Source organism: Rhineura floridana, chromosome 6 (assembly GCF_030035675.1).
Source record: "Rhineura floridana isolate rRhiFlo1 chromosome 6, rRhiFlo1.hap2, whole genome shotgun sequence".
NCBI lineage: Eukaryota > Metazoa > Chordata > Lepidosauria > Squamata > Rhineuridae > Rhineura > Rhineura floridana.
In genome coordinates, this window is record NC_084485.1 from 42,179,430 (window position 1) to 42,323,608 (window position 144,179).

Sequence of the window (144,179 nt, forward strand, 5' to 3'; positions counted from 1 at the left end):
CCCAAGCTCCCATAGGACAGGACTGCACCTTAGCTGGTGGACTGTGCTCAGATTTGTGGAAGAACTTGTGTTCCTAGTGGAACAAATAGTGCAAGCCTGATCTCTATCTACTGGAAATTGGATATTGACCCCTGAAATGTATCCCCATGGAGAAGGCTGTATTTGTTTCAGCTGCTAGTTCTCCAACAATAACAGCCTTGCAGTACTCTGTCTCAAATGAGAATTCAGTCATTCCCCTGAACCGAAATATATCTTTTTTTTCCTTGATAGTTCTGTTGTTGTATTTGGATCCAGTGGGTATTTTACATTTTCCACAGAAAAATGAGATGGAGCTTGGCACTCATTCCAGAAATAATATGTCAAGAGAGAAATATCAAGTCTAGCACCATGCCAGGGAACATTTTTTTTCTATGTGAAGGTTAAATTATAACTTCTCTGACAGCTATAATAAGGAACATAACACCTCTGAAAATTAGCAGGTTTTTTTAGTTCTTCCTTAACTGTTAAAAAGCGGTTAGCATTCAGCAATATTCCTAACTGTACACTCCACCTTTAGTGGAAAGTAACCTAGCTAGAATCAGTAGAAATTAAAAAGAGTGGCATGATACCCATTTCAGATTTAAATTGTCTTAAAGGGCTCATTCTTGTATCAGTTACTCTGGTATACAAACCTAGGAGGAGAAAAAGTCAAAGGGAGCAGTAGAAATACAGCAGCAGATGATGTGGAGTGGGGTTCACCCAACTTCTGGCTGGTTGCATGACTGCTGCTTACTGGGAGGTAGAAGCGGAAACTGGTGCAGTGCAAACACACCAGCGTGATCACTGGATTGGCTCCATCAGTGCATTTCCACCACACGGACCTCCCCCTCTCCCTCCCAGAAAGCAACAGTGACCCACCTGCTGAGAAGCTAGCATAGCAGCTCCATCCCATCTGGCAAACGGCTTAGTAGGACCTATCCAGTAGGATGCATTTGTGTGGTCCCCCCCCCCAAATTTCCTGCTACTCCTTAGGTAGCCCTGGAGTTCAAAGTTTTGGGAATCATGGCAAAGGAATTGTTAAACAACCACAGTAGATTAGTCTCTGAGTTTGAATTTTGACCTCAGAAAGTCTGCCAGTTCTTTTGCATGTTAAGAAAAAATGTCTCATTTCTAAAGCTTATGACTTAGCAAGGAGGAGTGAGTGAAACCAGCTGGGGTGAAGGGTGAACCTTTCCTGCCAGCAAGTCTTATTCCCCCTGCTTCCAATCTATCTGGCCAGTGATAGCACTAAAAAAAAAAACTTGCTCCCCTAATATTTATTCAGATTTGTTACCTGCCCTCAGTAAATTATTCTGGAGTCACCCCTGTCAAGGGCACATTAACAGACATACTCAGTGGTAGCTCCCAGGTTACAAAATCCCCTCCAACAGAAGCTCATTTGGACCTGATATTTGCTATCTTCCAGAGTCATTGCAAAACGTTCGGGATTATATTTCTTTAGCTTAGTACATTTATATCTTTCTTCCATAAAACTCAAAGCATTGAGCATAAGGGTCCCACACAGTCTCCCATCCATTTGCTGCCTCCAAGGTCTTCATGCCATGCCCTAAGTCCTAAATGGCTAGTGATAAGGATAATGATAGATTTGATAAAGAGCCCAGGAGCTATGTTTTTAGGTGGGGGAATGGCACCTGACAATCAGTAATGAATATCTTGAAAATCATGTTTGTTCATAGAAGCAGGAAAATATGCATCTGCATTTTCTGGGGAATTCTGGGTTCTTCAGATGCTTGCCTGGATCACTCAATGGGAACATAGGAACACAGGAAACTGCCTTATACTGAGTCAGACCACTGGTTCATCTAGCTCAGTATTGCCCAACCCTAACTGGCAGCAGCTCTCCAAGATTTCAAGCGAGGTTCTCTCACACCCCTACCTGGAGATGCCGGAGATTGAACCAGGGACAAAGTACATGCTCTACTCTTGAGCTGTGGCTCTTCCCCAACATCATTGCAATCCCCAAAGTTAGCTTGTTCAACGTTGGTGCTCTTCCCTCCAATGTACAGCTACACGGCAGCATTAGATTGGATTGATGCTAGGGGCAGACCACGTCAGGTTAGAGGAACAAGGGATAGATGCGTAATATCCATCCCCTGTTCTGGGTCTGCCCAAACCCAGAAGTCAACTGGGAGATGCAGGATTCCTACCGACCTTCGACTGCTGCTGTGTAATGCCAGGTCTGTAACGCAAAAAACATCTATCCATGATATGATTCTGGATGAGTGTGCAGACCTGGTGTGTATTACGGAAACCTGGTTGGACGAGGCCTCAGCACCCATTCTTGGGGCCATGTGTCCACCAGGTTTCCATTATGCGCAGCAACCGAGGGTCGGAAGGCGGGGAGGGGGTGTGGCAGTCATCTACCGGGAGTCTCTGGTCTTCACCAGGCCTCCGCTCCCAAGGACCAAGTTTGTTGACTGCATGTACTGGAGGTTGGGCCCGAAGGGCAGTTTAGGGATCCTGCTTGTGTACCGCCCACCCCGCTGCACGGCAGACTCCCTGACCGAGGTGCTTGAGGTGGTCTCGGATGTACGAACGCTGTCCCCAGAATTGTTAGTATTGGGAGACTTCAACGTGCATGCCGAGACCACTCTCATTGGAGCCCCTCGGGATTTCCTAGAAACCATGGCTTCTTGGGAACTGTGCCTTAGTAATACTGAGCCCACACATGTAGCCAGTAATGCTCTCGACCTTGTATTTGTCCTGGGAGTGGAGGGGAGTGGTCTGAAGTTGGGGGCTATTTCTTCGACCCCTATGTCATGGTCAGACCACTATCTGGTGAACTTTGTTCTCTCAATGCCACACACCCTCCGCAGGGGCAAAGGACCTATTAAAATGGTCCGCCCCAGGCGCCTGATGGATCCTGATGGATTCCTGACTGCCCTTGGGGAATGGGAACCTGCTGAAGGTCGCCTGGTCGAAACACTGGTGACGGAATGGAATGAGGGAATCACCAGTGCATTAGACCAGGTGGCTCCGAAACGTCCTCTCCCCCTGAATAGAACTCAGACAGCACCGTGGTACACACCCCGGTTGCGTAGTCTGAGACAGGAGGTGAGACGACTAGAACGCCGGTGGCGGAAATCCCGTTCTGAAGATGTCCGAACACAGGTTAGAGCAGCAATAGCTACCTACCAGGTGGCAATAAAGGCAACAAAGAAGGATTTCTTTGCTGCCTCTATTGCATCCGCAGAGTGCTGTCCCAGGAAGCTGTTCCAGGTGGTCCGAAGCCTGGTCGGTCCAGTCGCTCAGGAACCCCTGGAATTCTAAGGCTTCCTGTGACAAATTGGCAAAGCACTTTGCGGATAAAGTCGAACACCTAAAGAACTCGATTCCGTACGCCGTGGATGCGGTAGATGATCCTGAGTTGGCCAGCTGCAATCCGGTTTCATGGGATCTGTTTCGGCCTCTTCCTTCTGAGGATGTGGACAAGGTACTTTCAACTGTAAAGCCTACCACCTGTCTGACTGATCCTGGCCCATCATGGTTCCTTGTGAACTGTAAAGAAAGATTGGGCAAAGGGATTAGGGCGGTGGTAAATGCATCCTTGAAGGAGGGTGTAATGCCACCGGCCCTCAAGGAGGCAATTGTAAGACCTATCTTGAAAAAGTCCTCCTTGCATCCCCAAGTTTTGAACAACTTTTGCCCTATTTCGAATTTACCATTCTTGGGCAAGATCATTGAGCGAGTGGTGGCAAATCAGCTGTCAGCACACTTGGAGGAAACGGATTATTTGGATCCATACCAATCGGGTTTCAGGACTGGACATGGTACTGAAACAGCCTTGGTCGCTTTGGTTGATGATATGAGGAGGGCTATGGATAGGGGAGAATTCACCTTCCTTGTCCTCCTGGATCTCTCAGCGGCTTTTGATACCGTTGACCACGGTATCCTGTTAGATCGCCTGGGAGGGTTGGGAATAGGAGGCACTGTTTTACAGTGGTTCCGTTCCTTTCTCTCTGACAGGCATCAACAGGTAGCATTGGGTGATGAGATTTCAGACCCTTGGCCTCTCACTTGTGGAGTGCCACAGGGTTCTATTCTCTCTCCCATGCTATTTAACATCTATTTAAAACCGCTGGGTGGTATCATCAGGAGATTTGGTCTGCGGTGTCACCAATATGCTGATGACATGCAGCTCTATCTCTCGTTTAAATCTTCATCGGAGTTGGCTGTAGGACCTTGTCCAAGTGCCTGGAATCCGTGAGTGGATGGATGGGAAGAAACAGGCTGAAGCTCAATCCTGATAAAACCGAGGTACTGCTTGTGGGTGACAGGGGAAAGTTGGGTATTGTTGACCTGGAACTCAATGGGGTAAGATTGCCCCTGAAGGATCAGGTCCGCAGCCTCGGGGTTATTCTTGACTCCAAGCTGTCCATGGAGGCTCAGATTTCGGCAGTGAGCCGGGCAGCTTGGTATCAGTTACACCTGATACGGAGGCTGCAACCCTACCTCCCTGCTCATCAGCTCCCACTGGTAGTGCATGCCCTGGTCACCTCTCGACTGGACTACTGCAATGCGCTCTACGTGGGGCTACCCTTGAAAACGACCCGGAAACTACAGCTGGTACAAAATGTGGCGGCCCGTTTACTTACAAATAGCCGCCGCCGTGATCACATTACGCCGGTGTTAGTTCATCTACACTGGCTTCCAGTTGCTTTCCGGGCCCAATTCAAGGTGTTGGTATTAACCTTTAAAGCCCTATACGGTCTTGGCCCAGTTTACCTGAAGGAGCACCTCCAGTACCACCAACTTAGCCGCCTGACTAGATCAGCCACGCAGGGCCTTCTCTCAGTACCACCAACGAAAACAGCTAGGTTGGTGGGAACTAGGGAGAGGGCATTTTCAGTGGCGGCCCCCACTCTCTGGAACTCCCTCCCGTTCGATCTTCGACATGCCCCTTCCCTGGATGCATTCCACCGAGCATTAAAAACCTGGCTCTTTGGACAGGCCTTCGGGACCTCCGGGGTGGGCTAAGCTTTTATTACTATTACTGAATGCCCGTTGTTTACATACTGTTTTATGCTGTAATTTAATCCTTTATTGTCGACTGTATTGTATTGCTATGTATTTTAAATTGTATTTTAAATTGTATTTTACTGGAATTTAATTGTGTACGTCGCCTAGAGTGGCCTTGGCCAGATAGGCGACACAAAAATTAAATTATTATTATTATTATTAGACATGCTCTTCAGCACATTGAGTTCATGTGGAATGATTGTGAAGCCAAACAGGACTGGCTGCTGATTTGCACAAACTAGAATATGCCCCTGCAATCTTCTGCACTGTGCAAAGATTTTATGGCAAGCGTGTAGGGCAGCCATCCCGACCTTAAAGCCCTCTAAATGTTTGGGGCCGCAACTTTCATAATCCTTGACCATTGGTCTGACTCATGTGAGTATCAAGGTCTTGAGCTTTGGTGTGTCTGTGTACTCTTGCTTAGTTTTTGCTCCTGTTCCCTGGTCTGTCCTCCAGCCCTGACTTGCTCTTCAGTCCTTGCTTCTTGACACAGCTTGCCCTGTGATTCCTACTTACACTTTGATCTTGGCTGGTCCCATGGCTCTTACTTCCCAGATCACCCCAGACAGCTGCCTCTAGCCCAGGCCTACACTAGTTCACAGGAAAATTTCCCTGGCGGTAGAGTTTGAAAACTACAGCATTGCCACATTTGGCAGTGGGGTGGTGGTGGCGATGATGGCTATCATTGAAATTTTAAAATGACTTTTCCACATTGCCTACATGCACTAGTGTGAAAAAAGCACCATTTATTAAAAGGACACTTTCCTACATGATGATGGTTTCCATGCCACTGGCTTCCCAGGATATGTTTTCATAGCAAAATAGATACTCAAGTGGCCTTAAATGTGATGATGTACATGTACACTTTTTTCCCTATATGGAAAGTACAAAAGAGATACATGGATGTGGGGAAATGACCAAGAGCACAATTAAAGCAACAGTGTATAGCAGGCATCTGAAAATCTGCTAAGCAAAGGCAGGTTTTGATAATATTCAACAGGGGTGGGCAACCCATGGCCCTCATGTGGCCCTCAGCTGCTCTTCCTGTGCCCTGCCAAGCCCCAGGAAGCCTCATTGATGCTTCCTCACTGCCCAGCTGCTCAGTCATAAACTGGACAGCAGGGGAAATGTTGCTGTTCCCACATGCAGTTTGCAAATGTTGCTGTTCCCACACTTGTGTATCTCTGCTGCGAGCAGAGGCTTTAACTTGCTAACAGCAGCACAGGTACAGTAATCGTCTGCATTTAAATGGGGAGATAGATATGCAGTGATTGTTCTCCCCTTTCAACAATTTCTCCATGAGTGTGTGTATACATGTGTATGTGTGTTGTCCAACCCTGAGTTACAACAAAGAGAAAAACTATAATATTGTTGCGCACACCCCAGTCTCCAAGCAGTGCAAGACTTCCAGGGGTTCCAGTGCTTACCTAGGGTTTGGTTGGAGACTGTGGTGTCTTTATGATATATGGTTTATTTTCACTATACAACCTGACTGTAAGATGGTGAAGTTCTTACCATCAACACCCCAAACAGATCTTGCTTTCCCATTAGGTTTCTAGGGGACTCCCCAAAGTCACAACTTCGGGTTCATCACACAGAGTAGTCAAGCTTCTCTGTGTCTTTCCAGCTCCCAGTTTCACCTCAGCACACACATACTGTACCTCCTGGCCCCAGGATGGCAGGGGCAATCACACTCCTGCCAGAGTTCCTATAGCAACAGGGCTTGTTTGGACCACATCTTTGGGTATGTAGATCAGCCCACAAAGTGAGCAAAGAAACTGGCTTGGCCAGGAACTGGTTTGACTAATCCCTCAGGTCTCTTTAATAGAAGCTGCATCTTTTACAGGAGCAAGATTATGGGCTGGGAGGAGACTCACAGATTTCATCCAGACTAACCCCACAATCCTATAACAATATTTTCTAGTATCCCCCTGGTTCTCTTTATCCCTTGTGTTCTTGGCTATTTTGTTCCCAGCTGCAAAGTTGGAAACATGACTACTTGAAAAACATTTGAAGCTGAGAAGGAGGTACAGAGGAGCAATAAAGTCTGGAAAAACCGCCACTTGTTCCTGTATAGTAAGACATCTAACATTGCTGTTATCACTTCAGTATTACAAGAAATGTTAACCTTGGTCTTTAACTTTATTTCCCTACATCCGCTCTGTTTTAGCAGCCACAACAACTACTAAGGCACCATCAAAAAGAATCTATAAAAGTGGTGATTTTTTTTTTCCTTCTCCAGAAAGAAAAAAATTCCATTCAAATTCTGGGGTGGCTCCTCCAGATCAATGTCATGCATAAAGGCAGAATACATTTAGAACAGCCTTCCCTGACCTGGCTATATGGATAAACAGGGGTTCTTTTTACATAAGGTTCATATAGCTGGAGACTACAGGGATGGCAGGGAAGCAAGGAATTTGGGCAGCAATGAGGTTAGCTATTGGTGATTATGTTGCAAACAATAAATCCGTGTCAGGAGAGTTTTTCTTTCCATCTCAGGAAATACCTGGGAAGCTGAGAACCACCAATGAGGTCAGTTGTCTCAGCCTCCTGTTGGTTTCATGTTTATTTAAAGGACCAACAAATTAAGCCAGCAACATGTTGCAGCATTTCATTAAAAGCGCTGGGCCACCATGTGCAGCAAGCTTCTGATGCATTTATTATATATCTCCTTGCTAGCTGCCTGTTCCCCTCTGTCTTTGCATCCCCTCTGGCTCTCCTTTTGTACTCTGTGCATTCTCAGCTCTTTCCCTTATTGCATCCCAGCCCCTATGCCCTCATCAATAGCTATGCCAAAGAATATATTACAGCCAGTCTCCTGTGTTTAAAACTCTTACAGCAATTGGAAGCAGAAAGTGCAATCTCAGTGCAGAGCCCTCTGAAATTACCTCTTAAATTCAGTGGCAGCCCTGTGTCCTGATATCATATGGGGATTGACCAGCCGATCCATTGCTCATCAGTGACTGGTGGTTGAGGCCACAGGCAATATAAGTGAGGGCTGGAATCTGATTGTTCTGGGGCTGCTGTGACATCCCAAAGATCAGAAGATACACAGACCAGGTACTCTGTTTAAACTCTTGCCTGAAATCTTTATTTAGCTCAGAGAGTCTTCCTTATATCATTATGCAGTGTTATATTGGTGAAAATGTTTTCTTCCCCAAGTACTGTTTACAGGAATTTTCACCAGCCAAGTTGCTGATTGCTTTGCTAGCTCTTCACTGCCTATTTAGCAAAAGATTATCTCCCTTAGCCATGAGAAATGAAAAGGTTTATGGATGTTAGTTCTTCCATTAAGTAGCTAATCTGACATCCCTAGGAGAGAAGATTTCAAGAGGAAATATCCCTGAAAGACATGGTGTTTGGGGCATTTAACATATCCACCCATATCCTGGCAACTAGCTGTTTATCATATGTAGAAAGTGTTTATAGTGAAATACCCTCTGTGAATCAATCACAAATGATGTCTACATAGAGTGGGATAGCCAACATGGTGCCTCCCAGATGTTGTTGGACTCCAACTCCCATCACTCCTGATCATTGACCACACTGGCTGGGGCTCATAGGAACAGAGTCCAACAACATCTGGAAGGCACCATGTTGGCTATCCTTGATATTGTTGTTGTTATGTGCCTTCAGGTCGATTACGACTTATAGCAACCCTATGAATCAGCAATCTCCAAGAGCATCTGTCATGAACCACCCTGTTCAGATCTTGTAAGTTCAGGTCTGTGGCTTCCTTTATGGAATCAATCCATCTCTTGTTTGGCCTTCCTCTTTTTCTACTTCCTGCTGTTTTTCCCAGCATTATTGTCTTTTCTGGTGATCCTTGATATAGAGGTTGCAAATTATTTCCTAGATGGAAGTGCTTTTTGGTGAATACCATATATCAACTGGCACATAGGGCAGTGCAGGGAGTCCACAAAGTCTCATTTCTGAAAAGCATATTTTCAATTTTCCACACCATTGTACTGTGCGACTCTTACTAGGTTTTACTACATTGATCACTTTAATGGGTGACATGAGCATTGGGATGACAGCAAGATCCACCCTGGGAGGAAGGGGAGGATATAGAACAAATAATATGATGAGGGCAGGTCTGAGACCCAACCAGCAACCTAGCCTTTTTTCATCATCATGGCAGAGGTAACAGCGGCTTCCTCCACCTGCTCCATCCTCCACAGAAGGCACTACTGATGCGGCGGCATGAAAATGGGTCAGGAGAGACCAGAGAGTCTGGAGGACAACAGAGTTTGGTCCCTTACCCCAGCTGAGTTGCTCTCCATCTCAGCGGAGCAGTTGCCTCTTGTTTGTCACTGAGGCTGCCGAGGAGGTCTCAGCAAGCGGAGGGGCGCCGGAGGGCCGATTTATCCTTGGCTGCTGCTGCTGTGACTCCACTCTTTGGGGAGCTTTTTCCTTGCAGAGAGGGGTGACACGAGGGAGACCGGTCTGCAGGTATGCCATCTCCAGCATGTGGGGGAGATGGTGGTGGCTCTCGGCCTGCTTCCCACGTTCATCTTTGTTACCTACTACCCCAGCACTACCCCAGCAGGACTCTTCTGGAGGCGCCAGTGCTATTGGTCACTCGATGCCGTGGCTTGAGATTGGGCCACCAGGGAAGAGCTACGGCGGGTGGTTAGTGGAGACTGGTGGAGTTTAAAAGGACTTTTTGTTACTAGAAGAATGAGACAGTGATTAACACCATGGGTGGGGTGGTTCTAGTAGCTAAGTTGAAGTTGATTGATTGCTAGAATATAAAACATCATAAGAAGTTAACAGTGCAAAAAAACTGTATAAAAAGTTAACAGTACAATAGACTGTATACTGATACATGGTCAATCTAAAACCAGTCTATAAGCTATGACAGTCGGGTTGGCACGTTTTTCGGTATTTAATGGCTGCATCACAAAAGCTCGCGACCTTAGTTGTAACTAAAGGATTTTTATCAGCTAGAAGATATTGTACATAGAAAACGGCATCTCTACCTGGGAATTTCTGCAGTATGGGGGTAATTAATCGGCATCGGAGGTCATGATAAAGAGAACATTCTAATAAAATGTGGCCCACAGTCTCTACTGCGCCAACATCGCATGGGCAGTAACGTTCTGCGAATGGGATTTTTTGGTATCTGCCCTCTAAAAGTGCCGATGGTAGGGCATTGTGTTTGGCCAGCGTGAAGGCTTTCCTAAGTCTGGGGATGTATAGGAAGGCCAGATAATGCGCAGGAGTAAAGGTTTTTGTAGAAAGGCAAGAGTTGGAGATGGAGCCAGCAAGAGGCAAATGGTTTTGCAATTCTATATTGAATATTCTTTGGGTGATAGCCGATTTCGCTTTGAAAAAACCACCCGAGAGGACACTAGCAGGAGAAAAGCCTAAAGATGAGAGTTTGGTGAGTAGTGATTTCTTCCATTTTGACTGAAACGCATCAGATAACACTAGTGGAGCCAAACCAACTGGTAGAAGATCAGTTTAAGCCAGTACTTAAACTTGAGCACCCACATACGACCTCGTAGGTTTTTTCTCTATTATTGTTGTATTATTTCACTTGAAATTGTTTTTGCCATTGTTTGACTTGCTGTAAGCTATTTCATATGCAGTTTGTTTTTGTTTTCCTTTTTGTACGTCACTTTGTGTCCTAATTTTGGAAAAAAGTGACTAACAAATGCTATAAATAAATAAATAATAAACAAATAAATAAATAAGATGGACTTATGTGGGCTGTAACTGAGTTGATAGTTAGTGTGCATGTGTACAAGCACATACAAACACACAATCACTTGCATGCACACACATGTTGGAGAATTTTTTCTCCATTGGGATCTTTTGCTGGGGATCCTTAAAAAAAAATTGAAGACACAGGCTTGAAGCAAAAAGGTAGGCCTTTATTCTTTACAAGCATATGCATATGCACATGCAGGGTCAGCCCCCCAGAAACATCCAGGAGAGACTGCACTGAGGCACTGTGTGCAAGCTCTTTTACAGAGTACAGTTACAGCATGTGACAATTTTTTTACCAATCTCATGAGTCCTTGCCTGCATAACATCACAGTTCCTCCTCTCTACAATCGTTCCAAACCAATCAGAACGCATTAGCTAACTCCAGTGGTGATTCCAAGATTCTGTCAATTTCGTTAATGTCTCCATTGTCCTACTGTCTTTTCAAGACTAATGAATTTTAGGACTAGTTGGAACAGTTACTATTGTGAATATGCTTTCAAGCATACTAGGTACATTCCATATGCCATTGTTTCCTGATCAGTCAGGCTGACCCAGGTACATCTGAAATATTTGGACAAGTTCCCTGTGTTAAGTTTGCCTCAACTCAGGGTGTTTGGGAATGTCTGAGCACCCCCAGTTATATTCCTTTGCCATAGGGCTTCTTATGTCCTTATATTTTCTCAGAAATCCCATTTCTTTACTTATAAAATACACAACTCATAGAGGATTTTGTTTAAACCCCTGAGCTACATTGTGAAACCACACAGACAAAGGAAAACTGGATGACTCTGGCTAACTAGTATCTTTTCAGCCTCAGAAATATAGAGGAGGCAGGCCATCCCAGAGTACCCTTTTCTTAATGAAAACACACTTATAAAATTATAAATATAATATAATACCCTGGGTTATTTTTAAAATCATTATTACATCTGACTATTTCTCTTATTTAAACATTTAATAATTATTACAGACTTTTCCCCTAGGTGGCATTATAGCTTTACCCAAGAATCAAACATTGGCAATTCCTACTTATTACATCAGTCATAGCTTCTCTCACAGGTTAAACGCTCCTTGATTCCAAACAACAGAGTAATTAATCTCAGCCAGTCATGTACCGGCCAGGTCTTGGCAAAGAAACAGAAGGTCCCTGTGACCGCTGCCATTTGCAACAGGTTTTCTTGCTTACACGTCTGAATTAAATGCTAAGATTTTAGGGTCTTCTATGAGCCTGAATCTCAGGTCTTAACAGGCCTACAAGCCTATGCATAACTTCTTATGATTATAAATCATATACCTTCCTAATATCTATGATTATATATGTGTGGATATATAGAATTCCCCATTACTCACACACTCACACACTGGATCCTGCTAATGATTTAGCATGAAATATACTAGGGATGTCCCCTTTATATAGCGTTCATAGATTTCGCCGCGGCATTCGACTCAGTGGATAGAGAGTTGCTGTGGCATAAATTGGGGCAATCAAATATAGACAAACGATTGGTTTGGTTAATTAGGTCCCTTCATCACTCTAATTATTTAAGAGTACGTTTGGGTAGAAACGGAGCTCTATCACGTGAAATTCCATCCTTGAGAGGAGTGAAACAAGGATGCATTTTGGCACCTTTTCTTTTCAATTATTTCATCAATGATATAATTCCAACGCTATCTTCATTTAAGTTCTTCCCTCCATCAATTGGCAATAAAAAAATATCTGTGTTGCTATACACAGACGATCTGGCTCTATTCTCCCTAAATAAGATCGGTTTAAATAGAATGCTAGCTTGCCTAGAGGAATACTGCCGGAATAACAGCCTACAGATAAACCACCCAAAATCTAAAATTATGGTTTGCGGGAAGAACAGGAAGTCCAAAAACAAATGGTCCCTCAATGGCATCCCTATAGAGCAGGTCCAATCTTTCAAATACCTTGGCATAATACTTAATAATAACCTTTCATGGAAACCCCAGGCAGAGGTTATCAAATTAGGTAGTGCCAGAATAACAGGCCAATTAAAAAAGTTTTTCTTCACCCGAGGTGGACAGTTAATCCCCCCGATGATAAAAATCTTTATCGCTAAAGCCCTTCCTAAATTGTTATACGGGGCAGAAATTTGGGGTTATGCTCTTAAGCCAACTTTAGAACCCATCCAAAATTTATTTTTAAAACAGATTCTGGGCCTTCCCCGAGGAACGCCTTCTGCTCATGTAAGAGCCGAGACGGGACTCTCCACATCCGCAGCGAAAATAGATTGCGCGATATTAAGGTTTTGGAGGAAAATTATCCATCTTGATGAATTTTCAATTGTAAAATCTTGCTGGCAAGAACAAATACAATCTGGAGGCTGGGCCCATACCACACTAACGCTAATTAATTTTTATAACCTTTCCCCCAGTAATCTTCTAACCCTTTCTCCAAAGGACTTGAGAAACTGGATCTTTAATTTCCATGAGGTCCAGGATAGGCTCTATATAGTGACATCTCCTTTCTCGAGATGGTTTCCATCTTTTAAATCAAATCACGTAATTGCCTCTTATTTTACTATACTCACTAACCCGAAGATACGGAAAGTTTACACTGAAATCAGATTCCAGACTATGAAAACAGCTTTTTTGGAGGGTAGATATAATGGGATTCCAAGAACTGAACGTTACTGTATTTGTGGTAATAAGGAGACCGAGGATCTAGCCCACTATTTGTTAAAATGTCCTCTATATAATGCTCCCAGACACAAGTTTTTATCTCCCTTTATTAACTCTAGAGCTGGGCTTTCCTCTGATGTTTTAATAGCCGACTTGTTGTCAGATAACTATGGAGTAATCACTATGGCTATAGCCAATTTTGCTCTTGCTGCAAAGCATATTAGAATTCAATATTGCAAAACCTAATTGCATTGAATTTTAAATCGTTTTATCTCATAGGGAAGCCAACAAAATTGTGTACTACATTGTATGGTTTATCTCTATTTTATTTATTTTATGGAAACATGTATGCTATGGCCCATGGCTAAAAGCGAATAAAGTGTTGTACTAGGGATGTAAACGTCCGACCATTTCGGTTCTCTCATTTTCTCATTTTTACTATCTTAAATTCAGTTTCCCACATTTCTGTAGAAATTTGCTATTTTAAAAAAATCCTCATGAAAATTCTCCAGCATTTTCATGTGAATTTCTCCTCATAAACTCATTTTTGTAGGCAGTTTTCATTAATGTACATATTTTGCAAGCAATTTTTCATCATATAATGGATTTTATGTTGTTTTCATTCATATATTCATTTTTAGGCCATCTTTCCCCTGACATATGCATTTTTGTGAATATTGTTTAGCTGGCAAACTGCATTGTAAAATTCAAATAAGTGTGAATTTCAAAGGACAGCTGTGTTTTGATTCTCATATTGTTTCAGAAAGTGCGAACTGGATAGATTTGGCTTGAAATGTGAACTGGATCAAATTTCTCACCCATCCCTAGAATATACCCAGAAGTTCATCTGGCAGCTTGGGGACAAGGCTTAGATCTCATGAACAAAAGTCACAAAGGAATATTTAACCCATATTTTGCTGTACACTAACAAAATGTGAGCATGTCATATGTTAAGTCATAGACTTGTGATTGATTTTGATTTTGATTTTATTTTGATTTATTACAGTCAAGTGACCAGCATATCATACAAATACAATTGAAATGCAATTAGAAAACATCATTAAAAATACAATTAAAAGACATCATTAAAAATACAATTAAAAAACATCATTAAAACAGCGACCTTAGGGCTATATAAGCATACACAGACAATACCCAGGACTAGTTGAAAATTGGTTCTCAGGTCTATGTCGGCTGATTGTTTAACAATGACCTGCAGCAAGCAATATCAGCAGCACAGAAGCTCGCTACCTTTAAGAACATAAGAACATAAGAAGAGCCTGCTGGATCAGGCCAGTGGCCCATCTAGTCCAGCATCCTGTTCTCACAGTGGCCAACCAGGTGCCTGGGGGAAGCCCGCAAGCAGGACCCGAGTGCAAGAACACTCTCCCCTCCTGAGGCTTCCAGCAACTGGTTTTCAGAAGCATGCTGCCTCTGACTAGGGTGGCAGAGCACAGCCATCACAGCTAGTAGCCATTGATAGCCCTGTCCTCCATGAATTTGTCTAATCTTCTTTTAAAGCCGTCCAAGCTGGTGGCCATTACTGCATCTTGTGGGAGCAAATTCCATAGTTTAACTATGCGCTGAGTAAAGAAGTACTTCCTTTTGTCTGTCCTGAATCTTCCAACATTCAGCTTCTTTGAATGTCCACGAGTTCTAGTATTATGAGAGAGGGAGAAGAACTTTTCTGTATCCACTTTCTCAATGCCATGCATAATTTTATACACTTCTATCATGTCTCCTCTGACCCGCCTTTTCTCTAAACTAAAAAGCCCCAAATGCTGCAACCTTTCCTCGTAAGGGAGTCGCTCCATCCCCTTGATCATTCTGGTTGCCCTCTTCTGAACCTTTTCCAACTCTAGAATATCCTTTTTGAGATGAGGCGACCAGAACTGTACACAGTATTCCAAATGCGGCCGCACCATAGATTTATACAACGGCATTATGATATCGGCTGTTTTATTTTTAATACCTTTCCTAATTATCCCTAGCATGGAATTTGCCTTTTTCACAGCTGCCGCACACTGGGTCGACATTTTCATTGTGCTGTCCACTACAACCCCGAGGTCTCTCTCCTGGTCGGTCACCGCCAGTTCAGACCCCATGAGCGTATATGTGAAATTCAGATTTTTTGCTCCAATATGCATAATTTTACACTTGTTTATATTGAATTGCATTTGCCATTTTTCTGCCCATTCACTCAGTTTGGAGAGGTCTTTTTGGAGCTCTTCGCAATCCCTTTTTGTTTTAACAACCCTGAACAATTTAGTGTCATCAGCAAACTTGGCCACTTCACTGCTCACTCCTAATTCTAGGTCATTAATGAACAAGTTGAAAAGTACAGGTCCCAATACCAATCCTTGAGGGACTCCACTTTCTACAGCCCTCCATTGGGAGAACCGTCCGTTTGTTCCTACTCTCTGCTTTCTGCTTCTTAACCAATTCCTTATCCACAAGAGGACCTCTCTTCTTATTCCATGACTGCTAAGCTTCCTCAGAAGCCTTTAGTGAGGTACCTTGTCAAACGCTTTTTGAAAGTCTAAGTACACTATGTCCACTGGATCACCTCTATCTATATGCTTGTTGACACTCTCAAAGAATTCTAATAGGTTACTGAGACAGGACTTTCCCTTGCAGAAGCCATGCTGGCTCTGCTTCAGCAAGGCTTGTTCTTCTATGTGCTTAGTTAATCTAGCTTTAATAATACTTTCTACCAGTTTTCCAGGGACAGAAGTTAAGCTAACTGGCCTGTAATTTCCGGGATCGCCTCTGGATCCCTTTTTGAAGATTGGCGTTACATTTGCCACTTTCCAGTCCTCAGGCATGGAGGAGGACCCAAGGGACAAGTTACATATTTTAGTTAGCAGATCAGCAATTTCACATTTGAAATCGTAATATAAGGAGATTGGTTGGACAATAGGTATTTAGTATAAAATATAATATCCCTACCCGGAATTTTTTTTAATAGCAGGAAGATAAAGGAAACACGAAGGTCACTATAAAAAGTACATGCTAATAAAACATGACCCACCAATTCTACAACACCCGCCTCACAGGGGCACACTCGTGCTTCCAATGGGATTTTCTGGTATCTCCCGTCTAAAAGAGCCAATGGAAGGACATTGAACTTGGCCAGCATAAAAGCTTTCCTAAGTCTGGGAGTGGGAAGGGGAGCCAGGTATGTAGCAGGCCCTAAGCTGAATCTGAGACCGGGGTTTGGGACAGTTTGTGAGATATTTTTTTTTATCATTAATTTTATTCAAATTTTCAAACACAAAACAAAACAAAACAAAAAAGAAACAGATTAAACAATAAAATAAAATGTTGACTTCCAATTTGTCGCAGATCAGTTATAGGTCTATGATATATAACAAACCTGTCTCTTAATATATTACAAAATCACTTTCCTCCAGTAGTTATCTTAATTAATCATCAAATCTCATTAACATCACTTTATTCTTTCCGCAAAAAGTCAAAGAGAGGTTTCCACTCCTTGAGAAATATATCCATCGATTTTTCTCCAAATAAACATGTCAATTAATCCATCTCATCAAGTCTGCTAGGTCCAGTAATTTCAATAGCCATTTTTCCATTATCAGTGTTAATTCCATCTTCCAACTTCCATCCTTGCACCCATAATAATCTTGCTGTCATAGTCATAGTCATATAGTAAGAGTCTGATGGGAATTTCCTTCATCACAAATATTTCCTTGCCGTCAATTCTGAATGTGTTGCTGAAATATTGTTGTAAAGTCATATCTCTGTTCCTCTTTTTTACGAAATGCACTAGCACATCTCTTGAGAGTTTTTCCATTGTCACATATCTGGAATTAATTCTATAAATTTTCTCTTTTTCAAGTTCCATCAAATCATTCCAATCCAGAAATTCCATCGAAACATTGATAACTTTATCTCTGATATCTTCATCAATTTCTCCAGGGACAACGCCGAATTCCAAACAGTAATCTTTATCTCCAGGATCCACAAACTCCAAATATTTTTCCAGTTCCACACTTGATATATCTGTTCCAATCTCCAGGACTTGCATCCTCCCTTTAATTTTTGCCATAAAGTCCAAATCTTTTTCCAATTCCACATTTAATATATCTGATCCAATCTCCAGAATTTGCTCCTTCCCTTTAATTTCTTTTTCATCTTCTATTGCTTGTCCATCTGCTCCTTTTCTCATATAATCCTTTATTTCTTTCAACTCCTGTTTCACTTTACCAAATTCAGTTGCCATCTCTTGTCTACTCTGTCCCAGTTCTTGTTTCGTTATCTTAATCTCATCCATTATCTTCTGAAACATATCCAGAGGGGAAAACCCTTCCAGGGATACATCCAGGGTCTCTGCCACTTCTTTGATTGTCATTCTTAAAGCCAAAGAAAAAACCCTTCAAATTTCCAATATAGCCACAATTCCCAAGCAAAGAGTAATTTGCTTCTTTTTCCAGCAATAAGGGGGTTAATATTCCAGGCCTGTTGACATCATCTGGCCAGCACAGTTCTTATCTCCCGCACGTCCAAGAATGCAAAACAAATTTGGTTCACAACGCCGAACAATTAGTAACATACACAAACAGCAGATTCGTCTAAAGAAAGTAGTCCAAGAAAAAGTAGTCCCAGACATATATCAATCAAATAATCATCTAGATCAGATTTTCTCTTCGGGTAAGTTGCCCCTCATCCGTTTTAATCTTTATAGTTTCCAAATTCAGGCCAGTTTTTGCCATAAAAAATAAGATAAGCTTTTTAAATTTTCTTTCCTCCTCCTTAATTCCTTGTATAAAAGAGAGAAGTGTAACTCACCCAGGTATCTTGATTTCTGATTCTTAAACAAATCTCTTTTACTGTAGTAATTTAAGCCAAATGATAAGATTAGACAGAAGGAAGCTCGCCCGTTGTGGATCGTTTAAAAGAAAAAAAGTCTCGCTTTTTTCAGCCCAGCTTGCTGGAAGTCCTAACTCCGTCCTCGGCTGCTAGGTATGCCTTCTTTTCCCAGGGAATTCCTGATCGATTCCAGCCACCAACAGCCTAATGAAGTTTCTGTGGATAATCTTCGGTTCACCCTTGCCTGGGAGAACATTTACACCAGTCAAAGTTCCCTTTTGACTGATTTTAAACTGAAAAAAGCTTCCTCTGAGACAGAGCTCATCTCAGAGGCAGCCACAGGCGGAGCAATCCTTCCGGGAAGGGACAGTTTGTGAGATATGATTCTGAAGGTCAACATCTAGAATGCGCTGGAGGATGGCCATCTTCGCTTTGGAGAAACCTAATGTATGGATTGCTGCAGGTGAGAAACATAAGCCCAAGAGTTTTGAGCCCAGGGATTTCTTCCAGTTCGACTGATAGACGTCTGATAGAACAAGCAGAGCCAAACCTACAGGACAAAACAGCATTTTCAGCCAAAACTTTAACCTGAGCATCCATGCTCGAGCCTCCAACGAAGGAAGCCCCGCTTCTAATCGAAATGAGAAATTAGGAACACAAGATGGTGTACCCATAACGGACCGTAAAAATTTTGTTTGGACAGCTTCATAAGAAAGATACTTGGTATAAACAATAAACTGGGAGCCATATAATATCTGGGGAATAACTTTAGCCACGAATACCCGAATGACAGATGGAACGTGTTGTCCCCCTTTAGAATAGAAAAATGCGAGTAAGGCTTTCGAACTCCTATACGCATTTGCAATAACACTTTTAACTTGGGGGAGCCAGGAACCCGTGGAAGAAAAAGTAACCCCTAGATATCTATACGATGTTACTTGAGCTATGGGAAGCCCATTCAGGCGTCAACGATGCTGGACCCGCTTCCTTCAGAATGCTACTATCTTCGATTTGTCATGATTGACGACCAGAAGTTCTTTATCACAAAACTTTGTGAACTCCCTCAATAAGCAACGAAGGCCAGTACAAGAGAGAGATAGCAAAACTACATCGTCCACATAGAGAAGAATGGATATCGGCCTGTTTGCCAACATAGGATGATGGGAGGGTATTCGAGTCAGATTCTTGACCAAGGAGTTGATGTAAAGGTGAACAGTGTGGGAACTAAAATGCAGCCTTGTTTAACTCCTTTGAATGTGGAGATGGGCCTGGAAAGGTTGCCAACATTATTACATTTTATACGTAGCCATGTATTTTGATGTAGGCAACATAGAAGTGTTAGCAACTGTCTGTCAATGTTTGTGTTCCCTAGTTTTTCCCAGAGCCTGTCTCTAGAGATAAGGTAAAACGCAGACTTGTGTGATATTCTGCTTTTTGATTAGGGTAACTAAATTGTAAGCAATTTATATCTGTTATATAGATTGAGCAGAACTGAGTTGGATACAACCCTCTGTTATTGAAATGAATGGACCGAAGTTCATGTCCAGTCATCTCAATGGGTCTTCTCTGAGCATGACTAATAATAATAATAATAATAAAATTTTATTTAGCAGACGCCCATCTGTCCGACTGAACGGACACTCTGGGCGACTTACAATATAAAATACAATATAAAATACAATCTACTCATATACATAATCATCACATTATTAATATCATAACATCTCATCTGAAGACCATCTTACATTAATACAATGTAAAACCTAACCCACCCCAGAGATCCCATAGGCCTGCCTGAAGAGCCAGGTCTTCAAGGCTCAGCGAAAAGTCAACAGGGAGGGGGCATGCCGAAGGTCAAAGGGAAGTAAGTTCCAGAGGGTGGGGGCCATGATCGAAAAAGCCCTCTCCCTGGTCCGCACCAACTTAGCTGTCTTAGTCGGTGGGACCGAGAGAAGGTCCTGTGAGGCTGATCTTGTTTGGCGGCATATTTGGTGATACTGGAGGCGCTCCTTCAGATAAACTGGGCCAGAACCGTATAGAGTTTTAAAGGTTAAAACCAACACCTTGAATTGGGCCCAGTATACAACTGGCAACCAGTGTAATTCAATCAACACTGGGGTGACGTGATCGCGGCGGCGGGTCTGCTTTATTAAGCGTGCCGCCGCATTTTGTACCAGCTGGAGTTTCCGGACCGTCTTCAAGGGTAACCCCACGTAGAGCGCATTACAGTAGTCTAATCGAGAGGAGATCAGGGCATGTATCACTCGTGGGAGCAGATGTATGGGAAGATAGGGTCGCAGCCTCTGTACTAGATGAAGTTGGTACCAAGCTGCCCGGCTCACTGCAGAAACTAACATTGGATGTAACTCATAGATATGTTGGGTCCAGGCCAGTCTTAAACTATATGGCACATCAGGTGGGGAGTATGTTTTATACTGCCTTCCATTTGTTAGACTTCTGAATTATTTGTTTTTGAATGGCTTTTTACCATAGCACATTACAAGACTCAATTGCACAATTTACATGCATGCTTTATCCTGATCACGTAAGACATGCACACAAATGCACATACTCACAGACACAGTGTTTGCTGAATGGGAGCTGATATTATCAAGCTTTCCATTAATAATAAAGAAAATTAAACACAATGGTGGCCTCACAGGTTAGTACTGCAAGCTTCACAAATGAAGCTGAACTGTTTATACTGTTTGTTTGAGCTGCTGAGTGGATCGTTCAGTCGATAGCCTATAACAGTTGGTCTCTAAGCTTGGGGGCCCAGACGCTGGTCTGCCATTAAATCTGGCCCCAGGGTGAACAGTCAGCCTCCCTGAGAAGAACCATAGCTCAGAGGAAAGGGCCATAGCTCCATGATAGAGCATTGGCTTTGCATGCAGAACATCCCAGGTTCAATCCTGGGCATCTTCAGGTAGGGCTGGGAGGTAAACTTCTTTGAAATCCTGGAAAGTCTCTGTCAGCCAGTATAGACAAGATGGACTAATGATCTGACTCCTATGCTGAAGGCTCATACATTGAACCATTTTCTGGCCCTGCTTTATACAGAGTCAGATCATTGGTCCATCTAGCTCAGTATTGTCCATACTGATGGGCAGTGGCTCTAGCCCTGTAGCCAGGGTGAAGCAAATAGGTGCACCTCCCCCCAGAGTTGTTCTTTGCCCCACCCCCAGATTTTTTTTTATTTTTTTTTATTTGTGACATGACAATGACAGCCTTCATTTAAAGAATAACAACTTGTTTTAAGAATAGGACTCTCTGAAAAATTCAGTAAATAAGGCAGGGCGGGGGCATTACAAAAGCTTCATCTGGAAGAGCCTCCAAAAGTCTGATCACTGAAGATTTTCCCTGACTGATCACAATCATCCTATAATTACTTAAGTGTAATTAACTGGTGGGGGGGAAACAGCCTGAATAATGACATGACCCTTGAAGAGTTACATATTACATCTTTGTCTTATGGGCTAGAATTGGACTCCACCACTTAGACTTTGCTCTGCTTTTCACTTTCAATTGTGTTGTCTACCAAGCCAGTAATAAAGAAGCATGTTTGTTTGGCTGAAGTAAGAAGTAAGAGTTTGTTTATTCTGCAGTTATAATGAGTACAGCAGGATTAGATGCTTATTGCTAAAGGGAGAAATAAAAAGATAACTTAAAGTGATCTGGAAAAAAATCTACCCTAAGTTACCTTTTACCCTTTTAAAGCACTCACTATACTCACAATCATAGTGGGCATTTTTCTTCTTTTTCTTGAGTACATGCTGGCAAAGGATGAAAACAGCCCTAGAGGAATAGAAACACTGTTGTGTATCCTACAGTTAGTTGGCTGGATGACCACTCATGCCTAATTTCTGATTTTCCCAAAGTGTGCAGCTCAGTATAAAGCCTTTTCAGAGTTTCTGGGCAGAAAAATCAACCCGGCAACCAGGAAAAAAAATCCAATTACTTTCCACAATTAGTTTCCAATTGCTTAGTTTCCAATTCCTTTATATAGCAACTAGTTAAAAGATTTTCCTTTGATTGTCCAACAGGAAGGAAAATTTGAAGGTCAAGAACAAGGCTAGAAGGAGTTAACAACTTTCAGATCCCCTTGTTCACTGTATCCTTAACATATTTTTTTCTTATGAAACAAAAAATATGCCAGTCATTTAATTCTTGGAGTTCATACGAAATTTTCTGTAAACGTAAACTTTTCTTAGCCTATTATATGTAACTTTATACAATCCCTGCATGGAAGAGGAAGGTCCCCTGGCCTGGCCTTCACATCCTCTCTGCTGGGGGGGGGATTGGTTGGCACTATGCACCTCCCCCCAAAAGATGACCCCCTGGAATGTGGCTGCCCCACCTAACAAAGATGGCTGACTACAGGAGTGAGCAGCTCTCAGACAGGGGACATTCCCAGCCCAAACTGGAGATGCCGGGGACTTAACCTGGGACCTTCTGCATGTAAACCTAGAAGTCTTCTTCTGATCTCCTTTTAACAAAAGCTTGATAGCCCACAAAGCTTGTAGATGGTGCTTTTCCCACCATTTATCTCCAAAGATAGTGGAGGCAGAGCCCCAAAGTGTGTCAACTCTTCCTCACTGGAATCTAGTAACAACTGAGGACAGTCAGCAAATCATAAACCAGGTGCTTCAAGGACCCTGGTGATCTCACTGAATGTTCTTTCTTCTTCTTTTAAATTGGTTTCAGCCTAGTTTTGCATTTGGAGCTGGGGAAGAAGCCAGAGGAAGGAAAGTGACAAAGCAGCACAGGGACTGCTGGGCTAAGACACCTTTTATTAAGCTGACATTTTGAGATGATGTGTTTGAAAAAGATTGTAAAAGCAAGGAGATAATAGAAGCTGCATGAAGGGGGGGGCGGGTGGAGCTGAATAATTGAAATGTGCATATAAAAGCTTCTGTCCTCCAGACACCTTGGGCACAATCTTACAGGTTTGTTTCCATTTCAATCCTCATTTTCCCTTTTTAACAAGTTCAATTCCTTCAACTTTATTTCTTTCTCTGATTACTGGGCCCTGTGAAACTCATCCCCAACACGAAGCTGTTACATTTCAGCCTCCATATTAGCAATAAAAGTGATCCAAATCCCCTCTCTTTGCTGCCCCCACCACATAGCAATCATGCCATGCTCTGAACATAATAGCTATAATAGCAGGAAGTTTTCATTCCAGCATGCAGACAAGAAAAATCACCTAGGGCTGCCTTTTCTGTTTACTACCCTGAGCTGTCAACTTCTGAAGATGCTTCGCTGTCAGTTTTATATATGTGTTCATAAGAGTCAAAAGAGCTGGTTCATAGATGCAAGTTCATTGTTTGATGACTCAAGTGATGTATTCCCTATATGAACCAACAGGCGTTGTCAGCAAAGTTTTTGCCTCACTCAATTTCAGCTCAAACTCAGTACTTTTCGATGGAGATTTCCCATGCAGGATTCACCCAAGCCTTTTTCAGGCATTCAGGATGGAAATAATGGAACTCCAATGTGACATGGTAAGTGGAGTGCTGAACTGGGGCCAGGGAGACTTGAGTTGGAATCATTTATCAGCCATGATATTCACTGGGTTACCTTGGGCTAGTCAGTCATTCTCTCCCAGCCTATACTACCTCACAGGGTTGTTGTGAGGATAAAATTGGGGGAGGGGAGAGAGAACCATGTATGCCTCTCTGAAATCAATTGAGGTAAGGTAGGATAAAAATTAAATCATGAACAAATGTACATAGAAAGGTGTCAGCATCTAGTAAAACCAGATGCTGGGAGGCAAGGAGTGGTGGCAGTGACATGTTGGAGGAAAGAGCTTCATGTTCAATGTGACCTTCCCTGGGCCTCCTAAGCTATCCTGTTACCTTCAGGTGGAGTGGAGGGTATTGTCCCATCACCAGTGTTGAAGTCCAGGGTCTAAAATTACCCAGGTGCACCAGTGTTTAGCCCTAGCATTTCATGCTCTGCTTCAGGCAGCAAAATCTATTGAATCAGCACTGCATATTAAAAATGCCTTTTGCAAACACAAGTACCAGATTGGGGTCTAGATCAGGTTGGATTAGAGCTGGATTGATCCAAACCAAGTCAAGACTGGATTAGGATCACCGAACAGGGTCTGAAATCAAGTCGGGGGTGGGGGCTTGCACAGCCCTAATGAAAAGATAAGGCATACAGAGTTTTCAGATGATTTAGTGAGACAAGTGGTGTGCTTCCATTGTAATTAGACAAGTCATCTCAAAGAATAAAGATGAGTATTTGTCATCTCTTAAATGACATGGTATCACACAAATCAGCTTTTGCAAATTACACAACTTTTTGATCTATACAGTATATGGCATCTGTTCCCTGGGACAAATTTGCAATGATTTCGATTTCAAATTCCTAAAATCTAGATTTCCAGGAAATTGCTCTTATTTTGTTTTTCAGCTAACCTGAAGTCAGCTGTGGATTTTGTAATTCTAAGGTTATGTCAGCAACCAGTTAACTCTTACTGTAACATAGAATGACAGGCTAATATTCAGCATCAATCCATATCCACTCCACCTGAGGCTGCTGAAGAGATAGCAGATGGTCTTTGACTTGCATGACTTTCATCTTGAGTGTAAGCTGTCATTGAGACTAGTGGGGGGGAAGCAAGATATACAACAGGAGTAACCGATTAGGTGCCTTCCAATTTTGGACTCTTATTCCCATCATCCCTGACCATTGGCCATGCTGCCTGGGGCTGATGGGAACTGAGACTCCAAATATATCGGGGGAGGCACCATGTTGGCTACCCTGGGATACATATTTTAAATAAAGAACTAATAATTAATAATAGAAAGCACATGTATCTTTGTTCCCACCCCACTCAATTGGTTTCCATTTGCAAGATGGGAGAAACTTTATATGTGGCAATGACTTGTCACAGATTTTCTGTTTCTACCCATTGGCTAAGATCCTAACCCAACTTACCTGGGAGTAAGCCCCACTGAATTCAGTAGGACTTACATCTAAGTAGACATGGTTAGGACTGCACTGATTATTTCTTTATTTTTTGTTCCTCATAGGAACATAAGAAGCACCTTATACACAGTCAGGCTATTGGTCCATCTAGCTCAGTATTGTCTAAACTAACCGGGCAGTGGCTCTCCAGGGTTTCAGACAAGGTTCTTTCCCAGCTTTTCCTGGAAATGCCAGGGACTGAACCAGGGATCTTAGGCATGCAAAGCCACTGAGCTACAGCCCTTCCCCTTCTCATCTACATTACTATGCCACCCTGACACTCTGAGTGGTTCACAAAATAAAGGATTAAACCATAACATACAAGAATATAAGAATAAGACATAATGTAAAATCTAAAAATGAATGAAAACAGCCACAGAAGTAAAAACCACCTGCAGAGGGCAATGGCAAAGATCTAAAAAGCACCTACACATTTTTAAAACTGAAAGTTTAAAATGTCTAAAAAAATCAAAAGAATTTAATCAGGCACCAAAAAGTCTACAATGTAGGCTTCTCCAAGAAGGAAATTCCACAACCAGGATGCTATGATGATGATGATGAACATTAACATTTATTACTCACCATTCAACCAAAGGTCCCAGGGAGTGTTACAACAATTTTAAAATACAGCATTAAAAACAAACCAAAATCACAAAATATGTTGTGTCCTAAAAATATACATTTCAGGTGTCAAAGGCCAAGGTAAAGAGACGCATCTTTAGCATTAGCCTAAACCTGTACAATGAAGCTGCTAGATACACCTCAGTGGGGAGCAAGTTCCACAATTTAGGGACTACCACAGAGAATGACCTCTCCTGGGCCACCAGCACCATCCCTGAGCTTCCAAGGGTGGCATAACAACCAAAAGGGTTCCCCCTGCTGATCTCAACACCCGAGAGGGTCTGTAAGGAAGGAGGTGGTCTTTCAGATATTTGGGGCCTAAGTTTTTAGGGCTTTAAATACTAACGTGAGTACTTTGAATTGGGCCCAGAAATGAACTAGCAACCAATGCAGCTATTTAAAAAAACAGGGGTTATATGAGATCTAAAGGGAACCTCAGCCAGTAATCTGGGTGATGCATTTTCGACCAGTCATCTTCAAAGGCAGCCCCACATAGAATGCATTGCAATAATCCAACCCAGAAGTTCCCAGAGCATGGAGTACTGTGGCCAAATCATCTCTGCCCAAAAGGGGCTGAAGCTGGTGAACCAACTGGAAAAAAGCACTCCTAGCCACTGAGGCCACCTAAGCCTCCAGTGAAAATGTTTGATCTAGGGGTATCCCCAAGTTGTTGACCTGTTCCTTCAAGTGGAGTGCAACCCTCTCCAGAACTGGCCATTTCCCCAACACCCAGACATCAGAACTCTGGACACATAACACCTCTGTCTTTTCAGGATTTAGCCTTAATTTATTGGCTCACATCCAGCCCATCACCATCTCAAAGCACCGGTCTAGCACCTCAACTGCATCTCCTGATTCCGATGGAACAGAAATACAGAGTTGGGTGTTATCTGCATATTGATGACACCTCACTCCAAACCTGCTGATAACATTACTAGAGAGAAGGCAACAATCACCCATCTTTCATTATCATCTAGTTCTGCCATGAGATATACCATTTATTTTTTAGAAAAAGTTTTTTATATCACCCTTCATGAATTAGATATCAAGGTGGTGTTCAACATAAGACCCAAATGCTAATACCACCATAGATGCAACCATAAAAGGTGTCATTAGTAAGCTGATGATATCCAGCTCGCCATTACATCTGAATCAGGAGAAACTGTGAAAGGTATGGAACGGTGCCTGGATGCAGTGGTGAACTGGATGAGATCCAATAAATTGAGTCTGAAACCTGGAAAGACAGAGGCTCTGTAATTTGGTGGTTGCCTGCTGTGGATGGGGTTGCAATCCCTATGAAGGATCAATGTAGTTTGGGGGTACTCCTGGAACCATCATTGTCACCTGAATTATAGATGGCCTCTGTGGCTAACACTGCCTCTTATCAGTTTCAGCTGCTATGCCAGCTACAGCCGTTCCTGCATAGGGGTAACCTGACTACTGTAGTCCATGCACTGATAATCTCAAGGCTGGATTACTGCAAAGTCCTCTGTGTGGGGCTACCCTTGGGTCTGGTCTGGAAGCTTCAGCTAGTCCATAATCCTACAACTAGACTGATGATACGAACAGACTACTGCCAACAATCACACCAGTGTTCAAAGATCTGACTGGCTTCGCACCTGCTGCTGGGCCAGGTTCTTGTACTAGTGTGCAAATCCTTGAACAATTTAGGCCCAGAATACCTTAAGGACCACCTTACTCTGTATGTCCCAAGCCTATCTCTGAGATCATGTGGGGAAGCACAGTTAGTAGTCCCCCATGAACCAGAAGCACAACTTATGTCAACAAAGAGTCATGCCTTCAGTGTACTAGAACTATCTCCCACTAGAGATCAGGCAGGCACCATCCCTAATTTTCAGGCATCTAGTTAAAATGGTTTTATTTCAGGAGGCCTTTGCATCATAAATGTTGTTCAGATGTTTCGATCACTGGTGTTTTAATTTCTGAAGTTTAATTTATGTTTTAAATTCTATATATTTTTTGTTTTTATTTTGTAAGCCACTTTGAGACCCAGATGCATTGAAAAGCGGGGTATGCATTTTTAAAATAAATAAAATCATAAAATCCAATCAAACAACTCTAATATGCTATAAAAGAAGCTTTGACCTTGCAGTGAGAGGATAACAGAGTCAGCGCTAATTGTACGTCTACATAGAAGGTATTCAGTTGGAGCTCTGTAACCGAGAAGGCTCCCACTAAACATGTATCTGGGTTCTGAGTGGAAGTCCCTGCACTCAAAGAAAGTCACTTAGGTCAGGTCAGACTTGTTGGAACTAGCCTTAGATGTCTTAGAATTCTGACTAGAACAAAAATAGGAGCAGAAATTGCCAGTGTTTGCTTATTTGTTCTATGTCCAGAACAGAAATCAATTCAGCAAATAAGATTGGTATTTGCTGTTGTTTTTGCTTTCAGTCCACAAATGATACATATTTCATTACATTCCCTTGCCCTATTTGCATTGCACTTCCTTTGCATTTAAATGAAGGGGGGGAATAACATAATGACAATGTAAGTTGTGTGATTTATGTAATTTATGTTAATTATGTAAGTTACATAATTTCACCACAGTGAACAGTGAGGCAAATAACGTAGATTTTGATGGAAGACAAACTGCAGCAGAACGGAAACAGTGCTGCATGTGACAAATGCTGCTTTCACACTGCACTTTATTCCGACAATTTCTCACCTGGTAATTTGCGCATTATATTTGATCTTTCACACAACATACGACCTAGTTCTGGAAATCTTGTGGAATGTAGTGCCAGTTTAGTGCAAATTTTCATGATGTATACTACCAGAAATAATCAATCTGCAAGCTTGGGAACCCAGAAAATCATGGGAGTTTTTAGCTAGCTGCAGCCACTCACATGACAGGCATCCCAACATGCAGTGCATTCCCGCCCTGTAGGCATGAGGGGGTTTTTTGCCTGATGAAAATTATGCCAGTATTCCAGCACAGGCGTAGGTAGCAGCAGCTTTCCCACACACACACACACACACACACACTAGTCTATACAACTAAATTTTTTAAAAAGTATATCAGATGCTAAAGGGAGAGGGGTTGCATGGTGACAAGATGAGATCTTAGACCTCCTGCACAGTGGAGAACTACAGTGAGCATGTTTATAATGGGTGAGGGACGTTCATTGCAGCCGGGTGAAAGACAGTTGCATGAAATTCTGGTATATTGGCTGAAAAAGCTACATGTAAATGTACTGCCTTCAAGTTGATTCCGACTTATGGCAACCCTATGAATAGGGCTTTCATGAGGCTGAGAGGCAGTGACTGGCCCAAGGTCACCCAGTGAGCTTCATGGCTGTGTGGGGATGTGAACCCTGGTCTTCCAGGTCATAGTTCAACACCTTAAATGCAACAGGTACTGCAGTGTGAAACAAATTTTAGAAACCAGGATAGAAGTGCTACCATTTTAATCCGTTAAACTAATGCAATATGTCCCATGTCTGAAAGCAGCCAAAGATAGGACAGAATGGGAAATGATGCTTTCTTCAATCCCTAATTTGGACTAAAGAAAAACATTCTCAGTCATTCAAAGGCTAAAGAGTGGCATCCAGCTTTCTTTTCAATTGTCTCTGGGATCCAAAGGGGAGGGAAGTCACACTGCATTATTCCAAAGATCATAATTTCTCTCTTCTATCTTCAGCAGATTTGTTGGTGCAAAGAAAATACATCCCCAAGTCTTAGCTATATTTTCCACCTCTGGACAGATTGCAACCCTCTATCTTTACTCGCAGGTACAATATGTTCTATCTCCCATCTGTCTCTGTGGGAAATGAAACAGAGGGAGAACATTAATATGCCGCTGACCCTTCCTCTCATTTTCAGACAGGGAGAGAAATCAATGAGAAAGTGCCAGAAGATCTCTGCAATGCACTTATGTTCAGGCAGTGCTAAATCCATCCACCTTATCCTTGGCTGACAGGCCAAGTCAGTAATACCACCTTTCCTGTTCACTAGAGGGGCTAGTCAGTTTGATGACAAAGGCAGCTAAGCCAGTATAACTGGATGATCCATTACTTTGAAGACTGTCACACCAGGGACCTTCATGTTTTAAAGTACAGGAACTTAGAGGCTGAACTAAGAAAATAAGCTTCTTCAGGTGAGTTCCATCAAATTCATTTAGTCTGTGCTATGCAGGAACAGAACAGAATTCATACCCCCTACCACAGTCTCTTACCTTCTTCACTAAGGCTGTGAGATGTGTAGCCCTAGAAAGTACCCCTCACTGCTGGAAAGTAGAAGAAAGAGTGGAGAGCTGGAGAACAATGGTTTCTAGTGAACCCTCAGCAGAGGTCATCAACCTTTTAAAGACTGTGGACACATTTGGATTTTTGAGCTAGTGCCATGGGCACCACTTCTTCTGGTCATTTCTCTTCCCCTCCCCTGGATCAGGCCCCCCTCCCGAAGGTGGACAAAGACAAAGTGTGTGCACACACTTTGCTTTTCCAAGGGATCTGGTAAAAGTCAGATCCAGCAGAATTAATCTGAGCCTTCAAAAGCACATAGAACTGGAAGTGAGGAACAGTGTCACTCTTCCAACTTCCTCCTTCAAGGTCAAGGTAGGAAAAGTCACCCACCCTCACCACCTCATGACCAGCTCAGAGACTTTGTGGGAAAGACCCAAAGGCACCATGTTAAAGCAAAATCCTATGGCAGCCTTTCCCAACCAGTGTGCCTCCAGATGTTGTTGGACCACAACTCCCATCATCCTCAGCCAGCATTGCCAATGGTCAGGAAAGATGGGAATTGTGGTCCAACAACATCTGGAGGCACACTGGTTGGGAAAGGCTGTCCTATGGGGTCACTGGCCTTACTGGAGTAGTCTCACCCAGCTCAACATGACCATGTAAATGCATGCTCCTGAAAGTCTACCTTCCAAAGTACTGTAAATACGGAGGTGGATGGGACATTTGATAGGGGAGAGCTGGTGGGCAGGAGGGAGGACTATTTAATCCTTGCTCTACATTCTATCTTTCCCCTGTAAGTGCCCTCCTGCTATGCTACCTTATGAGGAAAATTGGGGTTAGGAACCCTTTGTTTTCCTTTTGTCGCAAAACCCAGAGACAAAGCCAATGAGACCTGTGAACAATATAAGAAATAGTGGGTGTTATTGATGGAAATAACAATACACTGTAGTAACAGCAATACATAAACATACATCTTGATGATTCCCTTGGAAGAGTGCTGGTGTCAGTGAGGACAGCCAGCTGTGGAAATCCTGGAATACATAGTGCTGCAGTGCGGTCTGTACAGATTCAGTTATCCAAGACAGAAATTCATAGTAAAGTGGCAGGGGAACAAAAGGGGTTGAGAAGAGGACATACTGGCCTTTCTGCTTTGTTGCATATCCATATGGTCATGTTCAATCTAGCCAGCTGCCTAACTGCAGTTCTGTCTATTAAAAAGGAATGGGCCATATCCCAAATGTCTGACTGTGAGCATGATTCAGAAGAATGAAAATGGCGGCAGGGGGGGAGCCAGATAATAGGTGCTTGCTAACTTTGGGTTAAAGGGCCGAGTTAAATTATAGATATATGTAGCATTTAATTTTTTGGTGATGGGCTATTGTTTGTTAGTACTGCTGTAGAGAGGAAGGTCAGATGTACTGTTTTGTTTTTATCATACTCTGAGTGATTCTTTTTTTTGTATGGTTGATGGCCCTTGGCTAACCCTTTGGTATATAAAAACACGTGAAATTAATTACAACAAGGGTACATAAAAGCATAAATTCCATCTTATCAGGAGGTCCGTTCCGCACAACATAGGAAACGGACCTTTAGTGTGGCGGCACCTACTCTGTGGGATTCTCTCCCTTGAATATTAGGCAGGCTCCATCTCTGCTATCTTTTCAGAGCCTATTGAAGACTTACCTCTTTCAACAAGCCTCTTAGGTTGAGACCTATCCCAGTCTGCATCTGTGTTTGAATTGCTTTTTAATACGTTCTTAAACTTTCTTTTTTAAAATGTTTTTAATCTTAGATGTTTTCATACCTTTTTTTTAAGTAACATTTTTGAAGATGTTTTGTTTTAATGTGTTTTTTTTATCATTAATTTGTATTCAAATTTTCAAAGACAAAAAAACAAAACAAAACAAAAACAATTAAACAATAAAATAAAATGTCGACTTCCGATTTGTCGCAGATCAGTTATAGGTCTAGAATATATAACAATCCTATCTCTAAAATTATATTATAAAATCACTTTCCTCCAGTAATTATCTTAATTAATCATCAAATCCCATAAACATTATTTTATTCTTTCCACAAAAAGTCAAAGAGAGGTTTCAATTTCTTGAAAGATATATCTTTCAATTTTTCTCCAAATAAACATGTCGCTTAATCCATCTAATTCAAATCTGTTAGGCCCAATAATTTCAATAGCCATTCTTCCATTATCTATATTAACTCCATCTTCCATCTTCAATAATCCTGTTAAGTCCAGTAATTTCAGTAGCCATTCTTCCGTTATCAATATCCCATAATAATCTTGTTGTCATAGCCATAGTCCAAGTAAACATATCAATTAATCCATCTCGTCAAATCTGTTAAATCCAATAATTTCCATAACCATTCTTCCATTATCAATATTAATTCCATCTTCCATCTTCAATAGTCCTGTTAAATCCAGTGGTTTCAGTATCCATTCATCCATTATCAGTATCCCATGATGATCTTGCTGTCATAGCCATAGTCATATAACAAGAGTCTGATGGGAATTTCCCCCATCACAAATACGTCTTTGCCATCAATTCTGAATATGTTGTTGAAATATTGTTGTAAAGTCACATCTCTGTTCTGGGTGCATCTCTGCTCTGTCACATATTTGTAGTTAATTCCATAAATTTTTTCCATGTCAGGCCCCATCACATCATTCCAGTCAAGAATTCTGAATATGTTACTGAAGTATTGCTGCAAAGTCATATCTCTGTTCTTCTTTTTTACAAAATGCACTGGCTCATCTCTTAAGAGTTTCTCCACTGTCACATATCTGTAGCCAACTCCATAGATTTTTTCTATGTCAAACTCCATCACATCATTCCAGTCCAGAAAATTATCCAAGACATTGATAACTTTACCACCAAAATCTTCATTAATTTCTTCAGAGACAACGAATTCCAAACAGTCAACTTTATTTCTAACATCCATAAAATCCAAATCTTTTTCAAATTTCACATTTGTTCCAATCTCCAGGGCTTGTAGCTTCCCTATCCCATCAAACTCCTCTCTCACAGAATCCACTATTTCTTTAAGCTCCTGCGTCATTTTGTTAAGTTCAATTTTCATCTCCTGTCTACCCTGTCTCAGGGTTTGTTTCGTTATCTCAATCTCACCCATTATTTTCTGAAACATAATTTCTTCCATGGTCTCATTCACTTTCCTGGTTGTCATTCTTAAAACCACAGAGACAAAAATTATTTCAGCCACAATTGGGTTAATATTTCAGGCTTGCTTGTATCAGTGTAGACAATACAGCCTGCCTTATCTCTATGTGTTCAGGAATACAAAACAAACTTAGTTCCCGACATCAAAACAATTAGTGGCATCGTGAACAAGCAGATTCGTCAAAATGAAATAGACCAAAAAGAATTTTTTTCCCCCTCCTCGAAATAGAAATCCCTCTTCCATTGATATCTTTAGAATGCACCTACAGGACAGCTTTTTGCGATAAAAACAACGATAAGCTTTTTCGATTTCTTTCCTCCTTAATTTCGTTAGTGAAAGAGAAAAGCCAAAACTCACCTAAGAGTTCTTCACAGCTGATTCATTGACAAATCTCTTTTTTGCTGCACCAATTTAAGCCAAGTAAAAAAAGAAGATAGAAAGAAGGATGCTTATCTGCCTGTTAGAGTCCGTTTTCTTTAAAGAAAAGATAAACGTGTCGCTATAATCAGCTAGAGCTTGATGAAAGTCCATCCGGCATTGCAGTTTGAACTTTCTCTCATAAATAAATGAAATCCAGTCCTCCCCACAAAAAGAGGCTTTGGGGTTGATCTCTACGTTTCTCCCTGCCCGGGAGAAAATCTTTATCAGTCAAAAAGAACGTTGTGACTGATTTTAGAGCTGAAAAAGCTTCTTCTGAGACGAGAGCTCACTCAGAGGCAGCACAGGCAAAGCAACCCTTCCCGGAAGTCTGTTTTAATGTGTTTTAAAGTTTGTTTTTACGATGTTTAAATGTTTTTAGTGCTTTTGTTTGCTGCCCTGGGCTCCTGCTGGAAGGAAGGTTGGGTAATAATAATAATAATAATAATAATAATAATAATAATAATAATAATAACAATAATACATTGTAGCCAAAATGAAAACAAAAAACTGAATGAGCTGAAAATATAAAATTCATTCTAAGAAGCTGACTCTTACATGAAAATACTATGGAGTTGTTGACGAGATCTCTGAATTATATGTATCTCACTTCATTATTTTGTCAAAAACAACTTAGACACGGGGAATTTCTCCTGGCTGGCAGCTGAAAATAACTCTCTAGCCTCCTATGCATCACTTCCAAAATATGTTGCCTGATTTAAATCATCCAAGGTAACTTAACCAGCAGCACTTCCTAAACAGGACTTATCCTCAATCAAATCCCAATATTAGAAAGTGGCAGAGGGTTGCACAGTTTCTTGTGCTGTGATGCAAAGGATTGGTTTACTTGTTACTGTTACACTGATACTGAGGTGCTTTATGCTGTGCTAAAGATGGCAAAAATGAAGAGGCAGTCAGAGAAATGATAGCACAATTAATTGCATGCCAAGAGAGGGAGATAAGAATACACAAACAGTAATATGCTTACTGGGTGATATGAGATAAATCACATTGATGTAGGACAGCAGTAGGTAACTAAGGAACATAGGAAACAGCCTTGCATAGAATCAGGCCATTGGTGCTGTCTACACCGTCTGGCAGCAGCTTTCCATGGTTTCAACTAGGGCTTCCTCCCAGCCCCACCTGGAGATGTCAGGGATTGAACAGGGGACCTTCTGCATGCAAAGCAGATACTCTACCACTGAGCTATGACTCTTCCCAGGCAAACATCTCTCTATCAGGATTTATATCCTACTTTTCTGTTGACTCACGGGAGTCCTGCTGGCCATATACAACCCCTGAAGTACTTCTGTGTAGCCTATGGACTCCTGTTGAAATCTGAGATTATTTCACTGAACTTCTAGGCTTCCTAGCTGCAGACTTGTGTGAAAACTAAGAAAGGGTCAGCAAAAATATTAATTTTATTTATTTATTTATTAGATTTATGTCCCACCCTTCCTCCCAGTAGGAGCCCAGGGCGGCAAACAAAAATATTGTTGGACCTACAATTAGCCAAAGTGAGGCGGGCACCCCAGGTAGCTGATTTTAGGAAGAATGCAATGGGAGCAAAATATTAGCTATTTAATGTATTATCAGATTTTTCCTGCCAAGGAGGGGGAGAGGTGCCCTCAGGTTATCTGTCACACAAAAAATGACTTGGCTGCCCTCGGGTACCATCTACTTTGACTTGAATGAGGAAAAGGGCTCCATTTCCTATTCTGCCTCAAACAATGTGTCATCAAAGCCAGTCCTGAAGAGAGAATTAACCAAAAAAGCTGCATTCATAGCAGTGCTAAGTAGCTCTTTGTGCAAGCTGAACAACTTCTGGTTGCCCAATGGGGCATAGGATTATATTTTGATCCCCCCTCCTCCCCCCATGCACCCCCAAACTCTATTCTGGGGCTTCCCCTAACCTCTGGAGCAGATTTGGGAATGGTGCAGGGCATGCAGGGGAGGGAGAACAGAGGGAAAGTCCTGTTGCATAAGCAGGTGTTATTCTGCCCACGTAATTATTTAGTCAAATGCTGCCCATAGTCTCCAATTCAGATTATGATGATTTCTTTTTAAATTCCTCAATGCCAAGTTTTTGCCAAATGGCTGCCCATTTTCAGACAATCAGAAACTGTAGAAAGGAATCCCGTGGAGGGGGAACAAGATCCCACAGAGTCCCTGAATGTGTGGAGGCTGGGAATAGTGACCATGGGCACAGTCCCCTCCCATACATTCAGCTCACATGTTTTTGACCATGTGGGAAAGGCCTAACTGGGTGCCAAATTAGATATGACTTCAAATGTGTATTTTAATATGTCTTTATTTATTTATTTATTTATTAAATTTATATCCCACCCTTCCTCCCAGAAAGAGCCCAGGGCTGCAAACAGAAACACACACAAAATTCTAAAATATACTAAAACAAAACATCTTTAAAAACATCTTTTTAAAAAATCATTTTTAAAAACATCTTTAAAAGTAATTCCAACAAAGACGCAGACTGTGATAAGGTCTCTACTTAAAAGGGTTATTAAAGCAACTTTATCATGAGTTGCTGCAAAGTCTCCCAGAGCAGCTTACAAATGACATTGTGAAGACAGTCCTTGCCCTTAGGTTTAGAATTTAAAAGACATGATGCAAAAGGAAAAAGGAATTAGGAGGGAAGAGAGGAGAAAGAAATTCAGGAATTATTTCTTAGTTACATAATTCTTGTAAAGACCAGCTGGAATTGAAAGAGTTCGAGGAGAGGAGGAGGCAAAAGTTGCTGGTCTTTCCGCAGCACTGATGGAGATGGGTCCCTGCAATCTCCTCTCTCTCCTTCCCCTAGAGCCTAACAGAATATTTGCTGACAGATTACACTTGGGGGGGGGACTCTGCTGCCATTGAGAGCAGATTCATTTGTTGTTTGTGCTTGCATTTAACCTGCATGTTTTTGTTTATGGATTATTATTTTTAAAAAATTGAAACTACTGGCGGGGGGCTGATCATTACTGTGCATATTTATTTATTTGTTTGTTTGTTTATTTATTTATTTATTATTTGATTTATATCCCACCCTTCCTCCCAGCAGGAGACCAGGGCGGCAAGCAAAAGCACTAAAAACACTTTAAAACATCATAAAAACAGACCATAAAATACATTAAAACAAAACAACTTTAAAAACATTTTTTAAAAAGCTTTAAAGACATCTTTTAAAAAACGTTAAAAAGCCATATTCTTTTTATTTTTTAAAAAGGTTTTTAAGAAAACATATTAAAAAGCAATTCCAACACAGACACAGACTGGGATAGGTCTCAACTTAAAAGGCTTGTTGAAAGAGGAAAGTCTTCAAAAGGCATCAAAAAGATAACAGAGATGGCGCCTGTCTAATATTTAAGGGGAGGGAATTCCACAGGGTAGGGGCCACCACACTAAAGGTCCGTTTCCTATGTTGCGCAGAAAGGACCTCCTGATAAGATGGTATTTGCAGAAGGCCCTCACCTGCAGAGTGCAGTGATCGACTGGGTATATAAGGGGTAAGACGGTCTTCCAGGTATCCTGGTCCCAAGCTGTATAGGGCTTTGTACACCAAAACTAGAACCTTGAACTTGGCCCAGTAGCTAATACGCAGCCAGTGCAATCCTTTCAGCAATGGGGTGACATGCTGGCGATACCCTGCCCCAGTGAGCAGTCTCATCGCCACATGTTGCACCAGCTACAACTTCTGGACCAACCTCAAGGGCAGCCCCACACAGAGTGCATTACAGTAATCCAGCCTGGAGGTTACCAGTGTGTGAACAACAGTGGTCAGGCTATCCCGGTCCAGAAATGGCCGCAGCTGTCTTACCAGCCAAAGCTGGTAAAAGGCACTCCTAGCCACTGAGGTCACCTGGGCCTCTAGCAACAAAGATGGGTCTAGGATCACCTCCAGACTATGAACCAGCTCTTTCAGAGGGAGTACAACCCCATCCAAACCAGGCAACTGACCAATTATCTGAATTCAGGAACCACCAAACCACAGTGCCTCCGTCTTGCTAGGATTCAGACTCAGTTTATTGGCCCTCATCCAGCCCACCACCGAGTCCAGACAGCGGCCAAGGGCTTGCACAGCCTCTCCTGATTCAGATGTTGCAGAGAAATAGAGGTGAGTATCATCAGCATACTGCTGACCCCTGACCCCAAATCTTCTGATGACCACTCCCAAGGGCTTCATATAGATGTTAAACAGCATGGGGGATAAGATGGTACCCTGCGGCACCCCACAGCACAACTGCTAGGGGGCCGAAAGACAGTCACCCAATGCTATTCTCTGAGAGCGACCTTGGAGATAGGATCAGAACCACTGTAAAACAGTGCCTCTAGTACACATCTCACCAAGTCGGCCCAGAAGGATACCATGGTCAATGGTATCAAAAGCCGCTGAGAGATCGAGTAAGAATAACAGGGTCGCACTCCCCCTGTCCTTCTCCCGATAAAGGTCATCCGTCAGGGAGACCAAGGCCAATTCAGTCCCATAACCAGGCCTGAACCCAGACTGGGATGGGTCAAGATAATCTGTTTCATCCAAGAGTACTTGCAATTGCTGTGCCACAACCCTCTCAATCACCTTCCCAAAAAAGGGGTTATTTGCGATCGGTCAGTAGTTGTCACAAACCAATGGGACCAGGGTGGGCTTTTTCAGGAGTGGTCGGATCACTGCCTCTTTCAAGGTGGCTGGAACCACTTCCTCCCACAATGATGCATTGACCACACCCTGGATCCACATATCAGGTGCAGAGGACATATTTTACCCTTCCCCCCCCCCCATCCACAAAATATCACACCTCTGAATCAGGAATTTCCATTGGGAATAAGTCCCCCATAGGTGCCAATGGAAAGGGTTACATTCCACAGTTGAAGACAAGAGTGACCGAAAATATGCAATCTGTTTGCAGTTTGAAATTTATGAGAATAAATAAAATACACATGATATATTAATCAGTTGCCCACATATATCCAAATAGTTGCAAGCATTCACTTGTGGCAATTTTATTTTGTAAACAAGTTGTTTGACCTCAGAGGGTGTGTGTGTGTGTGTAACACCATGTATGTACAGAGAGAGAAAGACTCTCATGCCACTATGGATGCCTCTGCCAAATATCCTTGCAAATGGACAACAGGAGTTTTCTAGGAGGAAACAAACTCCTTATCTGAAAAGCAACAGCAAGTTAAATCTCGTGCCACAAATTAAAGAAAGGCAAGCAGAGGGAAATGATGGCTCCTTCCTGGGTGTTTTCTTTTGATGCCATAAAGCTTCAACAGCAGTTAGGGAAGGTGGTTCTCAAAATGAAGAGCCAGAAATGGAGGAAGAAAGAGAAGGCTGATTACAAAAAGAAAAGTAAATGTGTGTAATTGAAGAGGGATGCAGTCTGAAATTTCAGCTCTATTATTTAGTGGATGCTGATGAAATGAAATCAATCAAACCGAAAGCTTGAATTAAAGCCCACTTCGATTTGTTCAAAGGACATTTTTGCAGCTGCAGCCAAGAGGTATTCTGGGAAGGGAGCAACACTAAACTCTTGCTCTTTGGAATTTCTTTTCATTCACCACTTCTCTGGGGGAAACGGTGCAGTCAGAGAACCCAGATGAGAGCAGGGAAGGATGAGGTCACACTCTATCTTACCAGTTGCAAGACACTCTTAGGTTGGCCTTAGACCATACAGTGAAGTCTTTCAAAATTCTGCTGCATCTTTATTCAGTATTTTTCTCTCCCATTGCCTTTCCCTCCCCAACTCATTTTTTTTCCTTTTTGTTTCTTGCAAAAATGCATGAGATTAATTTTCCTTGGATCCCTTCTTTGCTCACACTGGAGAAATTTCCTATTAAGCGCTCTGCATCACATGTGCATTTTGCTGCCACTCTGCATCCGACCTCCCTTGGCTTTCACAGCAGCTGTGCTGTCTAGATACCTTTTTCCAAGTCAAGGCACTTGCATATATTGTCTCTTTTTTATCATGGTTTATGAAACATCTGCTGTTTCTGAATTATTTCCTTTGAATGCCATAATCTTTCTAGTTCTGTGCTCCAATAAGCAACTTTGAGCAGCTAGAAATTGCAGTAAGTAAGCATCATTCTCAGCTGGCTCTTCCTGCAAACTCCATCTGACCACAAAACAAGCCATTTTCCTCCCGTGTTAAATCCTTTGCAGAATGATCCCATCCCCAGTTTATCTTGGTTTGGGACAGGATCACTCCAAATTCTCCTGCTCTCAAGTGACCTCTGAAGATATAGCAGTACAGCAGTACTACACCAGAAATTAGCACCTAGGGATGGACAAATCTGTCGGTTCCTTCCAGTTCCTCTCAATTTCCCATTTTACCAATATTATCTTCAGTTCATCCCATTTCCACATCTGTTTGCAACCTTTAAAAAAAAGGTCCTTGTGAAAATTTGTACTAATTTTTGTGTGCATTTATCCTAATGCACATTTTTCAGAATAATTTCCCGATACAGTATAATGCACTTTTGTATGTTATTTTCACTAATATACATATTTTTGTGCATACCTTCCCCTTCCATTTTTTGGTTGGAGAACTGCACTGGAAAATTCAGTGAAAGGTGAATTTCAAAGGATAGCTGTGTTTCAGTTCACGTATTGGTTCCAGTAGTACAAATTAGGAAAGTTCACATTAAAATGCAAGCTGAGTGAATTTCTCCCCCATCCCTTCTAGTGCCATCAGAACTCATACGAACTTGTACAGTGGAGCTAGGTGGGAAAAATGACCAGAGGGGCAACATGGTAGAGGAGGACCAGAGTTTAGGAGGAATCCTAAGCTCCTCTAGGACTGGCAGTTTGGGGAAAACATGAACTGTTTTCACCACCCTCCATAATTCAGCCTCCATATTTCAGCAGGTTGCAACATTGTCCCTCCATTATTCAGCAGGTTGTAGCACTGCCACTCACACACATGGCATAGGATAAGTACGCACCATGCAAAAAGGATTCCTTGCTGCCAGCAAACCCATCAAAACAAAGTAAGTTCCCAGCATGCATTGGCACCAAGAACAGGAGCACTATTTTTTGCATCACTCTATTGCCACTGCGCCCAAAAGCTCTTGACTCATTAGGGGAAGGGCCATAGCTCAGCGGTAGAGCATCTCCTTTGCATGTGGAAGGTCCCAGGTTCAATCCCTGGCATCTCCAGGTAGGACCAGGAAACCCTGGAGAGCCACTGCCAGTCAGTGTAGACAATTCTGAGCTATGTTCTTGTGTTTTTCCTTCCAGAAGCTGGGACACATGGATAAACAATAGCTGGAGACAGACTTCCAAAACTACTCCCAGTAGCAGATTGCCTCAATGAATTGTCTCAGTGAATACATGATCTCCTCCAGCGGGTGAACCTTGGCATTTTTTGACATCAGAGTGACTACCACTGGGAGAGAAGGAAGTGGGGTAGAGCAGAAGAGCACCTAGATGGCAGCACCCTTTCTCAAACCCCCTTATGAAAATCTACCCACAGGGACTAACATTGCAGCTGCCGTTATATCCCCATCTCTCCCTCTTATCTCTCCAAAAGTGACCAGACAGCCTTTCTACATGTGCACAGGCAACGATGTTCCCCATCCCCAGAACCCACTCTACTACTGATATTATTCAGAGAACACCATGACAATTCCAGCTGTCTAGTTTTATTTAGCCAAAACTCCTCTGCCCTGCATATTACCCACCTGAGCTATATTAATGATGGGGCACATAAAATGTCCCACATGTAAACTAACCTACAAAAACAGCTTGGGTGCTATACACATTTCAGTAATCCAGAGATCTGAAATTAATCCACATGGTGTTGTAACCGTTTCTGAAATATACCCCCAATAGTTTGCAATCTCTATCTGGCCCTTTCTCCTATCCCATTCAACCATGCTTCCACCCTTAATGGCACACAGAGACAGGCCTCACCTTCTAATCTTAGGAAGCAGGCTGAATGATATGGGAATCAAGTGTATAGATTTCAAAATACATGGACATCTTTGAAAGCTCTGCTTCCCCACTGTCTGAGGAGAAGTGGGTGGTGTCTGGGGACAGAGCCTTCTTGGTTGTGGCATCCTGCTTATGGAATGATCTCCTGAAGGAGGCTCACCTGGTGATCTGGTTTTTCCCAGTACCAAGTAAAGAGGCCCAGGCATGAACATTCTGTGGTGTGAAATCTGTAATTGTTCATTTGCAAGTCCAAACATCAGTGATGTGCAAAAAAATTACATTATAGACATATATTTAGGTGCTAACCCAAGACTGAACAAGGTTGGACAAAAGGTTGGGTGCCATATTTTGGGATACTGTGCAAATCCAGTCACTTTCTCTCAGCCTATCTTACCTCACAGGTTTGTTGTGAGACACCCAGTGTGGTGTAGTGGTTATAGTGTTGTAGTGGGACATTGGGAGGCCAGCGTTCAAACAATGCTCACTGTCCTACCTCACAGGGTTGTTGTGAGTATAAAATCAGGAGGGGGAGAACCATGTTTGTAGGCCAACTTGAGCTCCTTCGAGAAAAGGTGGTTTATAAATGTAATAAATAAATAAACAAACATGGCATGCCATCAGTGGACATGAAAATTGACAACCTTAGCAGCTAATCTCACAGTCAATGTCCTCTGCACACACAAACTGTGGTCCCATCTCAGCTATAAATGTGTCTATGACTCAGGGCATTTTTTAAAGGAATTATTACTGGGTGTCCATTTTTTTTCATTCAAATGGCTTGCACGTGGAAGCCTCTCTACCATGTATAAACCTTGACATTTGGATTTAGGCAAAAGTAGTTCAGACTAAAAGGGGGGGGAGTGAATACAGCCTTGAAAATGCATTTACACAAGTTACTATCCTAGCAAAATTCTTACTAGCATGCCTACCCACCAGTAAATACATGAAATATCATCATCATCATCTTCTGTAAATCTCTAATTTCAGTACTTAGAAAAATTGATGAAAAACACAGCTGTTCTGATATTATAAATATATATTTGGTGATTATTTTTGTTTTTGTTTTGCAGTAACTTAAAGAAGTTATTTAAAAAACTGCATAGCACTCAAGAAAAACTACAAACACTCAATCCTCAGATGCCAGAACGTTAAGATCACAGAAGAATGGCTCTGGGATTAGACAGGACTGAAAATAAAATATCTGTTATTTCATTTTTATATTTTGTAATAGAAGAGCAATGCTTTGCATTTCTGGAAAAGGAGTTTACTTTCTTCCCAGCACCCTCCCCACACCGCAGCCCCCAACATCTATTATAATCCAATCTGAATTTGTGTTCTTGGTCCAGTGATTAAACTTTATGTATTCATTTGTGTCTACTGGATGTCCCATTTGGACAGACAAATATTACTTTAAAAATGCCTTGCTGTGACTACATGGGAAACCGGGTGTGTGTATCAGTCTGTGCTGAACAGTATATATTCACTCTGGCTGGAATGTGAAATGAATGCCAGCTTTCTCCATGTACAGCAAGGATGGGGAACCTCCCGATGTTGTTGGACTCCTATCAGCCACAGCCAGCATGGCCAATGGACAGGGATGGTGAGAGCTGTGGTCAAGCAACATCTGGAGGAACTCAGGTTCCCCATGGTGTCGCCGCACTTATAGTGCGAGTCGTTTCCGACTCTTAGGGTGATGTCTTGCAACGTTTACTAGGCAGACCGTATATATGGGGTGGGTTTGCCAGTTCCTTCCCCAGCCTTTCTTTACCCCCCAGCGTATGCCGGGTACTCATTTTATCGACCACGGATGGATGGAAGGCTGAGTGGACCTCGACCCCTTTTATCTGAGATCTGACTTCCCACTTCCGTTGGAATCGAACTCCGGACGTGAGCAGAGCTTCGGCTGCGTTACCGCATCTTACCACTCTGTGCCACAGAGGATCTCATGACTACTACATCCAACTTAATTTTTCCCCCAGCTTTTTGTTTGTTATTCTTTTTCCTCGTCTCTTCACAGCCCCCCGATACCACCTACCATCTTTGTGTAACATCTTGCCTGACAAAGAGTTCTGGAGAGCCTGAAAACTTACTCATTATTTTCTTGGTCCTAATAAAGGTATTGCCCAACTTTCAATTTAGAAGTTTCCCTTATGGACCAACATGTCTTTTTTATGTCCCTTGAAGAATACTGGGTCTAGTTTTCAGGAAGGAATCTACAACCAAAGGAAGATTGTTTTCATTTCTTCCACCTGAAAACAAGTTTGATGATTACATCCCCTCCAACCACTAGGTAACACACAACACACACAAATTAGCTTCAATGGACTCTTTTATCTGTTAACACCACCAGAGCCAGCACTATCATGAGGCAAACTGAGACAATTGCCTTAAGGGCAGAAGTGGCAAATTTGCACCTCCAGGTCCCCTCTCGCTTGCCTTGCCAGCTCATGCACTCACCTCCCTATCTGGCCCCTCTGCAGCTTCCCAGTATCTTGTTCGGAGGAAGAGATCATAGAATCATAGAGTTGGAAGGGACCTCTAAGGCCATCTAGTCCAATCCCCTTCCTCAGAGTGAGGCACTCTATGTGAGGTGGCCAGTAGTGTAGTGGCAAATTCAGAAGTGCAGGGGTCCTTCATCATCATCACAGCCACAACCCTCACCATTTTTGCTGAATAAGATCCTTGTTAACACCTTCTCCCACAACAACAGACTTCCCTGGGAGCCAATCAGCATGAAAGGGGAGTGTGTTATTGAAAAAAGTCTTCTTTCCAATCAGCAGGAAAGAGCAAGGGAGCATGTTAGAAGACTCTCCTCATGGCTAACACATTCCTCTTTTGTAGGATGCTGGAGACATAGGGACCCTATTGAGACCAGGGCTGGTTCTAAAGGGCAGCCAGGTGGGGCAGTGGCCCGAGGGCCCCTGGAGCTACAGGGGCCCATGAGGGGCCCCTCTGCTCACCTTCCACGATCAGCGGCAATAGCACGCACGCGTGCCATCAACCAAGATGGCAGTGGAGGCTTCATCCCCTTAGGGAACCTGTGGCCGCCATCTTGGTTAATGGCAATGCTAAAAGACAGGCAACAGGAAGGTGGGGCGTGCGCACAAACACACCAGGGCCTGGGGAAAGCTGATGCCCAAGGGCCCCGGCATACCTGGGGCCAGCCCTGGTTGAGACCCTGCTCCCAAAAAAGTAAAGGGACAAAGACCCCCAAGACCCTGGAAAACTGCACCTCTGGAGGTGCCCAGAAGAGCGCCTGTGCCATTAGGGCTTTGCTACAGCAGCTAGGAACAATTATTTTTAAATGAGTTAAAACTTTTTTTAAAAAAAATTAAGAACTGAACTTTTACCTACATTGAAAAGAAACCTTCCAGCCCTTCCAGCAAACTGGCCCTTACTCAGAGTGAGTCAGGGAAGCAGAGAGGCTGCCAATGCTGCTGCCACATTAGCAGCAGCACCACAGCAACTAAGTAGGTGGAGGATGCAAACAGGAGAGGAGGAGGAGGAAGAGCAGAGAGAAAGAGGGACAGGGCTGTCCACTTCAGGTGACACCATGCCTTGCACCAGCCCTGTACACCATCCCAAATTAATCTCTCTTTTCCCATATAAAGACTGCCTTGTTCCTCTTATTTCTGCTCTCTGTCCAACTAGAAACCAATGTGTTTCACTTAAGCCATGAGACAGATCTGGGGCTGCATACACACCATGGGTTGTATTCAAAGGAGCACTAAGGCTAAGGTGCTGCCAGTGCAAGTATTTATTCTTGTGTGGTGGAACTGTCTCTCCCTCTCCTACCCCCTCATCCTACCCCCCAAATCTCTTTTGGTGTAGGGGGAGGGGAAAATCTCCTTGCACTAGCACTAATCCTTGCACTAGTGCAAAAAAAGGTAGTTGAATATCACCCCATACATTTAAAGCACATTTCCACCCAAAGAATCCTGGGAACTGTTGTTTGTTATGAGTGCTGGGAATTGTAGCTCTGCGTGGGTAAACTTACAGTTCCTAGGGTTCGGGGGCAGGAGGTAATGTGATTTCGTTTGTGACAACTACCAACCGGTCACAAATACCCCCTTCTTTGGGAAGGTGATTGAGAGAGTTGTGACGCAGCAATTGCAAGTACTCTTGGAAGAAACAGATTATCTTGACCCATCCCAGTCTGGGTTCAGGCCTGGTTATGGGACTGAATCAGCCTTGGTCGCCATCATGGATGACCTTTATCAGGAGAAGGACAGGGGGAGTGCAACCCTGTTATTCTTTTTTGATCTCTCAGCAGCTTTTGATACCATTGACCAGGTATCCTTCTGGGCCGACTTGGTGAGATGGGTATTGGAGGCACTGTTTCGCTCTCAGAGAATAGCATTGGGTGACTGTCTTTCGGCCCCCTAGCAGTTGTGCTGTGGGGTGCCACAGGGTACCATCTTGTCCCCCATGCTGTTTAACATCTATATGAAGCCCTTGGGAGTGGTCATCAGGAGATTGGGGCAAGATATCAGCAGTATGCTGACAATACCCAGCTCTATTTCTCCATAACATCTGAATCAGGAGAGGCTGTGCAAGCCCTAGACCGGTGCCTAGACTCGGTGGTGGGCTGGATGAGGGCCAATAAACTGAGTCTGAATCCTAGCAAGACGGAGGTGCTGTGGGTTGGTGGTTCCCGAGTTCGGATAATTGGTCAGTTGCCTGGTTGGGGTCATACTCCCTCTGAAAGAGCTGGTTCATAGTCTGGGGGTGTTCCTGCATCCATCTTTGTTGCTAGAGGCCCAGGTGACCTCAGTGGCTAGGAGTGCCTTTTACCAGCTTTGGCTGGTAAGACAGCTGTGGTCATTTCTGGACCAGGATAGCCTGACCACTGTTGTTCACGCACTGGTAACCTCCAGGCTGGATTACTGTAATGCACTCTATGTGGGGCTGCCCTTGAGGTTGGTCCGGAAGTTGTAGCTGGTGCGAAATGCAACGGCGAGACTGCTCACTGGGGCAGGGTATTGCTTTTTAATATGTTCTTAAACTTTCTTTTCTTAGAAGCTGTTTTCAAACATTTTATTAAGAAACGTTTTTAAAGATGTTTTGTTTTAATGTCTTTTAAAGTTGGTTTTTATGATGTTTTAAAGTTTTTAGTGCTTTTGTTTGCCGCCCTGGGCTCCTGCTGGGAGGAAGTGCGGGATATAAATCAAATAATAAATAAAAATAAATAAATTTAAATGTACTTTAAATGTATGGTGTCTATGCAGCCTAAGTAACAGCTAGGCTTCCATTTTCCAGAATGTGAATCATCCATTTCTCTTATATTCCAGAATCCTAGTTGTAACCTGATGCAACAAGAGGCAGTCCGATGCCAGTCAGAGCTTCAGTGGTGAACTTTGGATTGATTCATCATCAGAGTTTGTCACATGTGTTCACACAGGATAACTGATATTCATGCAAACATGTGTATACAGAAGTTTTCCTTTTTCGTTGTTATTAAACACACTCCTGTGGGGGAAAAATAAAAGTCAATAAAGTGTTCTGTTTTTATTTTATTTATTAAGTCAATGTGTTATATTCAAATATCAAAGCACACTTGCCTAGTGCACCTTATTATTTATGACTTCTTTGATGGTTCTTTTTTGTTGTTTGTTTTTCAAAGTGCAAGGAAAGAAGCCAACTAAGCCTTTGGGGAGTTTTGAATCTTCTCCTGTTACTTATTAAAAAGAGATGATTGTAAAAGACAGTGGAATCAATATGGGTTTATCAGTGCCAACACTTCAAACACAGCATTCTGAGCCACATTGACATAAATCACTCCTCGCACCACCTTACGCACCTTGGTGCCCAACTCATAGCTAACCTGATATCTATTTTAGGCATTAGTTTTGTGAAATATTAGCAAGCAGAAAATAACTGATCAGTATATAAATATAGTAGTAGTACTGCCTTCAAGTCGATTCCGACTTATGGCGACCCTATGAATAGGGTTTTCATGAAGCTGAGAGGCAGTGACTGGCCCAAGGTCACCCAGTGAGCTTCATGGCTATGTGGGGATTCGAACCCTGGTCTCCCAGGTCATAGTCCAACACCTTAACCACTACACCACACTGGCTCTCAGTATATAAATAGTGGGAGTCATATCTCATCTGATTCTAAGGTAAACTCATATTTTGCACAGCTGATGAGCACAGGACAAACGTTATTCTGTGACACTGTTGCCTCACCCCCACCAAAAGTCAATCACCATTTGGGACTATGCTTGAAATTATTATTATATGCAAAAATGTGACATGTAAGGGAAATATTGGGTAGTATCAAGTGAATACAGCCACATTTTTAATAACTTGATTGCTTGAGTAATGGCTTCTGATCAGTGATGTAGTGGTCTGGGGTCTTGGGGGGTCTTAAACCCCTTACTTGTTTGGGAACAGGTTCCCAGCAGAGTCCCTACATCTCCAGCATTCTACGAGCCAATCAGCATGAAAGGGGAGTGGGTTAGCTGCTGAGAAGAGTCCTCTAAAATGCTTCCTTGTCCTGTCCTGATCGGAGCCAATCAGAGTGAAAGGAGGCAAGTCAGCCATAAAAAGACGCTTCTCATTAGCTAACACTGTCCCCTTTCATGCTTATTGGCTCCTAGGGACTTCTGTTGTTGTGGGAGAAGGCATTCACAAGGATCTCATTCTCAACTCCACAGCAAAAAAGGGGCTGCGGCTGTGACTGTGCAGGGGCCCTGCCACTACGCTACTGCTTCTGATGATCAGGACATATTTCTTAAATAAGTATTGATGGCTAATGTCTACAATATATTGGAGATAGGCAACCTTGCATACTACCACTAGGGGACAGGCTTTATTCATTATTATTGTTTATTTTTTAGATTTATATCCAGCCCTTTCTCCCAGTAGGAGCCCAGGGTGGCAACTTTACTACTGTACTAAAGTTTTTGCATGCTTTAGAACAGTAAAGGTGAAGGGCTGCCTCTGCCCAGATTGAGGATAATTCTATAGTTTACTATGATCTAGTTTGCTGTTCGTTTGCTGTTTCTCCCCTCCCCTTCCTTTGCAATGTCCTGTGCTGTCTTTAGTTTGGAGTAAGTCATAGAGGTTTAATCTTCAGGTTCATTTCCTACTTACAGCAACAAGCAGACTTTAGTTCTTCCCAGAGTCCCCCCTTGTCTTTCCATTCTAAGTCCTGGGACGGTCACACCAGTGATCAACCCAGGGCACTCTTAAAAATCTGCTTGGATCAGATAATGGATTATTCACAAACAGTGCATCCTGAAGTAATCTTTATGAGCATTCCTGTATAGCACGAGTAGGGAACCTACAGTCTTCTAGATGTTACCAGACTACAACACCCATCATCCCTAACCATTGGTCATGCTGTCTGGTATTTATGGGAGCTGGTCCAACAACATCTGGAGGGCCACAGTTTCTTCGCCTCTTGGGAGTGTGCATTTGTGTCAGACAAATCCCAAATCATCAGTCAAGGTGGGGTATCTTGGAGGGATTTTGTGCTAGTGAACCAACATCTTCACAAGGCTGCCCAAATCAGTGCAGGGACTCCTGAGGCACTTTGTGGTATCTTGGTGATCCAGACACCATCTGAGGTTCGGCAGAATTGACGTCCACAGGATAACTTTGCCTGAAAATTTCAGACATTTCTACCCAAACTAAAGTTATAGACATTACCCTTTTAAAAAAATTAAAAATTAAAGATGTCCATCACACACAAAAACTGAGCATATTTGTCTGTGATTTGGCAGGTGTTATCCACTTTAGAGGGTCTAATATGTCTACAAATTTCACCCACTTCTGTCAGAAGGGGGGAAAAGGTTATAGATTTTTTTAAAAAAATAATAAAATCCCAAAAGGCCTCAGATAGACCCCAAGCTTAATTGGGCAGCCTATAAAACACATGGAACCAAGGTAAGTTGTTTCCAAACACACTAAAAGAGTCCAAACTTCCTCTTGAAGTTAGTGGGCCCTCCTAGCTGCAATCTCTTTGACACAATAATTAAAGGTGCAGGAGTCCTCTCCCCTTTTGCATCTGGCCACCCAAACTGGACCTCAGCCATAGGAGGGTTGAACATGGCTGTATTCACTGGAATACTAATCCTGCTAAAGCTGTATTTATTCAGTCCCCCCAAAAAAAATAATGAAGTAAACAGTGATAACCAACAACGGAAGAAGGAACATTTGATTTTAAAGGATCTACTATGCAAATCCTGGCTTTTAGCAGCAGAACAAAGACATTCTTGCAAGAATTATACATGCACAGTTCTGAGCAAGATTGTACTTCAGTTTAATTTTCACCTGGTGAAGAGCTGATTCAGGTTTAAAATGTACTGGATGAATTTCCATAATGAATCTATGCATGCACCATATTACCGATTACAATTTCTTTGTTCCCTTTATCAACAAATTAACCATTTTCTTTTGAAACAGAGGCTCGGGCCTTTTCAAACTTCCACAGCTGGTACTTTGAAGCAATAGAGGCAAAAGGAAATATTATTAGGTACTTTTTCAACCTAAAAAAAAGAGAATGTGTAATGTAAATTGATTCTGCACCAACACAGTCCCTTCTCTTTCAACCATTGCTCCTGCCATTGTCCTTTATGATCGGTTCATTTATTGGACTAGCAGCCACGCTTGTGAAACTTGCTTAGCATAAGAATGTTCTAAAATGCTTCTCACCAAAGTTTCTTCATGGATTTTAGAGTTTCAAATTACATTATTTTGTTTCTGAAGCAACACTGATGTATTAGAAATTCTCTATTGCTCCATAAGAACATAAGATGAATCCTTCTATATCAGGCGAAAGGCCCATGAAGTCCACCATTCTGTTTTCACAGTGGCCACTCAGATGCCTATGAGAAGCCCACAAGCAGGATCCGAGTGCAACAGCACTCTCCCCTCCTGTGGTTTTCAGCACCTGGTATTGGGAAGCATACTGCCTCCAACAATGGAGGAAGTACAGCTTTCAGTTCCTTAATTTCATTGGTGTCTTTTCCACCTTCTACATTACCTGTGTGCATGTGTGCATCAATTAAACATTGCAAAAAAGCAATCTTGCTGTTTTTTTGTACAATTACATCCAGATTCTGTTTCTGCAGTGTTTTACATGCACTTGCGGGTATGGATAAAACACTAAAAGAAAAACAAAAAGAGTAAAAGAAATGGGTTGAATGTGGGATATATACATTAGATCAGCTGATAGACTAAGATAAAGAATTTTATTATTTCCTACTTTATAGCTTAAATATCAGTTACTGAGGACTGCAGAATAGCAAGATCTTCAATAGCAACATATGCTAATATCTGTTTATGGCCCATCTGCTCTGAGTGCTTTGGCATCTCCTAAATTGTTGGAGGGAATTATTGGGTCCTTTCAGAAAGCTAAATCCATAATAGTTGTTTATAAATGTTTCATAGATCTTTGTAAGGTAGAAGTTCAGGAACAAAGAGGTCTGGAACAGGGAATTGGGAACTGGAATGTATTATACTCCCTAAACAATGGAAAATTGCTTTAGAATCTATATGAAAGGTTTCCTTAGACCTGAAATTGAGATTGACTCAGCAAAAAATAATATTTTGAGTGGATGTTGGTGGTATAATCCTAAGAATGCCTCACTGAGGCACACGATATGGTTTGTCCAGCGATACATTCTTTCTGGTTCGAAGTTGTTATCTGTATTAATTTTGTACTGGCAAAATCCTTGACATTTACAGATGTTCATGCTCTGTGAAATTATATTCCTTTAGTATGGGGGTTAACAGCAAGACAACAAAAGTGGATTTTGTGAGCTCTTATGGTAGCTAAGAGATGTATACTTAGAGCCTGCAAGGATAAACACCCACCATCTATTACACGATGGACTGAGGGTCTCACTGCCCTGGCTACTTTGGCACATAGTTCAGGTAGATATCAATTTCAAGTGGATACCAATTTGGATATCTGGAGGGCTTTTATCAACTTACATGTGTAACACAATAGGCATGTGTTGATGGTAAATGTATCTGTACTGTAAGCTGATGGTGGTTTATTGTTATTATATTTATTTATACATTATTTCTTTTTCTTTTTGGACCCTTAATACTTTTATTTCATTTTGTTTCTTCTTTTTCTTTCATTGTTAAATATGCAAATAAAAACAATTTTTTAAAAAGAGTAAAATTTATGTGATTTTTCCTACAGTTGTATCAAGATTCATTTGTGTGGGCTTTTATGATTGTGTGTCGATTGTATGTGCACGTAGTCAAAACACCACACAAAATAAATCCTCATATAACTGTCTGCATGATCACATCAACATTGCTTTGGTACATAACATGGAGGTCAAAGTGCAGAGAGAGAGAGAGAGAGAGAGAGAGAAACGAACTAAAGCTTTTGGAAGCAGTTAAAAATTTTGCATGGTCCAAATCCGGAAAAAAAATACAGAAATTCTCTTAGATAAACCAGAATTTAGGGGTGTCATGCCAGGCAGAGCGAACAAGGGAAACAATAAAATAACAGACATGGGGAAATCTGCTCACCTTTAACCTACCCAGTCATTTTGCCAAATTCTGAGAAGAAAGGTTAGAACATTGCAGTTGTTCTCCCAATTGAGCAACCATCATCCAGTTTTCCTGTTTATGGAGCCTCTTGTCACTGTACACACTGCACTTTGTGGAATGTACCCACTAGGGGTGTAGAACCTTTTTCAGCCCAAGGGCTACATTCTTACATGGGCAAATGTCTGGGGGATCACATGCTAGTGGTGGGCATGGTGAAAGGCAAAAGGTGGGTGCATGCTATATCCAAGCCATGCAAAATCTGGAAGTTTCTACACACACTTTTCTCCATCCAGGCAAGTAAGGGGCATTGGGCTGTATTCAACATAGCACTAAGGGGATTGTTCCGTCAGCGCAAGCCTATCTGCTTGCCTGACAGAACGATCTACACACACACTGTTCGGGGGGAGTGTTCTCCTGACCCTCCACAGCAGATTTGGGGAGGGTGCAGGGGCACACATGGGAAGGAGAGAGGGAGAAAGTCCCATTGCACTAATGGAAATCATTATGCTGGCTTCCACTGGCAAAATGAGTTAGTTGAATATGACCCATTATCACAGCTTGAAGACACATCATCCTAGCCAGTCAAAAGCCCTCAAGGATGGGATGGAGCAGAACCAGTGAGGAGGATGGCCTGGGATGGGCATAGCCTGGGGAATGTATGGAGAGCAGTATTTGGCCCCCAGGGATGAAGTTCCCCACTCTTGGTGTTCACTCTGCTTTAGGTAGCCTACCGTTCACTTGATTGCATTTACAGGTGCAGGTGAAAGTTATATTCAGCCTCAATGTGTATTACAGAGGACTGAGAAATGTCACGGGTGCTCTCACAGCCATCGCACCGGAAAGAATCAGAGAACATGATTTCCCCAACTGCATGGGATCAGCTCCCAGGTATAGGAACACAGCTTTGTCCAGTATATAAACCAGAGATTAACCCTGGCTCAGTTTCTCCTACTTCTGATTATATACATATTAAAGGAGAAGACTACATGGGAATCTGCCTTGAAGAAAAGCCATGCTGGCTGTGCATTTGATTTTCTGTCTCAGAAAATTTTCATCAGCTTACAGAGCAATTCGTGGGATCTCTTTTGTTCAGTGGTTTAGTATGTAATGAGCATCTCTTATAGGGCAAAGCTTGTTGCATTTTTAATGGTGGCATTATGACTTCACTGCTGCATTTTTATCATCTCCCCTTGTTTTTAACACTTTTTTCCACTGTGCAGCTGTTGAAAAAGAAATAAAAAATGATAAAAATGAATTAAAACATCTGGAAAGATCAAGATGGTTTATGCAAGCAATGCAACTAAGCCTTAACTTGCAGGATTAATAGCAAACTGGAAGAAACAGAGGACTTACTTTTCTTTTTCAGGGGGAAAGCTAGCAACATGGATTATAATTTGCATCATTCTACCCATAATACTGTGGACAAAAGATTTTACAAGATGCCAACTGGAATACACCGTAGACTCATTTCTGTCCTGTAAACAATATGTTGGACTAGAACATATTGCAGTGAATTTCCTGTAAGTTTCATTAGCACAGCTGCACAAACAGTGATTAGAATGGTCAGAGCCAAATCTGCAATGCTCCTCCATTGACAAGGTGTCATTTTGCAGCAAGGGAAAGCAAATGAGAACACCATGAAAAGCCACAGGCAGAAAGCTCTCCTTAAGCCAGTTTCACGGTCTTTGACAAGTGTTGAATATGGTCTCATCTACACCATACATTGAAAGCACATTAAAGCACATGGCTCCCCCCAAAGAACCCTGGATACTGTAGTTTGTTAAGGGTCCTGGGAATAGTAGCCCAGTGAGGATTTCCAGGATTCTTTGGGGAAAGTTATGTGCTTTAAATGTGCTTTCAATGTATGGTGTGGATGTGAACTATGTTTCACAGTGAAGGAATAAGAAAGCACCAGGATGCAGTGGGTCCAGGCTGGTGCCAGCTCCTGACATCCTTGGACAGCTGCCAGGGCCCCAGAACCCTAGCAGTATCCAGAGCTGATATCTGCCTCTGCCCCACTTCATTTCTTTTTCTGGCCTGGCACTCCAGGAGGCTGAATCTAGTCACCCTTTTAATTTCCAGCAACGGTCCTGGCATAATTCCAGAACATTGTGGAAAATTAAAAAGATGGCTAAATGCAGCCACCCAGTGCTGCAGCTGCTTGATGTGATGCCTGTGCTGCTTGGAGCACTCTGTCATCACAGTCAGATAAGCCTGCCAGTGCTTACTGACAGTGTGGAGGGGACACCAGAGGACACTTTGCCCAGGGGCCACTCAGGCCTGGACCTGCACTGGGTTCTGGTGCCCTTAGTTATGAATGAAAGGTTGGCATGTTCACACACACTAGCCAGTTTTAAGTGTTATATCCTAAACAGTACCAACAGCAGCTTGCACAGTCTGTGGCATGATCTGTTGGATGCGTATTCTGCTGCTGGGATTATATGGTGCACACACACCCTTAAAGATAGGTATCCACTTTAATGTGGTATCCCTTAACCCTAGTAATAACTGAATGATACTTAATATTTGACACTACGTGATAGATGACATAGAATGTCATGTAGTATTTGTCCGTTTACAGCTTAGGAGATTTCAGTGCTAGTGCAAGACTTCTTGGGGTCCTTGGCACAGTGCCGCCACCTCCACAACACAAACACACACCAATGTGATTGCCCTTTTTTTCTCTTCTGCTTCCATTGCCAGAGCAGCAGCAACACCACTTATCACCCAGGTGGTGTTTTAGCTGTGGGTAAGTGGTGGTGCCACTTTTGAACAGGAGTCAAGCTTGGCTCCCATCCATAGGCTAGATCATTGCATTTAGGGTAAATTAAAATGGTGGCTGGTCACCATAGATGAGATTTAAGCATGGATCTCATTCAGAAGTGTTACCATCCACCCACCATCTGCTAAATGTACTGTCCAGGGGGGCAGCGAAGCAGGTGAAAAGGCAGTACAGCTGGGTCGGTATGGTCAGGAGCTCTTTGGGGCTGCTAGGGCCCACCTCCAGTGCCAGTGCCGGGCTTGTGAGACAATGTGTTTCATGCACATCAAAATCAAAATAATAAAGAGATCTTCAGTTTAAAACATTCAATTTTCACTTTCAGAGCTCAGATTGTGAATCTCACATTTAGTTTGAATGGCACCATTTAAAATGTTGGCAAGTTTAGAATTTATGCAGGATTTTGTTTTCAGTTCTGTTTAAAAATCAATATGAATTCCCATTTGTACTTGGAGGAGATTGTCTGGGTAGGGCACTAGAACTCACCATCTGCACTCTTCTCCTTGCGGACTAGAAAATGGGAGGCATGTTATTTCTAACAGCATAAAGATCTTGACATTTCGATTAAAGATAGCCTGTGCTACTGTGGCATTACTGGACAAGCACGGGAATTTAAAGAAACAATTGTGGATCTCTCATGAAAATAGCTAGTAGAGTTAACATCTGTAATGTAATGTTGAAGGCTGGAAACACTGAATAGGTTTAGGAGGCAGTTGTCCTAACACCTCCTCTCTCCAGGCCACACCACTTACTGGTGCTGCCTCCCACCCTCCTTTGAGTGTTTCTGCCTGGCTCAAATGTGTCCTTGAACTCGGATCATGCCTCGTGTTTGCATGGATAGAGGATAGAGACTGGCGTGTGAGTGTGCATAGAAATGAGCCGACTGTACAACGGTAACGTTTACATTCATTGCTCTGCCCACTTTTCTCTGTGGCCCCACCCACCACTGGCAAGGTTGCCTAGCAGGAAATGCAGAAAAGGTACTCCACTCCTGGGCTAGAAGCGGGAAGCCTCAGCTCTTTGTGCAGCATCCCCTTATGTGGACTATCAGAGCTGCAGCTTGGAGAGTGGTATTCTCAGGTTCTGGATTGGCACCCACCCATCCAGACAGTCTGTCAGGCCCTCCTGACAGGAAGAGCATTAAAAACTTCCAAAATGGAGACAATAGTCAAGAAATCAGAAGAAGGCTAGGACTGGGGAGGGCAGCTATGAGAGAACTAGAAAAGGTCCTCAAATGCAAAGATGTATCACTGAACACCAAAGTCAGGATCATTCACACCATGGTATTCCCGACCTCTATGTATGGATGTGAAAGTTGGACAGTGAAAAAAGCGGATAAGAGAAAAATCAACTCCTTTGAAATGTGGTGTTGGAGGAGAGCTTTGCGCATACCATGGACTGTGAAAAAGACAAATAATTGGGTGTTAGAACAAATTAAACCAGAACTATCACTAGAAGCTAAAATGATGAAACTGAGGTTATCATACCTTGGACACATCATAAGAAGACATGAAATTAAAAATCAGCAAAGCCTGTAGTTCTACATATTCCTGAAATATCAGTCTGAAGCAGAGCTGTATAGCCACAGGTAACCCAAAGAGACCTAGATGTGTACAGGATTAACAGCTAAACAGAGCAGTCATTGGCAATATATATGTCTGCAAAGAGGTCCCTACTGCAATACAATTATTTAGAAGATTTCCAAAAATTTCCTAGAAAAGACCATAATGCTGGGAAAAACAGAAGGGAGTAGAAAAAGAGGAAGTCCAAACAAGAGATGGATTGATTCCATAAAGGAAGCCACAGACCTGAACTTACAAGATCTGAACCGCGTGGTTCATGACAGATGCTCTTGAAGGTCACTGATTCATAGGGTTGCCATAAGTTGTAGTTGACTTGGAGGCACATAACAACAACATTTGGGCTGTCTGGGACCTTGCCCAGGCAAGAAGGACTTTGCTGGCTCCCCTCAGATACCTGCCCACATCTCAGCTTTCACAGAGTTCTTGCGCTATTGCCAGCCAGTAGCTAGGTAGACCAGTGGCCTAACTTAGTGTAAGGGACCTTATGTAATCAGAACTGAAGACAGAGACTTATCGAATCTTTCAAAAAGTGTTTTATTTCCTTTTAATAAACTTTTAAAACACAGACCTTTCCAAACCTACTCCAGTAATGCTGTTCTTTTTTAATGAATGCCAATGGACTTGCTTTTTATTTGGTACCTTATGCATTTACATATAAATTGCTACATAATAGCTCTGCCCTCTATCTCTTTAGCATTTGATGTTAATGAGCTGGAAGAAAGGTCATTGGCTTGAGATTAATGATGTTTTGGGGCAATGGTAAGAGCTCCGTCCCGGAGAAAAGGCTTCACCAAAACAGTGCCCGCCGCCTCAAAAACCATGACCTCCCCAAATACAAGCATAATTTTATTATTACTGTGCAGGCATGTCAGTAAAACCAACTGTCATCCAAGGCAAACAATCTATGAAAAGGTTGATAAGTACTGGGAGGATAACAAAGTGCAAAGCCCAAAACTGGAGTAGGAGATGGGTCTATCCAACTTGCCTTCATTAAGCAGTCGGGAAGCAGTCAGAACAGCTGTGTGGGGGAAATTGTATAACCACCTCCACTTTGTAAAACAGCATTTGCTTGCCCCGGAAAAAGATCTCTAGATTGGAGCATAGTAGATAGAGCAAACTGCCTGCCACTGATCATAGAATCATAAAGCTGAAAGGGGCCTATAAGGCCATCAAGTCCAATCCCCTGCTCAATGCAGGAAACTAAATTAAAGCATATCCAGTAGGCAGCTGTCCAGCTGCCTCTTGAAGGCCTCCAGCGTCGGAGAGCCCACTACCTCCCTAAGTAATTGGTTCCATTGTCATACCACTCTAACAGTTAGGAAGTTTTTTCTGATGTTCAGCTGAAACCTGGCTTCTTGCAACTTGAGCCCATTATTCTGTGTTCTGTACTCTGGGACAATCAAGAAGAGTTCCTGCCCTCCTCTGTGTGGCAACCTTTCAAGTACTTGGAAAATGTTGATGGTGGACTGGTTTAAGAATCCATGTTGGGGCTGGATTAATGTTGGGAGTAATTGCCCATGGTCTCGGGTGGTCTGAGACCCCTTACTTTTTTGTAGCAGTGTCTCGCAGGATTCCAATCAGAGCAAAAGGAGGTGAGTCAGCCAGTGAGAAGACTCTTCTCAGTAGCTAACACTCTCCCCTTTCATGCTGATGGGCTTGTAGGGATGGCTGTTGTTGGGGGAGGAGGCATTAACAAGGACTTCATTCTCAACCCAGCGGCAAAAAAGTGGGACGTGGCTGTGACTAACATGAAGGGACCCTGCACTTCTGAATTTGCCACTATACTACTGATGCCAAGTACACTAAAGTTACTAGATATAGTACAGAATAAAGGCCCAGCTTCAAGCCTCTGGTGCAATGAAATGTGTGAGCCCCTTCCACAGATGTACTATTTCTTTAGCATTCTCCATTGCTGTCCGCTAGGATAGTTGCTCCGTTATCACATTACAGGAGAGCAGATTACATGCTTCCTGTTTTGGGAGATGTTTTAAGTAGCCTTTTAAAAAAGCTTTAATAATTTCCTTATTGCTGTTAACACATATTTAAAGCACATGGCTTTCCCCAAAGAAACCTGGGAACTGTAGTTTACTCTTCACAGAGCTACAATTGCCAGCACCCCTAACAAACTACAATTCCCAGGATTCTTTGAGGAAAGGCATGTGTTTTAAATGTATAGCATGAATGTGACTGTCTCACCACATTGAAGAGACAGCTGTAAATTTTAAAATCAGGCATTTCTGGATACAACTGAAGTAAGCAAGAAAGACGAGAGACAAACAAAAGCAAACATCTCAGGAAGGCCAATGAGCTTTTGGTTCCATTAACCATTTTCTGTCTTTTTCAAGTAGTTATTTTTTCTCACAGTACAGTGGGTATTAATTAAAAGCTGTTCCTTTCCAGCAATTACTTCTGAAATTTTTTATCCATCTCTGTTCTCAGATCTGGGTATCTTCTTTGTAGAAATCTTCCAGAGAGGAAGATAGCTGGATGGCTTCAAAATGTGTTTTGCCTTTAAAATGTTTCTTATGAATGTAAAAGTGCTATTCAACTGTGGAAGTGGATGGTCAGCTGTCCTGTTTTAGAAGATAATTTTCATAGATGTTAACTTTTGGCAATAAATAAGTCAGAAGAGAAGCACAGTCTCCAGCTTTCTGGGAGTAAAACAATGTATTGATTATATTTATTTATTTAATCCATTTAATTCCTGTTAATTTCAGTTAAGAGGAATTCTCATAGAGAAAGGAACGGCAGTAAAAAAAACTAAACATGGGGTGGATCCAGTCTAAAGCCCCTTTCAAGTGTTCCTTTCTCTGCATGGTTAATAAAGTAGAGCAGGGACAAGCACACTTACCTCTTTCACCTGCATCATCCTGCATAAGTTGAAAGGTGAATGTGGGGAGCCTACTCAACTCATGTAGGATTTCTATGAGTTTTAGAATCCTGATTTTTCCATGCTCCCCACTGATGAGAGCTTAAGTTAGCCGTGTTTAAGGATAGTCCAAGACTGAAGAACCTATGGCCCTCCAGATGTTGTTGGATGGACTTCCAGCTCCCATAAGTCCCAGCCAGCATAGACAGTGTTCTCAGATGATGGGAGCTGGAGTACCAACACATCTGGAGGACCACAGGTTCCCCATCCCAATGTAAGTCCCATCAAGAGTTTGCTTGTTGCAACAAAAGCAACAAAGAGTTTTATAGTTGTTAAAGACTAACAGGTTTATTATGGCCTAAGTGTTTATGGACTAGACTTCATCAGATGCAAGCTTTTGTTGCAATATACTTTTTAGTCTTTAAGATGCCACAAGACTCTTTGTTTTTAATGGGACTTTAATTAGTCATGACTAACTTGGGCCTCATTCACACCATACATTTTTTCCACTATTATTCCACTTGAAACAGTCATGGCTGACCCCCAAAGAATCCTGGGAACGTGAAGCTACAATTCCCTGAGTGGTAACCATCAGTCTCTCTTCCCATAGAACTCTGAGAATTGTAGCTCTATGAGGGAAATAGGAGTTTTCTAACACCTCTCAGCACCCCTCACAAACTACAGCTCCTAAGATTCTTTGGGAGAAGCCATGACTGTTTGAAGTGGAATAAATGTATGGTGTGAATGTGGCCTTGGTCTTGATTTCAGTGGGACATACAGTGCAAGCCTACACATGTCTACTCAAAAGGTCTCAGATCCAGGTAAGTTTACATAGGATGAATGAAACTTTATTTTTACCCCGCCTTTTTTCCAAACTGGAACTCAGGGCGGCTTACAAATAAAACTACATGTAGTTAAAAACATAGAAAAACATACAATTTAAAATACAATTAAACAATGCACAACCTTAAAACCTTAAAAGGCACTTAAAAATCTAAAAACAATTTAAAATAATACAAATAATAATATAAAACAATAAAACAACCCTTGTAAAGCCCAATCCTAAACACCTTCTATCCCAAAAGCCTGTCGGAATAAAGAACTCTTTACTTGCCGACGGAAGGATGGCAAGGAGGGGGCCATTCATGCTTCCCTAGGAAGGGAGTTCCAGAACCTAGGAGCAGCCACTGAGAAGGCCCTATCTCGCGTCCCCACCAATCGCACTTGCGAGGGTGTTGGGACTGAGAGAAGGGCCTCTCCTGAAGATCTCAGGGCCCGGGCAGGCTCATACAGAGAGATACAGTCTGACAAATAGCCTGGACCTGGGCCGTATAGGGCTTTAAAGGTCAAAACCAGCACTTTGAATTGTGACCAGAAACAAACTGGCAGCCAGTGGAGCTGTTGTAACAAGGGAGTTGTATGGTCCCTGTAACCAGCCCCTGTTAACACTCTGGCTGCAGCTCTTTGTACCAGTTTAAGTTTCTGAACAGTTTTCAAAGGCAGCCCCACGTAGAGCGCGTTACAGTAGTCTAAACGGGATGTAACTAAGGAATGTAGCCTATGGCATGACTTAGTCTGGATCCAACCCATAATTTTAAACAGCAGATCATATCAATACATAACCGCATCAGCAGCCATAAGGAATGTTATTCATCATTAAATCTCCTCAACCATAAGGGATTAAAAAAAACCCAATTCAGATAAAATCTCCCTGTGTTAAAATATGTAAATGCTTGCCTAAACAAAGAATATTTTTGATAGCACATATCTGGCAAATATCTGGTAGCCGGTTCCTTAAGACACAAGACTACAGTAAAAAATGATATTAGCTACTGCTTCTGCATTCAGGACTAACTGACGTTTCTAAACAGCCTTCAGACAATTGTACAGCAGTTGTCTAGATTACCACAGAATGCACATGATAGAAAGATGATAGTGAATCAGCCAAAGCTGATCAAATATGCTCCTGGCAGCAGTTTCCCCTGAGAATCAAGGTGATGGACAGCTATCAGTCAGGGATGCTGATTGCATCCTGCACTACAGTTCCTGCATTGAGCAGGGGGCTAGCCTAGATCATTTCCAAGGTCCCTTCCAACCCTAATTCTGTGATTCTATAAATTTTAGTGCTTACGAAAACAAATGCAAGAGAATACTAATAATCTGGAAGTGCATTCATGTTGGCAGTGCTTTGCTGATGGAATAACCCCACCACTGCCACTACTTTAGTACTCAGATCTGAACAAGATAGTCATGTATTAAATAGCTATAGAAAAATGAGGGAAGTAATGTATTGCTGCTTCCCTTGAGAAGTTTGACAGATGGTGGAAAGGCTTACGTTGTTAACTACTTCTGTCCTAACAAGCAGAAAGAGTTAGAGTGGTCTTTTCAAACAACTTTCTGTATTCAATGCAAGGAACTGTGACACAGTCACAACTGTTCTTCACAGTAATAGGAACCCACCACACCCAAAGAAGAAAAACTGAAGTGATGTACAGTATGGGAAATTAATTTATGGAATTGCTGGCATAGGGTGTAGATTGTAGGAAGCTGCTTTAGACCAAGTCAACCACTGGACCATCTAGTTCTGTATTGCCCACACCAAATAATGGCAATCTGTTGCCCTTCAGTGTCGGGACTTCCAACTTCCATCAGCCCCAGCCAGTGTGGCCCATGATCGGGGGTATGGGAGCTGAAGTCAGAAAAGTATCCCCCCCCAGTCTACAGTGACTGGCAGCAGCTCTTCAGGGTTTTGGGCAGGTGTCCTTCCCAGCCCTACCTGGAGACACCAGAGACTGGATCTGGGACCTTCTGCATGCAAAGCATGTACTCTGCCATTGAGCTATGGCCTCATGCCAGCTGATAGTCATTCCACTAGAAATGTTGGCTGCTGACGTTTGCCACCCACATTCCCCCTACTTTGAAAAAGCCAGGAAGGTGACCTATTTTCTCTGAGAAGGGCTTGTCACTAGAACTGGATAAGGCTGCCTTTGATCAAAGCAGGACTTTGTGAGTCAAGTAATCCTTAGTCCATAAAGAATTAGCAAACAGAAAGGGAAGGATGGGAGAAAGTTGTGTGCAAAAAGGGAATGGAAATAAATTCCATTAAGGGTGATTGGCTTTGATGTGACAGAACAAGAAGGTCTGTGCCACTGTAAAAGAGCACCAATATAGCTCTGTCATGAGAGCAAGAAAAGCAAGAGTCACTGAGTATTAGGGCTTCAGCTATCAAACATCTCTAAAGGCAAAGAGGTGCTCTTTCTTCCCATTATTGCCATCGCAAGACAGGGGATTCTTGATCACCTATATCAATATCTTCCCTTTGCAGATGAGTACAGTTCTTGAATACTTACACCTATGACATCTCTCTCCAGAAATCTTTCTCATCACTATTTGTACTTCAGGCACATCAACACTACACATCTTCAGACTCAGTTTATTGTTTGTTGTTAGAACACAACTCCTATCACCATAGCCAATGGTCAAGAACAATGGGAGTTGTATTCCAAAATATCTGGAGGGCATCATATTGCCTACCCCTAACCTAAGCATTTGCTCCATCTGAGATTTCATGAGTCTTTTCCTAATATAAAATAAAGGAATGTTTGTTTCCTAACTATGTCTACTCAGAAGTTAAGTCCTATTGAATTCAGATAACTGAAGTTGGGATTGCCGTCTAAGAGTCTAAATATTAGACAACAGCTGGTCACAACACCCAGAGAACTAGGATTCAATATGGCAGCTTTTGCCAACCGGATGCCCTCTAGATGTTTTGGATTACAACTCCCCAGAGCTTGGAAAAGTTACTTTTTTGAACTACAATTCCCTTCAGCCCCAGCCAGCATGGCCACTGCAACTCCCATCAGCCCCAGCCAGTATCTGGACAACAGCAGGTTGCCAAAGACTGCAATACAGCAACAGTGTAACTATGAGCTGATTTCCCCCCCAACCTCTGCTTGAAAATGGGTACTGGTAATCTTTTCATATTGTTATTAGTCATATTTTCACATATTAATAGAGACATCTGTCTCTGGGTAGATAAAAAGGATGATACATATGGTTCTTTCTCTGCTCACATAGGCTTTATTCTTACTGCAATTTAGGTTTGTCCTGGTAAAAGCTAGAAGAGAAAGAATAACTTGGTACATAAAAGAACAGGGTGACATTATGCCAAAGACATTGTTCCTTGCTATAGCTGGTAGAATCAATAAGGAAACTTGTGGACTTTACTTATCATTAAATAACCCATAGAAGAACCTTAAACCCAGGGATGAAAAATAGTTGTTTTTATTCTTTTAATAAGAAAGAGACTATCTCCACTCAACCATCTCCACTCAACCTGATCAAATGTTTCCAATTATGATCTAAAGCTTCAGCCTTGGTGCTAACGAAAGGAATTTTTTTAAAATGTGCCATTCTATTAAAGCGACAACATTATTTCAGGGTCCTTTTTTTCTGTTCCTGCCAGGCAGAGAGAGAAAGAAATCTGTCAAATGCTTTAAGAGGGTGATATTTTCCTTCCATTCTCCTTGCTGCAACACTGTCAGAAGCTGTCAAGAGAAGAACAAGATTTGTTCTTGCCCGTTTTGTGCTTGTGTATCACTTGTTAGTTTAGTGTCTAGAACCATGTCCCCAGGTTCTGGCTGGTCTCAACCATAGATGTATCCTATTGTTGGGATAGCCTCTCTGTCAGAAGTTATCTTCTTTGCTCAGTTCCCAGCTCCTGAGGCACAGTTAGCTACCAGGCAGCTCAAAATATTACTTTGTATGCCCCACTGCCCAGCAACCCTGGACAGAGCCAAGGTCTGGTAAAGAGGAAGAAAAGAGTGTCATTCAATTCATAACAATGGCCCACTCCAGTCAAGTGTAGAGATGGAGAAGCAGTGGCCCTCCAGGTATTGTCTGGACTCCAGCTCCCATAATCCCCCTCCAACATGGCCAGTGGTTAGGGGCGATGAGAGCTGTAGTCCAACACCATGTTGAGCCTCGGCTCTCCGTGAAGGAGCAGGGAGGGGAGAGGCATGAGTTTCAGGCGCCTCAGCTGCCAGAAGGTGCGGAAGACCAAGGAGTTATTGAGTCTGCTCGGGGCCTTGGGGGGAGCAGTGAACTTGAACTCCAGCCAATTCCCACGGGTAGCGCTAGCTCCGTAGAGGAGAGTGCGTCGCCCCCAGTCGTTCCCGAGGGCCTGTCAGGGGACATCCCAGAGGTTGTACCAGCTCGTCCCTTGCCATGCAGTTCCCAGGACGCTTCCAGCATGATGCCTCCTCCTGATCTCGAGCCTGCAGCCCAAGAGCAGGTGTCTTCCGACGAGCCATTGGAAACACACACACCCTCGCCTTGTGCCCGCCGCCGTAAGAAACGGACAGGGCAGAGACAGGACTTACAAAGGAGTCAGAGATCACAATTGAAAACATTTCCTATATAAGCTGGCCTCTCAAAGAGGGGAGTTGCTGAGTCAACTTCCTTCACGCGCCACAGAGCATGTCTAGAGTGTAGTTAGGGGTTTCTAGTGAGTAAGGCAGGTTTCTATATGAAGTGCAATGTCCTAGATGTATCCATTACTCTAATAAAGCAAGATTTAATTGCACCCGTGTCTCCGTCTCGTGGTTCCAGCTCTGGATGGGACACACCATCTAGAGGGCCACAGGTTCCCCATCCATGTACTCGACTGACCTAGACGCTAGGAGGCTTGTGTCCAAAACCCACCAACACCCTAGGACAAGAGAACAAGGTCTGGTATGGTACCAAGAATTCCACACAATCCACATTTAGACAATTTACATAACATTCTAGAGGCAGCACTTACCTGAGATTGGTTGCCTTTGGAGGAAGATACCATTGGAGACTTAAATGTCTCTATAATAGTTTACTTACAGATATACAAGGTAAGCAAAAGTAGGAGGATATAGCAGCAAAATGCACTGCTCCCAAGTCAAATTCCCAGAGAGGTATTTGCATCACCATATACTGTCAGCTTATGCAGTTCAAAAACTCAACTCAGCCCTCCTGCCGCTTTCTCAAAAATACAGTTTCTCTTATTTTTGTTTGTTGACACATGATAACACATCGTCCTTAACTAGGAGAGGGGGGAAGTTATATTCACCCATTCAGAAAAAAGCAGTCTAGGACCTTCCTGCTATTTTAAGCCATTGAGAAAGCATCCATTGTGCATTTAGCTAGCAATCTCCCTAATTAAGGAAAATATAGTTAGACCTGGCCAGAAGGTATGACCATCTTTAAGCAATCCTTCCAATCTCACAAAGGCTCTCCTGTCTAAACTCCCAAACTTACAACAGTGTTTTGGCAGCCTTCTGGACAGCCTTCTTCCACCTTGCAGTTGTCGTCCAAGTGGGCCCCTTCCCCCTCCTTCACAAAATGCTTGTTCACCCAAAACAGATGACAGCCCTAGGAGTGGAAGGATCTGTCCATTTTGGTTCTCTCAGTTTCTGTTTTTTCCAATCTTAAATTCAGTTCTCAAGGTTTCTGCAGCAATTTGTAATTGTTAAAAAATTCTCCGGTATTTTAATGCAATTTTTTCCTAATCAGCACATCTGTATATGCAGCTTTGACTGATGTACACATTTTTGCAGCAATGTCTCCTAATAATATACTGCATTTTTGTATGTTATTTTCACTAATAAATTTATTTTTATGCACACTTTAATATATGCGTTTTATGGGTTGGTTGAAGAACTTCACTGCAAATTCAGGTAAGGGCAAATTTCAAAGGATGGCTGTGTTTCAGTTGTCATATTGTTTTACAAAGTTTTTGTTTTTCATTTTTATTACATTTATATCAAACCTTTCCTCCAAGGAGCTGAAAAGGGTATACAAACATGGTTATTCCCCTCCCTCTCTTATCCTCACAAAACTCCTGTGAGGTAGGTTAGATTATGAGACAATGACTGGCCCAAGATCACCCAGTGAGCTTTCTTGGCTGAGTGGGGATTTTAACCCTGGTGTCCCAGGTCCCAGTCTGATACTCTAACCCAGCCTTTCCCAACCAGTGTGCCTCCAGATGTTGTTGGACCACAATTCCCATCAGCCTCAGCCAGCATTGCCAATGGCTGAGGCTGATGGGAGTTGTGGTCCAACAACATCTGGAGGCACACTGGTTGGGAAAGGCTGCTCTAACCACTACACCACACTGGTGCAAATTTGATCAGTTCCGCTTCAACTGCAAACTGAATCCAGTTTCGCTCCCATCACTATGATATCTAAGTCCTCTCACTTGTTTGCTTTCACTTACTGACAAACTCTAAACATAAGCTATACTTGTGAACCTCAACAACATGGACCCCTCAGAGTTTAGAGAAATTTTCTCAGTTTAATAATAATAATAATAATTTAATTTATGTGTCGCCTATCTGGCCAATGGCCACTCTAGGCGACGTACAAATCAGTTGCAGTAAATGCAGCACAATAAAATACACATAAAATACAATATAACAAGGAAACTATAAATAGGAATGATAACAGTTCAGAGTAATAGGTAAATAGTCCTGAAAATTAACCCTCCCCGGAAGTCCCAAAGGCCTGTCTGAAAAGCCAGGTCTTCAAGGCTTTGCGGAATACATTCAGGGAAGGGGCATGCCGAAGATCGTACGGGAGGGAGTTCCAGAGAGTGGGGGCCACCACTGAAAATGCCCTCTCTCTAGTCCCCACCAACCTAGCTGTTTTAGTTGGTGGGACTGAGAGAAGGCCCTGAGTGGCTGATCTTGTCGGGCGGCATAATTGGTGACGCTGGAGGCGCTCCATCAGGTAGACTGGTCCAAAACCGTGTAGGGATTTAAAGGTTAGTACCAACATCTTGAATTGAGCCCGGAAAATAACTGGAAGCCAGTGTAGATCGAATAACACTGGAGTGATGTGTTCCCGGCGGCGACAATTTGTAAGTAGTTGAGCCGCAGCATTTTGTATAAGTTGTAATTTCCGGACCGTTTTCAAGGGTAACCCCACATAGAGCGCATTGCAGTAGTCTAAACAAGAGGTGACCAGGGCATGTACTACCAGTGGAAGCTGATGAGCAGGGAGGTAGGGTTGCAGTCTACGAATGAGGTGTAATTGATACCAGGCTGCCCGGCTCACTGCCGAAATCTGAGCCTCCATGGACAGCCTGGAATCAAGAACAACCCCAAGGCTGCGGACCTGGTCCTTTAGGGGCAATCTTACCCCATTGAACATCAGGTCAACATCTCCCAACCTTCCCTTGTCTCCCACAAGCAGCACCTCAGTCTTATCGGGATTCAACTTCAACCTGTTCCTTCCCATCCATCCACTCACAGATTCCAGGCACTTGGACATGGTCTCCACAGCCAACTCTGGTGAAGATTTAAACGAGAGATAGAGCTGAGTGTCATCCGCATATTGGTGACACTGCAGCCCAAAATCTCCTAATGATTGTCCCCAGCGGCTTCATATAGATATTAAATAGCATGGGAGAGAGGATAGTTTAATTCTTGTTCACTTCATGTTTCAGTTTGTATGCTGTTTATTGTACAACCACATTGGTGTGGTTGTTGTTGCAGTAGTACAATGGCAGTTTGTGTCTTGAAAATGGCAGGGATTCAAACAAGGAGCCCTCCTGGTCTCTATAGTGGCACCCCTTGTAGTGAGTTGCTCTAAAGCTGCAAGGTAGAAAATTGGTAATATTGTGTCCCTAGGTCTGCCCACTTTTACAGGCCATTGGTTTGTTTATTTATTTATTTATTTATTTGTTTGTTTGTTTGTTTGTTTGTTTGTTTGTTTGTTTGTTTGTTTGTTTGTTTGTTTGTTTGTTTGTTTGTTTGTTTATTTATAATTTGATTTATATCCCGCCCTTCCTCCCAGCAGGAGCCCGAATGGCTTGCCTACAGATACTTCCAGGTTAGATCTGGCTATTTGCTTAAGTAATGAAGGCAAATTAGACCATGGTATCAGGTCGGACACAGCATTTGTTTTCAATGCAATACATTCTTCCACCCCTAGATATACATTAAGAATACTTTTCTCTATGGAGAACATCACACCGATCCCTTTAAAACTCTAAAGAAACCAGTAGTGTAGTGCTGTCAGGTCACTCCGGATTGTCCTCTTATTGGGGGGGGCAGTGTCCCTGCTGGATCTCTGGGTCTCCAGTGCTGCAGCCAATTGGCATGAATTCCCTTTCATGCTGATTGGCTCCTACCATCTCTTTTTGTTGGGAAGAGACAGTCATGAGGACAAGGAAAGACACAAGGAGGGTGGTTCTCTCTCCCCAACCATTTAAGGAGATGCCTGCTGCTGCCAGTGAGAGAGAGAAGTTTACAGGTATTTACTTTCTTTAATTTTTTAGGCAGAGGTTCCCAAACTGTGGTCCACACCTCCTTCACTTCCATTTAAAAAAAACAACTGTGCTGGGGTTAACTGGAGGAAGGGGGGCGTGAAACAGGGAAAGAGTGGCAAGGATATTGTTGCAAGCTTAGGCTGCCAGCCTGCCAGCTAGCAGCAGGCATCTCCTTAAAAGGTTAGAAAAATGGGGCTTGCTTTTAAAAAAAACAGTTGTAGAGGGAAGGGCGACGCTCAGACTGCTGTTGTCTGCCAGCAAGGTAGAGCTGGTGGCAGGTGGTTCCTTTGCCTCAGGGAGGAGCTTTTCTGAAAGGGAGGGTGGTTGTTCAGGTAATAAAATGGACAAAGTCTGGTACATACAGGGACTACAGTGCTGGATTTAACCAGCCTAACCTTGTATCATTGTAGCCCTGGACTCTATAAACCGCTAACAGTGTGATCCTATACATGTTACCCAGTCAGAAACCATCCCACCTGAGTTGTGGTGGTGGGTCAAGTAAGTATATACAGAATTGCAGTCTAAACTTGTTTTTTAACATGATAAGATGCACTCCTGTCTCAGCATCACAAAGTTGCTTTCTGTAACACTCTTGAATTTGCAAATTCACTTGTGCAGTTATGTCATAACAGTTAAAAGTTTCAAAAAAGTTTTGCCCAAGCCTCATCTCCAAATAAGCAATAACACATAATGAAATAACTTGCAGTGTATTTCCTCAGACGTTTCTTCTTCAGATAACTAGAATGTTAATTAATTCCATATTGTCATGTTTGCTTGGTCTGTATGTAGTGAACTGAAGTAAGAAGCACCATCAGTGAAACAAGAATTCCAGTAGCCTGTTTCAACCATGTTTTTCATTCTGTGCAATGGAGTTGATAAGCTCATGTTTCCTAAAACTTTCCAGTCAGTAATGCTACACCTGTTTTTGCCCAAACCTATCCACTTGCTAACCTTATCAAACAAGTGCAGGACTAAGCTTGTGTGTGTTGTGTGTATGTGTGCTTGAGAGAAGTATATATGTGTGTTTTGTGTGAAGAAGGGAAAGCTGCATTTGTGTGTGGGGGGTGATGGAGGGAGAGAGGGACAGATCTATATGTTGTCTGTGTGCATGTGAGAGAAAATGAGATATGTATTTGTTTGGTCTTGAGGGGAAGAGGTGCACTTGGACAGAGATGGAGAGATCTGTGTGTAGTGTGTCTGCATATATGAGAGAGAGAAAAGGAGGAAGGCTTGTGTGAAATGCAAAAGATGTGGCTCTGAGGTGAGGTGGCTGCATCAAGGAGGCATAGCATGACTCACAAAGGGACCCTGCACTTCAAAATTTGCCACTACACTACTGGCAGAAACAGGCTATTTCCAGAAGTATCTCCTAAGAAGAATGGAATGAAGGAAAGAAGGAAAATCTGCAAACAATATTGCAAAAGGTACCAGCAATTAAGTACAATTTAGAAGACAACCTTATCCAAGACCATTAAATTCTCCAGACCAAAAGGAAACGTTGAAAGAAGGAAGGAGACTGTAACTGACTAAACAATGTTCTTTCAGTCCCAGCAGGAACACTATTTCTCTCTTTTTATCACTGCTATCCTATACTGTCATACAAATAGCTACAAGAAGAAACAAAATGTTTGCCCAGTTCAATTGACAAAACTTCTGCTGTAGCATGTGGGAGCAGGTGGTTTTGTTGGCGCTGCTTTGACTATTGTCAGATAAGCCTCAAGGGGAACCCATGTCTCTTTCTGTTGGGAGAAAATGGCAGGCATGACTCATAACACAAACTTTACAAGCCTTATTATTAGTAGCACAGTTGTATCTACACATCAATATAAAGCCCCAGAGTGCTACATACTGTCTGGACAAAAAGAGGCATAGCCTCTGCCACAAACCAATTACACTATTAAACCCTGGAGAAGAAGAAACAATATCTTCTTGAATAAACCGTTGACCCAAAGTTTATTAGAGTTTATAGCACATTATGAATGAACTGTTATACCACAAGATTCATTGGATGCACAACCTTAGAACAGAACCGTAAGAGCGTCAGAAGATGGGAATAAGTAAGGAGGCATGAACATTTGGCAGAAGTGCAAAGTCATCTTCAGCATTTCTGAACGTATTTTTATTTGGATGCAGAGCTGTTACAATTTCTCACAGGGGATAGGCCAAAACAGATACTTCCTTCACCAGCTCATTCATAGATGGCAAATTGTGGATGGCCATTTTGGTTCCACTTGATGGGGCAGGGGATGCAATTTGCAACACTCAAAATGTTTTCAGGGGGTGAAATGGGAACTACCAGTTTTGGCATGGTGGCCTCCCTCCCACATCTTTTTTCTTCTTTTGGTTTTTTTTCTTTTTTCTTAATTTCCAATGGTTTCACAATTGCAGCAACAGAGAAGCTCTAGACAGCACTGGTGATAGCCCACTAACACAGAGGCATTTTGGGAAAGAGGCATGGGCTAGAATCATAGAATAATAGAGTTGGAAAGGGCCATTAGGTCCAACCCATTGCTCAATGCAGGAATCCAACTTAAAGCATACCGGACAGGTGGCTGTCTAGCTGCCTCTTAAATGCCTCCAGTGTTGAAGATGCCACCACCTCCCTAGATAATTGCTTCCATGGTCATACCGCTCTAACAGTTAGGAAGTTTTTCCTGATGTTCAGCCAAAATCTGGCTTCCGGTAATTTGAGCCCATTATTCTGTGTCTTGAAGTCTGGGATGATCGAGAAGAGGTCCTGGCCTTCCTCTGTGTGATAGCCTTTCAAGTACTTGAGGAGTGCTATCATATCTCCCCTCAGCCTTCTCTTCTCAAGGCTAAACATGCCCATTCTTTCAGTCTCTTTTCATAGGGCTTTGTTTCCAGTCCCCTGATCATCCTTATTGCCCTCCTCGGAACATGTTCCAGTTTGTCTGCATCCTTCTGAATGCCCTGCCACCTAAGCAGCTGGCTTTCAAAAGCTGTGGGGTTTTTTTACAAAGGGGGGAGGGAGAGAAATTAAGAAGTACCAAAAGAATATAGTGAAAGGGGAAAAAATGAAAATGAACAGAGAACCCTTAGAGAGACCTTTGACCAGGAAGCCCTTTCCATCTCCACTTCATGGGTAGTGCTCATAGGCTGCTCCTGTGCCAGTTTCATATGTTATGAAAAAGAGCTACATGTTGGGATTTTGTATTTCAGAGTTTCTTCCCTAGAGATTAACACTTTTTTACAATTAATGAGGAGCAAAATGTGATTGGACATTCTTGTGCTATTTTCATTGGCTGAGAGAAACTGCTGCATGTCAGGATTTCCTCACTGGTTTGAACATTTTGCTAAACCATGGTTAATGTTAACATTAACCATAATTAATAAATCATAGCTGAGGCATCTGGCAGACAATCACTTACACTTTGCTTTATTACATCACAGAATAGTTAAAAGCACTAGTGAGAGCAACCAAGCCTTGAGAATGGTCTGAATTTTTTGCTACTCATCTTCACTCATGGCTTACAGCTTTTGAGCAGTGACTGCTCCTTAACTATAGTTAAAGAGGAGGTCTTGGTTCACATGTAACATTAAGCTGTGGTTAGCATTAATTAAGGTTTATAAACCAACTACAAACCTTGGTTAAGGAGCAGCAACCTTTAACCATAGTTCTGCTGCTGGACTATGTACATACATAATGCTAAGCCATGGTTTAATAAACCATAGTTTAATAAACCATAGTTTAGTATTATGCCTCTATCTCCAACTTTTGAACAACCATAGAAAATATGGTAGCTGGGTTTCTGGGGTTTTTTTTTACAAACAAACAGAAACAAAACAGCCCACCATGATCTCCTATTTGAACACCAGCTCTTTCTCTAGTTCAGGAGCAGTAAATCTGTATAGAGGGCATATTTTCTGGTTTGGTAGGCAGTCAGAAATTGCTGCATACCCGGATCTCTTGGCTGGAACACCATCACTCTCTCTCCTTGGCATAGAAAAATGTGGTTGCTGATTGTCAAAAATCTGTACTTGTCAGGATACTGGGATACTAACTCCTTCTCCATCTCAGGATCTCATATCTGGAACAATATCTCCCTCTCCAGGTTAGGCACAGACATATACAAATATAATTGTGTAAATCATGTCTGAGCCAGAAATTGCAAAACTTGACAATGGGGGACCTAGAGTCCTAATATACCCATTCAACTTGTACTTTGTTTCACCATACTAAACCAAAAGGTTTAGCTTTAATTCTGAGCCTTTTTGATATATATATATATATATATATATATATATATATATTAAAAGGCAAAAAAAATTATATTGTGTATTTTTAAAACTAATATACACCCTTGCCCCATTCCGTAAACCTGAACATGATGTGCTTATATCCACCACCATTCACTAATTCTTAAAATGATTTGAATAATATGTAAATCAGTAAGTAAGTCACAGTGCAATCCTAACCATGTCTACTCAGAGAAGTAAGTCCTATTGACTTCAGTGGGGCTGACTCCCAGGTAAGGGTAAGGGAGATTAGGATTTCACCACTACTCTCTTGCAGACCAATTGCTCTAAAACTGAGTGTCTAATCACTTCATCTTCATTACATCTACTTCTATCAGGGTGCCTCCAGACTGTCACTGTTTTGTAGGAGAGATTCAAACACATATCAGATATTTAGCTATGCGCCTAGAGCAGGATCCCCTCTACATACTTGTCCCCCAATGTGTGACAGCAACAGCAGAGACACAATGGGGAGAGTGACTCTGTTCTCCTTTCATAAGATTGTGAATCATGTGAGGGAAAACATCCAAATAGGGCTAAATATTACGCTAACAGGTAATCCTAAGTATCGGAAGCTAGCAGAATTTATGCTGGCTTAAGCTAGTGTGAACTGCTGCTATTCCAAACTCTTTCAAGACTGAGGCTACTACCTGATGAGCCAGCCTGAGCCTGGAAGGGGGAAAACAAGCCTTTAATACAGAATTTGACTTATACCACCCTATTTGCCAGCATAAGTTCCACTGGTTGCCCAATGACACAACTGAGCTGAAAGAGGCTTGGAATAGGTGTAAGTCTCTCTTTGCTCCATCCCACCCTTGCCACTCCCCTGAAATGCCCCCTTTGGCAGGGACCTATCACTTAAGTTCCTCTGGTTGAGCCCCAACTAAGCTGGCAGAGGCCCAGCTGAGCTGGGGTGAAGGACTCACCAGCTTATCTTTGACTCAGCCAAGGTGAGGGATTTACACCGGCTTAGCTCCAGCTGGATCCAAACTCTCATCCGGCGGATCTTGGGTTTGGATTGTGCTGTAAATGTGTTAGGAAGACATATCATCTTCAAGTTTCTTACACATACACATAGGAACAAAGGAATCTACCTTCGTATTGGTCCATCTAGGTCAGTATTGTCTATACCATTGGTCCATCTAGGTCAGTATTGTCTATACTGACTGACAGCAGCTCTGCAGGGTTTCAGACATTCCCAGCCTACCTGGAGATGCCGGGGACTGAACCTGGGACTTTCCACACAAAAGGCAGACACTCTAACACTGAGCTATGGCCCTTCCCCAAAGGTAAGCTTTACTAATGCTCTAACCCTTAAGCCTCATCTGTCTTCATTGGAAAGATTACAGAGCCATCTGCTACACTATACAAAAGGCAAGTCTATCTTATGGCCTTCCAAGGTGGATGCAGCCTACAAGGCTGCCCTAGTAATATGAAGACAGGGTAGAAAGTCCAAAATTCAATATATGGCTGTACTGAAGTATGATCACCTTGGTGGGTCACAAATTAGGCAGATCACAACTTAGGCATGCCTCCTATAGGATATTTCTGTGAAACGTTCTTGCATTTTGGCACATCTGTAGGGGCCCCTATAATCTTATCTGTATCACTTACTGTTACCAGTCTGCACAACTTGGATCCATTGTGTTTTTAAGAGACCTCAGTTGTAGATTTGCCTGTCGAGTTTCTTTACACAAAAATGAAGGACATGAAGCAATGCCCTAAGATTTAATGTGGAGTGGTGAGTTGATCCGATCCCAGTTCCTTAACCATAAGTTAAGAATCAATGAGAGATCAATGAGACTGCTGAAGGCATTATGCTTGAGCGTACCTTGTGCCAAAATGAAGCTTTGGGCCATACACACATCTAGGGCATTTCATAGTGGCCAGACTTCCATCTGAACAGAAGTCTCATACAGGATGAGCCAGCCTTTTTTTTTTTTTGGTGCACTCTATTCAAACCAAACTTCTTATCCAATCACTAGCTGAATCAATATGATTTGGGGGATGCTTGAGAGCCCTTTGCACCTAAATTATGCTTCAGGAGGGCATGCTGCAGACACAGTATCCCACTGTATAGGGCACAGTATCTATCCCACTCGCATGAATGTATGATTTGGGATGGCCCAAACCTTGTTTTGGGATGCAGTGCTTTCTAATTCTAGTTCCTTATTCGAGCTGAATTGGCACCCCTGAATTAATAAGGAACTAGAAACCAGCTTCAACTTCCTTGTATATCCCAACCCTTAAAGTTATCCTTTCTCCAGTCCTTGCCAGGTACTTGTTCTGTTTCTCAATGAAAAAACAAACCTAAATTCTTTCAGTCCTTCCTCGCCTGCTGAGAAAAAACCTCTTTGTACAGTAATAAATGAGCACAATTCACAGCAATTAGTATTTCCACAGCAGGTAGTTAACCTTCAGAATAAAGTGTGATTCTCTCCAGTTTCTCTTATTCTGTTATGAATTCAGAACAGGCACTTTATAAAGCTTTCTCTATATATAAATCTCTTGTGGGTTTTTTTCCTTACCTCACCTCCAGAACAGCCATCATCACTCACAGCCTGATGCCAAGAAGACTAGTTATGCTAAGAGGCCCTCTGCCTGCGCATGTGCCTTATCCAATTCACTCATTATTTTGTAGCAGATTACATTTGCCCCACATATTACAAATGTAAAATTTCAGTGACAGAAGGAAAAATTCTACCACACAGCTGTCTAAAACATACGGCTGAACATGTAGAAAGTAATGCATGTAGTGGGAGGAGTGAATGAGAGGAGAGTACAAAGGGAAGAGTTGAAGGTGTCTGTGACGCCCTTCCCTGGCTCTCCCTGTCAGGTTCCTACCTGCTCGTGGCTACTGCCTGTCACTAGGCACCACCAGGGACTCCACCAGTCCGGACTGTCCTTTTTTATGGTTTCTCTCTCCGCTCTAGCACAGACCTCATCAGATCCCCCTGCTAGGCAGCACCACCAGTCATGTCCTATAACCAGTATTCCCAGAGACTCTGCCTGAGTCTCTCTATCAGGTTACCTCTGTGACTATGTGCTTAAGCTGTCCCCCATCCCTTTGATCTTTATATGAAAAGCATACAACTCTGGGTTGCTCTGGATACTTGTGGTGTTATATTCTTCCCTTCACCGCTGCCACCAATTGTTACAGTTTCCCTTCAGCCTTGGTAAGCACCTTGCCCTCCCTTCTGGTCTGTATATTCCCCAGCCAAGGATCAGGCCTCCGGTAAACCAAAATAGTGTTTATTAAATATTAGAAATAACAAGATTACTTTATAAAGGCACATAAGCATATGGTTTCATCTATTCCTGTGATACTTGTCTTAGTATTAATCCGAACTCCACACTTTCCTCACATCCACCAACTCTCCACACAATCTCCTCTCAAAAACCTCACCAAACACCTCTCAAACAACCCACCAACGTCCACCCAGATTCAACTGTCATCCTTCCATTTATACTCTCAGCCATCCAAACACTCAGCCAATCATCCAGCATTCTATTGCTCATTTACTCCCCCCTCCTCTTTCATTCCACTTACCACATATCTTCTATACAAACAGCACTTACCATATATACATTAATACATCACAGTGTCCACTAGATGGAATTCACAGGAGCACATACAGATCCAAGATCTTAGATCTGAAATACTATGAAAAGTACAGTTCAAGCCTATGAATGTCTACTCAGAAATAAGTCCCACTGAGTTCAAGTGGGGTCCTGCTCCCAGGTGAGTGTAGTAAGGATTATAGCTTTATTGTGCAGAGCTTGGAAAAGTTACTTTTTTGAACTACAACTCCCATCAGCCCAATCCAGTGGCCAAGCTGACTGGGGCTGATGGGAGTTGTAGTTCAAAAAAGTAACTTTTCCAAGCTCTGTTATTGTGGCATAAACTGCTGATTAAAGGGTTGTTTTGCAATGTGAGATAAAAAGACGAACATATCCTGGCCTGGTTTACACATCACACTAAGCAAAACCATAGTTTATCATGTACGTGTGATAGGGTTGCCAGGCTCAGGGCCTGAGACTGATCCTGTATCTTTAGGAGAAGAGAAAGTCAGCCAAGTGCAGGTGTTCTGGCAACACTGTAATGGGAAAAACCACAAGGTGGAATTCTCCCTTCCCCCTGCACAACTTTTAAAGATACAGAAGACCTCTTGGTTGCCAGGCCCAGCCTCCAAGAGGTCTTCTGTATCTTTAAAAGTTGTGCAGGGGAAAGGGAGAATACCAGAGAGGAGACTGCAGTTGCTTTGCTTCTTCCCGGTTGTTTTGCTGCTGCACCGCAATGGCTTAGCTTACCTTGTCATCCAAATCCAAACTCATGGTTTAGCTCTCTCCAGACTCCCCACAAGCTGTAACTAAGGTTTGTCCTATAGTTTTGGCTCATAGTTTGTTTGGTAGAGCTAAGCCGTGGCAGATCCCAGCAGCAGCATGGAAGAGGAGCAAAGCAGTTATGAACTCCTCTCCAGAAGCATGCATGCTCAAGCATTCATGCTAAGCTATGGTTTGACTTAGTACAATGTCTGAACCAGACAAATGAAGTTGGATATCATGTAAGTGTAACAACTGAAGTTACAAGATTCAGTTCCCAGCCCACATATGCAGATGTGTCCAGGTACATTCAACCCTTGATGCTCAATTTGCATGATAACATATGTGAGTAATTACTGATTTAGGCTGCAATCCAATATACACTTACCTGGGAGTAAGTCCCATTTAACCCAATGGAGTTTACTTCTGAGTAGACATGTAATGCCCCAAACTCTCAGCTGCATTTATTTTATTTCTTTACTTATTTCAGGATTTTATTCCCTTCCATTAGTTCCCAGGGCAATCTTATAATTGCAATCAACTAAATTACAACAGAAATATTAAAACACCATAATATAAAATATATAAAATAAACCAACAGAAATAAAATAAATCCAAAGGAACATTAAAAATTAACTACAGTTCAATAGCTTTGTGCTTGATCCACCCTCTTTTACTTAAGCACTATGATTTTGGGCTGAACTGTACAATATGTTAAATGTATATGTGTATTTGACCGTGTGTGTGCACGCGTGTATATTTTTAAATAGCAGCAGTGGCAACCCTGATGGGTGGAGGGATTTTTAACCCTTTCCAGTGTGCAATTCCCATGGAAATCTCTCCATTTGTTATTGTCTAGGAAAGAAGCTGCTAGTTACTAGGAATGTCAGATAATTCCAGGGAAAATTACTGATGTTCGCTTATTTGTTCCGTGTCCAGAATGGAAATCCATCCAGCAAATATGGTCTGTATTCACTGTTGTTGCTGCTTTCAGTCTGCAAATGATGTGTGATTTATTACATTTTCTCCCATTTGCATTGTTTCCTTTGCAATGAAATAAATGAGGATGGAATAATGTAAAGACAATGTAATTTATATAATTTGTGTAATTAAATATGTAAGACAACATAACTTTGCCACAGTGGACAGTGAGACAACTAACATAGTTTTTGATGAAAGACAAACTGCAGCAGAGTGGAAACAGGGCTGCATGCGATGGGATGACTGGGGAGGAGAGAGAAATAGTGTTAGTTGCTTGTGTGCCTTTGACCATACTGTAATTTGCTGCAGAAACCAGTAAGTGAAGTTTTTTATGCTATTGTGAGAACTGGGGGAAATCTTTGCACATGCTGGAGGTATATGTGTACCTCAGAGCACCCCTAAGCAAAAGATGCCCCTGGAACAGGTGGTATGCCACAAATATATGCCCAGTACAATGCTATATATACGATACACAGTTCAGAACATCGTAAAACCTTATCTCTGAATCCCAGGCATTCAAACATTTGAGTGTGTTTTTATTTTTCAGCTTAAAATTCCTCAAGTTTCCAACATCATTTTTCTTCTTTTATAGCTACTTATGCTAATAAGACTTGTTGTTGTTTTTTCTACCAAAAGTAATTGATCTATCTTTACAACTTTAACTCTGTTCCTAATACAGCCATTTGTCTAGAAATAATAATTTATAGCATCAACAGATTGTTTCCAACTCTATCTCCAGATTATAAATGTTCTTCAACAGCTGGCTGTGATCTCGACTGCTTCAGCTTGCAATACATTAACATCAAACAGCCGTGATGAAAAAACCCATTGCTTCAGCTACTTAAAACCATGTTGGGCAAAAGTATTGGTGAGTTACTCAATTAACCCTGAACTGACCAAGAGGAGTACTCAGGATCTATTAGTAGTAACAAAAGGCAATTTCTCAAGTAGAAACAAAAGCAGGGAATAGGCCCAGTGCCAGCAGGCAGCCAGGTGGGGCACAGGCTGAAAGCCCTAGCCATCCTGAGGGCCCCAGCTGCTCCAGAGGGGCCCCTGCCTAGACTAGGGCTGGGAGGGTGGAGCTCCGCAATCTGCAAAAGCATTGGGGTGTGAAGAATGCTTTGTGGCTACAAATCATGCCCTGCAACCCAATACTTATCACAGAGCAGCTACTCCATTACCCTTCGAGACAACACACACACACAGTCAGCAAGGGCTTCTGCATCATCACGGCAGCACATGCTGATGTCACAACATGGGAGGCTGGGCAGCCACGGAGAGGAGGGCATTGGTGCCCAAGGGCCCACCCCAGCCAGGGGATGGGCCTGTCAGGGAACATGCTTCTTCAACAGAAATGGTTTTTTCTCCTTTTCCCTGCAAATGGCAGCATGGCCATCCCTTTTGCAGCAAGGTTGTTAACCCTCATCACCATCCCATCATGCATAAAAAAATGTTGCAACCTTTTGCACAGCTATCACAGGGAGAAGGGGATTTGGAGAAGTCTTGCACAAGAGCTAATGTGCCATTCAGACATGTGTCAGCTGGTAGTACTGAAAAACCCATAGTGGATAGAATAATCCAGAGGTGGGAAACCTGTAACCCTCATCAGCTTCATCTGTAGTGCATCTGTAGTCTAGAGGGCCACAGATTCCTGCGGTGGAATAAGAAAAAGGTTACTGTCTCCTTCTGTCTAGACATGATTGTCAGATGACTGTCACCCACTCAAGGTCATGGATTGGGGGAGTCAGCAGTTATGCCAGTTTGCACTAGTTAAGCATTATTATTAGAGGAAATGGAAAAACCCACCATCAGAGTGTAACTGACCTTCTCATGAACTTGTGCTTGGTCAGCAATAGTGCTAGTCTGATCTGGGTTGGGTTGGAGTGCAACAGGCATCTTGGTAAACAAGTTATGATTGGTTAATAATAAATGGCTATAAGGGAAAAGGGGGAAGATGGTAATTGGATACAATTTGCCACAGTATTGAGGTGGAACTATGTAACAGGTTGAGAAGTGGTGCAGCATGACATGTTAAGGAGTATAACTGCCTCTGCAATCAATGTTGAGATACAGAGTTTTTCTTTTTGTTCTGTCCTGCAATGCATCGCTGAATAAAATATGTTTTACTCTTTGAACTATTATTTGAGCCTCCATGCTTGAACCCTTCATTGGCTAATTTTTCCACGACATTCCCCACCTCTGGCATAACGCTTCTTTATTTACCGCACTTTCTTCATCAGGGTGAAAGAAACCTACCTGTCTGAACACGTTGCTAAACTAATAAGTTCATTTTGCAATGGAATTTGAATTCCACACATATATATACAGAAGAATTATTTTTCACCCTATTGACTTCTGCAGGAAAAGAGAAGTCTGCAGCCATAAGTAGCAATGAGTTGGGGGCCTGTTAAAACCAGGCCAAGGAAGGATATAACCAAATCTGGAACATGCATTCTCTGGCCCAGGGTCTTTGATGCTACAACGAATCAAGGCATTTCTTTGTTATCAAGGAAGAGGTGGGACTACAAATAAGGCTCCTAGTATTCATAGCAGGACCCTGTTGTCATCTGTTCATTTAGCTCAGCCTTTCCCAACCAGTGTGCCTCCAAATGTTGTTGGACCACAACTCCCATCAGCCTCAGCCAGCATTGCCAATGGTCAGGAAGATGGGAGTTGTGATCCAACAACATCTAGAGGCACACTGGTTGGGAAAGGCTGATTTAGCCTCTATAGCTGTAGCACTGAAGAGCAGCCTGATGTGCAAGAATTAGCATTTGGAGCACTTCAAAATATGAAGGTCAGCATTATCTTCTGTAAATTACCAGACGAGTTACAGAACTCATTGGTTGGAAAGCTGGCAACAATATGGTTACATCAAACAACTCAACATCAGAAATGAAAATATACATAAAGAAAAAGAAAAGGGCATGAAGGCAAAGGGTATGAAGGGAGGTGGAAAAGGGGGTGAGGGCAGGGAATAAGGCATCATACTGTTTTATTGTAATGTGAAAACCTAATAAACTATACATTAAAAAAAGTTTCTGGTGGCCATGTTTCGGTAATCATTGTTTAAGGCTGCCATAGCATGTGTGCACATATATGCACATGGACACATATATTAGAAGTGTTCACATGTGATGTTCAATGAGTGTACAATCTAAGAACCTCTGTGTGCAAACAATTGAGCTGTACACTCATCCAGTTATCCATATGTAATATTCAATGAGTGTGCAGTCTGTACCTTTGTACACAATAGCTGAGCTGTACAAATCAACTGTACACTCTTTCACACAAACACTTCAAGATGTGTAGAGACAGCTTGTACCTGTGTTCAGTGTAATGTGTGAACAAACCTGTTATCTTTACTATTCCAGGAAACCATTCTTAAATTGCCCTTCATAGAAAAGATCCCCATTCACAGCCAGAATTACTAACAAAGTTTTATGCAGATGTTACACAGCACATACATATACACACAGAGACTTCAGTCTTTCTCCAGCCCTCCCTAGATATGCACTCTGGAAGCATCTCACAGAACAGCAGCTGTCATTAATGGGATACCATCACTGGCCAATTATCTGGCTCCATTTCATAGTACCTTTTCCAGCACAAGGAAAACCTGATGGAACAGTGCAATGTACTCAGCTTCTGTCTGCCAGTCAGGCTTGGCCTTGGTAACCCTACCTCTCTTGCCATCATTCACACGTTGCACTCTTACTTAGAGCCACTCAATTCTTTGCCTCTTCCAGCCTCCTCTTTCCCAGCTGTCAGCTATGGGCAACTTTCTAGACTGATTACCTGGAGTTGTACTTCTTAATATTATTCACACTCTTCCCCTCTGTGCCCTTGACTATAAGCATAGAAAGACCATTTTGCTCCTGCTTACCTTCATGCCCATGGCGGTTGATAAATGGGTTTGCCTGCTGGGTAGAAGGGAAAGGTGGAACCACTAAGTTGATGCAGTCCATGTGGCATATATGGTGGCCCACCAGAGCTTGATAAACCTCTAGCTTTTGCTGCCTCCCACAGCTTTGACAAGCATCTAGTAGGCCAGCATAGATGGCTGCTGAGCTGTGTTTGTCTTGATTAGAGAGGGGAGAGAAACTTGCTCTAGTTCAGATTTTAATGTGAACCTTCCTAACTTACACTTTCCAAAACAATATGCAAACTGAAACACAGCTATCCTTTGACATTCTTACTCTTCCAGATTTTGTGATGAAATTCTCCAACCAAAATGTGTATGTTAGAGGAGTATGCATAAAAATGCATATAGTAGTAAAAAAAAATAACATACTAAAATGAATAATATGAGGGAAACTCGCTTGAAAAATATGTATCTGGCAAAACTGCATACAAAAATGTGTATATTAGGAGAAATGAAATTATACTGCTTTAAATGTATAGTGCAGATGAGGCCCTTGTTTGTTCACCATTTCCTCTTCTTGTTATGGGGATTTTGTTTTGGTTTCTTTTCTTTTCTTTTTTTTTGTCTTTTTTGTCCTTGTTTTGTGTTCTTGAAAATAAAGTTTTTTTTTTAAAAAAAAGAAGTCTTGCTCCAGTCGCCAGAGTGGTTTAACAGTCAACTGCTCTGATTGAACGTCTGTGAGGGGAACAGGGCTTCTCCTAGCAACTCTCAGCACCCTTCACTAATTACACTTCCAAGGATTCTTTGGGAGAAGTCATGACTGTCTAAACTGGAATAAAGGTCTGGTGTGGATGTGGCCAGGGACAGCTTTGGTTTAAATTTGGGTGGGAGGTTACATGTGCCTGCTATAGAATAAAAAGGTGAGGGAAATGCTGAAAAGCAATGATACTGTTCACAATGTTTCCCTTTTGGAAAGGAAAGGGGCTTCCCCTCTGCCCAGTGCTAACCAACCCAATCTCCTCCCCTCCCCCTCCCCCTCCTCCTCCACTCCCTGTCCCTCTCCCAGATCTGTTTCACCTATCCTAAACATGATTGCACAGAAATAAATCCCATTGAACTCAAAAAGTATGCAAATGAGCAAACCCAGTCTTCCTTCTCCTTCCCCCTTCCTTTGCCCCTCCCTCCTCCTCCCCTTCCCCTTCCCCTTCCAATCTCCCCCTTCCCCTTCCAATCTCCTCCTCCTCCTTCCCCCTCCCTTGTGGTCAGTTTCACCTATCCTAAGCGTGATTGCAGGGGAGTAAATCCCACTGAACTCAATAAGCATGCAAATGATCAATCCATTCTCAGCAAACTTGCACAGGATCCCATTTCTTACATCCTGGATGAAAAAGCAGAGAAATTCACTAATAGGCAAAAAAACCTTGCTGTTTAAGAATGTACCTATAGCCCATAGATATTTCTATCAAACTTTAAAAAGCAGGGAAATTGGGCAGCTATAGTGAATGCACCAGGGAAGCAGGAGACCTGACCTCCTCTCTGAGATATTGTACTGCCCTACAAAGTTGTCAAAATGCAAACACCATTTGGGTTGGTCTTTCACAGTCCAATCTACTTCCTGTGTAACTTGGAAGAATTTGGTAACATGTGCCTCTGAGCATATGGTGAGTGGTGGCAACACCTGCAACCAGCCCCAATAATAGAAACAAGACATGTGCTGTGCTGATCTTATTTTAGCAGGGAGGAAGCAACAATATTAAGATACAGTTGATATAGTTCAGATAGTCACTTTAAATATGTTTGATTTACTTTGCAATATAAGTGGTTTCCTATAGTAAATAATTTTCTTTTGCTTCTGTTTCTGTGGATATGTGAAGCACAGCAACACTTTGCAAATATACACTAAAAAATTCCAAAAACAATTGTGGAACAATAGCACTGACTATTCTGCAGAATAGTCTCCAGTGGACATTAGGAGTCTCAGTTTGCACAAGGTAAAACAATGGGAGGTGAAATATATTTTAGCAAATTTCTAGGTGTGCTCTATGTTTTTAATTGACCATGCCCACCTTGCCTTAAATGAAGTGGGTTAAACATAGCAGACTGAAAACATGCATCTTGGGCAGGCCCAGTTTGTTTTTTCCAACAGCTGACTCATTGCTTAAGTAGCAACATATTGTAATCAGTCTGATTTTTCATCAAACTGCAGTTTCAGATTCAACTGTTAATACACCCTAATTAGAAATAGAACATAACCTCCAATTTGAAACACAAAAGGCTATCTTCACTATCATATGACATTGACCAATAAAAAGACTTTGAAATTAATAAAAATAAAGATGATACCGTTTTTTAGGGTGAATAATGAGGGAAATAAAATTTTCTAGTTTAGATTCTCTGTAGAAACAATAGTAACACAGGAAAGAAGCAAAGTAAGAACACCAACAAACATACAAAAATGTAATTCTCCATCTTTGGACATGGCAGGTGTTGCCACCACTCACCATATGCTCAGAGGCACATTACCAAATTCTTCCAAGTTACACAGGAAATGGATTGGACTGTGCAAGACTAACCCAAATTGTGTTTACATTTTCACAAATTTGTAGGGCAGTACAATATCTCAGAGAGGAGGTCAGGTCTCCTGCTCCCCTGGTGCATTCACTATAGCTGCCCAATTTCCCTGCTTTTTAAAGTTTGATAGAAATATCTGTGGGCTATAGGTATGTTCTTAAAGCACAGGGGGTTTTGCCTATTAGTGAATTCCATCCTTAATTCAACCTGTTGTAGCTGCATTTGTAAAAAAATATTGTCATGAAACGTGTATCTGGAAAGGCCACTGCAGTAAAAGAGATATATAGTAAGGCAAGGGATCTAGAAAGTTACCTTGAGGCAGATTTTTTCCCTGTTCTGTGTTAAAAAAAGAAAGGGAACACAGCAATCTCTAGATGAAAACAAAATAATAAGCTACTTAGAGATATCGTTGGTGCTGTTAAGCAAAATGTCCCCATCTATCCTCATCACTGTCACTTATTGGGCAACCTTTAAAGGCTGGCAGCCTTTAAAAATAAGGCCTGATTTCAATGAGAATTTTTGCACATTGCAGAGACTGCTGGATAGCTTCAATTACTGCCTGCTTGCTGCTGCTGAGAGCTATTAAAGAGCCAGATATAGAAACACTTTCACTAGAATTGGTGGGGCATTGGGAAACAGCAGAAGGGCATGAGAAAATAAGAAAGGACATGAAGTGTCAGTATCAGGAAAGTCTGCATATTCTTTGGAGTACTTTATAACACAGGAAAAACTCCCTGCTAGCATGCTGCAACCATCATTATTTTTTAAACATCAGAGGTTTTTTTATTTAATCAAGTGCATCAGTTTTGAGAATGGGAAATGAAGCAAAGCTGGAACTATTTAGTTCAGAAATAGGAATGTATCAATAAATAAATAAATATGCAAAGATATATATGTATATAGGTTATATATATACATATGAACGTAATTGTGATTAACCAAACAGAGGTTTTTATTATATTAACAAAACGTTTCAGCTTCTGCCTTCATCAGCTGCTAACATTATATATATATATATATTGGGTGGGTCATATTTATGTATGTTTATGTATAAACTGTGTTTATGTATATGTTTATGGATATGGATATTGTTTATGTATATTGCTTTGTAAACTAATTTGATATGGTTTTTTTATTGTACCTTGTGTATTCTATTGTAAACCGCTTTGAGATCTTTTCAATGGTAAGCAGTCTATAGATGGAAATAATAATAATATCTGCTGACCTGCATCCCTGCCAGCTTCTCCTATCTAGGCAATGGGGAAATTCTGTAAAAGGAAGTTTGCAGTATTGGAAGGGCTGTATCTCAGTAGCAGAGCATTTGTTTTGCATGCAGAAGATCCCAGTTTAATCCCTGGCATCTCCAGTTATGGCTGGGAGAGACTCCTGTCAAAACCTGGACGGCTGCTGCCATTCAATGTAGGTAATACTGAGTTAGATAAACCAATTGTCTGACTCAGTATAAAGCAGGTTCCAGTTGTTGTATGCCACCCCAATCTCTGAGCAGCGCAAGACTTCCAAGGGTTCCTGCACTTACTCAGGGTTTGGTTTCCTTGGAAAGAAGATCAGCTGACACTGTGCTGTCTTTATGATATATGGTTTATTTACACATATTCACAATCCAAGCTTAAGATGGAGGGGTTCACAGCATTAACATTCCAATAGATCAGGCTTGTAGGGAGGCACCCCAAAACCATGGTGCAGAGAGCAGGCTTCTCTGTGTGTCTTCCTAGTTCCCAGCTTCTCCAGACTAGACGAAAAATAGAAGCCTCCCTTTGGCTGCAGATTGAGGGGAGGCGGGTCTCTCTCCTGAAAAGAGTTCTAGTAGCACCAGGATCTCTCTTGGCCACATCCCTTGGATATGCAAATGAACCACTCAAAAACCCATTAACTCACAGGTTGACTTGGCCACTCTATTAGATTAGCAAAAGGAAACTCGTGTGGCCAGTACAGAAGGTTTCTTGCTTGCAGATTGTCTCTCTTACAGCCACATAATTATAAACTAGAAGGGGTCTCACATATATCATCCCAACCCACCCCCACAATCCAATACACTATGGGCAATCAAGGTTCCCAGTCACAGGCAAAGCCATGTATAGCAGTCTACCTTTTACAGGTATCCCCACTCTAATGTGTAGAGGAAATACCTGAATAGCTCTATAGTTTAACATCTATAAGGACTGTGACAATGCTTATGACAACCAACTATATGAACAGACAAAAAGTGGGTCTGAAGCTATGGCAGGGATGGGGAACCTGTGGCTCTCCAGGTGTTATTGGACTCCAATTCCCATCAGTCCCAGCCAGCATGCCCAATGGTCAGGGATGATGGGAGTTATAGCCCAACAACATCTGGAGGGCCACAGGTCCCCTACCCCTGAGCTAAGGGAATTTAGCCCTGGAATGGGGATTGGTCATGAATGCAAACTAAATCCTAGTGGTGTCAGGAAGTCAGGTGTTTCAAAGTTATATGGCCCATCACTTTGAAACACAATAACAAAGCAAAAAAGAAGGAAAGAAATTGTTTTCAGTTGCCAAACAACATAATGCATGGTAAAAGCATACTTGCAAAGGCTTCATGGTTCAGTCAGGATTTGAACCCAGATCTAGTCCACTACTCTAATCACACCACCACGCTGGCTCTCAGATATGTATGGCATCCCTTTAATCTTATGGGAGAAAGTAAAGGGATGAAGTCCTGGGTACAACTGAAGGGAGTATCCTACCCGAAACCAATGAAGACAGACTTGGACGTGCAGGATGAGGGTGGCTGGGCCGACTCAGAAGAGTCCTCTTCAACAGGAAGGGGAGGGCTAAGTGGCGGTGACAGCAGAATGGGCAGAGGAATGGGGAGAGAGATGGGCAGAGAGTAGTCCTCTTGGTGGGGATGGGCTTTCTTGCTGGTAACTGGATCTGCAGAGGCAAAGCTGTCACTGTCCACAGTGTGGGACAATCCACAGGCTGCTGTGTGCCTAAAGACATGTCACTGGTGTCGTCTTCCCATTCAAAGTCCTCCTCCTCCTCCTCATTGCCTCCACCCCACACCCTTCCCATGGGGCTCATGGCAGGGAGGAAGCTAAATGTGCTTACGGTTGGTAAGCTCAGGAAGCCCATGCATTGAGAATGAAGCCTGCTTCTAACTTCACAGCTCTACCCTGTTTCTTGGACTGTGGACATCCTATATTAATTGATGAAATTAGTTACACCATTGGTCCATCTAGCCTGGTGCAGTCTACTCTGACTGGCAGCTTCACCAGGGGTATCAAGACAGGGGTTTTCCAAGCCCTGCTGTCTAAGATCCATTTAACTAGAGAAGCCAGGGATTAAAACTAAGGCTTTCACACCACACTTTATTCCATTATTCTGACTATTTCTTTCACACAATGTAAAAGTCCGTTCTGGAAATCTAGTGCAATACAGTGGAAGTTTAGCACTCATATCCATGATAAATGATTCTAGAAATAATCCATTTGAAAGCTTGGGAACCTGGGAAATCGCAAGAGTTTTGCGCTAGCTGCATCTGCTCATGTGACAGGCATCCCTGCATACAATGTGTTCCTGCTCTTTAGGCACATACTGGTCTGAAGAAAATTGTACCGGTTTTCCAGCATATGTGTGGGAAGCAGCTTCCCCTTCCTCCTTTTCCCACCCTCACTCCTGTGTCCAGAAACTAACTCACACAGTAAATTATGGGGCAACTACAGCGCACATGTGTATAATGGGTGACAAAGCCAAGACGTTGTTTGTTGCAGCAGTGTGAAAGACATTTGAGCAAAATGCTGGTATATTGGCCAAACAAGCCATAGTTCCTTAATGCAACTGGTACTGCAGTGTGAAAGGAATTTTAGAAATTGGGACAGAAGTGCTACCATTTCAATCCACAAAACTGGCGCAATAAGCCCCATGTGTGAAAGCAGCCTAAGACCTTCTGCATACAAATCATGTGCTTTACCACTAAGCTATCGTCCCTCCCCACTGAAGAGAAGAGGAGGAGGAGGGAATATCTACCACTTTTAAATAACCCATACAGGCCCTAAATTTAACAGATTTGCTCCTCCATCCCATTCTCCTACCCCCACATCTCCCCCACACATATAGGCATTTCCATTCAGCCAACCGGCCTTCAATCTGCACAAGATAAAGCTGCCTTTTGAATTGTAATTTGTTGTTTTGTTACAGCCATTTTCTATATCAATTTTATATGGCATCAAAAAGCCCTTTCATATGTTAAACCCTCCTATTCATATGCTAATGCCTAATCTACAACAAGGTAATTATTTTTAGTTGAATTTATTAGTAGGCATTTTTTCCTGGGGGGGGGCAGAAAACAGAGAAGCAATGGCTCATTCTCTGCTAGGGATGAATAGGAGCAAACCTGCCTGGACCTTTCTATTGCTTAGGTGCAAATAGTTGTGAGCACAAAGCAATTATGTTGCCAAGGAACACAAGGGAAAACGAGCAAGCCTCTGGCTGTCTAACCAGATATTTAACCTTTCCCCTCTTACTGTAATGGTCCTTACCTTTGATCAATAAGCACATCCCACATTTTCTGGCTTTTATTTCAACTAATGTTCCTGTAAATGAAACCCCCAAAACTCCTGTGCCATTCACGATATTACCAGGTACACCTTGAGAATTAGATTCACCAGCCACTGAGCTAAATCTTTTAGAAAATTATGAGTAGTGCTATATCCATCAGGGTTGGCAGAAGCATTTTCTGCCTGAGGTTGTTGAGAGTAAAGCACCAATGCTTGTAACAAGTAACCTGAACCGGGGGGGGGGGGCATAGAAAGGCAACCTATTTTTCACTGGCTGATTCCTTCTTCAGTCACTATTTGTTGTTACATTTCCTAGACACATTTACCTGGCCCACATCTTGGCTATCTTTTAGGTATTGGGTAAAGTCCATCCTCTTCTTTCATGCTTTTAATATTGCTTTGGCATTATACTTCTGTTGTATTGTGTTGCTTTTAATTGTTTCTATTAGTTAATGGGCATTGCCGTGAGACTGTTCAGAAGAATCTCTCCAAACTGGATGAAGGGACATTAAAATGGCAAATGTGACTCAATGTGAGCATGTGAAATGATGCACATTGAGGCAAAGAAAGAAAAAAAAAGCAACCCCAACCCTTCACATATACACTAATGGGGTCTGAACTATTATAATAAAATAATAGTGGACTATAAAGTGAAAGGTTGGGTATAAATTCAATAAATAACAATCTATACCTATGTATCCATAATTCCAGGTTTGAGGAACTACACATTCAAATAGGCCACACCAATATGCAGTGGAGGCTGGTGGCGCCGATATCAGTGGGGCAGTGAATCTGCTCCAGGTTTTAGCCCAAACACTGAAAGTCCGCACTATAACCTGAAGCGGATTCACTACCCCACTGACATTGGAGCCACCAGCCTCCCCTGCCAGTATGGCATGCCATGTACATATTTGGGTGACTAGCCGATCTAATTAGCACCATTAGGTGCACATCAGCCAGATGGCTGCCTTGTAAAAGGAAAGAGCTGGAAAATAAAATAAAAAGAAGAGATTTAATATTGTTCAATTTTATTTGTTTTATGATGTCCATTGAAACAATGCGGTCGTAATCTGAATAATTATTCACACATGTCGCTTCTGCTGTCAGGAACAGCAATCCGAAAGGAGGGGGGAAGGAGGAAGGTGATTCAAACTGTGAAATTCAAACAGTGGAGGCTGATCCATTAGGGCAAGTGGGGTGGTGCCCCATGAAGCTCAGTCTGCCTTCAGCCAGCAGACACCTGTCAGTCTTCTGCCTGGCCTGCCTTACTTACAACCAGTCTAGGGAGTGGCACTACTTGCCATCTTCCTCCTGCGCGTTCCTCATTGTTGCCCTTGTAGAACTCAGCAGGGAAGAGGAGGAGAAAGAGGAGAAAACTAGAATTAGTTGGTGCTGCCTGTCATTGGCTCTGGCTGCACCAGCTGTTGGGCACCCTAACATCCACCCTACCAGTCCCATCGGGCACCAGCCACCACTGAATCCAAAGCACTTCCACCAGGCTGCAGAAACATGAAGAGCTGCCTAAGAAACCTAAAAGAGAAAAGCTGTTTCTTTTTTAGATTATTAACTTGGTGCTTTTATTAGTATTATTTCATGCTGAAGCTTCTGGGTGACTGAAAAGTATAGAATTAGCTTCTTGAGGTCTTCGCTTATTGGTAACATTTAACAAAATTAATGAAATCAGGCAAATCCTGGCCAGCCAAGGATCAATTAGTCATTCGCTGGGGATGCCTCCAGCTTAGTCTAAAGGTCTAACAAAATGTTTGTTTACAGGTGTAACGAGAGTATAAATCAGAAGGGTGCCTGTGCAACCAGGCTCAGAGGCAAGTGCTGAAAGCATGATATTGTGAGTGTGTAGCCTCTGTCTGAGTGGATCCCATGGGATTTAGGCAGGATAAAACTTGCAGATAGTGAAAGCGAACCAAAATTCTCTAGTCAGAACCACAATTATACAAAGCTTTACAATTATACACAGCAATTGCCCACAAAGAGCTAAATGCATAAGTAATTGGTTTAACACATGAGTAATGCAATGATCCCTCTGAGCCTAAAGAGAAAATTAGATGTGCAAATCATTTAATCTAACTGAAACTTTCCTTTAATCCACCAAGGCACTAGTCAGTTCAGACTTGCTTTCCCCCCCCCAAATAACTGGGCAGAGCAATCCAAATGTTGGGGAGCCGGCGGAAGGGGGGCCTGCAGAAGAGAAGCTGGTGGAAAGCGCCTCAGGATTCACCTCCCACTCAAGGGTGCTGGCCCTGCTGAATGCTCCATTGGCAGACACGCACACAAGCTGACTGAGAAGTGCCAGTTCCCACAAATCGGCCTCCTGGGGAGTAAGTAACTTTTTACTGTGCTGACCTTTTGGATCGGGACCCAGGGGAAGAGAATCTCACATATGTTTACCCCCCCCTGCAGTTCCACTCCCGTTTGGGGGGCTTCCACCAGCTTCCTCTGGCCTTCCATCCACTGGGCTGGCCCACCCTGGCAGACCACCAGCAGTGCCAGCAGGCTCCTGGCAGCACTGTGGCTCAGGTGAGGCTTAGGGCGGAGGCCAGCAGAGGCCAGCAGAGCTGGGATCCTGCTAGCACAGCTGGAGTCCCTGGCATCCAACTCCCCCCAGTCCAGCCGAAAGGTAAATTGGATTGCGCCCTTAATCCCCAAATGACAGGACAACCATGGCATCCGCCACCACTGAAAAGAATAACTGGCAGCATGAAGGACATACCCAACATAGGAAGCTGCATTTTACCAAGCTGGACCTTTGGTCCATCTAGCTAAGTGGTTCCCATACTTTTTTCCCCACTGACCACTTGAAAATTGCTGTGGGTCTTGGTGAAGTGCCTGGTGATTTTTCTGCTTGTTGTAGCAAATGTAATTCACTGTGCTAGATGCCTCATGATTTTTAATTGTATTTGTATTTATTCTTTTGTTGATTAGATATTTTATTTTATTCTATTCCACAGGATTCAAATTCCAATCCAATAAAATACAATCTAAGGAACAAAAGAAGCAATAAAAGTACAGTTTCAAATCAATATGAATATGTCATGTACCACTTCACGTCTTCAACCACAAATCCACAGCTTTTAAATTAAAGTTGCCTCAGGAAGGAGTGAATTCAAGATGTACCATGTAGCTGCTAGTTTGTTAGTTTGTTTTTTCTGTGTGCGTCTGCCCAATGTAAGGGTAGAAACACGCTCACTGTTCTGAGGGTTCCAGTGCATCTCTACCTCTCTCTTCTGAAAACCGGGGCACACAATGCTACTCAAACCCCACCCCTTTTTCTGTAAAACTTGGTGGGAGCCGCTTGAGTAGGGGGTTTTTTTAGTTCGCTTTTAAGAGATTTTGCAACTGATCGGCAGATAAACCCATTAGCTCTCCAGGTGTGGCTAATGGAAACACTTTGATCCGGCGACTAGTGTGTTTACAGCCTCAATATCATTCCATCACGATTCCAGAATATTGCAGTCATCAAACTGCTTTTTCTCCTATTGCAAAAAGTCTGATATTGTGAAAGATCCAGAATGGTTCTACAATATTTTTATTGTGTGGAAGGTGTTTTGTGCAATTTCCTGAATTCTGTGTGGCATTTGGGGTGTGTGGTTTAAGCAACTTCTGTTTCGTACCTTTTCCCCCCTCATCTGCCTTTTTTAACAGGAGCAAAACAGCAAACTTAAGGAGTCCCCGCCTTCTAATTTCTTGATCTCTCTCATGAACAGAATTCTGGACTGCCAGGTGTGAAGTACCCCCTCGCCATAACTCTGCATCTCTGGCAATTACTGGTCAAGGAATAAGGGAACAGGTATGGTGTGACTTACAGCCACAGAACTCTTCTCAATCCAAACAGATCCCATTGTTGGTGTAGATGGAAAATCCACAATCACCCTTCAAAAAACAGTGGCCTGCAACCAGTGGTGTGGACAGTCTACTACAGTTTTGCTGCAACATATATCAGAACAATCAGTAGCTATAGTGCTATAAATGGTACATCTCAAAGGGCCCTTAAAGTGAAGGAGCAGCAGGGGTGCTTTTCCCTTACTCCACCTGCTGCTTCTATGCTTCAGCTTACCTTTGCAGCTGCTTTTACCAGCAGGGTTCCAAATGAATGTTTGGGGGCAGGCAAAACATTAATTTCATAGGGGGAAAAGTGACTTGGCTTACGGTACTGTTTGGACAGTAGAAGCAGCAGGCAAGCAAAGTGTGTCTGTTCACATGTAAATGTGAACGTGTATCTTAAACACATGTTCACTGAAGCATAATTGTGGGGATCTAATCCGGAGACAGTTCCATACCACAGTGGTTATTGCACTAGGTTCCTATCAATTTAGACAAGTCAATATATTCACGCATCCTTGGGGAATTAGCAAGAAACAATGAATGTCAATATAAATGCAGACAAAATGTATTTTTACACAAAATGGTGGAAATGAGTAAAATGGTTCTGCAGCTTGAAACTGCAATACAATAGTATAAAATAGCAAGATGTTACGAGCTGCGCAAGCTATCCAAATCCATGTGGACAATAAGCTTAATCAGTTCCTACTATAGAGACAAAGAGAAGAGAGCTGGCTTATCTGGAGTGAGTATGGGTGCAGAGAACTGTAGATTTGCAGTGAAATCCTAAATGCACCAGGAAGAAAGCTGGAATGCAAATGACTGCAGTTTGGAGAATGCAAAGGTTGCAAGGCAGCAAGGGAAGGGATGTGTGACAAATAGAGATAGGAAGTCATGAAATAAAATGCAAATAATTACCTGCCTGGAGGAAGGGAGAGTAAAGAGTATAGCTTCTTGAGTTTCACTGTGACGTGACTTGCAGTGACACAGTCTCACACAGCTAACTCAAGGGTTTCTGGCACTGATTCAGTTGATTCAGGTGGTGGGTTCTTTCAAGATAAGTTACACTTGCAAGACTCCTGAAAAGGCAACCAATGGGCTCAGGTGAGGATGTGGTGGCCAATAAGCAAGCCCTCAGACCAAAGTCTGACTCTCACCCTGGCTTTCTTCAAACCCTCCAAATGTAGTGGCAAACATAGAAAGATCTTTCCTTTTAGGGTTAATTAATTAATTAATTCCCACCCATCTTCTCCCCAAGGAGCTCAAGCTCATACAAACATTGTTCATCCCCTCCCAATTTTATCCCCCTCCCAATTTTATCCTCACGCCAACCCTGTGTGGTAGATTAGGCTGAGAGACAGTGACTGGTCCAAGGTCACCCAGTGAGCTTCATAGGTGAGTGGGGACTTGAGGGAAGTGGTCTTACACGTCCCAGTCCACTACATTGCACTGGCTTGTGCTTACTACAAGGGTCCTGACTAACCTGAATAAAATAACAAACACATCTGAGCGGCAAGGAAAGGAGGCAAGAATAACGGATCTAGCTAAGGCTTAAGAAGTCATCTTGCTCCTGCAGGCATCCTCAGGACCGGAGCAAGGTTGGAACAGATCAGTATGAACAAAAGGGATGTCTAGTTATAGGAAAGAAGCTAACAGGCATTACCTCTAACACAAACGGGTGATCACCTTAACGATAGGACTGGATGGGAGAGGGCACTGAATGCTGGCTAATTAAGAGCAGCCCACGTGGTGGGGCAGGGTCACAACAGCTGCCTTCCAACAGCAGTGTTGTCGCTACATACTGGAAGAGAGAGGGGGAAAGTGTCTGTTTGGTCAGGGCTGTATGGATGCATTGGCAGGAGTGCCAGATTGGCTTAGCTGTTGCATCCATAATCCCTGACCTCACTGACACCTTGCCCCTCCACCTCCTGATGCACAGCAGCGACACTGTTGCCAAGAGGCTATTGTTTATTATTTATGTATTTGTTATTTTATTTTATTTATATCCTGCCCTTTCTCCCAGCAGGAGCCCAGGGTGGCAAATTGTTGCAGCTCTGCCCCACCAGGAGAGCCACACATATGAATACAAGTTTCCTGCTGTTGAGTGGCAGGGATGTCATACGGGTGGGGGGACTCTGGCCAATCAGAGCTCGCAGCCAGGTGAGTGAAGTGGCCCTCATGGGGAAAGACGATGACATTTTCACAAGAAATGCAGATTTGGGCTCAGTCTAATTAGTGGTGAAAGATGCTTGCTAGATTAAGTCCTCAGGGCCCAATAAGGGTGTATGCTTGCATTCGATAAGGCAAAGATTCCAGGGACTAATACTTTTTGCACCTGTGTCCTAGTCTGTTCAGTCCTGCATTTAGCAGCTGTTATGGAGAATACCCTGCTGAAACCAGCATTGCTCTTACTTTGCAATGGCACTGCCCTCACTGCTCAGAGCAAAACCAAACTAGATATATTTCTGGGGCATGTGCAGAGTTCCAGATTAACTGAGCTGCTTAATAATAAGTGTGCACACATCCTCACTGTCTCTCTGTTTTGGGGGAAAGCAGCCATCACACTTTTGACACAGGTTTGTGTGTAATGTGTAGTTAGATAAGCCAGTCAGTAGCAAGTGTCTCTAATCTGTTGGAGCAAGACTAATGCCCTACAAAGCTCAGGCACTCAAGTCACAGAGCATTTGGCAAGTCAGCTATCACAGTGGCTTTGTGAACTATAACTCTGCATCATAGGAGGAAAGGGATGCAGCAACATAATGAAAAATGTAACAGACCCAAATGACACTAAGCAACCCTACTTTGTTACTCACTATATTCAGAGCAAACTTTCATGTTGGCTTCTACTTGGCTCAGAGGTTCATTTATATTTCACTTCCAAAATGATTTATTGAAGGTGGAACAAGCGGAACTTTGGAGAATTGGCAGGAGGGGGTGAAATGTGATCTTTAACACTTTAACTGACAAGAGCCCAGATCAATTAAACGAGAGGGCTTCAGACACAGGTTAGGAGAACAAAGACTGAAGACAAACCCATTGGCAGATCATATTCTCTCTCTTAGCCAGCTGCACTGAAACAGCACTGAAAACTCCCAATAAAGCTTTCTCTGCAGTAGCATACAACTACTTCCTCCCCTTTGTTTGTTTGTTTGTTTTACTAATGCAGCTTAACACTGTAATGTGAATCTGCTCTCCAAAACAGATTTCATACTCCTCTGTACAGGAGGCACAATAAATACCAGATTAGGGTCACAGCTGTGTCTCAGACGGTAAACCCCACAATGCATGCTGGACCAGAGAATGTGCTTGTATTATGTATTTTCCACAGCTATATCTGGTATATCCAATTATAACACTGTATAATAATTGCCAGGGAAGGGCCAGAAGAAGGGAAAGAAGCACTTAACTCTCCTTCTGTGCCAGCTCTGTAGGAATATTGGTGTAGAAATCAACAGCACAATCACAGACAAGGATCTTCAGAGCCCCTAGGTATCTCTCATTTTCAGTGACCACCTGGTGAGCCCTGCACTCTCTGAGCTTGGATGCTCTTGTCATCATAATACCCTGCACTTTGTTCACCTATTTTCTGTAGTGTAAGGTCTCTGCCTGCTTGCACCAATTATCCTCTCCCTTTTTGCACACTGCTGGGGTTACCTGCCCCAGACCTTCTCCTATCATCCTTCTGCCTGCCTGTCTCTTTTCTGTTTCTCTCTGGGATAAGGCTTCCCACTTAGAGTTGCCAGGCCCAGCCTCCAAGAGGTCTTCTGTATCTTTAAAAATTGTGCAGGGGGAAGAAAGAATTCTACCTTGTGGTTTTTCTCATTGCAGCATTGCAAGAACGCCTGCACTTGGCTGACTTTCTCTTCTCCTAAAGATACAGGATCAGTCTCAGGCCAAGAACCTGGCAACCCTATCCCACCTCCATTCCTTCATCTCATCCTCTTCCTCTCTTCTCTCTTTCCCCCTCTTCTCTTCCACATATCTGCCTCTGGCCTCTTCTCTACTTTCTCCTTCATTATTCCAAGGCTTCATCCGTGCCATCTCCCCCTTCCCCAAGTTCCTGCCCATCCAATTCACCTTCCAGTCAGCCCATGGAAAGAATGGAGCAATGAGTGGCCAGCCATGCCACCAGCTCCCAACAGCCACTTTTTGGGGCATAGCCCACAATAGGCAGCTTGCCTATCATAAAACTATGATACGTTTCAAAACAAATGAGGCAACTTAAATGGCAGGAGTACAAAATTATTTAAAAACACAGACCAGTAAAAAATAAAATAAAAGAGCAGCATAGATTCCAGCAGTTTAAAAAGCTATTAAACAGCTCTCTAATTTAATCTTGTAAAATAAAGGCCTAAATTAGGGGAAGGTGGCCTGAAATAAATTCATTTTTAAAAGTTTTTAAAGGCAGTGAGGCTATCCACACTTCTGTGGGAAGGGACTTTCACTATCCAGGGGGCTGCCATGGAAATGTCCCTGTCCCTTGTGTCTTAGATGATACTGAGCTAGATGGACAAATGGTCTGACTCTGTATCAGGCAGACTCCTATGTTTCTGTGTAGGAAGTTGCAGGGAGAAGGGAACTGGCAAAAAAGAGAGTCTTCCTCCCCATTCCACTAACCAAAGACTCTGGTGGATCAAAGAACATTCTGTAACTAGGAGGGACACCTTTGGATGCAATCCTCACTGTTTTCTTCTGTAGTACCAACTCCCTTCAAAAGTGTCCAATGCCATCAAAGTAAGATGCAGCATAGTGTAGTGTGCAACTTTGGCAAATTCTCAGCTCAGTGATGAAGCTCACAGTGTGACCTTGGACTACCATCTCTCAGCCTAACTGGGAGACAAGTTTGTTGTGAAGTTAACATTGCAGAGGAAAGCACAGATACACAGCCCTGATCTCCTTGGGGAAGTACAAGGTACAAATGTGATAAAATACGTTAGTCTCTCTTACAGTGAGATTGATCTAAAGTTACATAGGAAAGTCAGCATTTCATAATGGTATGAGCATTGTGTTTTGCTCCAGGAATCCCAGGTTCAAAGCCCTGCTCAGCTGTTAAGTTCATTGTGTGGCCTTGACATCATCACTTTCTCTTGTTGTTGTTATGTGCCTTCAAGTCCATTATGACTTATGGTGACCCTATGAATCAGCAACCTCCAATGGCATCTGTTATAAACCACCCTGTTCAGATCTTGTAAGTTCAGGTCTGTGGCTTCTTTTATGGAATCAATCCATCTCTTGTTTGTCCTTCCTCTTTTTCTACTCCCTTCTGTTTTTCCCAGCATTATTGTCTTTTCTAGTGAATCATGTCTTCTCATTGTATGTCCAAAGTATGATAACCTCAGTTTCATCCTTTTAGCTTCTAGTGATAGTTCTGGTTTAATTTGTTCTAACACCCAAATATTTGTCTTTTTCATGGTCCATAGTATCTGCAAAGCTCTCCTCCAACACCACTTTTCAAATGAGTTTCTTCTCTTATCCGCCTTTTTCACTGTCCAACTTTCACATCCATACATAGAGGATATACTTGAAATGTTGCAAGAACTGCAGTACTTGCTCAAGGTCTGGCTAGTCCAGAATTCAGTCTTCACAGCGGCTGAGCAGATTTGGAAAGCCCACACAACCACGACACAATGATGATGGCATCAAGTTGTAAGAGGTAAGGTCTATTTTTAGCTGTTGAAGCTAATAGCTGTCAATAGATCTGCCATCCAAGTCTATATTGCCTCTTCTTAACCTCTGTTAGAACAAAACTCTGAATCACCTTCTTCAGATATAGGAGAGGTATTATTCATTTCAGATCACCCTGCACTGTTCTGAAGATCTTGCGACAGACACGTGAGAGAAAGGGAAGCTGTGGGGGCAGAGGAGTAGGAAGTGCGAGCATATGCTAAACAGAAAAACATGATAGCAGTTTAGTCTTTACCATTTCTCTAACAGTCTATTTTCTGCTTGGAGAAGCAGGTGCTCTTCTTATCCTTCTAACATCAAGCAGCTGACAGGCTGTCAAAGGTGTGATGGTTCCCGGACATATATATTGCCTTGAATTGCACATTCTTGACACATCTGATAATTATGCCAAATGAGCTCACCTCATCTTTAGACTTCTGAGTTACACATATTAAATTAAGTGAAGGTAGTTACCTACACTACAAAAAAAGGGGGGAGGATGCAAGCCACACTCTTGACATGTGCCAGGAGCCAGGTATGCCTCTGACATTCTGACATGAGTATTACAGTGACAAAAAGATTGATGGTCTGAAGAGGAAAATCTAAAGTGCTTTAATCTGTCATATAGACCAGGGTCCTATCCACTTGCTGAGTATTTCCTGTCGCTAAATGTCAGTAGTTACTGCTAGCAACATGATCAAGATAGAAAGATTGCTTTGTTCTCCTGTCTGAGCAACCGTCACAAGCTTCTACAGGTGTGCAAAATTTATTGCAACAATTCTAGTCCCAGTGCATTTCAGGTAGAATGCTCTTCTTCAGGATAAAGAGCATGATCAAATTGCTAAAAGAAAAAAAAAGGGGGAAGGGAAAGAATGTCCTTAGTATGTTTCTTTATATCAAGGATGAGAGACCTGTGCCCTCCAGCTGTTGCTGGATTGGCCATGGTGGCTGGCTGGGGGTGATGGAGAGAATTCAATAACATCTGGAGGACCACAGATTCCCCACCTCAGCTGTATAAGGAAGGATTCATGTACACCACCATTATGACATTCTTGTCTGCTGACTTGTTGGTTCAGGGGGCGTACCTACCTGCCCTTGAGAAGTTTCCCTTTACAGTCGGAAATCAGGCAAATAAAGTATTGTAAAAAAAAAATCCTATTTTTTTTTTACTAACAAGCTCATGTTTGTTGACTGGGTGGGAAAACAGAGAGATGAAGACTCAGACAGAAAGATCAAGTCCACTGGGTGACTCCAGACTCTCAGTATTTTGTGGGAGGGATTCAAGTGCATTCCGAGAAAGTTAGGTTCACACAATTAAAATGGATTAAAATGCTCCATCGCGCTAGTGCAACTAATCCACTTTAAAAAATCTAATCTTTGCATAATAAATGCTCAATAAATAAGTCATCTGGAAGAACCTTCTGTTGCAATCTTCTCTTAAAGACATGGTCACATATTGCAATAATTTTTCCAGTGAGAGGTAAGGAAGAGTTGCAGCCAAATCCTTAAACTAATTGGGCAAGAAGTGTTTGTGGAACACACCCACAACAAACCATATTACAGTGGTCTTCAATGGCCTGTTCCAGAAATAGATTGTAAGGCAAGTTTGGGGCAGTTTGGACACCCCCTGCTTCATATTCTTTGAAGTCTCTGGTGCAACGAAAGAACAGTGTTGGTACTGTACATTTTTATTTATTTATTTATTATTTGATTTATATCCCGCCCTTCCTCCCAGCAGGAGCCCAGGGTGGCAAACAGAAACGCTAAAAACACTTTAAAACATCATAAAAAGACCTTAAAATACATTAAAACAAAACAATGTTAAAAACATTTTTTAAAAAAGCTTTAAAAACATTCATTCACTAAATATTTCAGAGCATGCAAAAATAGACCTGGCACAGCTTGAAGATGTTCCAAGGCCTTGCTAGATCACATCTTGCATGCCTGGAGGCTTCTAATGCAGTAAACTTGCTCATTGTATCTGCCTATACCTTCTCTGCAATTACCAAGTAATATCAAGTTCTCTGCACACATGCTACTGTTACTTGTTTCCCATAAAATGTTCAGCACATCATCAAGAAATTCAACAGCCAAGATTTTCTGAGTATAACTGAGATCTGTGTACTTACAACAATGCTGCAAAGCAGCAGGAGTTTTTTTTGGGGGGGGGATAACCTTCTACTAGACTTTGATTTGTCATTGTTTAATCACCAATGGTGATCTCTCTTCATGTATCATTGTGTGCATATGATCATTGATCTCTGCATGTATCTTTTTATATCTGTTTTTGGCCAAGAATTCTTCTTTCTTCTCTTGATCTGCATTTTGTCCTTGACTACTGCTGATAATGATGTGACCAGGTGATCTTTCACTCTGCAACCTCATACAATTGAGGTTCTATTCTTCATTGCTGATTATTTACTCCACAATTGTCTTGATTCTGCCTTCATCTTTTTATTACATATATAATCTATCCACACCATGACTCACATTTTTATAGCACAAGTTTTCTTAATGGATTGCAAGTTTTGACTTTGCCCAGGATAATGTCACAAAATTGAAATTGGTCTTGAACATCTCAGAATTAGGGCCACACCATGTATTACATTGGATGATATCCAATGTTAGCCTTTCTCAGATTAGGCCCATTTGAATCAATAGTTCACTGATTTCAATGGATCTACTCTGTGTATGGTTTAGATGGGTATCATCCATTATGTCTAAAAGCTATGCAAGCATTTTATGTGGCAAGACTGTGGACAGGTAGTAAAAGTTTGTCTACAACTTTACCCATTTCTGTGGCTTCACTTATTTGACCTCATGGTATTCCATATTCATGACATATTCTTCTTTTTGCTTTTGCTTATCCCTTGCAAGGTTATTTTTAAAAAGTAAAAAAATTGACCTGAATTTTTTTTTTTAAAAAAAAAATCATGTTTCAAAACGTTGATAAAGTTCAGTGTTCAATATCATAGCTTTTCATATGACAAGAAAAAGAGATAGTATAATTATAATTATTGCTTCCAGGGTTAAACAACTGAACAAAATTGAAGATTTCATTATTCACACAAATGTTTTTCAGGATAATAACATAAGATCATAAGAAGAGCCTGTTGGATCAGGCCAATGGCCCATCTAGTCCAACATCCTGTTGTCACAGTGTCCAACCAGATACCTATCAGAGGCCCTCAAGTAGGACCTGAGGGTGAGAGCACTCTCCCCTCCTGCGGCTTCCAGCAACTGGTATTTGGAACCATACTGCCTCTGACTCTGGAGACAGAGCACAGCCATCATGGCTAGTAGCCATTGATAGCATCTTCCATGAATCTGTCTAATCCTCTTTTAAAGCCCTTCAGGTTGGTGGCTATCACTGCCCCCTCTGGGAGCGAGTTCCATAGGATATTTTTTTCTCAATCCAGCTGACTTTTTTCAGTCAACTTCGGCCTTGTTTACATGGGGCCCCAGATCCACTTTAAACATGCTTCTTTTTCCATCGGGATTGATTTTGACAGTTTACATACTTCCGCCCTCACTACGAATAAATTCTTTGTAGCATTCACACACGCGTGCGTTTATTGCTATCAGCGTTTCCTTGTTGTCACACCCACACATTAGCATGTTAACTGCGGAGGAGGGGAAGGGGCGGTATTTCCCTAAATGAAGGAATAGGCACTTGAAAGAAAGGGAAGAGAAAATCGCAGACACTGGCCCCAGTTGGGTTTCTCATTTAGTTTTGTTTTGTTGCCCAACAACTTCAGACAGGAGCAGTTTACATGAGCAGTGAGAACTTGGAAAAGTCTGGCAATGACAGCATATGAAGCATATTAATTCAGAAACGCTGAATGGGGCTCTTTGCCAAAGTGTGCATGGCGATTGCAGTCGTACAATGCAATCCTCTGCAGCAGAGGCTAGAGGCTCTCATGTTTATTCAAAAGAGGTTGAAGAGGTCCTCCACACACACACACACGGGGAAGGAAATGTATTGGGGGGGGAAGTGGGAGAATGCGGGAGAAAGGAAGGCGCATAGCCCGGGGCTCCAGCATCCCGAAAATGCAAGTGCAAAGACACACACACACGCTTTTGCCCCGGCTCTCGCCCCCACTCCAGGAAACGGAGGCGGCCGGTAAAGGAGCCAGCCCGAGCAAGCCTGCATCCCACAGTTTTTTTCTTTCGGTCTTCAGAGCTCAGGAGGGGAGAGCAGATCACGGGGGCGGGGGGAGGAGGAAGCGCAGGCAGGCAGGATCCAGAGAAATCACCAGAGGCATCCGGCACATGCAGACGTGTGGGCGCCTGTGTACCTGTGTGCATGTTGCAGCACCTCTTGGCTCACAAAAGTCCAGCTCCTGCTTTCAGAGCCTGGGCTTCGCAGGTTGATCTTCACCGTAACGTGGTCTCCGATCTGACTGTTCTGCACTAATGGCAGTCCTGCCTTCACGAGAGCAACCGGAAGTTGCTTCGTCAAGGGCCGGAAACAAAATGATGCCCAGGGACAGTTAAAGGGGCAGCAACAAGGGAGGATCTAATGCTGAAGAAACTGCACAGCCAAAAAAGGCACTTTAAAGGTAATACACGGTAGTAGCAGAAGCGGATTTTAAAAGCAAATGCCGGTTTTTATTGCATCCATTTAATCCGGAGTTAAAGGCAAAAACAGTAGTATGCATGCGGGTTGGGAAAAATGTCAAGTAAATGGTCCAAATTAAAAGGATCTGCATTTTGCGCCAGATGCACATTTTCTTGGCATGTAAACAGGCCCTTTGTCTGAGTATGCGGGGGTATATTATGTGATTGCTTAATCACATGTTCAGATAATGGAACAAACTCTGCTCTGAAGTCCTCAATCATTCCCAGGACAGGGGTGCATATCTAGACTAAGTTGCCTGAAATATTGAGCCTTGAATGAAAACAAAAATAAGGGGGCTTGCAAAATCTTTAATTAGGGTTTAAAACTCTAATTAAACATGCTGTGGCAGGGGAAGAAGGGGACCCATGCAGGCTGCCTGTGTGCATATCCTCCTGCCCCCAAACACACAACCCTAATCTTCATTTACTTTGCAAGGCCCCTGATTTGGTTTGGGGCCTGGATCCAGGTTGGGTCAGCCCTGGATCATCCTAGTTCAGATCAGGCCCCAAATCAGATTGGGAGGGCCATGCAAGCCCTAGTCCCCACCTGTGCTGCCCAGGGTGTGAGGCACGAGATGGAGACAAGGATGAAAGCAATTCCTGTTTTATTAGGGTAACTGAAACACCAAAAGTAGCACGCTTCATTAACTCTACTAAACTAACTCACTGCAATCCCTAACTAAGCATACTCTGCAGCATATGAAGGACATTGACTCAGCACCCTGGTCGGGGGAGCGCAACCTTAAATAGAAAAGGTCTTCGCCCGTAATCTCTCACTCCTTCGAAGAACCTCCCTCTGACCGGTGCGCTTCTTGTGATGTCTGACGCGGGGTGAAAGAGGGCACACCTCCGATGGCTCATCTGACAATACCGACTGGATAGGTGCAGGCTGGAGGTCAGGAGGCAGGGAAGCATTTGAAGTGTCAAGAGGGGGATCCAGGGGGGTTGGAATTGGCAGGCATGCCAGAGAGTCCCCCAACGGTTCTGTTGGCGCGTCTTCTTCAGCAGGAGCACTGTCCGTGGGAACTGGCACAGTGTCAAGCACACTCCCTCCCCCAGCGTCCTCGAAAGTCTCAAATTCCTCTGGCTCTGCCCCTTGCTGCTCTAGCTGAGGGGGCTGAAGCTCCTCCAGCCCCCTTCCTTGATTGCCCTGAAAGACCTGGGGCTTGACACCACCCCTGAATTAGAGAAAAAGGGATAGGACAAGGGGTGAAACTCTTCCTTCATGCTGCCTGCCTGAAAAATGTGACTAGCCTTCCGCTAGTTCAGGGATATCCAATGTGGTACTTTCCAGTTGTTGTATTTCAGTGGTCAGTGATGATGGGCGTCAGCCTGGCATCCAGCAGCATCTGGAAAGCACCACGTAAGTTACCCCTGTGCTTATAATAAATGTATTTTGTGGTGCACTGAATACCATGGGATGTTTTGTTCCATCCACTGAGCCAGGGAGGCTGTTTTGTTTTGCTTTCCATTTTACTTCATGTATATCTTGCCCTTCTTCCATCACAGAATTCAAGGCAGCATACACAGGGTTCCAGGAGATTCCCAATCCAGGCACTGATAAGACCCAGGCCTGCTTAGCTTTAGCAAGGTTGCTGCATTATGTGCCTTTCCACCATGCCTGTAGACTCTTCTAACAGATCTAACCTATTGTTTTCAGCGGGGGTGCATTTGCAGATGATACCGGACCCTTTTTCCAAACAGAAGCTCCAACACCTAAAGGAGGATGGCAACACATGGTGCCAGAATAGTTCCTGTGCCTTTGCTGCACAGCAAAGGGGAGTGCCTCCTCTCACTGCAAGACTGGGAGGTGTGTGTTCCATGGTTGGATATAATGGATTTCTTTCCCCACCTTACTTTTCTAATCAGTGTGTGCTTGTCACATTTATTCCAATGACATTAACAAACCAAAATGAAGCAGTAACTCCCTCCGGCTAAATGCTGCATTCATTCATTTTATAATCCTTAGATAAAAGCTTTGAAGCTAGAATATTCATTACCAAGCCAAGACTCTTCGATCAGCCTGGGCAGTAATGGAATGGAGCAGATTTGACACAAGGGACGCTGCAACAGAAATTACCCTGTCATAAGATTACAGGGACTAAGTGTTATTGGGTGATAAGGTGTGATGTGTTAATACAAAATTATCTTGCCAGCAAAAAAAACACCAAAAAAACCCAGCAACTGATGAAATTCACGTTTATTAAAAGTCTGACTGTGATATTAAAAGATCTCAGATAAGCCAGTTTATTTCTGCTCCACAGAGCAAATTGAAAGAGTTCTCCAGCAGGAATTTCTTTAAATGAAAGATTACAACAATAAAACAAAAAGCTTTTCAGGAACATTACATGGCATAAGAAGGCTGAGAAAACCTCAAACCACTCTCCTCAGAGGGGATTAATTATTAACCTCTTGGCTCTTTCATTAGGGCATCAAAACAAGGATTAGTGTTGAAACCTTGAATGCAATAGGATATGGTACACAGTCACACACACAATTTTCCCTATATGTATATAGAGAGGAGGGATTAAGTATGCCCATCTGTACGACATAAGGCTAAGGTATTAGCAAAGGTTTCTGCCTAAATTATAAACCACCAACAGGAAGCTTAAGCCATTTTTCCATGGCTTAAGGAGACAAGAATAGAGACCTACAATATCTGCTGTTTTTTTAAAGCATTTGATTTGTCACCAGTCAGAAAGCGGCAAATAAAATTGACACCTCATGTGCATTTATTTCAAATCCAAAAGTTTACACTACATCATGTCTGGGTTAATCCACCTGGCTGTTTGATCCAACATGGCAACAACAAGGAATGATAGGGGAAATTTTAAGTCATGGAAGAATCAGAGTAAACATTAGGAAATTGATTTATTGGAATGCCAAATGAGATAAGGAGAGGAAAGCATAGGCTAGAGCTATAGATCCCCTGCAGACATAGAGAGCTGTCGCATATCAAGTCAGACCATTGGTTCATCTAGCTCAGTATTGTCTACACTGACTGGCAGTGGCTCTCCTGGGTTTCAGACAGGAGGTTTCTTTCATCCCTTGAGATGCCAGGGGCTGAATCTGGGAACTTTTGCATGTAAAGCTTGCGCTCTAACACTGAACCATGGCCTTTCTCCAAAAGAGGAGGAAAAGCAGGCTGAATTTCTGGTAGCTCCATGGCTCTCTGTCTGTTGGTCTCTGGAAGGCTACTATGTATGCTTCAGTCACTTTGGAAGGCTTTGAGAAAACACTTTGAGGAGGCCCATTCACGAGCTGGTTTTTGGTTGGCTAAGAGGCTTTTGGAGGTTTTCTTGCAAATATTATGTAAACTTTGTTTTATAGATGGCTTATTGCTGTGAAGGGGGAGTGTAGTAGTCTGTGTTTGTTTTTTATCCTTTGTATTATTGATATTGGGTCAAGTCCAACAAAGTCATTGCTCAGTCAGAACACCTCACCACCTCCCCCCACGCCCCCTGCACACTCCCCTGTTCTGCTCCAGAACCCTCAGTACTGATTTGGGAGGATGGGGTACAGGAAGAAAAGATGTGGGGGGCAGTGGGGAGTTCTGCTGTGCAAGTGGAAGTCATTTGCTTTTCATACTTTTTGTAAGCCCCCTTGAAAGGATGGTACCCTTAAAGGTCACCTATAAACGTTTTAAAATAAATAAAGTTCTGCAATCCATGGGCATTTTAATCTAGCCTCTGACTAGACAAACATTTCACCATTAGCCAAGATGAAATTTGACCACCAAGAAAGAGTGCCCAGAATACAACAGAACAGTGAAATGGCAGTTAAGTGTCATCAGCCATGTCCCAAATAAGGAAGGAGCTAGCTGAGAGAAAACGGTTAAAGAGAGAAGGAAAGCAAAAGCAAAAGGAGATAGAAACATGGTCAGAACCCTAAATGCAACTATATAACGACTAGTACATAGGGACAAAGAGAACTATTACAATAGTTATTGTATAGAAATAGAAAAGGACAACAAAATGGGAAGAAAAAGAGCCCTATTCCAAAAGATTAGAGAAATGAAGGGGAAATTTAAACGACGAGTAGGGATGTTGAATAATCAACAGGGGAACACACTGACTGACTGAGATGAAATAAAAGGAGGATGGACGCAATACACTGAAGAACTCTATTAAAGAGATGCAAGGATGACAGATTCATTCATGGAGGAACTGCATGATGAACAACCAGAAATTTTAGAATGTGAAGTGAAAGCTGCTCTTAAAATTCTTGGAAAAAACAAATCATCAGGAACAGATGGCATTCCAATAGAGTTGCTACAAGCTACTGAGACCGAATCTGTCCAAATTTTGACAAAAATTTCTCAAGAAATATGGAAAACTAAACAATGGCCCACAATCTGGAAGCGTTCAATATACATCCCAATTCCAAAGAAAGGGGATCCCAGGGAATGCAGTAATTATCAAACTATTGCCTTAATATCCCATGAAAGTAAAGTAATGCTCAAGATTCTACAACAAAGGCTCTTACCATATATGGACCGAGAAATGCCAGACGTCCAAGCTGGATTTAGAAATGGAAGAGGCATCAGAGATAATATCACAAACATACGTTAGATAATGGAACGGACCAAGGAATTTCAGAAGAAAATCACCCTCTGCTTTATGGACTACAGCAGCCTTTCCCAACCAGTGTGCCTCCAGATGTTGTTGGACCACAATTCTCATCTTTCCTGACCATTGGCAATGCTGGCTGAGGCTGATGGGAGTTGTGGTCCAACAGCATCTGGAGGCACACTGGTTGGGAAAGGCTGGACTACAGCAAAGCCTTTGACTGTGTAGACCATGAAAAACTATGGAATTGTTTAAAAGATATGGGGGTGCCACAGCATCTGATTGTCCTGATGCGCAACCTATACTCTGCACAAGAGGCTATTGTAAGGACAGAATATGGAGAAACCAATTGGTTCCCCATTGGAAAGGGTGTGAGACAGGGGTGTATTTTATCACCCTATTTGTTTAATCTGTATGCAGAACATATCATACAGAAAGCGGGATTGGAGCAAGATGAAGGAGGTGTGAAAACTGGAGGGAGAAACATCAATAAGTTAAGATATGCAGACGATACAATACTCTTAGCAGAATTCAGAAATGATTTGAAACGAATGCTGATGAAAGTTAAAGAGGAAAGCACAAAAGCAGGACTACAGCTGAACGTCAAGAAGACTAAAGTAATGACAACAGAAGATTTATGTAACTTTAAAGTTGACAATGAGGACATTGAACTTGTCAAGGATTATCAATACCTTCGGCACAGTCATTAACCAAAATGAAGACAATAGTCAGGAAATCAGAAGAAGGCTAGGACTGGGTAGGGCAGCTGTGAGAGAACTAGAAAAGGTCCTCAAATGATGTATCACTGAACACCAAAGTCAGGATCACTCAGACCATGGTATTCCCGATCTATGTATGGATGTGAAAGTTGGACAGTGAAAAAGGCGGATAAGAGAAAAATAAACTCATTTGAAATGTGGTGTTGGAGGAGAGCTTTGCACATACCATGGACTGCAAAAAAGACAAATTATTATTATTATTATTATTATTATTATTATTATTATTATTATTATTATTTGTTAAATTTTTATACCGCCCCACTAGCATAGCTCTCTGGGCGGTGTACAACAAAGAAATACAAATATATACAATAAAATCCCATAATAAAATACAACAACAATATAAGAGAGTAAGAAAACTAAAAACAGTTACAGCACATGTTAAAACTAGATTAAGTTAGATTAAAATGCCTTGGAAAAGAGGAAGGTTTTGACTTGGTGCCGAAAACATAGTAATGTCGGCGCCAAGCACACCTCATCGGGGAAACTGTTCCACAGTTCGGGGGCCACCACTGAGAAGGCCCTAGTTCTTGTTACCACCCTCCGAGCTTCTCTATGAGTCGGAACTCGGAGGAGGGCCTTCGATGTAGAACGTAGTGTACGGGCAGGTTCATATCGGGAGAGGCGTTCTAGCAGGTATTGTGGTCCCGCGCCGTATAAGGCTTTATAGGTTAAAACCAGCACTTTGAATCTGGCCCAGAAGCATATTGGAAGCCAGTGCAAGTGAGCCAGAACAGGTGTTATGTGTTCGGACCGCTTGGTCCACATTATCAGTCTGGCCGCCGCGTTTTGCACGAGCTGTAGCTTCCGAACTGTCTTCAGAGGCAGCCCTACGTAGAGCGCATTGCAGTAATCCAATCATGAGGTTAATAATTGGGTGTTAGAACAAATCAAACCACAACTGTCACTAGAAGCTAAAATGGTGAAACTGAGGTTATCATACTTTGGACACATCATGGGAAGACATGATTCACTAGAAAAGACAATAATGCTGGGGAAAAACAGCAGAGAGTAGAAAAAGAGGAAGGCCAAACAAGAGATGGATTGAATCCATAAATGAAGCCACAGACCTGAACTTACAATATCTGAACAGGGTGGTTCATGACAGATGCTCTTGGAGGTCACTGATTCATAGGGTCGCCATAAGTCATAGTCGACTTGGAGGCACATAACAACAACATAGTTTTCAGTACATTTTTATGCATGCATGTCAAGAACTTGTGAGACTCACTTGATCTACTCAAAAGAGATATCAGAGCAGGGATGAGAAACACTGTGGCCCTCCAGATATTGTTGGACTCCAACTCCCATCAGCCCCTGACCATAGCGAAGGATGATGGGAGTTGTAGTGTAGCAAGATCTGGAGGGCCATGGAGTCCCCATTCCTGTATTAGTGCAAAACATGAAACAGCACTGGGCTGGACACTCAATGTTCAAGCTCTAGATATTCCTGGGTTTATTTATTTATTTTTATTATTTGATTTATATCCCACCCTTGCTCCCAGGAGGAGCCCAGGGCGGCAAACAACAGCACTAAAAACACTTTAAAACATCATAAAAACTTTAAAATACATTAAAACAAAACATCTTTAAAAACCTTTTTAAAAAAATGTTTCCAAGGCATCTTTAGAAAAAAGGGTTTAAAAACATATTAAAAAGCAATTCCAACACAAAAGCAGACTGGGATAAGGTCTCAACGTAAAAGGCTTGTTGAAAGAGGAAGGTCTTCAATAGGCACCAAAAACATAACAGTTGTCTTATATTCAAGGGGAGGGAATTCCACAGAGTAGGTGCCGCCACACTAAAGGTCCGTTTCCTATGTTGTGCGGAATGGACCTCCTGATAAGATGGTATCTGCAGGAGGCCCTCACCTGCAGAGTGCAGTGATCAACTGGGTATATAATGGATGAAGTTGATGTGGATCACTCTCAATCAGATTAGGCAGCCATATTGTATGATCCCATTGATCTTACTGGACTTCTCTACAGGTTTTGATCACCAAATCCTCCTGAAACAGTTCCATCATCAGAGAAGTTCAAGGGGCATTGCTCTGCCATAAGTCCACTCTTACCTGACCTGAAATTCACATAAAGTGACTTTGGGTGACTAACACTCATTCCCCAGAAAATTGTCCTATTGGGTTTCTCTCCAATACTAATTGACATTTGTATGAAACCACTGTGCGAAATCATCCAAAGTTTTGGAATGAGGAATAATCAATATGCTGATGACACCCAACTCTATATTTCTTTATCATTGAACAGGAGCAGCATTCTCGACTGTGAACCAATGCCTGGAGTCTGGTTGAGGGTGAATAAACTGAGACCGAGTAACAGCTGTCATGAAGTGGTAGAACACATGCTTTCCATTCAGAAGGCTCAATCTTTGGTGTCTCCATCGAAGGCTGAGAAACACTCCTGTTTGAAACCCTGGAAAACTGCCACCAGACACTGTAGACAACACTATGGTGGATGGATCAATGGTCTGACTCATTATAAGACATTGTGTAGATAGAGTACTTATGGTCACTGGTGATTCTGCGATCTTAGAGAGAGTATGGAACCAACCAATCAATCAATCATTTATTATTATGGTCAAGGACCAGCACTATAAAATATTAAAACAATAAAATGATAAAAGATATCAATATTATACAGAGAAGGAAACAAACAGCAGCTTCATGAGATAATATGGCACTAATAGTGTTGAATAAATACATCAATGTGCAATAGCCCCCCAAGATTATATATTATTGTTATTTGCCGTCATCACTCTCCTACAGGTAACAGCTGAAGCACTGAATCTTGCCACATTTAACTGTGACCCGCGGGTTCCTATCTGAGAGTAAATATTCTAAATAAAATGCATCAGACCACCCTGCGATTTTTTGAAGAATTGGGTTAATGAGATCAAATCGGAAGTCTTGATAAAAAGGACAATACCGCAACACATGAGCAGCAGTTTCCACGTTTCCCATATCACAGGGGCATAAGCACTCCTGTACTGGCACCTTACTAATTCTACCTTCTAAAAGCACAGAAGGTAAAACATTGAGTCTAGCAAGCATAAAAGCTTTTCTATACTTAGGAATTGACAAATTTCTCATATAATTTGTTGCTATAAACTTTCTCACATAATCTCCATAGTTAGAACAGAGTGCGGCCAAGCTCAAATGAGTTTGTAAATCAATGTCCATGATTTGCTGGGAGACAGCCTTTTTGGCTTGAGTAAAACCTAATGCCATAATAGTGGGAATAGAAAAACCCACATACGACAATTTCATCGACAATTCTCTTTTCCGTATAGATAGAAAAGTATCTACCAGAGTTAAAGGAGCTAAACCCACTGTGAAAAACATTAGTTTTAGCCAGAAGTTTATCTTGTATATCAATGCATGAGCCTCTACAGAGATTCTCCCTTCCCCCTGCACAACTTTTAAAGATACAGAAGACCTCTTGGTTGCCAGGCCCGGCCTCCAAGAGGTCTTCTGTATCTTTAAAGGTTGTGTAGGAGGAAGGGAGAATTCCACCTTGTGGTTTTTCCCATTACAAGGGTTGCAAGAACACCTGCACTTGGCTGACTTTCTCTTCTCCTAAAGATACAGGATCAGGCCCTGAACCTGGAAACCCTACTGACTGGCGTGGCCCACATTAGACCAGGCTACAGTACTATTTTGCTGTTTTAAAAAAATGAAAGGGAAAAAATAATGAGAAGAAATCAGTAATTAAAGCCCCACAGGGAACAAGTAGTAACTAAGACACAACTAAGAGCCTATTTATCAGGACTGCTGCTGCCACACTAAACAGGAAGCAATACATGGAGCAGAAGCAGCAAGGAGGAAGTTACTAATTAACACTGCAGGAGACTTTTGCTGAACAGAACTTACTTCTTAGTAAGCCTGAAACAGTAGTATAGTGGCAAATTCATAAGTGCAGGGTCCCTTCATGTTAGTCACAGCCATGCCCCCCCTTTTTTTTGGCTGCTGGGTTGAGAATGAGATCCTTGTTAGTATCCTTTCCCATAACAACAGACATCCCTAGGACTCAATAAGCATGAAAGGGGAGAGTGTTTGCTATTGAGAAGGGTCTTCTCATTTGCTGACTCATCCCTTTTCACTCTGATTGGCTTCAATCAGCAGGAAAGGTCAAGGAAGTATGATAGAAGACTCTTCTCACTGGCTAACACTCCCCTTTCATGCTGATTGACTCGTAAGATCCTGGAGACAGAGGGACCATGTTGGGACCCTGCTCCCATAAAAGTAAGGGGTCTTAGACCCCCTAAGACCCTGGATGACTACACCCCTAGTCTGGAACCTTCAGCAGGTGCAGAATGCCACAGCCTGAGTGGTGAGTGGTGCACCTTATTCGGCACATATCACATCAGTGCTGAGGAATCTGTACTAGCTGCCTATTAGCTGATGAACCAGTTTTAAGGTTCTGCTACTTACATACAAAGCCCTAAATAACTGTGGACCAGGATATCTGAAAAACCGTCTTCCAGTCCATTGCCTGGTGCCTGATAAGGGCATTAAGATTAACAAATGGATAATGATAATCACTCTAATGATAGTCAGCTTGCAATAACATGTTGGCACCAGTGTTGTGGAGTGCCCTCCCTACTGAAATAGGAGAGGCCCCATCTGTATTAGCATTCTGCCGGTTCTTGCAGACACAGCTATATATAGGCAAGCATTCCCCTGAACTTGAACTTCTGATCCTACTGTTTTAACTGTTTTGTAACTGTTTTAATTGTCATGTTTTTTTAACTGGCTCATTTTACTACATATTTTAATTAAGGAAGTTACGATGCTCTGATGGAATTGTTGTACACTTTAATTATGCAAGGATACTATAATTAATTTTATAGTTGTAAACCACTTAGAAGCCATGTTGACATTTGAGCAATATATACATTTAATGATGATGATGTAAACATAGAGGTAGAAACTTATATTAAGTGTTGTTTGGCAACTCTATTTTAATTCCACACCCAGCTTTTTATAAAAAAAAGCAATGCCTTAGCAGCACTAAAGAGCTCTAGTGTAGATACAACCTAGAATTCCCTTTGGGGCTGTGAATCAATAAATGATTGTTGTCAGTTCCACTTTCTCTTGTTTTTTTTTTAAATGTATTTGAAATGTATTTTTAATTGTACATCATCTTGGGTAGTATCCTATCCTAGAAAGACAGCTGATCAATTTTAAATAAGTGAATGAATGAAGCAGATCAGTTATAATGCACAAAGCAGCCCTATTTCAGATGAGCCTCTTGCCTGTCTCATTTCAAGCTGCAAAGCAGACAGGCAGCTTTACAAGCTCAGGCAGCCTTACAAATGCCTTCAAATGAAAGAGTTTGTGGCATGCCAATTTACAGATCTTGTGTTCCTTAGAGGCAGAGCAACTGCCTATAGGAGCTTGTACTTGGAGGAGTATTTACATCCAGCTCATATGGCATTTGATGAAAAATAAAAAAGCTATTAAATAAATGATGCAAATAAACTACAGAGATAGAAGTCCTAGGAATGAAATTAACTGAGGATACTGGGCATTGTGTATTTCATTCTGCAAGCAGGGGAAACTGTCCGTATCCTGAAAAGAAAGTGATTGACTGGGACAAAGAATCAGTATGTTATTAAATGAAAATGACATCTACACAGTAGGTTAACTCACTTCTCTTTGGTGCTTTGCTTGCTTTTATGACTGTGGATATGAAATCCTTCTTGTGAGGGAGATGAGGGTATCCCAGCACTTCTTTTCTTTTATGCACAGGGTGCAAGCATCTTCCCTCCAGATTATGTTTCTATTGCTGTTTCTCCAGCACACACACCAGGATACACATCTGGTGCTTTAATGCAGTTCTTCCTCCACTTAGCATCTTCATTGCCATGAAATTAATATGTTTATGATGTGATTGTGTGACTGCCAGGGACACCAGGTCGGAGAGTGCCCATGACATTGCTGCTGATAATAAGACAAGCATTTCCTTCCATCATGTCTATGCAGTTATGGTTCTGTCAGGATTAATGTTTTTTTACCAACAACTTATTTCCACAGCAAGCTCCCCTCTGTAATGGGACCTTGCGGAAGACCGTTGTAATATTGAGAAGTTAGTATGGTGTTATACAATTGTTGCCTTCAGTGCCTGTTTCTCCTTCTGTCTTGGCATTTGTAGCAAGCCAGCTAGCTACATGCAAGAAGTTTTCCTGACAACTTCAGTCAAGCAACTTCTTATCTGTTGTTTATAGTTAGGAGGGGTTTCAAAGCCAGCAGCCCCCTCCATTATCTGATGTGTCTGCTTATCCCAGTCATGGGGGTGCTTGTGATGGCCTAGGAAAGATCTTAGTCTCTGGGAAACTCAGTTTAACATGTAGGAGCTCCATCTTCCTCTGCAAGCACCCTGTCCATGTGACTACTGGTTTGGAGTGTTTGCACCTTATGTTGGGTCAGCGGGACAGACTGGGGATTCTGTTGGTGTACCGCCCACTCCGTTGCCCAACAGACTCCCTAGCTGAGCTGATGGAGGTGGTCTTGGGTGTACTGTTGAGATCCCCCAGACTGTTGGTTCTGGGGGATGTCAACATCCATGCCGAGGCCACTTTATCCGGGGTGGCTCAGGATTTCATGGTCTCCATGACAACCATGAGACTGTCCCAATATGCCATTGGCCCAATACATGTAGCAGGGCATACTCTAGATTTGGTTTTTGCATCTGGACATGGAGTTGGTGATCTGAATGTGGGGGGCCTTACATCAGTCCCTCTGTCATGGACAGATCACTGCTTGCTGAAGTTTAGACTTACAGCGGCTTTTCCCCTCTGCAAGGGTGGGGGACCTACTAAGCTGGTCCGCCCCCAGAGACTAATGGATCCAGATGGTTTCCAAAGGGCTCTGGGGGGTTTTCTGGCTGATAGGGCTGGTGCTCCTGTCAAAACCCTGGTTGAACTGTGGAATACAGAAATGACCCGGGCGGTTGACATGATTGCTCCTGAGCACCCTCTCCTGTGTAGAGCTCGTACGGCTCCATGGTATACCCCAGAGCTGAGAGTGATGAAACCATATAGGAGACGGCTTGAGTGCAGATGGAGACAATCTCCTAGTGGATGCAATTATACACTGGTAAGTGCCTATGGTAAGCTGTATTTAGGGGCAGTAAGGGCAGCAAAAAATGATATTTTGCTGCCACTATCAAATCATCAATCTGCTGCCCAGCGGAGCTCTTCAGAATTGTCCTGGGGCTATTACATTCTGGCCCCAGGGGCATGGTAGAACCATCTGAGGCCCGCTGTAATGAATTTGCTAGGCACTTCCGGGATAAAATCTTTAGCATCCACCAGGACTTAGACTCCAGTGCTATAGCAGGTGAATCAAGCGAGGTATCCAGAGCACAGCCTTGTCCCGATTTCTTGGATGAGTTTCAGTTGATACAGCTTGAGGACGTTAACAAGGTGCTGGGACAGGTTCATGCAACCACTTCTGTGCTGGATCCTTGCCCTTCTTGGCTAATAAAAGCTAGCAGGGATGGAACAGCTGGCTGGGTCAGGGAAGTGATTAATGCCTCTCTGTGAGAGGGGGTGGCCCCTGGCTGCCTGAAAGAGGCAGTAGTGAGACCACTCCTGAAGAGGCCCTCCCTGGACCCAGAAAATCTTAATAACAATAGGCTGGTAGCAAATGTTCCATTCCTGTGCAATGTCCTGGAATGAGTGGTTGCAGGCCAGCTCCAGACACTCTTGGATGAGACCGATTATCTTGGATTAGACCGATCCATTTCAGTCGGGTTTCAGGCCTGGTTTTGGCACTGAAACAGCCTTGGTCATCCTGTATGATGACCTTTGTCGGGAGAGAGACAGCGGGAGTGTGATTCTATTGATTCTCCTTGATGTCTCAGCGGCTTTCAATACCATCGACCATGGTATCCTTCTGGGGAGACTGGCTGACTTGGGAGTGGGAGGTACTGCATTGCGGTGGTTCCGCTCCTACTTGGCAGGTCGCCTCCAGAAGGTGGTGCTTGGGGGACATTGCTCAGCATCCTGGACTCTCCAGTATGGGGTTCCACAGGGGTCACTTCTGTCCCCCATGCTGTTCAACATCTACATGAAACCGTTGGGTGAGGTCATCCGGAGCTTTGGAGTGCATTGCCATCAGTATGCTGATGACACGCAGCTCTATTTCTCCTTTTCATCTTCTTCAGGTGAGGCTGTCAATGTGCTAAACCGGTGCCTGGCTGCAACAATGGACTGGATAGGGGCTAATAAACTCAGGCTCAATCCAGACAAGACTGAGATGCTGCTAGTGGGTCATTCTTCTGACCGGATGGTGGATGTCCAACCTGTCCTGGATGGGGTTGCACTCCCCCTGAAGGAGCAGGTTCGTAGCTTGGGGGTTCTCCTAGAACCATCTCTGTCACTTGAGGCTCAGGTAGCCTCAGTGGCACGGAGTGCCTTCTATCAACTTTGGTTGGTGGCCCAACTACGTCCCTATCTGGACAGGGATAACCTGGCTTCAGTTGTCCATGCTCTGGTAACCTCCAAATTAGATTACTGCAATGCACTCTACGTGGGGCTGCCTTTGAAGACGGTTTGGAAACTGCAGCTTGTGCAAAATGCAGCGGCCAGATTGGTAACAGGGACCAGATGGTCGGAACATATAAAACTGATTCTGGCCCGCTTGCATTGGCTGCTTATATATTTCCGAGCTCGATTCAAGGTGCTGGTTTTAACCTATAAAGCCTTAAACAGCTTGGGACCACAATACCTGATGGAATGCCTCTCCCGATACGAACCCACCCGTACACTACGTTCGGGATCAAAGGCCCTCCTCCGGGTGCCTACTCCAAGGGAAGCTCGGAGTGTGGCAACAAGGGAGAGGGCCTTCTCAGTGGTGGCCCCCAAATTATGGGATGATTTTTGTGACAAGGTGCGCCTGGCGCCAACAGTGTTACCTTTTCAGCGCCAGATCAAGACGTTCCTCTTCTCCCAGGCATTTTAGCATGTGTTTTATATTGTTTAAATTTTTAATTGTGTTTTAAATTGTTTTTAAAATATGTGTTTTAAATTGTATATTTGTTTTAATGTTTTTGGTTGCTGTAAACCGCCCAGAGAGTTTCAGCTATGGGGCGGTATACAAGTGCAATAAATAAATAATAAATAAATAAATGTACCCTTATAGTATAAAATAGGTGGGGAAACTTTGCTTGGGGAACCTCTCAGTAGATTTGGACCAGTATGCGCCACAATCTATTGGCCCTGGAGCTCATCTGTTGCAGTTGGGGATTCCCAGTAACTGAAGGGATGTAAGCTGTCTTGCCTTTCCCTTTTTCTTTGTTGCCTTTTCATCATCCTCTGAAAAAAATGATTACAAAGGAACAACCCAGTGTGCTCATTGCCTTGTCTCAATCCTCACAAAACACTGTTCCTTACAAAACACTCTCATAGGACTATATAAGGGCTCAGTTATTTAGGCTGAGAATATTTTTTTAAAAATGCATGTGTGTGCTATTTTTCACTATAAATATTTCCAGGTACATGGGAGCCTTTATTATACTATGTTAGACTATTTGTACATCTAGCCTAGATTGCAGTGTCTATGCAAAGGTCTTTCCCATCACCTATGCGACCTTATCCCTTTAACTCAGGAGTGGAGAACCTGAGGACCTCAGATATAATCCATTGTATCCCATTGTAATGTAATGACCCTCCTGGCTTGCCATACCAGAAAAGTTGTTTTGTTTATGCATCCCCTCTGTAGCATCCTCTTTATGATACTCGTCCCCATCATCCCTGACCATTGGTCATTCTGGCGGGGGTGGATGGATAAATCAACAATCTGAAGGGCTACTAGTTTCCTTTCCCTGTTTCAATCGGAGAGGCCAGAGATTGAATCTGGGACTTCCTGACTGCACAGCATGTGCTTTATTACCAAATGATGGTTCTTCTAAGAACCATCTTACAAAACTGAAAAACAAAAACCTCCACTAACAACAGTTAATGCACCCTTTAAGAGAAAACCAAAATAGCATAAATGATATTACCCCCTTTGCTCGCAGCAATTCCTGCTAAGAAAGAACCATTCCTCTTTAACTTTAAGTTTTAACTTTAAGTTTCTTAGGACTTCTATCTCTGTAGTTGTTTATTTGCATCATTTATTTAGCTTTAACTTGAAGTTTTTCCTCAGGAGAATGTACATGTCTCAATGTACTGGCTCCTAGAGCAAAGCTCTCCTTTCTTCAGCAAGTCTCTCCACAATTATATCTGACCATTTTACTAAATATAGATGCAGGACGATGGCTTAAGCACTGAAAACATTATGAAGGAAATAAATGAATGCTCAAAAGAAATAAATGCCAGTCCCTCAAAATACTTTTCTCTAGTTACAGACTTCATCCAGTATTCTTCGCTGTACTGCTGTCTGCTTCCTCCTCCCACTCTCTGGCAGCCATTCCTCCAATTCATACTCTCATCTCCCATCCCTCTACCATACAACTTCCTACACCATTCAACTGCCCACGTGTCTGTCCATGAAAGAAATCTCCTTTCCCATTGTCATTTTTCCTCAAAATCAGCTGCCTAAGTATTAGGGATGGGCCCCGACCACAAGATCTGCCTTGTATCTGTAGAGTTTGGAAGAAGCTCTGTGTCATTCCAATTCAATTCATTATTTGGGTCCAAATCTGATCCGTTAAATCCAACGCTCTGTTTCACCCATCTACTATATATTGGAAAGTGTTTGTCTGTTCACTATGCATCTAGACACTTCTTAAGAGGAGGTTTCTATCCCTGCCTGGACGCCATGTGGAATCATTTTAACAACCAATTTCAAAACTGTACTGATTGTTTTGGTTTCTTAGAATTCCTAATGCCCCTCCAGAGTTAATTAAGTCTGCCAAATTTCAGGCAGATCCATTCCCTCATTCATTCCCCATACCTTTTATTTCTTTTGTCTTTTAGAATGTAAGCCTGTCTTGTTTGGTATTTGATCTTTGTAACCCACTCGGGGGCCTCCTCAGCAGAAGAGCCAGGTAAACATGTTTTAAAATAAATAAATAAATAAATAAATGGGTGTTGGAACTTCCTTACATGTCTTTGTATGCAACATGCAGTTTGCCCCTTGGAGCAAATTTAGGCTCATTTTTTCTGTTCCTTGACTTATTCTCCCACTATTCATGGTCTTCCTGACCCCGCTTCCAACTCTTACCTTGTCCATCTATTGTAGGCTTTCAGTATGCAACCATGCATTTCTGTGTTCTGGATACATCTAACAAAAAGACATGTATTTTACAGTACACTATAATATTAATTAATCATGTAGCCACTCAGAGAATATTTGACATCAACATTTGCAAGAGAGAATTTTGGGCAGAATTTTTAGGATCAAATTGCTTTGCTTTCTGCTGAATATGTTTCTTGGCATAGGGTGGGCGAAATAAGAACATTGCAGTCTTTGGCAATGGATGCCTAAGCTAGTATCACATTATCATGGTCTGTGCCTTCCACCCCCATCTCCAATCCACACTTTTACTGTATTATCCAACAAGGTCAGTAGGAAATCAACTGCAAATGTTCTGATTATATCTTAAGCAGAAGCGTCAGCAGGCTCTCAGCATGTATGACCTTGTGGATTTTATCATCCATCAGATAAGTAATCCCTTTTCACTAGAGCAATATAACTCTGTATATGGAGAAGAGAGTGAGGTTGGGGGCATCCTGGATGCCCGGTCATAATCTTTGCACTAACAGGCAGAGTCAGAGCCAGCTGCGCTCTCCCTTCCCACCATGAGCTGTCAGCACAGCCTTTGTCCCTTCAGCTCAACTTGCTCCAACATAGAAAAACCTGTGTTGATTTAGATCTTCAACACCTTCTCAACATGCCACAGTAACTAATTACATTCCTTCCAAACTTGGTTCTGACATGAACATGTGCAAACGTTATGAATGGGGAATACTATTAATACTATTAAGCTTGGGCAAACTGAATCAGTGCACTCTAAAACAAATACAAATCGACATAGAATGAACACATGCAAAAGAGGGAGAGCAGCATCAAGGCTATTGGCCTGGCCCCTCGTCCTCCATGTACTCATTCATAGGTCAGAGCAGAGCCTATGCATGTAAGCTACCTACACACAACTGGACAGTATGCAAAATGCAGTGTAATTGCATGTAAACAGCCTGTGTAGCTACAAGCTGTATAAGCAAAGAATCTACTCCAACCTTGGAATGAATATGTAAAGGGGGAACAGTAAGTGACAATCCTGATCTCCCTTTCACATGGTCATTTTGCATGTATTTGTTGTATGTGGTGTAGTGGTTGAGGTGTTGGACTATGACCTGGAAGACCAGGGTTCGAATCCCCATACAGCCATGAAGCTGACTGGGTGACCTTGGGCCAGTCACTGCCTCTCAGCCTCAGAGGAAGGCAATGGTAAACCCCTTCTGAATCCTGCTGACTTTGAAAACCCTATTCATAGGGTCGCCATAAGTCGGAATCGACTTGAAGGCAGACCATCCATCCATCCATGTTGTATGAAACAGCTTCCATTTAGTACCACACTGGTATAGGATGCCAGAAGAGCTCTGATTTAGTTTTAAAGTACCCTTCACTAGAACAACCAACACTAGTTTTAATCTTTTAATTGTATCTCTCCAACCTTCATTAGCTTGAAAGACAGCCTTTGGGCTGATGGATCTACTCCAATTGGTTCATGCCTACTTATGAACATCCGTCCCTAGTTTGACAGTTACCTCTGACTCTCAAAGTCTGAAGGATATGAATACAAATGTGCATGAGGGGATACCAAGAGCAGACACTTTGGTTTCCTGCAGAGAGCATGCATTGCTATCCAGTTTTTCCCTCCTCATCACCTAGTACTTCTTATCCCCTATGCTACAGATACCCAATCTGGTACCCTTCAAATGTTGTTGGAAAACAGGGCCCATTGTCCTTGACTATTGGCCATGCTGGTTGGAGCTGATTGGAGTTGGATTTCAACTATTTCAGGAGTTCACCAAATTGACTTCCCCTGCTCTATATAGTCATCAAGCACCTTCTGTTTTAACTTTTAAACACCTGCTGAAAACCTTCCTGTTCTGCCAGGCTTATCCAGGCAATTAAAAATATGTCTTTTCATAATAGTTGACCTTTGTTTTTATTGTATGTTGAATGTTGTTATTGTATGTTTGTTGTTTTTCTTAACTTGTAAACAGCTTTGATGTTTTTAACTAAATACAAATATATTTTTAAATAAATACCAAGGTCAGATTGCTTGCTTGCTTGATCCCCATGATTAGGTTATAAAAGGAACTGATTTCTACCAAGTTAAGCCAATGATCTACCTAGCTGTAAAGTGAACAGGCTGGCACCAGTTTTCCAGCGCCTCAAGCAAAGATAATTCCCCAAGGTCCTGGTCCCTGAGGATCTCCTCTTAATTATGATGACAGGAATTAAACCCTGGACTTTACTTGTAAAGCATATGCTCTACAAACTGTCCGTATTTTGTGGGAATGATACAGTTGCATACCAGAACTTTAGGTTTGCACATTCAAAATAGACTAAAGCACTCTATTAACTGAGCACAACAGAACCACTTAAAAAAAACCCTAACCTTTTGCAGTCTGAAAAGTAACAAGGAAATGCAGTGAAAAGGGTTGATGAACAAATGACAGGAAAACATGTAAATACCCACAAGCAAATCAGGATGAACGTAGGATGAATGCTGTTTGTTGCATAATTGCCCCATTATGCAAATCGGAAGGAATGCTCAATAAAGACCAGATATATGATATAACCTTTGCCCAAGCTTTATCCAGGCAAATCAGAATGAATGCTCAATAAACTGATTGCCAGGAGAGGCCCTGAGTAATGGCCCTTTCCTGAAGAGAAGCAGAAACCAGGACCCAGTTTAATTTGGGGAGGTATTCTAAGAGAAAACGTGCCTCAAGGATGTTTCCAGCAGGTTTGGTTATTCTCCTACCAAGAGCACAGAAAGACACTGTCCAGACATGATCTTACCCATCAACAGATATTCCATTAGTATGCTTTTTAAACTAGCATATTTGAGGTTTACTTTGTCATTCAGCTAGGACAGCCAAGTCAAGAGCAATTTAAAATTCACCTCCACTGAAATGAATGGCCAAATGAAATATAATAAAACAAATCTGATAGTGTTAAGGATCCCCCCACCCTTGCTGCTGCCACCCTCTTAGAGAAGTGGTAACCCTACTAAACAGTTTTCACATTTGTATGCATGATCCTCACTGATTCTTCAACAGAGCTAAAGCCTCCTTTGATGGCTATAGTTCAGTGGTAGATCCCATGCTTTGTGTGGAAAAAGTCCCAGATTCAATCCCCAGCTTAGAGAGCTGCTGCCAGTGAGAGTAGATACTGAGCTAGGTGGACTAATGATGGCTGCTGCTTCTTCATCATCTTCTTCTCTTCCTCCTCCTCTCCCTCCTCCCCCTCCTCTTTCTCCTCCAAAGAGGAACTCAAATTTTGAGTGTCTGTGACCAACTGAAGCTTAGAGATATGGGAGAAGAAGAGTGAGTTCAAATTAAAGTAAGTTATCCATTATTAGTAAAGATTCCTCATATAACCCTATAATAAGGAAAATTGAAGGGTTGCCTTATTTTGTTCAAAATCATAACCTGTTGAGATCAATAACCTTCAGTCTTTTCAGATTAGGCCCACATTTAAATATAACCTTGTGGAGGAATTCACTCGGAGGCTTTTATAACTGAAGCAGATTTCAAGTTTATTCAAACCATGCAGAGCTGGAAAGCCAAGCAGAAAACTGCATCTGACTCTGACTCTGTACAAAAATGGCGCAGGCCTTTATAGTTTTTTCAAAGACCAAAGACTTCAGCAAATGAAACTGTCACATTTTGAGCATGAGTAATACACATGAAATTGTATTAATTCAAAGTATTCTGATAATCTATAAATTGCTAGGACAGGTTGTTAGAGAGTACCAGGCCATGTTGCTAAGGGAGTACTTGCTAACTAGAGTTGTTGTTGTTGTTGTTGTTATTTATTTATTTGTTTATTTATTTATTTTGTATCCCGCCCTTCCTCCCAGCTGGAGCCCAGGGCGGCAAACAAGGCACCAAAAACACTTTAAAACATCACAAAAACAAATCCCAAAACACATTAAGACAAAACAGCATTAAAAACATTTTAAAAACTTTTTAAAAAGCGTTAAAAACATTATTAAAAACATATTAAGCAATTCTCACACAGACACAGACTGGGATAGCTCTCAACTTAAAAGGCTTGTTGAAAAAGAAAAATCTTCAAAAGGCGCCGGAAAGAAAGCAGAGATGGCACCTGCCTAATATTCAAAGGGAGGGAATTCCACAGGGTAGGTGCTGCCACACTAAAGGTCCGTTTCCTATATTGTACAGAACGAACCTCCTGATAAGATGGTATCTGCAGGAGGCCCTCACCTGCAGAGCGCAGTGATCGACTGGGTATGTAAGGGATAAGACAGTCTTTCAGGTATCCTGGTCCTGAGCTGTACAGGGCTTTGTACATCAAAACTAGAACCTTGAACTTGGCCCGGTAGCAAATGGACAGCCAGTGCAATTCTTTCAGCAGCGGGGTGACATGTTGGCAATACTCTGCTCCAGTGAGCAGTCTCGCTGCCGCATTTTGCACCAGCTGCAGCTTCCGAACCAACCTCAAAGGCAGCCCCACATAGAGTGCATTACAGTAATCCAGCCTGGAGGTTACCAGTGAGTGGACAACAGTGGTCAGGCTATTCCGGTCCAGAAATGGCCGCAGCTCTCTCACCAGCCAAAGCTGGTAAAAGGCACTGCTGGCCACTGAGGTCACCTGGGCCTCTAGCAACAAAGATGGATCCAGGAGCACCCCCAGGCTACGGACCTGCTCTTTCAGAGGGAGTACGACCCCGTCCAAAGCAGGCAACTGACCAATTATCCGAACTCGGGAACCACCAACCCACAGGGCCTCCATCTTGCTAGGATTCAGACTCAGTTTATTGGCCCTCATCCAGCCCACCACCAAGTCCAGGCAGCGGTCCAGGGCTTGCACGGCCTCTCCTGATCCAGATGTTACAGAGAAATAGAGCTGGGTATCATCAGCATACTGCTGACCCCTGACCCCAAAGCTCCTGATGACTGCTCCCAAGGGCTTCATATAGATGTTAAACAGCATGGGGGACAAGATGGTACCCTGCGGCACCCCACAGCACAGCTGCCAGGGGGCCAAAAGACAGTCACCCAGTGCTATTCTCTGAGAACAACCCTGGAGATAGGATCAGAACCACTGTAAAACAGTGCCTCCAATACCCATCTCACCAAGTCGGCCCAGAAGGATACCATGGTCAATGGTATCAAAGCCACTGAGAGATCAAGTAAGAATAACAGGGTCACACTCCCCCTGTCCTTCTCCCAATAAAGGTCATTCATGAGGGCGACCAAGGCCAATTCAGTCCCATAACCAGGCCTGAACCCAGACTGGGATGGGTCAAGATAATCTGTTTCATCTAAGAGTACTTGCAGTTGCTGCGCCACAACCCTCTCAATCACCTTCCCTAAAAAGGGAGTATTTGCAACCGGTCGGTAGTTGTCACAAACTAATGGGTCCAGGGTGGGCTTTTTCAGGAGTGGTCGAATCACCGCCTCTTTCAAGGCAGCTGAAACCACTCCCTCCCACAATGATGCATTGACCACACCCTGGATCCACTCGGTCAGACCCCCTCGGCAAGCTTTAATAAGCCAAGAAGGGCAAGGGTCGAGAAGACACATTGCTGGCCGCATCATCGCAAGCACCTTGTCCACGTTAATGGTTGTTTGCTCTGGTTTTAGAACTTTTTCCCATGGGAGATTGACCTAGTTCCTAATCTCCTTGGATGCATTAGGACAAAGCTGTTAACCTAAGCTTTTGGCTGATGATCAATATATTGTTGCTTTGGTTAGTGCTGGTTATGATGAATGGATAGCTAATACTTCTTGCTTTTTGTTGCTGCTTTAGGCTCTGGGTTTTATCTCCTGCTGCAGGGTTTCTGCTACTATTGAATCTGAGTTTTATTATTCTTATCTTGCTGTGAGCTACCTTTAGGAACATAGGAAGCTGCCTTATACCGAGTCACACCACTGGTCCATCTAGCATGGCATTGTCCTTGGCTCTCCTGATTGTCAGACAAGGATCTTGCTCAACCCTGCCTGGAGATGTTGGGGACTGAATCTGAAACCTTCAACATACTAAGCAAATGCTCTCGCATGGAGCTATGGCCCTATCCCTTTAAGGCCACTAAGAATGGGGGAGAAATTCAGATTCAGTTTGCATTTAAAGTTGCATCTATCAAATTCTCACTTCCTGACACAATATGAGAACCAAATCACAGCCATCCTTCAAAATTCACACTTATCTGAATTTTGTGATGCAGTTCTTCAATCAAACAATGTTTACCAAAAAAGCATATTTCAGGGGAAAGTGTGAATAAAAATAAATATATTCGTGGAAATAACATACAAAAATGCATTATATTAAGAGACATTGCTTGCAAAAATGGGTACATTTGTCAAAACTGCATACAAAATGTGTTTAAGAGAAATTAATACTAAAATGCTGAAAAATTTTCATGAGGATTTTTTTTTTAAATCGCAAATTCCTGCAGAAATGTGAGAACTGAATTTAAGTTTGGGAAAATGAGAAACAGCAGGAATTCTAAGGCAGACCTTAGGTAGGTGCAGCATATCTTGCAGAAGTAAGAAAACCAACATCACTGGAAATATCCTGTCCTACACAAATATTAAAGGTACAGGAGCCTGTCCTCCTTTCCACGTGTTATTATCCTTTCTCTCTGAATTTCTCTTCTTTCTTTTTTAACCAACACAAGAACAATGTTATTGTGGAAATGCCACTGCTATGAGTCACCTTAGGTTTGGGCATGGCCTACTTAAGTTGGGGCATGAGCATGACCAGTGGAACACCAATGCATTAGGTAAGTTTCATTTCCCATCAAAATGCTTGTTACAGGACTCATAACAAATTCTCTCATGCACTTAAGAGTCCATCTACTCCCCATAATGCCTTAGGACACATTTGGTGTGAACCTGCATCATAAAAGTAAGCAGAGCCCTGGATTCCTCCAGGTGGCCAGAATGAGCTGGAAAAGAAATGAGTCTTCTGCCTCTATCAAAAAATATTTTACTGCAAATGGTATTGATTATTTCTGTAATCAACAACTTGTTTCTAAAACCAAAAATCCTTTATTACAGGATTTATAAACATAATTCTAGAATGGAAGAGCAACAAAAATAATCTGTAGAAAAAATAATAGAAAGCTGTCCTGGTTTTGGTTGTTATCATGTTTACACAGTGCCATCTACAGGTAGGAACTAGATATGGTAATACATCAACCTAGAATGAAACTGGAAACGGACTGCCTTCAAGTCAGTTCCGACTTATGGTGACCCTATGAATAGGGTTTTCATGGTAAGCGGTATTCAGAGGGGGTTTACCATTGCCTTCCTCTGAGGCTGAGAGGCAGTGACTGGCCAACGAGCTTCATGGGTGTGTGGGGATTCAAACCCTGGTCTCCCAGGTGGTAGTCCAACACCTTAACCACTACACCACACTGGCTCTCTGAATAAATGCTGCTATTTTTTCAGAAACCAAAAAAGAAGGAGGGGTATGATTATATAAGACTATTTCATGTATTACATGGGTGATCATAGGAGGAAGGTATAACAGTGTGAAATACCAGGTCCATGGACTGTATATGCATACATTTTGCCACACTTCCAGAAGCCATTATATTCCAGAAGCCAACCCCGCCTATCATCACCAAAGACCCCCTTCCAAGCCACACCACCGCCAAGGGGCAAGCTGCAGCCACTGTGGCCACTATGTAGCTCACCAGCTCACTCAGCAGTCTTTGCCACTGCCCCCACCCCTGCTGTGACATCAGGACAGTGAGACAGTGTGACAGTGTGAGGTCTTACATTTTTATTATATAGGAAGATTATATATATATATATATATATATTGTTATGGGTTTGAGGTTGAGATGGATGATTTCTAGGGTCCCCTTCCAGCCTGATTTGGAACCTTGCACCTGGGGGTGAGAAACCCGCTCTGCTGGCCAGATGAGTTCCCTTTGTCAGTCTAATAGAGTGGCCAGGTGAGTTAATGAGCCTATCAAGTGCCCATTAAGTGGGCCAGGGAGATCCTATTGTTATTGAAACTCTTCAGAAGAGCCTCCCCCCTTCCTGAGACCAAGGAGAGGTTTGTGGGTTTTTTTAGTAGAGTCAGAGAAAAGGCTGGGGACTGGAGGCAGGCAGAGAGGCTGGCTCTCTGCACCATGGGTTTAGGGTGCCTCCTGTAAGCCTGATGGAAAATGCAAGATCTGTTGGACTGCTGATGCCTTGAACCCCTCCATCCTAAGCTCAGGTTGTAATGTGTATAAATAAACAAACCATATTTCATAAAGACACCACAGACTCCACTGACCTTCTTTCCAAGGAAACCAAACCCTGGGCGAGCACAGGGACCCCTGGAAATATCAAAGATAGGGGTAGCGTACAATAATATGTATCAGAATAAAATGTATACAATCTTTACACATAACAAAGTGCACATACATACTTTGTCCCATGACCAGAACTAGATTTCCATGCATCTCTCTGCCATACCCATGGCTTCACCATTGCAATAGACAACCTCAACTCCTCTCTCATCCTCCCACCCCACCACCCAATAAGGAGCTACTATTGGCAGAGGGACAAGAGGACAGGACCTGCATGCAGCCGGCAAAGGAAGTGATGACAACACCTGTAGCATCATGGATGGAACAAGAGAAAGCAGTGTTGCAGCTTGGGAAGGAGAACAAGGGACAGTTGAGGCAGCAGTTGGTAGTGGCCCAACCATGCCACGTGGTGCCACTAGGCCTGCTTTCTTCTGTACCCATCAGATCTTAAAGTGATAAGCTGAGGAATGTCAGGTAAAAACTCAGTCTGTGTGCCACCAGCTGGCTCTGGGTAAAAGAGGAGATGAGCCAAGTCACCCAAGGAAATCTTTCTGCACCAATAGGCCAGAATGAATCAGGTGGTACTCTCTGACTCCTTTACAAGCCTTCAGATGGTCTTTACCTTCTGCTGAATGTGAGCTGGGTCTGAAACCCCATAGGGAAGCCCAGACAGCCAAATCAAGATACAATTTAATATGCTCTGTCAAACAGACATGCATATACATGCCAGATTGACTACTAGCTGCAATGACTATGTTCCCCTCTACTGTCAGAGGCATTATGCCTTTGAATACCAGTTGCTGGGGATCACAACTGGGGAGACGGATCTTATGCTCAGGTCCTGTTTTGGGGCTTCCCATAGGCATCTGGGTGACCACTGTGAGAAAAGGACGCTGGACTAGATGGGCCTTTAGCCTGATCTAGCAGATCTTAGATTTACAGTTATCTTGTGAGGGAGTGGAAGGAGCACCATAGTCATACAGCTTAGCATGGTGGGCTTTGGATAATTGTATTTCATAACTTTTCTCCTCCCCTATAGGCAGTAGGGCTACTTTCTCCCTTGCCAGCTCTGTGGCATCTGGTGGCTGACAGTAGTAACCCTGAGGAGGCAAGAAGAAAGCCAGGTGTCAGTGGGTACTTTTACTAGAATGACTCATGCAAGAACTATAGCTTAGTCAAGTTGCACGAAAAACACAAAGACTGTTGTGATTAGAGGTTACCGAGTTTATTACGGCATGATTTTTCTTCAGTATATGGGAAGGTGATACATACAAGCAAGCACACAATCAATCAGTTAGGCAGTGATGAGATACAGTGGAGGATAAATCAAATTAAAAAGAGGAGTACTAGAGTAAAAGGTGTGATACATTGATGTGCTGCTGTACATAATCTAATCAGTTGCCTGAGCATCAACACATACAAATTATACATTTATTTGTTACAATAATAAATAGAAAGCGATATATTTTGGTATTAAGAGAACCACCCACAGTCCTTATCCAAATCCTGGAAAATAATGTCAGATTGTTTGCTCTTCATATGTTATGGCTGTGGAGTAGGAGATGCTCCACCCCATCCCATTTGCTGTTTCATACCATGCTGCTCTTGTAATGTTTGAGTTCTGTCCCTTCCCACAACACTTTTGGCCAGTTGCTATCAAGGACAACTACCTAACAGAAAAGACCTGTGCAACTGATTCCACCCACGTGGTGCTGCTGGGCAATTAGAGTGAATGGAAGCGGCATAGCCTGAATCTATCGCTAAGAAGCTTCCACATTACTGCTATTACATTTATTTGTTCACTCATTCATTTTAAGCATCTATACATCACTTTTCAGGCGCACAACCTTCTAAAGTGATTTACAAAATGTGAAATGATAGACATTTTGTTGTCTCAAAAATGTGTACAGTAAAACAAACAAGACACTTTCAAAAAAGCACAGAAAAATAAACTAAAACATCATTCAGTTCTTGGGGAGGAAATGCCAAGATTAACATTTGTAATATCTTTGGTGCCATTAATTAACAGACAGCCTCCACTTCCCTTCAAATAAATATTTAGCTCTCTCCCCTTGCTGAAATTAACTACATGAATTAGCCAACCATAAGAAATGTATTCGAGGCTCTCTTAAGTCCGTCATCCATTAAAACTCCAGAACTCTTTCATTTACTGGTAATTTCAATTCTTGCCATAATAATTAGATTAGTCTGATCAGTGTCTATTCATTCTCTTGTGTAAGAACAGCCCTGTTTGTGCTTCTTCTTACTGAAGAAGACAGGAGTGCATGACCTATGTTGAAGGTCATTAAGTATTCGTCATCATTATGTTGCAGGTTACAAGATGCGCTGCACTGTTGAGACCAAGGATGGGGAACTTGAGGCCCTCAAGTTGGCATGGATCTACAACTCCCATCATCTCTAAACATCAGCCATGCTGGTTGGGGCTGATAGTAATTAAAGTCCAACAATATCTAAAAGGCCACAGGTTCCCTGTCAGTAACACAGAGTCAGGGAACCATGGATTCTGAAGGAATTCACATATTTTATGCAGAGAGAATGTATTATCACTGCAAATAGCTCTTCACCCATGAAATATGCAGTTTTGCAAAATTCTGCATGATATTCTGGTCACAGAATTTAAGATCATAAGAACTACCTTGCCGGATCAGATCAAAATCCATCTTGTCCAGCAGTTGTTAGTGTGCTGCCAAAGCTTTCTGTAGCTGTTATGGGGGTAGTGGTGGTGGTGGGGGTTTAATTTGTTTTATGGTATGATACATTTACTTTTGTTTTTAACAAAGCATCCTGTAAGTTGCTTGGAAACCTTTGGGTAACAAGCGACTAATAAATCTAAATAACCACAACAATAACAGTAATCATAATCATAGCAACAACAGCACCTATCCAGGTGGCTGTGGAAGCTGGAGAAGCTAGGCATGAAAATCATGGTAGCTATCTCCTGTATTTGAGTGGGAATGCACTGCCTTCAAGTCGATCCCGACTTGTGGTGACCCAATGAATAGGGTTTTCACGGTAAGCGGTTATTCAGAGGTGGTTTTACCATTGCCTCCCTCCGAGGCTGAGAGGCAGTGACTGGCCCAAGGTCACCCAGTGAACTTCATGGCTGTGTGGGGATTCAAACCCTGGTCTCCCAGGTCATAGTCCAGAACCTTAAATTTGGGGTTCTCTTCATGTGAACATTTGGAATATATTAGATCAAAAACCTTGGGCCCTTGCTTGGTCCTACTAAAACCCAAATGCAACCAATACTGTCAATTCTGTCTTGCTTAACTGATGATCTTGCCAGCAGCCTGCATGAGAGACTGTTGGATGACATGTAGATTTCTGTAAATAACCAACTCTCTGCACAGGGCTTTGTTGTGGTAAGATGTTGTGGTGGTAAGATGGATGGATGGAAATGGCCTTCAAGTCAATCCCGACTTATGGCGACCCTACAAATAGGGTTTTCATGGTAAGCGGTATTCAGAGGTGGTTTACCATTGCCTTCTTCTGAAGCTGAGAGGCAGTGAGTGGCCCAAGGTCACCCAGTGAACTTCATGGCTGTGTGGGGATTTGAACCCTGGTCTCCCAGGTCCTAGTCCAACACCTTAACCACTACACCACACTGGCCCTCTTTAGCACATCTAAACCCTGCAAATCAAACATGCCCTGAGCCACTCCCATGCTGAACTGCATGGACTGCATGCAGAAGGGGACAAAGGCCAGGCTAGGATAGGCTGCACCATATGCCTGAATAGAGGAGTGATATCTCCCATGTGTTATTATTAAGGAATACAAAAGGTTGTAATGTGGAGTGTTCCTGTTCAAGGTTCGAGCCAACCAGCCACACTCTCTTCCAAGATACTCCATTGCAGGGTTCTTGAATCTTAGGTCCCCCGATGTTGATGGACTACAGCTCCCATCAGCCCTGACCATTGACCATGCTGTCTGGGGACCCAAGCCTGAAGAAAAGTGCTCCATTCCATTATTCCTGCCCCCACTCTCAGTTTTCAATTCACACACACAGAGAGAAAGAGAGCATTCTATTCCCACTGAGCATGCTCTATCCTCATTAGGCTGGTCCCCCCCAAAAAAGATATTATATACTTCTGCAAACTTTGGGATTCCCCAGAGCCAGCTGATCATACCTTCTTCTTGTGAGTGGGGGATTAATGCTGTTTTGGCTACATAAGGACAGGCACTCAGAGGATCAGTTCATTATTAGTATATAGATTTCCCTAGAACTCCCAAGCCATGCGTGCGTGCGTGCGTGTGTGTGTGTGTGTACATGCACACACGCACAAAGGAATCTGCCACTGTAGGCTTCTCCAGACATCCTTTTTATTGTGCATTCATGGTTATTTGTGCTCATGATGGTATTGGGGCAGCTATATGCAATCCTGCTTTCAATACTGTTCATGCCTGAAAAAGTTTTGGAGTGGACATAATGCTTCGTTTGCAGCTGGTGCATCTCCTGCAGCTTCCAGCTGAAATCCTGTAACTTTTGATACCACAAATGTTCCAGTTCTTGTTTTTGTCTTTGTCTCACTTTTGTTGTGCTGTAATGCAAGACAGTCCCTCCAGCTGGCAATAATGCGGTAACACTGGGGAAGCATTGCTAAACAGCATATAAAGTGGGATGATGTGTGGAAGGTCCACTATCAATCTGCCACTAATGCACTCTTATTACAACAATGACATCCTACAGAATATACATGCAAAAGAAAATAGTCTTGATGGGCCCTGTATCTAACCTGTCAAAGTAACGTAAGTACTCAACATGGCAATATCGAGACAACTAATCAAAGCAAGTTCCGCAGCACATTACAAAAATACCTTTATTTGCCAGACTCTATATAATTGGAGGTGATTTTTTTTTGTTGGCAGAATATTCCCTGATGAGACATAGTAATGGAGACTGAGTGAATCTGATTGTCAGCTCACATACATCGGTATAATACTGGAGAGCCGCCACAAAAAAAGACTTCTGGTGCTGATAAGAAAAAAAGAGGAAAACTTTCACTTTTTATGAGCTGGAGGCAGACATAGAACACGCAATGGAAGCATCATTTTTACTGAGCAGAAAAGGTCCTCTAAGTACTGATTTAGGGCCAGGGCCGGTGTAACACAGTAAGCAAGGTAAGCATGGCAGGAGGGCGCAATGCTTGAGGGGCGACAGGGGAAAAATTAAAATGCCTGGAAAAACGCTCTTCTCATGCTCCCTCCCTTGCTTCTGCCTCTCCTCTCCGCAGTCGTTCCAGCTCCCGCACTACCGCCGCCAGCCCCCTCCGGTGGCTCCTGACATCAGCATTGCCTTCTCCAGGGTTTGCCGGAGCAGATGGGGGGCGGAACGCTGGAAGCGCCTCATCCCAGTCCTAGGAGCACATCCCCTTGGCGGCCGTCTGCAGCCTTGGGGCGTGCGGGCCTCTCTGTCTGTCTCACTGGGCAGAGGCTGCTTGCCAGCTGGTGTGCGCTTTGCACGTAGGCAGGAGCGGAGGCGACATCAGGAGAGAAGGAATGGGGAAGGTAAAGGGGGGGAGGGAAGAGACCTGTACCTTGGGGAGATCAGGGGTGGGGCCTCTTCACGTTTCAAACGGCAGGACCCTCGGCTCAGAAACACGTGCCTCTCTGAACCTGTGCCTCTGGGAATGTGCAGAGACAGTCAGTCGAGCCACCAGGTTTCGGTGAAGCGTCTGGGTTCCAGCTTTCTTCTGAGGGCCAAACTAGATGGACCAGGGTGATCGATCGCTTTGTCTCTGGTTCAAAGCAGCTGTTTGAGCCGAGGTTGGGATTTAGATCAGGGTCGCAGCACTGGGGAAGAATCTGCCAACCCTTTCTCTCTCCGTGGTGGGACAGTGTTTGAAATGCTGTGTACGGTTCTGGTCGCCTCACATCAAAAATGATATTATTGAGTTGGAAAAGGTTCAGATGAGGGCAACCAAAACGATCAAGGGGATGGACTCTCCTATGAGGAAAGGTTGCAGCATTGGGGGCTTTTTAGTTCAAAGAAAAGGTCAGTAAGAGGTGACATGATAGACATGTATAAAATTATACATGGCATTGAGAAGGGAAAGTTTTTCTGCCTCTCTCATAAAACTAGAACTTGTGGACATCCAAAGAAGCTGAATGTTGGAAGATTCAGGACCAGTAGTGTAGTGGCATATTCAGAGGTGTGGGGTCTCTTCTCTTCACAACCACGCTCCTCCCCCCATTTTTTGCTGCTGGGTTGAGAATTACATCCTTGTTGACTTCCGGGAAGGATTGCTTCGCTTGTGCCTGCCTCTGAGACGAGCTCTCGTCTCAGAGGAAGCTTTTTCAGTTTTAAAACCAGTCAAAAGGTTTTTTTTGACTGGTAAAAACTTTCTCCCAGGCAAGGGAGAAATGAAGAAATCATCCACAAGCTTCGTTGTGTTTGTTGGGGGACTTGAATTCATTAGGATCGCCTATGAACAAAGGACCAGCCAGCAACGTCGGATGGAGCCAGGGAATTCCAAGCAAGCTCAAACTGATTAAGCGAGACGTTTTTCTTTTCTTCAAAGAAAAACAGATTTTAACAGGCAAGCATTCTTCTGTCTATCCTTATCATTTGGCTTAAATTGTTGCAGTAAAAGAGATTTGTTAAAAGAATCAGCAGTAAAGAATCCCTGGGGGAGTTATAACTTTTCTCTTTTATACACGGAATTAAGGCAGAAGGAAATCAAATAGCTTATCTTTGTTTTTATTGCAAAAAGCTGGCCTGGAATTGAGCATTATAAAGATACAAACGGATGAGGGGCATCTAATCTGAGGAGAAAAATTTTGATTTATATGAACTTTTGAGTATTATATGTCTGGGACTATTTTTTCTGGTCTACTTCATTTTGACGAATCTGCTTGTTCTTTATGCCACTAACTATTTGGATGCTGTGAACTAAATTTGTTTTGCATTCTTGGACACATAAGAGATAAGGCAGTTTGTGCTGTCTACATTATGATGTCATCAGGTTTGGAATATTAACTCCTTTGTTGCTGGAAAAAGAAATAAATTGCTCTTTGCTTGGGAATAGTGCTATATTGGAAATTGAAGGGTTTTTTTTCTTCTTGGCTTTAAGAATGACAATTAAGAAAGTGGCTGAGATCCTGGATGTAAATATGTTTCAGAAAATAATGGATGAGATTGAGATAACGAAACAAGAACTGAGACATGGCAAACAAGAGATGAAAATTGAATTTGGCAAAATGAAGCAGGAGTTGAAAGAAATAGGGGATTTTATGAGAGAGGAGGTTGATGAGATCAAAGATATAACTAGACAAGCAATAGAAGAAGAAAGAAAAATTAAAGGGAAGATGCAAGTCCTGGAGATTGGAACAGATATATCAAATGTGGAACTGGAAAAAGATTTGGAGTTTATGGACCCTAGAGATAAAGATTACTGTTTGGAATTCAGCGTTGTCCCTGAAGAAATTGATGAAGATATCAGAGATAAAGCTATCAATGTTTCAAAAAAATTTCTGGACTGGAATGATGTGATGGAGCTTGAAATAGAGAAAATTTATAGAATTAATTACAGATATGTGACAACGGAAAAATTCTCAAGAGATGTGCTGGTGCATTTCGTAAAAAAGAGGAACAGAGATATGACTTTACAACATTTCAGTAACACATTCAGAATTGATGGCAAGGAAATATTTGTGAGGAAGGAAATTCCCATCAGACTCTTACTATATGACTATGACTATGACAGCAAGATTATTATGGGTGCAAGGATGGAAGATGGAAGATGGAATTAACACTGATAATGGAAGAATGGCTATTGAAATTACTGGATATAAATAATATAATATCAGATATAATAATATCCGATATAATAATGCCATTGTATAAATCTATGGTGCGGCCGCATTTGGAATACTGTGTACAGTTCTGGTCGCCTCATCTCAAAAAGGATATTATAGAGTTGGAAAAGGTTCAGAAGAGGGCAACCAGAATGATCAAGGGGATGGAGCGACTCCCTTACGAGGAAAGGTTGCAGCATTTGGGGCTTTTTAGTTTAGAGAAAAGGCGGGTCAGAGGAGACATGATAGAAGTGTATAAAATTATGCATGGCATTGAGAAAGTGGATACAGAAAAGTTCTTCTCCCTCTCTCCTAATACTAGAACTCGTGGACATTCAAAGAAGCTGAATGTTGGAAGATTCAGGACAGACAAAAGGAAGTACTTCTTTACTCAGCGCATAGTTAAACTATGGAATTTGCTCCCACAAGATGCAGTAATGGCCACCAGCTTGGACGGCTTTAAAAGAAGATTAGACAAATTCATGGAGGACAGGGCTATCAATGGCTACTAGCCATGATGGCTGTGCTCTGCCACCCTAGTCAGAGGCAGCATGCTTCTGAAAACCAGTTGCCGGAAGCCTCAGGAGGGGAGAGTGTTCTTGCACTCGGGTCCTGCTTGCGGGCTTCCCCCAGGCACCTGGTTGGCCACTGTGAGAACAGGATGCTGGACTAGATGGGCCACTGGCCTGATCCAGCAGGCTCTTCTTATGTTCTTATGTTCTTATGGACCTAGCAGACTTGATGAGATGGATTAATTGACATGTTTATTTGGAGAAAAATCGATGGATATATTTCTCAAGGAGTGGAAACCTCTCTTTGACTTTTTGCGGAAAGAATAAAGTGATGTTAATGAGATTTGATAATTAATTAAGATAATTACTGGAGGAAAGTGATTTTGTAATATATTAATATTTTGTAATATATTAAGAGACAGGTTTGTTATATATTATAGACCTATAACTGATCTGCGACAAATCGGAAGTCAACATTTTATTTTATTGTATTAGTTATTAATTTGTTTTGTTTTGTTTTGTTTTGTTCTCTGAAACTTTGAATAAAAATTAATGATAAAAAAAAGAGAATTACATCCTTGTTAACACCTTCTCCCACAACAACAGAAGTCCCTAGGAGCCAATAAGCAAGAAAGAGAAGAGTGTTAGCTACTGAGAAGAGTGTTCTCAGTGGCTGACTTACCTCCTTTAACTCTGATTGGCTCCAATCAGCAGTAAAGGGCAAGGAAGCATGTTAGAAGACTCTTCTCACTGGATAACACATTCCCCTTTCAAGCTGATTGGCTCGTAGGATGCTGGAGACACAGGGACCCTGCTGGGAGCCTGATCCCCAAAATATAAGGGGTCTAAGACTCCCTGAGACCCTGGACAACTACACTCCTGTTTAGGCAGAAAAAAGAAAGTATTTCTACACACAGAGCATAGTTAAACTATGGCATTTACTCCCACAGGAGGCAGTGATGGCCACCAACTTGGATGGCTTTAAAAGACGATTAGACAAATACATGGAGGATATGGCTGCTTATGGCTACTAGCCATGGTGGTTATGTTCTGCCTCCATGGCCAGAGGCTGTATGCTTCTGAATAGAGTTGCTGGAAATAGCAGGAGGGGAGAGTGCTGTTGAACTCGAGTCCTGCTTGTGGGCTTCCTATGGGTATCTGGTTGGCCACTGTGAGAAGAGGATACTGGACTAGATGGGCCATTGGCCTGATCCAACAGGGCTTGGTTCTTATGTTCTCTCTATGTGTGGCTTCGCTGACTTAAATTGCTCCCACCCACCTGAAGCTACTACAAGCAGCAGAAGGCTGATGGTGGTAGACAAGTACCTGTAGTTTATTTGCCTCCCCGCCCCCATTAATAGATTTAACAGAAAACCTGTCAACATAACCATCATCCAAGTCTATGCTCCAACAGCATAACACAGAAGAAGAGGAAATGGAGAGATTTTAAGCAGAAGTACAGGAAGAAATTGATCACACACCAAAGCAAGATGTGCTGATAATCATGGGGGACTGGAAAGGAAAAGTAGGGAGCAGACAAGAACTAGAAATTGTGGGAAAATGGGGCTTAAGAGACAGAAATGAGGCAGGAGAAACACTTAGTGAGTTCTGTGAAGCCAATAATTTGTTTCTTGCAAACACCGTTTTGATCAACCAAAAAGACCACCGTACATGTGGACATCACCAAATGATCAATATAGGAATCAAATTGATTATATAATTGGGAGCAGAAGATGGAGAAGTTCCATACTTTCTGCAAAAACAAGACCAGGAGCAGAGTGCGGTACAGATCATGAACTGGTCATATTGAACATCAGAGTAAAGCTAAAGAACAACAACAAAGCAATCATAATGCCAAAATACAATTTAAATAACATCCCAGAAGAATATAACAATCAAATAAAGAACAGATTTGAGGCTTTAAACTTAGTCGACAGAGAACCAGAACTATGGAGTGAAGTCAGAGACATCATCAGGGAAGAATGCAGAAAGACAATACCTCTAGTTAAAAAGAGAGAAAGACCTCAATGGATGACTGAAGAAACTCTTAAAATGGTTAAAGAGAGAAGGAAAGCAAAAGCAAAAAGAGATAGAAACATAGTTAGAACCCTAAATGCAACAATACAGCAGCTAGTATGTAGGGACAAAGAGAACTATTACAATATTCTTGTGTAGAAATAGAAATAGAAGACAACAAAAAGGGAAGAACAAGAGCCCTATTCCAAAAGATTAGAGAAATGAAAGGGAAATGAAAGGGAAATTTAAACCGAGAATAGGGATGTTGAACAATCAACAGGGGAACACACTGACTGACCGAGATGAAATAAAAGGAAGATGGAAGAACTCTATAAAAGAGATGCAAGGATGACAGATTCATTCACCGAGGAACCTTATGATGAAGAACCAGAAATTTTAGAATGTGAGTTGAAAGCTGCTCTTAAAATACTTGGAAGAAACAAATCACTGGCCAAGAAGATGCCAGCATGGTTAACGAGCAAAGTCAAGGAAGCTCTTAGAGGCAAAAAGTCTTCCTTCAGAAAATGGAAGTCTTGTCCGAATGAAGAAAATAAAAAAGAACACAAACTCTGGCAAAAGAAATGCAAGAAGACAATAAGGGATGCTAAAAAAGAATTTGAGGAGCACATTGCTAAGAACATAAAAACCAACAACAAAAAATTCTATAAATACATTCAAAGCAGGAGACCATCTAGGGAGGCGATTGGACCCTTGGATGATAAGGGAGTCAAAGGTGTACTAAAGAACGATAAGGAGATTGCAGAGAAGCTAAATGAATTCTTTGCATCTGTCTTCACAGTGGAAGATATAGGGCAGATCCCTGAACCTGAACTAACATTTGCAGGAAGGGATTCTGAGGAACTGAGACAAATAGTGGTAACGAGAGAGGAAGTTCTAGGCTTAATGGACAATATAAAAACTGACAAATCACCAGGCCCGGATGGCATCCACCCGAGAGTTCTCAAAGAACTCAGATGTGAAATTGCTGATCTGCTAACTAAAATATGTAACTTGTCCCTTGGGTCCTTCTCCGTGCCTGAGGACTGGAAAGTGGCAAATGTAACGCCAATCTTCAAAAAGGGATCCAGAGGGGATCCCGGAAATTACAGGCCAGTTAGCTTAACTTCTGTCCCTGGAAAACTGGTAGAAAGTATTATTAAAGCTAGATTAACTAAGCACATAGAAGAACAAGCCTTGCTGAAGCAGAGCCAGCATGGCTTCTGCAAGGGAAAGTCCTGTCTCAGTAACCTATTAGAATTCTTTGAGAGTGTCAACAAGCATATAGATAGAGGTGATCCAGTGGACATAGTGTACTTAGACTTTCAAAAAGCTTTTGACAAGGTACCTCACCAAAGACTTCTGAGGAAGCTTAGCAGTCATGGAATAAGAGGAGAGGTCCTCTTGTGGATAAGGAATTGGTTGAGAAGCAGAAAGCAGAGAGTAGGAATAAACAGACAGTTCTCCCAATGGAGGGCTGTAGAAAGTGGAGTCCCTCAAGGATCGGTATTGGGACCTGTACTTTTCAACTTGTTCATTAATGACCTAGAATTAGGAGTGAGCAGTGAAGTGGCCAAGTTTGCTGACGACACTAAATTGTTCAGGGTTGTTAAAACAAAAAGGGATTGCGAAGAGCTCCAAAAAGACCTCTCCAAACTGAGTGAATGGGCGGAAAAATGGCAAATGCAATTCAATATAAACCAAGTGTAAAATTATGCATATTGGAGCAAAAAATCTGAATTTCACATATACGCTCATGGGGTCTGAACTGGCGGTGACCAACCAGGAGAGAGACCTCGGGGTTGTAGTGGACAGCACGATGAAAATGTCGACCCAGTGTGCGGCAGCTGTGAAAAAGGCAAATTCCATGCTAGCAATAATTAGGAAAGGTATTGAAAATAAAACAGCCGATATCATCATGCCGTTGTATGGTGCGGCCGCATTTGGAATACTGTGTACAGTTCTGGTCGCCTCATCTCAAAAAGGATATTATAGAGTTGGAAAAGGTTCAGAAGAGGGCAACCAGAATGATCAAGGGGATGGAGCGACTCCCTTATGATGAAAGGTTGCAGCATTTGGGGCTTTTTAGTTTAGAGAAAAGGCGGGTCAGAGGAGACATGATAGAAGTGTATAAAATTATGCATGGCATTGAGAAAGTGGATACAGAGGACTTCCGGGAAGGGTGACTTAGCCTGTGCCTGCTTTTGAGACGGGCTCCTGCCTCAAAAGAAGCTTATTCAGATATATCAGTCAGATTTTTTTTTTTTTGACTGATTAAACTTCTCCCGGGTAGGGAGAAACGAAGAGATTAACCTCAAAGCCTATTTTTGTTGGGACGACCAGATCTCATTAATTTATGGGACGAGGTCCAGCCGACGAAGGTGGGACGGATTTTCAACAACAAGCTCTATCTGATAAAGCGAACGTTCATCTTATCTTCTAAGAGAGAACGCACTAACAGGCAAGCACCCTTCTTTCTATATTTTTCTTTTACTTGACTTAAATTGTTGCTGCTTAAAAGAGATTTGCCAGATTGATCGGTTTTTGACATCTCACTGGGGAGCCATAACTTCTCTCTGCTACTCACTAATTAATAGCTTATCTCTGTTTTTGTTGCAAAAAGCTGTCCTGGATTTGCATTCTAAAGATATACACAGAAGAGGGATTTCTATTCCAGATTTTTATTTTGAAGAATATTATATTGTCTGAGACTACTCTCTTTTTGGTCTATTTTATTTTGACGAATCTGTTTCCTGACGACCGCCATTAATTGTTTCGATCCTGGGAACTGCATTTTGTTTACTTAAGCATGGAGAGATAAGGCTGTCTGCTCTGTTTATACTGTGATGTCACCAAGTTTGGAGTATTAACCCAATTGTTGCTGAAATAAGAAGTGGTTTTCCTATATTTTTCTTTTAAAATGGCAATTAAGAAAGTGGCTGAGAATCTGGAAATATCTATGTTTCAGAAAATAATGGATGAGATTGAGATAACGAAACAAAACCTGCGACAGGGTTGTAAGGAGCTGAAAATTGAATTGAGTAAAATGAAGCAGGAGATTAAAGATATAGGGGTCCCTGTGAGAGAGGTGACCCTGGAAGGGGTCCCTGTGAGAGAGGAGACCCCGGAGATTGGAACAAACGTGGAACAGGAAAAAGATTTGGAGTCTATGGACTTTAGAAACAAAATCTATTGTTTGGAGACACAGGAGATTAAAGACATAGGGGTCCTTGTGAGAGAGGAGACCCTGGAGACTGGAACAGGGGTCCCTGTGAGAGAGGAGACCCTGGAGACTGGAACAGGGGTCCCTGTGAGAGAGGAGATCCCGGAGATTGGAACAAACGTGGAACAGGAACAAGATTTGGAGTCTATGGACTTTAGAAATAAAATCAATTGTTTGGAACTCAATGTTATCTCTGAAGAAATTAATGAAGATTCTAGAGATAAAGTTATCAATGGCATGGATAATCTTCTGGACTGGAATGATGTGATGGAGCCCAATATAGAGAAAATCTATGGAATTAACTGCAGCCATGTGACAATGGAAAAACTTTCAAGAGATGACCCAGTGTATTTTGAAAAAAAGAACAGAGATATGATTTTACAGCAGTATTTCAGCAACCTATTCAGAATGGATGGCAAGAAAATATTTGGGATAGAGGTAATTCCCATCAGACTCTTACTATATGACTATGGCTTTGACAGCAAGATTATTATGGAATACTGATAATGGAAGATTGGATACTGAAATTACTGGACTTAACAAGACTACTGAAGATGGAAGATGGAAAATGGAACTAATAGGGATAATAGAACAATGGCTACTGAAATTACTGAACCTAACAGATTCTGATGTGATGGATTAATTGAAATGTTTATTTTGACTATGGTTATGACAATAAGATTATCATAATTAGTAATGAGATGGATTAATCGATATGCTTATCTGGAAAAAAAAATTGATAGATATATTTCTTAAAGAATTGAAACCTCTCTTTGACTTTTTGTGGAAAGAATAAAGTAATGTTTATGAGATTTGATGATTAAGTAAGATAACTACTGGAGGAAAGTGATTTTATAATATGACTTAAGAGACAGGATTGTTATATATTATAGACTTATAACTGATTTGATCTTTGACAAATGGGAAGTCAATATTTTACTCTTTATTTTTTATTTTTGTTTTTTTTTTCTTTTTTTTCTTTTTGTTTAACTATTTTTGATTTTGTTTTTTGTCTTTGAATGTTTTATGATTTCGTCTTGTATGTTTTATGAAAATCTGAATAAAAATTATTGAAAAAAAAAAAGAGAAAGTGGATACAGAAAAGTTCTTCTCCCTCTCTCATAATACTAGAACTCGTGGACATTCAAAGAAGCTGAATGTTGGAAGATTCAGGACAGACAAAAGGAAGTACTTCTTTACTCAGCGCATAGTTAAACTATGGAATTTGCTCCCACAAGATGCAGTAATGGCCACCAGTTTGGATGGCTTTAAAAGAAGATTAGACAAATTCATGGAGGACGGGGCTATCAATGGCTACTAGCCGTGATGGCTGTGCTCTGCCACCCTAGTCAGAGGCAGCATGCTTCTGAAAACCAGTTGCCGGAAGCCTCAGGAGGGGAGAGTGTTCTTGCACTCGGGTCCTGCTTGCGGGCTTCCCCCAGGCACCTGGTTGGCCACTGTGAGAACAGGATGCTGGACTAGATGGGCCACTGGCCTGATCCAGCAGGCTCTTCTTATGTTCTTATGTTCTTAATAGATGGCATACCAATAGAGTTGCTACAAGTTACTGAGACTGAATCTGTCCAAATTTTGACAAAAATTTGTCAACAGATATAGAAAACTAAACAATGGCCCACAGACTGGAAGCGTTCCATATACATCCCAATTCCAAAGAAAGGGGATCCCAGAAAATGCAGTAATTATTGAAGTATTGCCTTAATATCCCATGCAAGTAAAGTAATGCTCCAGATTCTACAACAAACGCTCTTACCATATATGGAGCGACAAATGCCAGATGTCCAAGCTGGATTCAGAAAGGGAAGAGGTACCAGAGATCATATTGCAAACATACACTGGATAATGGAACGGAGCAAGGAATTTCAGAAGAAAGTCACCCTGGGCTTTATAGATTACAGCAAAGCCTTTGATTGTGTAGGTCACAAAAAACTATGGAATGCTTTAAAAGAAATGGGGGTGCCACAGCATCTGTTTGTCCTGATGCGCAACCTATACTCTGGACAAAAGTCTACTGTAAGGACAGAATATGGAGAAACCCATTGGTTCCCAATAGGAAAGGATGTGAAAATGATGTGTGTTCCCAATTAAACATTAGTGAACTAATTCATAAGTTCGCCAATGAATGAAAATTCGTAAGTTCACAAACATGAAAGCATGTAAGGCTAAATTTGTGTAACTATGTGTCTTTGCATAAAGGCAATACAAAAAGGTTGTTTTCTTTTTACTTTATTTTACTATTCACACAAAACATTTTCCTACTCCATAATGATTTTCTTATTTGTCCTTATTTGCTTTGTTACATTTTTTTTAACATTTGAATTGAAAAATGAACAAAAAAAAATTATAAAAGGTAAGGGCGCCGATTTATAATTTGCAGGGGGGCGCCAAACACGCCAGCTCCGGCCCTGTTTAGGGCAGTATTCCACTAAATAATTGCACTAGCAGGGCAAAGATTAGTGCTAGTGTA